General features: G+C 36.0%; 1 protein-coding gene and 1 long non-coding RNA gene across 6 annotated transcripts; one reads left to right on the forward strand and one right to left on the reverse strand.

Annotated features, from left to right (window-relative positions):
• Positions 1–282: 282 nt before the first annotated feature.
• On the forward strand, positions 283–80,315 carry Abd-B (Abdominal B). Of its 5 annotated transcripts, none has more exons than XM_066392527.1 (6): positions 283–321; positions 42,091–42,165; positions 65,320–65,411; positions 69,704–69,750; positions 73,768–74,514; positions 78,759–80,315. In XM_066392527.1, the coding sequence occupies exons 5-6, from the start codon at positions 73,809–73,811 to the stop codon at positions 79,160–79,162; spliced, it is 1,110 nt and encodes a 369-aa protein (XP_066248624.1). In that variant the 5' UTR covers positions 283–321; positions 42,091–42,165; positions 65,320–65,411; positions 69,704–69,750; positions 73,768–73,808; the 3' UTR covers positions 79,163–80,315. The 5 variants fall into 5 exon arrangements, with proteins under 5 accessions (XP_066248624.1, XP_066248621.1, XP_066248620.1 ...); XM_066392524.1 differs by lacking the exon at positions 283–321 and adding an exon at positions 11,704–11,884; XM_066392523.1 differs by lacking the exon at positions 283–321 and adding an exon at positions 16,560–16,591.
• LOC136410466 (uncharacterized) lies at positions 51,344–55,107 on the reverse strand. The gene is made up of 3 exons (XR_010752241.1): positions 54,997–55,107; positions 52,481–52,673; positions 51,344–51,629 (listed from the first exon to the last, which is right to left on the reverse strand). It is a non-coding gene; the product is annotated as an uncharacterized lncRNA (long non-coding RNA).
• Positions 80,316–115,002: the final 34,687 nt, after the last annotated feature.

The following is a 115,002-nucleotide window of genomic DNA, read 5'->3' on the forward strand; positions in this document are numbered from 1 at the left end:
CATGTAACTATAAAGAACAACGGCGGTTCTTTGATAAGCCGCCATAGCTACAGTGGTACCATTTTCTCAACCTTCGATTAGTGTTTATTCCAGAGACGAATAAGCGATGAGTGTATACATTAGTGTTTCTAACAGTTTACCAAATTAAACTATCGGCATGTTTTTAACGGAGTGTTCGAAATTTTCCGAACTTTGAATTAGAAAATGGAACAGTTTATGGAACATGTGATGGTGTTTGGTTAAACCATAATTGTTTATATTTGCCTTGGAGGGGAGAAACGATGGGGGCGAGGTGCAAATGGATGAATTATTGGGCTTCTGGTGAGTATGTAGGAACAACAAGAAATATACCAAGTTTTTTAAAAGTAAATAAGTCATACAGAAGAATTATATAGCGGTCCATTTTTTAAGAATTCAGTGAAATTTTAAATTGAGTTTGACTTTTAGCATCAGAATCGCAAAAACCTCGGATGATGGAGACATATCTTTAATATATATCAATTTGAAGCCCTTTAGAAATATTTTTATGGTAGTTGCTTCACTACATAATTAAAGAGATACTGACACTCAAAGTTTCAAAAAATATTTAAAAAATGTTTTTTTTTTATTTGTAGCATTGCAGGAAGCAGCGCCGGGTCTAATAAAAAAATATACGTATTTTTGTCCTCTTTAGATTGGTATTATATCCAAATTTATTGCTCTTGTCGTTTTCGAGTTACTGATGTTTAATAATTGAAAAATATTTCCTAAAAAAAATTGAAAATAAAAAATTGTCACTGTCAATGATGGACACTTAAGAAATTGAATCGGTGAGATTCAGAACAGTACAAGAGTCCAAAATTTACCGTTTTTAAGGAACATATCTATTTTTTTGTTATGCAAAGCTGCATCAAATGAGTAAGAGAACAGTCTCAAAACTACATTGTTAAGGTGATTGCTTAAGCTTACGGAATACCGTTGAGAAGAAGAACAGTACAAGTCCACAGTGGTTTTTAGGGAAAAGTTTAAAAGTGCTTGGTTTATCAAAACATATTGTTAGTTCAAAAGGTGTAAAAAATATGCTATACATATAATAATTTGTGTGAATAACCTCAGACAATAAAAAGCACAAAAAATAAGATAAACATTATTTTTTATTTTCCCAAAAATCATGATTTTGGACTTGTACTGTTCTTAATCTCACCGATTCAATTGGCCAAACGAGGTTCGACTTCGTTAGAAAATCTTTTTCTTTCCCTTAAAAAAAATTAATACTTCAATTTAGAGCTGCGATTCCTAAATTATACCAATTTTCTATTTACATATGCTTGGAGGAAATATAGGGTTCGTGGGTCAACTCACGGCTAACTATCACAGAAAATTTATTTACATTTTGGGGGCCCATAACGTAATTATTAGGGAAGATATGAACGTCAACTCTATATTAGAGTCAAGCCCTCATTGTACCCCCCTTCAACCCCAAGCAATTGCCCAAAAGAGGCAAAAGTGAAATCGTTATCTACTTGATCTGGTCTTTTTTTAGTCTGAGTAAAAGAAGCTCACGGTTCACATCAATTTCTGCGGTTTGAATCAAGTTTTAGCCTGCACATTGACTTAATGAGCTAGCACCTCTGATCCGAACTAATCTAAACAAAACAGCAGTACCTAGAGGTTTGGTTTAAGGTGATTTTGTTTTTGATCCTCGTCATCTTGGCAACCAACTTTATCAAAACTTTTAGTCAACATATTTCTCATTCTTGCAATTCAGCAACACTACAAATTCCAACCTTAATCAAAAGGCCATTTCCCTCGTCTAACGCTACTTCATCCCCCCCACCCTTCGGAATTTCAGCCATGCGGCCCTAATAGATCACTTTGACAGCTGCCCTTGGCCCTGGCCAATCAAAACGCATCTCTTCTATCGATTTTGTTTCCCGCCATATCCGGGCTCTTATGAATTGACTCTTTTCTCGCTCGGCGTCAACGCACACTTGAGCTGCGTGCATGTGTATCTCTGAAGGTTTGATTGCTGTTGTCTTAAGGGTATTTATATCGGTTTCCATGGCGACTGCCCCTTCATGAGGCATCATCAATGGGGTGCTAAAACCAAAACAAAGAGTACGATTAGGGGGTGATTCGTATGAGTAATTGGTTTTTTTATGGTGGATAAGTCAAGGATCGGTTGAAAAATTTCCACGTTACAAGGTCCAATTACTACTACAAGTGGGGTGTTGCGTACACTCTACCTCGCCGTTTAAATACCTACTATAACATAAAATCCCACCATGATAATAACTTACACCAGAAGAGCATTAATAATGCGCCATGATTTACAGCTAACTGAAGGGCGTAAAGTATGTTAAATTTATTATCCAAAAGCGGTTCTTACCAACCTGGATCGTAAATTAAAGCCCTCAGAGAAGTACTAAGTTACATGAAACAGATGCGCCATATACAGAATTCTCGAGAATTTATCGGAAATAATAGATTTAAAACTATTGGACACGATTGAATGCGACTTAAGTCTCATAAAGCACATTAAGTTCGTCTTTACTTCAGCAAGCAGCTCTAAAGTAGTCACAAGATTTTGGTTTTACGCTTTTAACGAAATTATGCTTTAATGGAATATGGCAGCCATGAATTTCCGTTATGGTTACTTAAAAGCCCGTAATGTGAATTTTAGTGCCTCTTCCTTTTAACCTTAAATATGTAAGGCACAGGGTGTGAACCGGCGTGGGGCCCTGCACTAAAAACGGCCCTTTTTACTGTCCAATCCACTTAAAAATGGTCACGATTGATTTACGATTATTAAAACAGCAGAGCTGATTTCTTATTTCCACGGACAACTCCAACTAAAATTTTGAAAATTAACACCATAAGACGGGTTTGTTTGCTTTTTACTTTTTCTGTTGATTTTCTCAATTCTGTTTAAACTAACTGAGCCAATGTAAATAAAGACCAAACACATTTTGGGATTGGTTTACACAAGGGTGTTCCTTATTTGAAATCTCAGTTTATATTTTAACTTTATGTTTGCAATATGATTGCTTCATTGAGAAATTGCGTGTGAATGTTTGAAAAGTGATGTATTTTCTGGTTTGCAGTGGAAAATCCAATGCCACGAAATGAATGCTCCTTTTTTTTCAGCATTGATATACAAGGTGTAACATATCACCATGAAGATATTTCAGGGGGCGATAATACACTCACTTTCACATGAAATGCACCACCCAGTAATAATAACAATTAAGTCTTGTAATTTTGGCAAAATAATGCTTCATAATAGAGTATCAAATGATCAGACTTTCAGTAAAAAAGAAAGAATGCTGGTGGTTTTTTTGTCATCGACCTATTAGATTTTTTATTCAATTGTAAATAAATAAAATAATATTTACATCGAAATATCAGTTCATTTTGTTATTGAACTGTGAACAAGACATCTCAAAATGCCCCCAGGGAGACAGCGTCGAAATTTTTCCCACGTTTCGGATTTTGATAGAGAGCGAATTATCGGCATGAAAGAGGGTGGACTTTCTTTTCGTGAGATTGCCCGAAGAATGAATCGGAACCACACCACGATTGCGAGAGTATGGTCTTCGTGGTCTGAAGAAAGGGTTCAGCGACATCGTCCAGCTGGACGTCCTCCCTGTAGCAGCAACGCACGTGAAGATCGACTTCTTAGACGGATGGCCATTGGTGATCGATTTCAAACAACAATGTCTGTTGCAGTAGATTGGATGGGAGCTCTAAATCGTCGGGTGTCGATGACAACAGTTTACAGAAGAATTTCGTCTTTTGGCCTGCATTTATACCGCCCAAATCTACGACTGCCACTAACTGCCCAACACCAAGCTTCCAGATTGGCCTGGTGTCAAGAACGAATTGATTGGAATCATGAGTGGAACAATATGGTCATCAGTGACGAGTCGCGATTTTGTTTATGGATCAATGATGGTCGTAGAAGAGTCAGACGATACCGAGGTGAAAGAAGAAATTTGCAATTTTCTGAAAGGCGCCACACAGCTTTAACACCTAGTGTGCTGGTCTGGGGTGCGATATGTGTTGGCCGAAGATCTTCTCTTGTGTTCGTTCCAGGCACCCTAAACGCACGTCGCTACATTGACAATGTTGAGGCCAATATTAGTACCTTTCATGCAAACTTTACCAAATGGCATTTTCCAACAGGATAATGCAAGACCACATAGTGCGAACATTACTCGACGATACCTGGAAGAAGCACAATTGGAAATACTGCCTTGGCTTGCACGGTCACCGGACCTATTGCCCATCGAACATCTTTGGGATATGATGAGTCGCCGTCTTCGAAATTTACCGCGGCCTCCAAACAATGTGGATGACCTACGACATCATCTTGAGGTAGCATGGAATGAAATACCCCAGGAAGATATTGATCATTTGTTGCAAAACATACCGCGAAGAGTACGTGCTTACATTGCCGTACGAGGCGATGTCACTTATTATTAATTTTTTCATTATCAAATGTTGTATCTTTTAACTGAAAGTCTGATCATTTGATACTCTATTATGAAGCATTATTTTGCCAAAATTACAAGACTTAATTATTATTATTACTGGGCGGTGCATTTCATGTGAAAGTGAGTGTACTTTGTAAACTAATAAATAAATGCTAACAGACCCATGGTCAAAATCGCATCGTTTCGATATGCAGGATGGGAAAGTTCACATTTTTTTTTATATTTTGCGTTTTTCTTACGTATGCTTTAAATTAAAATTTTGAAATTTCGTAAACCTATTTCCTTTAAGTCTCTCAACGACAAAATGTCAAAATCGTCGGTAGCCATGTATGGGGTGATATGTTTTTTTGGGTCATGCACTATTTTATGCTCTGAATTTCTTTTCTGGAACATCCTGTATGAATTCTGACACCAAATTTAAATTCCTTCTTCAATTTTTCAGATTTTCGGTCTTTTGCAGTATTTTCGTATCTTTCACCGTTTTCATAGAATGTACAAAAACATCTATCGATACAAATTAGGAATTTAAAGGAAATAAGGGAAAAATAAATATCCGACTCAGGTAACAGCTATCTGAAGCAATTTGTAACATTTAATCAAATTTAGAAAAATAAATCTAAACAAACGCAAAATTATAAAAACTGTTAAAAATATCCTTTAAAAAATATGAAAGTTTGCCACCCTGTATATCTAAAATAGTGCGTTTTTGATTCTGGGGCTAATTACTATTTTTTTATTATTTTGCAGCATACTATCGCTCCTTGAAATATCTCTGTGATGATATGCTAGACTGTGTGTTGCAGTGCCAAGTATCATGAAAATTAAATTTGAAACTCGTTCAGTTTGTACTTTAAAGTAAGGAGTGTTATGTATCCATATGTTCATCTCTATCGCTTTTTGAGATTCGGAGCTACACTTTCTGTAGATTTCTTTATAAAATTTTAGCAAGCTGCAATGAATTTTGTACGTTTATGTAGTGTATATTTTTGCATTTTCCGAGCTCTTATACGTGTACACTTTGGGGTTTTGTCTGGTAAACACGTCGCTATAACCAATTTAATCGATTTTTGAGATGCAAAGTTACAAAAAGATGAGACAACATTCGTAAATTCTATTCAACTTGACCAAACACTTTCCTGAACATTTGCAAATCACCACCTTTGCCAGTTTTCAAGTTTTTAACGCCGATATCTCAGGATCTGGTGGAGCAATTGCCTTAAAGAATCATTCGAATTAGTCGCCTCGAGGCGCTCTACCGGCCTGCATAAACGAGGTTGTAACATCTTTTTTAGTTTCTGAGTCACGAGACTACGTGTTATTGCTGTTTTGGAAGAGCTGCGAAATGAAGCTCCTTAAAAATGCATTTTCAAGGTACCAGAACCTCAGTTGAGGTATTCGAAATCCGGATATTAAACCGAAAAAACAATGGCTCAAAAAATTCGATCAGTTCCTCAAAATTTCCCAAGGGAGAAGGTACTTGCTTTTTACCAGTTCTCAAACTTTATACGGCGATATATCAGGGACCCGTTCAGAAATTGTCTCAAAAAGTTCCTCAAAATTATCAACTTGATGCGCCCTTTAGGTCCACACAAAGTTGCAACGTCTCTTTTAGTTGCTTAAGAATAGGGTTACGTTAGTATTTATTTTTAAAAATCCCTATTATCGATTTTCATAACATGATATCGAAGTTTGTGTAAAGTTTCGTGAGGAATTTCTCAGATTTTTAATAGATTTTTTTCTGAAAATTTCTGGGATGAATTGAAATTAGCCAAGTTCAAGAATCGTATATACTCAGCTCCCAGTCATGCAAAATTGCCCTAATTTATTCCTAATTAAATATGGCTGAGATCTCCCTGCTTAAACGCCAAAAAGGATCACCCTGTATTGAAGAGAATTCCCAGAAAAATTCCATCATTTAAGATGACAAATTTGCATCATTTTTTTGTTAAAAAAAACGCCTGGCAATGACGCATAATATTCAAAAACGAAGGTTCTATCGTTACTTTCACACTACCTCCTCGGTTAATTACCCACTGTTTACCAGAAAAATTATCACAATGGCTCTGTTCCAACGCCACTTCTTTAAAAAAATACCTCGAAACTGAACTTAATCCCGATGAATGCAAAGAGCCCATCTGAAGGTAAATCTGCCTTGAACATTATCTTCATCTTCGCTAAGTGTTTGGCCAAATAATGGCTTTTTTGTCAAAAGAAAAAGGTGAGATGCATTCAAATGAGGTGAGATGTGAAAGACTTTTTTGTTAAGGATATTAGGACGAGTTCGGTTGCATGGGGATCACATAGTGAATTTTTCTCAGAGGTAATTTGTTAAAATTATTTTTTGGCGTTCGAAGCAAATTAACCCAAAATGAAAATGTATCTCATTCCCCGACAAGTGGGCATTAAAACTCACGTGTGCGAGGCATTAATGGCCGCTCTCCTTAAAGGAACGGCACAGACACAGCTTTCCCATATGTCGAAAAGAATAAGAGCATGATGCGAGCGCATGCCTTCGGTCTCTTTCAGCATTTGCTCTTTTCATGTGTGCGCTTTCCTACAGAGCGCAGGCGCCTTGTCGCTGAACGTCTACAGCGACAAACTTTGGTGATTGTGAAAACCATTTCGTGTTAGCTGTAGCTTTCGAAAAGCGGTTTTCGGGAAAATAGACGAACCGTTTTCTTTGCTTCAAATCCAGGTAAATGTGAGTGAGGTTGAATTTTAAGTTGTGAGTGAGGCTTGAGGCAGATTGAGCGTCGAGACGCTGCGTCAGGGAGCGACTGGAGTTGTAGAAGTTTCCATATAGTAAGTTTTTCGTTTTGGAGTTTTTGGAAATTTTATGTATTCATCAGGTTAAAAATATGTAGCCAATTTTTCTAAATTAGTTAAATTGATTTTTTCCTGGACGTGATAATATCAAGTATCAGAACCTAAGTCATGAGATGCTCGCTTCCTGCCGGTCCTTAAAAGGAACGATAAAGTAGCTATGCCACCACTAGGTAGCTATGTTAGAAACTCGGAAACAACAGAAATATTAACCAAAGTCACCATTCTCGTAGAAATTATTAAAGTTCGAGAAATGAAACACCCCACAGAATATCCATTTTAAGGCAGCTACATGCCCGTATTCAGCAACTGGTGTTTGCAACTGGATGGTACATTAATAGCCTCTAATTAATTTTTATTTTAATAAATGTCTATTTTAACACACCTATGTGTCAATTCTCCTTGTTACCGAACTATATGAATTTACTTATATTGGTACCGTTCTATAAGAACTCCTCTCCAGTTTTACTTGTCGCTTAAGACTACCTTTCCCACGATGTAGATGTAGCGGCCCTTGATCTTTCCCTTTCTAAGGCCCAGTTTTTCAAACTTCTGATAACTTTGCCAACACAGTAACTTCCATGAAAATCTATAAATTGACCAATGCTCTGCTTTGCTTTCACCGTATCTATTTAGAAATTAAAAAACCAGGCCTTAGAAGAATATGCGATGGCCGAAGGTGTGATTTATCTACCTGAACTAAAAAAAGAACTGAAAGCCTAAAAACATCTGATTTCAGTTAAAAGATTCAATTTCAAAAAGTGATGTTGATTCTGTAGTATTCAGGCTCATTCTGTAGGGAGATGGAACAACGATAAAAATTGTCAGAAAACTTGTATATGAACGCTGAAAGAATTCTTAAGAAAATTCAAAACTAGAGAATTAATTTGGGAATTTAGTATTGATTCATAATGAGATGAAAAAGACGAAAAATAAGCGGATTCATTCATTGTTTTGTCGAAAATCTTGTCACTTACGCTATTATTAATAAAATTTGTACAATTGGAAGGAAGAAGAGTCCCTCTATGAAGACTTCAAAAATGATCTAAAAAATTAGGAAAAAAACTTTTGATCTTTTTTCAAAGATCCTCCATTTTCAACCGACCCTTAAGGCGGATCTCTTTATAATTTACTACTACACTTCGAAATTACCTTCTAGAGATATTTACTGGTTAAAGATAACAGTGACAGGTGCACAAAATTTAGGGGCTATTAAATTAGGAACCTGTCCCTGATTGAATTTTGATACCTGAGGATAAACTACGAACAGTGGCGCACACAAAGAATTTTCCAAATCATTCAGCCATTAACATACAAGCCTCAAATAATTTTTTATTTTTATTTTCAAACTGCTTTATGAGCAATTTTTCAGGACTCCTGAGTCCATCGAATTCGTGATATTCGATGCATGTGACCCACTAAAAATACTATTAGATAAAATATTGTTTTAGTTTCGGCAAGATCATCTGTGATCTTTGTTTACATTGCTAATATTTACATTATAAGCTATAGTTAGGAATGTCTAAAATAAATTCTCAGAAAATGTGACAAATTGTAGTCTCTGTAGCTTTACAGATGCTCTCACGGTTTTTCATGTAAAAAACATTTTTAGATAAATATGTTTTCCACGTCTGAGGAGTTATTCATTCTTTTCACAATTTTTGGAAATAACGCCTCTTCGATTTTACGCTTTTCCTTCCTTAGTTCCTTGATAACGATCCTCTTAATTTTGCAACCGGTATCAAAAGCGTGTTAACATTTGTTTGATCTAACAAACTCTTTATTTTTGGTGTAATTTTGGTACTTTTTAATTCTCTTTTTTAAAGGTCTAAATGCATTCCTAATATAAAATTTAGCAGACTTGCAAAGAATTTTGTACTACACTTTTTACGTGTCCTCATTTAGTGGGTCTATCGTTGCAAGTTTGAAATGTAGTGAGTCCTCAAAGCTATTCTAAAATCGTCTTTGTTTCCTAAGCGTCTAATTAGATCTTATATACCGGCTATGTATGGCATAAAAAGTTGTGCAATTTATAAAATTTCACTCTATAAATCGAGCTTGAAAAGAGTAAATCTCGAACGCAGTCGCCTCAAACAATTGATCTGGCCCTATGCCGACAATGTAAATCTGTCGCCAAGTATGTTCGAAAATTTTAATTTCCAAACCGCTGATTTCACAGCGTCTTAGCAAAAATGAAATCTTGTTCGGGTTAGTTCAGGTTAGATTCAGTTCATATTAACTTTGCTTGGTCATATAGACATTTTAAACATTTCTTTTGTTTACTTGTTTAAAGGAACTGTGTCATCTCTCGGTGATTAAGAAGAGGAGTTTCGGGGATTTGTACAACTTAAATATTCCCCTTTGATGCATTTTAGTTTACCGTTTTTTTTTTGGCGTTTCTTCTCTTTTCTTCTAGGTTCTTAACATTAACAGTGGTATCCGTTCGAGTCTCTAATGAAGAATACTGCTTTTTACTGAAAATGGTGTGCCCCACTCTTATTCGAGTGTAAGGCGTTATCAGCAAAAATGAAAAAAAAACTGTTTTTAGATGTTTACATGACTTTAAGTACATTTCGCAGTACAAAAATTATCTCTCTGCCTGTACTAAAATTTATAAATCTGTAAGTAGACTGACTGGCACCAGTGTTGCTCAATATGCTCAGTTATGCATGAATTTCATCATATTAGTTACGTAAATATCGCGTTCCTAAACTAACTTTCGTCATAATTCTTACTAGTACGCGCCAACAAATAAGTCAAGCTTATTGAGTTTTATTTGTGTTTACTAGTGACGGGAAAGATAGTTGGTTTTCCTTATTTCTCTTGATTACTCAACTCTATAAATATTTAATATTTGGTTAGAGAGTGTGCGTTTGCGTTATTTAGCTGGTTTGTTAGAGAAGTTAAAAATTTTCACTAAAAAAAGTACTCTAGAGATAAAATATTAAAATCGTATCCTTGCACATCAGCCTTAAGGAGGGTGACGGTCCAGGACAGCAAACCAGGAAGGGCGATGGACTTCTTTGGTCGGCAGTTTTTCTTGGGGTTAGGGGGTAGTGATTAACAATTTCGCCGAGTCGGACTTGCTAAAGCCGGCCCTGGTGGTACGTATGTTAAACTGCCCCTGGCTTCTCCTTCTACTGTGGTCATTCAAATGTCGGGATTTGTTTGTTTACAACAATGTTTAACAAAACTATATTGCCGCCTGTTATAATGTATTTACTCGGCTGGAAAGTCAAAGTACTAAAACTGACCTATAGAGTCTTTAAATTATGTCATAAAGCTTTGTTTGTAGCATTGGTTAGTAGCCATTTCAAACAAGAGTAAAATATTAAGCATGTTTGCTTATGTGTTTATAGGATTGTAGATTTTATTTCACCACCGCACATTAATCATTTATAGGAACGTGGAGACACGAGTGTTAAAATTTAAACGGTCGTCATATCATTAAGGAACCATCAATTTCAATGTAATCGCCATGATTTTATTGGGCGATTAAATATTTTGCGGGATAATCATTTATCACTATAGTTACCCAATTATATTCATGCTAAAATGCATTTAAACTCAGCTGATTCGAAGTATCAATGACAGCTCATCGAATACTTAGTGGACTGACTGGCACCGGTGCCGAGTGGTCTACTCACCATGTCAGGCTGCAAGTATAGAATAATGAAATATAAGCCTTTCAGAATAGTTTCAAACAAACCGCTATTCTGTGCTGTAAATTCGCTCATCATTATCTTAGCTGAAACTAATAAGAAATGTAAACATTTTGTAATGACACGTCATGTCGGTTGAAGGGTGGATAATGCGACACAATCATTATTCTCTATCGACATGGTGAAGGGAAATATGCGAAAAAAACATGCTTTTCCTTTGGAATGAAGTTTCTGCAGGGACTTTTATTTCCCTTTATACTCACAGTCCCCAAAAATACATTTAGTTCTAGCACACCTCCCTCCACCCCTAACGGCAATCCTTCAGAACCTAAAAAATCTGTCGTCTCTATAGTGATATTCCCACTTTCTAGACATTTACTACTCGCCCTCAAAGAAATGCTTTAATGTGATGAAATCTCAAATTTATTCCAAATTCCCGCCAAAAAACCATGCATTTTACTCAATAACCTGAAAAATTCAAATTCTGTTGGCCGTTCAATCATCATCTGGGATAAAACATGGATCCACATCGGGCGTGGCCTGATCGCAGTAAGCCCCGGCTGTTTTATGATGGTTCCCGCACATCGACCAATGCCGGCATCAGTCGTCATGTCGGGCGGGTCGTGCGCCATTGACGTCGAGCATTGGCATTGGCTGATGTGCCCAACGTCAGCGACATAAATCAAGACCCATTTGACGCATGACTATCAGCCGTAAAAGCGGCGACCGCGCAGGAGTATGTTTATCTTCGTCTATCTTGTGAGTTAAGGGGTGTGAAACGATCGAGGGTGCGGCCATGTTGTTGAAACCTATCGATTCGTGAGTGGTTTGAGCGGGGGTTGATGGAGACAACTGCACAGGGTTTGGGATTAGTTCGGGGGTTTGCCACGAGATGGGATGAGTTTATGTTTTATGGATTTTTGGGTGAGTTAGGCCATAGATTAGTGTGATAGTACGTCGAGAAAGTGTTTGGATTTTTTCAAGTTTCTATATATTTTCGCACGTTCGAAGATTAGGTGCACTAAGTGACAATTTATCATAGGCGGAGCTATGTAAATTTTGATACGCAGGGATTCACCTTTATGATTTTATGATTTTCCATAGATTTTCCAAAAATGTTTAACAAAAATATTTCCCGTGTACATTTCATTTTTTAGTTTTTGACTATTTTTTAGAATTTTTCGTCAGATGAATTTAACCTAAGGGTCAGGAATTTAAATTGTTTATTATAGCGAAACTTGGAAACGTTGAAAGAGGCCTGGTTGATATCAAACTTTGGGTAGGTACTTATGAGCTTGAAACAAAAGTAGGACGTGATGTTGCCAAATCATGATCTTCAATAAAAAAACACAATGGAAATTTGTCAACATACAAAACAACGCCAAGCAAAAATTTGTCAACACACAAAGTGTCAAATTGTTCTGATCATAATGTTAAGAGATTTATTGCTGTCCTGGACTTATCCAAATTCATTGGATTATTTTTCCTTTTTTTTGCCTGTTTCTCACTGTGTCTTCATAACTTTGTTCATGCATGGGCTCATATTTGAAAATGTCATCTAATTCATTTACTTAAAAATTTCTTTCCTTCTCCCCTCTCATCAGTTTCCTCCATTTTTATTAACTTTAATATTTTTTTTCCTTGTTTAATATTATTCACTTCTATGATTTTACGAATTTTGACCAAACCGTAGATGTAGCAATGTGCGTTTTAGTGTTCGACACAGTGCGCAGGAATTTGACAGGAACCTGTGGCTAATGTTAAGCAACGTTGCCGGATATTCGTCAATTGCTCTATGTAATAACGTGACTGCTACAATTATACTATAGAAAAAGCTACTAAAATTATATTAAACTGCGAAAATGACAACGTGGTATTTTGCATCTGTTCTTTGTGGAATGTATAAGATCCTTGACAGTGACAGAAAACAACGTTGCCAACTGAGATAGACAAGCTGTCTATAAAGGAGTTTTTGATTTAAAAGTAAGCGAATAAATGACCTCCGGGTGAGCCTGAAATACATGCGATTACCGTTCCATTACGCCAAAGATATCCGTAGTTTTTTGAGGGGGATTTCCAGAGGATATTCAGTACGTACTTTTCTAATCAGTAAGTAGTAATTTCGTAATGTAATCATACAAATTTTAGATGAATGATATATTTACGTTAATGCTTTTAAGTGCGTATAAACAAATTAACGTTAGCTTAATTCTAAATTTTATTTCGTCCTCAGACGCGTACAGTTTTTAATTAGCCAATAATGCAAGATCAATTAAAGTCAGACTATCGCAAATACGACAATTGGAAAATGTACTATAATTTTTTTTTGCTTTTACAAAGAAAAGAACTAAAAACTAAAAAACGTAATAATCAATTGAACAGAGGGTTCATTTTCTGCGGGAAACAGTTTGAGTCGGAATTTTTCGCAGAAATAGGTGCAATAAATATGAAGTGAGTAATAAAATTAAGAAATGGAAGCTTCAAGCAAAATGGAAATTTGCAAACCAATTCGCTTGCAAATTTCCATTTTGTAATTTTATTGCTTATTCCATACTCGTTGCTCCTGCTTTTACGCAAACGCCAAAAACTTCAAAATGACACAATAATTAAGTCAAAATCAGATCAGGACTGGTCCCAAAGCTGTATTAAAACTAATCATAATAACCCACACAACAAAACTATTTTCCTGGCAATATCCATTAAGTTAACGACGTGGTTATGACGGTATAATGTTTTTTACCAAAGTGTTTTCGATAAGTGGTTTGTATTAAAGTTATTATTGATGGGCATAATAATAAAACAGTAGCCCTGCCTCACTTTTATGACAGCCTATAAAATTTTCATTCGGAGCTAATAATTGATTGATGGACGGCGGTGAAAGGGAACATCTCATTGTTATGTCCTCACTATCGTTAGGGCGAAGAAACAACATTTTTCTTTTTTTTTTGGACTTTTTCAGAGGACTCAATTTTGGTTATCGAATAAAGTTATAATGTCTGAGAAGGGAATTCGTATACGTGCCATCATGCATCGTGAAACCCAAGAAGAAATATGGCTTTTGTAGATGCGGGCGGATAAAAATAAGAAAATATAGAAAGTCGTAAAAAAGTCGTCAAAACTTGAATAATTTGATTGGAATTTTGGATAACTTCGCCTCTAGATTGCGGATGTAATAAAACCAGATATGTAATGTCTTTGTGCCGGACAAAAACACACACCAATCTTGACATAAATGAAGGTTCTTTATCTAGGCATTGAAAAAATCTCGTCATAAATCACTTAGCGTGATGGAATTTAAATGGCAGCAAAAACCATGTTTTTCTTAGGAATTTCCTTATCCATGCACCACAACAAACTGTCAACTAGTTCAATTTGGAATCATTCTTACGTGAAAAGATGGAAGAAGAAACATTTGACGCAGGCGGCATATAAGAGGAGGATTCTTAATTAAACCCCACAAGATTTATATGTCGGCACTAAAACGTTTTAGTGATTAAACTCGGCCGAATATTGCGCCAAAAGGTCAGGCCGGTTCCATTTTGAATCGCTATCAAAACAGCAGTATCTTATAAAGCCTGAGAGGCTCAGTCAATTAAAGGGGTCCCTTATCTCGTTTAACAGAAAGGGGCTTCAGCATCGATGCAGGAAAAGGGTTAACGACGATGAGGGTAGAAGGAGGTTGCATATCGTCAGTGTCAGGAAGGAAATTAATCATTTTGTTGTTTGTATTTGGAAATGAGAGTCTCTGAAATGCCCTATATGCTTAACCAGAGACACGAATATTAAGGTAGTTCTGCAAGGGACGATAAAGTGGTGCAAGACTTATTCCAGCCTTGATTTCGGGTCTTAGAAAATTTTAATTACTCGACGACCTATTGAGGATGTTCATTTTGACCAGAAAAACTAAAAAATACTTTAAAATGTTGGAACTAAATTTGGTTGAAATATTAAAAATCAGGGGCGTCTCAATAGGGGACGCTAGAGCGGTGCAGCTCATATCTTTTGCGTTTTCGGGTTTCAATTAATTTCACGAAAATTCTCATTGCTTGACACTCTGACCACTGAGGACCTACATTTTAATCAGAAAAGCTTTCAAATACTTCAAGCAACAATAACCGCTTTGATACGACAGATCAAAGCTTTAAACACAATTATTGAAATTCTCAGCCCCTTTTTATAAGCTGTTAACCCCATCAGGGCTGCTGGAAATTTAATTAAAAGCCTTTTTCATGGTGGCGTTAGAGAAATTATTGATAATGTACGCCCCCATGGCGTGAATGTTGGTATAACAATGAGTATGTTCGCCCTATTGTTGTTCGGTTAAAGCAGCATCAGAACCGCCAAATGCAGTTCAGTGGGAACTCGAAAAAAATGCCCTCCCAGCAGTACTTTAAAGATTAATTTAGAAAAACGATTACTTTAGAGATTTGGACTTCCGCTCACAACTTGAACAAGCGAGTCGGGTTCCCACGTACCCCTCCGCCTACCTCTAACTCTTTCCAAACACAGTTCTTATCGCCGAAAACATTATTATTTAATGGTTTCAGAAGCATGTAAATTAGACGTGGCGTGTTTCGTACCTTATTGTTTTCTATTCAAATGCGAAAACAATCCCGCTCCCAAATATGCCGTGACACACCGCAGACTCGCCTTCAAAAGCCAACAGAAAAGCGTGCACATAAATTTGAAAAATGAATGCAACTCCATTGTGGTCTGCACATACAAAACCCATTTCCATATTCATACCCACGCCGTCGCATGCAGGTTCGCTTCTCGATAAGGAAAATTGCCGAGGTTGCTCTAATTGGAATAATGTTATCGGGGTTGTTTTATCGAAAAAATAAAAAAAACGTGATGTTATGGTGAACTACTTATCACCATGCCATTTTTCCCCGTTATTTAATTTTCCTTATAAACGAAATTCGTGCGAGAAGCTTCCGATGTTAACTTTCGGAGTGTCGAAGTTAATCCTCCTTAAATTGCTTTTAGGACCGAAAACCATTAGAGCCTCAATTAAGCTCTTTTTGGGGCTGCTAAAGCTTGAAATCTTCAGTCGGAGACACATGGGAGCAGCGTGAGGGAATTTCGGGAAAGATAAACAGTATGTGTGCCAGGACGGTCCCATTTTATTTTCGCTCTAATAAAAATATATGAAGAAACAGGGGTACTGTTACGTTTTAGCCGGAAAGAGGGTTGATTGGTGGGTATTAATGGCGATAGGAGTGAGGAATCTTCGCTGTTTTATTGATCGCCATAATAATACAGTTTTCTTCGGTTATGTTCCGTAAAAGACCAGATACTAAACTTTTCCCTTTGCTGATTTTTAAAATTCCCTCGTGCTGTCATATAAAGACAACGTACATATATTAACATAATTATGGTAATTTGCAATCGGTAATGGGCATTTAGATATGATTAATTAAAATTTACGACCCATTAGGCGAATGAGACGTTTATGACTTATTCCTCTACGCGGATAATTCGATTTTTTAAAAATAATTTTGAGGTAACTGCTAACAGAGTAGCTACCCGATAAAAATTTAAGGATTTGGTCCAATGCCTTTTTCTGTTTCAGCTCCCGCATTTTTTTGGATTTCCATGCGCCAGAGAGGAACATCAAAAGCTCCCTAGGTAAGTAAACTTTAATCTTATTAATAGGGCCTAACTTGATTGTACTGCATGGGCCTGTAAATCCCAATTCGCCTATCTTTTAAGAAAGACGATAAAAATAATGCGACAAGACGAAGTTTTCTAGTGCCTGTAGACATAACTCTAAACTTCCAAACATCCTCATAAACATAACTTACTTAATTTACTGCGAGACATAAAACTTCTGGACTTTAGGAAGGCGTCTATCTAGACGGGGCTTTCTTGTTTGTCGCTGCTCCGCTGAATTTAATTTCGAGACGGATTTCGCCATTTTTATTTGCTTTTCTTTTTCGCAAAATGGACGTAAAAAATTACAACGCGGCCCTTTAGTGATTGCATTTCGCAAATTGGATCATAAAGGGAGAAACCTATATATTAGTCTCGCATTTAAAGACTTTTAAATAATAAAAGAGTTATTCTCACAAAACTAAAAGTTTCATTCCAAATTAAAAACTTTACATTTTCCGCATGAATTTTTCAATAAATTTTTCTTCGTGCTCATTTAAATTTAAACATCCCCAGCGGGGGATGAAAAACTTCTATCCCTGTAGGAATAATTTAACAACGCGGAGGTTTTTCCTCTTTCTCATTTCTTGGCGAATTCTCGAGGGAAATAAAAGTTAAAGTTCTTTTTCATCCAATTTTTCTCTAGAGTTCCACTTTACGGTGTTGAAAATCATTACAAGTTTAATTAAAGTTGAAGGTTGGTAATGCTTAATGGGTTTCATGGAATTTGTTCTAAGATACTATGAATCACTTGGAGGTATTCCTGGGATTTGTGTGTCAAGAGAAGAGGTAATTTTGGGTCCTCTGGAAAGTTTTTGCAGATTTAGTATTAGAAAATTTAAAAAACATTTAGAATAACTTTTAATCAACCAAATAATTTCCATCTCGTTCGATGAGCTGTTCCCATTTTTCAGTTCATCTAATTCCTCGCTTGTAGAATTCTTGATTTTTATTCTTATAAAACTGGCCCATGTAGGTTTTGATGTCGACTTCATTTGGGAAAGTTTTACCGTCGCGTGAGTTCTAAAGAGAACGAAACAAATGGTAATCTAATAGAGCAAGGTCCGGGCTGTAAGGTGGATGCGGTATAACTTCCCATCCGAGGTCTTGTAATTTTTGGCGAGTTATCGAAGATGTGTGCGATGAAGAGGACATCTTTTCCATTTGGTAGTTCTGGTCGCAAACGTCGCAATGCAGTATTCAAATGTGTCAGTTTTTTGGATTAATCGTTTGGCCTTTAGGGAACAGCTCATAATAGATAGGACCTTTGAAACTCCATCATATTGAAAATATAACCTTTTGGTGTAATTTGGCTTATGCTATCTTCTGCGCAGGCTCATAAGGTCTACTACATGATCTTTTACGCTGAATATTACTGTACACAACCCATTTCTCATCGCTAGTAACGATGCGCTTCAGAAAGGTTTCGTTTCTTTTACATTTTAGAAGTGAATCACAATTTTGGTAATTCTTTGCGTTAGGCGATTTTCATTAAGTTCATGAAAAACCCACACATGGAGCTTTTTTACAAATCCAAAATTTCGGATGTAGTTATCAATGGTGGTTTCTGCCACGTTCAACTTTTCTGCAAGTTCTCTCACTGTTATGTGGCGGGCAGTCTTAATTAGTGCTTGAATTTCCTTGTCAATGCTGGCTTGAGTCATTGCTTGCCTTTAGGCGCAACATCTCCAGAATGGAAGTTCGCAAAGCGATGCTGACAAGTGTATTCTGCCCAAAAAGCATTATTGTAAACTGCAGATATTCTCTTGTGAGTTTCTCTTGCATTCATGTCTTCGCGAGGAAGAAAAAACAAAACCTGGCGAGAATATTCTTTTTCTGGTTCCATTTTGTTTTAATTTTAAATTACTATTTTAAACACAACAAACACATTTCAAAAAATCGCAAAGACTTTCTGAACAACCTAATACATATTTGACTGTTTCTTTGGAATAGTTGCCGAAGGATGGAAGCTACTGTACAGGGAAACTGAGAAAATTGAAAACGGAGATTAATGACTTGTAAAAACAAATGTTTGAAATGCTCTTAAAATAGTCAGAAGAGAATAAGAGAGACAAAAATCAAGACTGAGTACTCAGAAATAAATAAAAGTCTAAACATTTTTCATTTAAAAATGAAATTTCTCAAAGGTCAACTAAGATGAATACATTAAACATTTAACAATTTTAACAAGAAAATTAATGAAAAACGATTTTATAGGACAGTTTCGTACCTTCTATAAAAATTATTTTTCCATCAGGTAAAGTTGTCAATACATTGGTCCAATGGTCCTTAAAGAACAGTTCTTCACTGTCCTGTTATAACTGCATGTGAAGTAATTTGCAAGCAAACGCTTTCTATTAAATTAGGAGATATTTCATGTGACTGTCCTTTCTTCAATTGTTGGTTAAACTTTAGTTTCGGTTTGAGCAGCACTTCACCCACCAGGGAGTTGCGAACCGGCAGCTGAAGAACCGGGGAAGAAGACACTGAAGGTCCTTAACATGCCTCAATATTTAATTTGATTTTAGCACCGATGGGAGCGCCACAAAAATAATTATGAAGAACTACTTTCAACCCTCAATCTAAATAAAAGGGGGTAAACAGCCACCGATCTTGAAGGGATGTTTTCATCCCATTGGAGTATTAATTGTAATTCGAACGGTACCCCAAAATCGTTCGGAAGATAGTTTTCGCCCCAATGGGGTTCTGCAATTTTAATTTTAGCGTCTCTTCGCACTTTAAAATCTTTCAGAAAGATGAGCATGACATAAGATTTTCTCCCCTTTAAACAAGAGGGGGGCGGAGAAGAATCTCCCCAAAATATCTTGCGGTTTAATGTTCGAGTCAATATTGAAGCGTCTCAATTGGAAGAAAACAATCTTTAAGGGGTCTCAATTTCACAATTCTAGTCAGTTGGTAATTCAACCAAAATCTTCAAGGTGTTGCCCCAATGGGGTCCATTTTGACCATCGGAATTAGCACGTTAAAATCAGTCAGAGGAAGTTCGATTAATCGATTATTTTTGTTGAGCATCTCATTGATTAATTTTTTAAACGCTCAAAGTTTCTTGGGCAAAACCGTAAACGTTGAACCATTGATGGTTCAATCTACTAATCGTGTGTAGAATTTTCTAGTGCCATAAAGCCCTTAAACTGGTTCTAAAGCTTCTTCACCCGTGAAAGTAGCCATTCAATTGTATGGTAATATACAAATTGTCCGTTTAAACAAGCGAAAGGTGTTAGTCGCAATCCGAGCCGTTGGGTTTTAGTGGCCCCATAAAAGTGTAATTGCACCAAAAAAAAATTAATATTGGTACCGGTTTGAATGAAAATTTTATGGTTTCGTTGAGCTAATTTTCTGCCAAATAAATAACCAAACGGCGTATATTGAAGAGACCTAAACATATTTATCGACGATAATAAAAGTTTCTTTTCCCATCGAGGGTTATGGCTTGACATGTTTATCAACAGGATTTCATCGCCCTTTAAGAATAATATTTCTAGGGCGTCTAGTTTCGTTCCCTCTAGAAATCGGATTTAAGCCATAAATTGCACCCATTTTCTTTATAATAAAGTCATTTATTGTAACCTGCTGGAGGCCACTGGGAACGCGATGGGTCTAGAGACCAACGGCAGATGGTAAAAAAATAACGATTCCAAAGGAGGTGCGTTCTTGGAGGCTTTCCAGGATACATAAAATTCCCAATATGAGAAACTCCAATGATACTTGACAGATAATGATCGGAGAGGCTTTTAGAGGCAGGAGGACCCTTTTGCGGAGCAGCAATCAACCCGTTGCGTGACATCGTAAATGGGGGCGGAAACATCCCCATATCCCTGGAGAAAGTACGTTGTCGCAGAATCTAAAAGGGTTTTTCCGTGTTCCATTTCGAATGAGAAGGTAAATTGGTGTAAAGGGAAAAGGGTGAGTTCAGGGCGTTGTCCTTTCTCCTTAGATCATTGATGTCTGAGGATCTAGAGGAGTTGTGTGGTGATAACGTCAACATGAGTGCTATTTGAAGAAAGGCCAGTTTAAGGATTATTACGTAATAAAGGTTTATTGTTAAACGCCATTAATTCAATGTGTTATGCCTTGTTGCAGGTTCCTCTATAATAAGTGCTTTGCGTGTTGCTCATTTTTTTACCTGTGCAATTCAAAATGCATATATTACTTAGCAAAAATATTATTAGGATTGAAAGCTCTAATTAAGAAGCTTTTAAGGATATTGCTGTTTTCACGCCTCGTGATGCATTCGTGTCTGAACAAACAGCGGGATCATTAAGAAAATTGAATTTTTACGGGTATAAAATTGACTTTGAGATTGATAGAATTTGATTAACAACTCGGTGGCCGAACAGACCGATTTTTGTTGAACGTTTTTTGTTCTTTAACCTCTTGGGCTGCCTGGATTTTCAAATATTAAACTTGAAAGGCTCATCAACCTGGAAAATAAATCAAATTTCCCCTTTAAACTACCCCATTCTATGGCATAATAATACTTTCAGCTTAGTTTGCACGATCCGACGATATTTTCTGCTGCGCCGGCGACGTTTTTCTTTCTTTTCTCCTGCCGCTGCTGCTTTGGATTTTACGACCGACCCGCCTGGTTGGCTCCTACATTCCTGCAGATTTTGCTGATTCTTTCAATTCAGTGGCGTAACCGCTACCCATAAACTCTTCTGAGGCAACAGCAGTTATTTCTAATAAAAACTAAACCCTCGAACGTGACAATCGTAAGGGCAAATGAGCACGTTAGTGAAGTGGCTGATGATGGTGACTTTTGGGGAAAGAAATCTGTGGTCCTCAGGTACGCCTATGAGGGGGGAAAACTTTTATAAGCTTTCCCGGTAAACGCCATGCAGCTTTTCACTAATGCCCAAACACTGTTGAAGCAAACCTAATTCAGCCAACTTTCCTCGTTAGTTTATATACGGGCTTCCAGCTTTAACTTCGACTTATTTTTATGGCTTTGTTGATCTAGGCGAGCCCTTTCATGGGCACATCTCTGAGGAAATTAAATCCTGTTAATATCAAAATTTCGGGCCGCCTCTGTTAATGCACACTAATCTCCTTCAAAGGATAAGAAAGAGGTGATCAAACCCTAATTATACCGGCCAGACTACCAATAATTAAGATACCAGAACCCAAAATGGAGTCCTTCGGCCCCCTATCGGTACGCACGGTACTCGCGGTGTTTTCCCCCCGTTGTTGAAAAATCTTGGCAACCATCGAGGCTCATTCGTTCGTAAACTGCCGCTATATTTATCGTTTAGGTTCGGTTTCATAATGTACCAGTTTTACGTTTAATCGTCAATTCAGTTAGTGGTAAGGGGCTTAAAATTTTACCTTTTTTTTTTTGTACAAAGTACCACTTGCAAAATTGCGCGAATCCTGGCTTAAGATTGACATGCGCGATAAGAACGAATGACTCACGGTATGTAGTAGTTTATAGAGCTATTGGTGTTGGGTATGTAGTCATCAGTAGAATGCTTAAGTTTTTGGATTTATTTTTGCGGGTTTAAGCCATGAATAAGTTTCTTCATTGTGCACTGGCCTATGCCAACTGAAATCAGGGACGACGTTCGGTTATAATGTTACTTCAAAACAAGTTCTGCTGGCTAAATTTAGCCGTCAGTCAGATAGGTAGCCAAGTGACTAAATCTCTTGTGAATAAAGAGTTGCCTCGATAATATACAATGTAATTTTTAACTTCGGTTCGTGCTTAATCGACAAGGCTTCACTCTTATCCTCTCCAACTGAGGCTTTTGAGGGTTTTGGAAATGCAGTTTTCACGTCTGATGGAGTAAAGAAAATAGATTAGTTTGATCAAACTTCTTTAAAGGCACTTAAAATCCTCGAAAGAGAGATTAAAATCACAGGTTTGTAAGTAATCCCTCTAAAAAGATAATTTTTCAGAGCCCTAATTCCCTTTATTTACGTATATGATATCTCGAGGATGGTATGAGCTATCACTTCCGCTTTTAAACCAATGGAAAGAGAATGAAATTGGGCATTTGCTTTGCAGATCTACATATATAAAACGACATTAATTCGTATCAATATTTACAAATTTCAAGACTATTTAAGATTTTGAGGGAATTTCTAAAATCTTTTTTTTTATTTGTAAAAGCGCACCTCTTCCCTTGATACCTCGAGTGGTAAAAACTATACAAATATATTAAAAATAAATTATACGCCACGCCCATTGCCTGTTTAGAAGTCAAAGACGTCAGTTTTTGCTTTTAATAAAATTTCACTCAGGAGCTGTCCGAGATTTTACTCACAATAAAACCCTCTAAGATCGAAAAAAATTGTGTTACCGGTCTCTAAAACTGACTTATCTGCCCATTTTTCGATTTCTCTTTAAAACCATCTAAGTTCTAAATACTTTGGGTGCTGTAAACGACTAATCTGCACCCTACATAAAACTTGTATACATCATTTAAGACCAATTTCGATGTTATTATACAATGTGTCTCTGAATATACCGTTAAAATCCCAACCACGTATTTTAGATTTCAAAATATAACGAAAATTTCGTATAAACACATATCGAAAGGAGCTTCGTTTTCGATATACAGGTTGTGAAAGATTGGTTCCTAAGGATTATTTTTTATTAATATTTTCAAAACGTTTTGAGATAAATTCATGAAATTTTGTACTTTATTACAACTTTTTGCGCTCTTTCGTAATCCTTCTAAAGTAATTGCTACTATTTATTTTCTGCTATTTATTTTCTGACGGGTAATAGAGGTGGACAGTGCTCAAAAAGTATTTAAACTTTTTTTTACTTAACTTTCTTGACAATTTTATAGGAAAAATATTAAATTTGTTGGAGATTTTAACTTTCAATAAGAGTACCTTTTTTTATATAAAAATCTTCAGTTTTCGAGGACATTGAGATTTAACCAATGGGTGAATACTATGTTTTATTAAATACACATTTTTTTAAATTTATTTTTGTTACTTTAACGATAATTGTAATTATATTCTGTTCCGGTGACAACGAAAAACCGCTAGATTTTATTAATAAATGCTGTCATGACGGAAACGTCAAAAATATTGTTTTGTTGCATTTCAAGATCAACTGGGTTCTAAATTTGATATTTATTTAATAAGACATCGCATTCACTAATTTGTTAAACCTTAATTTTCTTGAAAACTGTTTGATATTTCGACTTTCAACAAAAGTACCTTTTTTATGTAAAAATCTTCAAGTTAACCCATCTTATCCCAAGCATCGAAAAATAAAAAAAAACGAATTTTTTGTTTGTAAATATTTATTTTGTTACATTTAAGAATATATTACATATGTCAAAAAAACTGGAAAAAAATTATGTACAAAAAAAAAATACTGGTGCGTAAACGAACCATTGGGAATATATATGAAATACTGTTTTGGGACACATAAGGATACTACTAATAATTTTAACGAAAATTTATACCATAATGTTACAATCTTACATAAAATAACTAAAATTGAATTATTTTGTACATAAAACTTTATTTCATATAAAAAACAGCATAATATTTCATGGTGCATTAACGCACCACTGGTAACAGACGGTTTCATTTTTGATGATACTGTGCAAAGCACGAATTATGTAAATGTACATTGCACTTATTACAAATATAAATTGTGTGACTATGGCAAATTCTACACCTCCTTCGTACTTTATTAGTATGGGGAATTATGAGATGACCTTTATTATCATAACGTAATTCGTCTATGGGAAGAGCAAGATTTCTTTGAATTATTGTTTTATCTGTTTTTAAAAGCCGCAGGGCCACATAAGATTTAAAATCTACTTGAGAAATTTTTTTTTCATTCACAACATTATATAGTTTCCACGCGTTGACGACTAAACTATCCAATGAGTTACAAAATAAAGGCCACCACCATTTTTTCCCAAATACTTGGCATCTATAATTAGCAATTCCGTTGTCATGTAAATCTACCCCACCCATATATTTATTGTATTGGGCAATTACATAAGGTTGGGGTATATATATATCTTTTCGTTGTTTTCTATTATAGCGTTTAACATTTTGGACAGGGTCTACGCTATAAACATTACTTGCTACCGTTACAACCGAATTATCATGCCAACGCACAATAGAAACTTTTGATTCAGATTCATATGCTGAAATATAGGATCCGCGGACTTTTTTACCGAATGATTTGGAATTCTCAATTGGACACTTATTTGTTCTATTTTCTCGGATAGTACCGGTAGCGAAATAACCATTATTTTTTAAATGTACCAAGAGTTTGAATGATGAAAAAAAATTATCAAAAAAAATTTGGTGATTCACTGGCTTATCTACAACAGAAAGTAAACTCATGACAACGTCACCGCCAAGCCCAAGGCTAGAATGAGTTTGATTTTGAGCACCACTATATGGAAGTGAATAAAATAGGTACCCATCAGATGAACAAAGGCACCAAAGTTTGAATCCAAAACGAACTGGCTTACCTTTTATAAACATTTTACAGGTATGGCGTCCAAAGTAAGGTACCATTTGTTCATCTATGGATAAGTTATGTGAAAATATTCCAAACTGTATATTTTTTTGGTTTATTGCATTAAAAAAGGGTCTAACTTTGGCAAATTTATCATTTTTATCCAACAGATTATTGTTCGATAAATGCAAGTTCTGCTTTATGAATTGAAATCTATTACGGCTCATACATTTTTTTATAAGATTAATTCCTTTGTCTTCATCAGTAGACCAATAATGTTGAATATGTGGTAATGAATGGTAACCAGAAAAAAGTAAAATTCCTATAAAATTTAAAAATTCGTTTTTTGATAATAAAAATTCATGGCGGTTATTGTCTTGAGCATATTTTACCGAAAAATTTAAAACCAAGTCAATCACTTCGTCATCAAAAAACATAAAAAATATTTCAAGGGGAGTTTTCCCCGAGAGCCTATTTTTTAGTTTCTCGCATGATTGAAATTCATCGGATATAGGTGCGTGAGTATATTCAATCTGACCTTTCTTCCATTTGACTGTAGAAGCAAGCCTTTCATTTGCCGAAAGCAAACGTCTCCTTTTGGACTCCAAAGTTTCATCATCCGATGAATCCCATTGAGCTTCATTGGTCAACAAAGTACAGGACTGATTCGTACACGACTGATTTGTATATTCCGGTAGATGCAATTCGAAAGTTCCAACTATATCAGTTGGTTCCTCAAACTCTTGTAGATTATTTTCATCGTTTATATCTTCCTCATCGGTCAAAGTATCCACGTCGGGTGGAATATAAACAGCGTCAATATGTTCTGAAAATATTATTTTTTCTTACTTTTAGCTTAAATTCGCAAAAAACTTAATATTACTATATTGCATCTAATATACAATACATATAAAAATATGTAAATACAAGTAATACTTACGACTTTCATCATTATTCTGCAAATCCGTCACGATCTCCTCCAAGGCTGCTTCTAATTCTTTTTGAGTAAAATACTTCGAAAACGACATATGGATTTTTTTTATTGTAATTAAATATCAAATGAACGGACTACAGCTTATATGGCGCTGAACCGATACAAAAAAAACACTGGATGAATACACGGTCACTCAACAAAACTACACTGTACAGTTACTGAAATTCTAATAGGCACCTGGGTTATAGAGAGATGTGAGTTTTGTTCGCTTAGAGAGACTCAAACCAACTAATTCGTTTTTTCTTCATCATGAGATCGTAGCCACAAAAAAGAGTATTGAGTCAATAAAAATCCAAATGATTTTCTCATGAGGATCAGTTTTCAAACCTATAAATTGATTGGAAATTTATGCCTATATCAACATTATCGGTAATTACCTTATTTAGTCTAAGCAATAATTTGGGTAGATTTTGTGAGTAATGACATTATTTAGTCTGAACAATAAATTGGGCAGATAGATGGGTTTATTTATTCTAGAATAGTGTTGGATATTTTCCCAACACAAGAAACAAATGAATACTAAACAATACACTAATCGGCGACTATTCACTCTGAATGCACACACTTTTCAAAAATTGCAATAACTTGATTTTATTTCATAGATAAAACCAGTGGTGCGTTTAGGCACCGGTATTATTTACACAAAATAAGTGATAATTTATATGACAATTCAAATGCACTTTTTCTACTATGTAATCTACATATTATAGACTTATCAAAAATTATTATACTTTGCAAAAATAAATTACTTTACTATATTTGAATCACTTCAACATTTGACACAAAATTATGCAGCGTTTTCCATGACTCTAAGATGTCATAATTTTTTTGTTTTAAAACAAAAATCAACAGTATGTACGATACTAAGTTCTATAATACTAATAGTAATAAAATTTCTAAATAGATATGAAAAAATATATATTGGATTAGCAAAAAAAAATCATAAAATGTGTGGTTCGATAATGCACCACTGGGACAAAATGGGTTAAATAAATTTTTCCCATAAAATCCTCAGTAAATTAAGTACAAGAAAGTTTAGGTACTTTTTAAATACTACCCCCTATATTACCTGCCCCTGAAAAAATGTGGCAATTTCTTTATAGAGATTCAGAAGCCTAGCTTCAGCACAAAAAGTTATAATAAAGTAAAAAATTTCATGAATTTATCTCAAAACGTTTCGAAAATATTAATAAAAAGTAATCCTCAGGAACCAACCTTCCACACTCTGTACATCGAAAACGAAGCATCTTTCGATATATGTTTATATGAAGTTATCGTCATATTATTATTACCTAGGATACGTTGTTGAATTTGTAGTACTATGTTCAGAGACACCTTGTCTACTTTATTTAATTTTTCAGAAATCTAATCTCGCTCGAATTAGAGATAGAATTCGAAACGCTAAATCGCACCTTCAGTAAATAGCAAATTTTCTCAACTTACCATGTTTTTCTAATCATCAATGCACTAATCAATCAATAACCAAAAATTTCTCTTAAAAGACTTAAAGCGCCGAAGAAGGTCCTGCCTCTTCCGAAGCCGCCCGCAAAACTAATTCAATTTGTGGTTTGATCCAAAAACCACAAAATTCCTGAAAAAAGGTACGAAAAGTGAAATCGAAAGTGAAACGCTTTACCCATTGTTAAGCCCATCAACTCGTCCTACTGCCCATATAAATAGTTCCCATACATGTTTATTGCCACTCTAAAATGATGCCACTAAAGCTTTATGTGCCTATATACACCTTGCAGGTACATAAAGGTAAAACAAAGAAGATTTTAAAAGGAATTTAGAAAACGCGTTTTGACTTAAGCATTTTTTCTTTTAATTATTTTAATGTCTCTCTTTCATCTTCTTAACTTTTAATGGGAAAGAATTTAAAAACAGCCTAAAGTAGTAAATTAATAAAGTCGTCTGTCAATAAGCTCTCAGTAATATAAAGATCTAAAAATAAACTGTTTCAGGGCTGTTGAGACAAAATAGATTTTACTGCCGGCTTTGTTTTAAGTTTGACTTTCCAGCAGGACCACATTTTCGGGTAAGATAATTTTAACTCTGATCACGTTTTTTCGATAGATGAATTTGTTCTTAAGAAATTTATGATGGCAATAAAGCGAATTTTAAAATTTGCTAATGAAAACATTAAAGAAAAAGAATATTCCGCCAATGGTGATCATTGGCTGGTTCAAACCCGCACGTACACGCCTGACTCCGATGGTTTCATAATTCCAAATATCCACATAAGTCATGCCACAAGTTCCGAATTTAACCCCACATAAAACAACCCAGACAAGGATATTTTTAACTTGGGCCCTGTTTCTGAACGAGATAGGGGTCGGAGGACCCTAAAAAGCTCTCACACACATTTGTCAAAGAGTGTAACAGTTCTCGAGCCCCATTGGTCGACCATCATACAAAGCTACATTTAAGCTTTTAGTCGAGATTCATGGTGGCTGAAGTCGTCTTTTATGCATCCATGCATTGTTAATTCTGGAGGACGCGGTCCACGATTGTTCTTATGTCAAGGGCGATTTTTTTGGTGGAACCTTCGAAAGTGAAAGTGCAGTTCGGCATATTTCGTTGACGGGTGGTGATTTAGTGGCAGTAAAGAGGTAAGATTGGGAAAGTTTGAAAATCAGTTTATTAAAAGTAAAGTTGACCTGAGCTTTTAACTTCGTATCGAAGCTTTTAGGCTGCCGACGACGACTATGAAGTTGTCCATATGTACAGGGTGTGTAAGAAAAATATGTTTAAAGTCATACACTTGGCTTTTCAGGTTCTTAGAGGTACCTTGGACACACCGTACATCTAATAAATATTGAATTGGTCCCCGTACGCAGTTTTTACATTCACTTACAAGGATTTTATAGACATTTTTCACAATCTCTTAAGTTTCTCGAATCTCAGGCTAGTTTAGTTTGGAAGAGCTGTCTGCCCGCACCCACGATTTTATCGAATTGTTAAGTTCGACGAATTTAACGTGCCCCGATGTTTTCGATTTACACGAATTTTCAGGTTTACAGGAACATTTTATCATTTCTCGAAATACATAAATCCATAATATTGTTTTACCATGAGTTCTCCCATTAGGCTAGTACGCCCCTGAATTTGTCCACCTAAAAAATTTTAAACATGCAGTTCACGCAATTCGGTATTTTTATCGATTTTATTGACTGAACATTATAATAAAAGTTTTTAACTCCGTACCTGTTCCCAAGCTGGACTCATGAGTCCAAATCATAACTAAATATTCTCGCCACTGTATGGCTTCTAATGAAAGTTCAAATTTATTTAAAAACTGCCCTTCTGCCTATAATCTCGGTAAATTTCTTTAGCCTAATCAGTTCAAAGATAGCAAATTTTTAACATGCCCTAGTCCAAAGTTTTATATGTGAGTCTAAGTCGCAACCAAATGCTTGGGTATGGCACGCCGCTGCTTTTATCATAGTTTTAATGACAACTTTAATTATGAAAAATTCACCAAAGATCTCCAACTCTGACGAATGGAATTGGTCTAGCATTCAGCATTTACAAATTACAAATTTTTAACTCTGCGCCTTTTCATGAGTCTGAGTCACAACTAGGTATTTAGCTACATTACGCCACTGTGCGGCCTCTAATTAACGTGCAAATTCTTCCAATTAAAGACAACACTGATGGCTACAATAATAGTAAATTTTATTAGCCTAGCACCAGGCACTCGAAGATATCGAATTTTGAACTATGCACCATGTTCCTAAGCTTGCTCTAAGAGTTTAGGTTGCACCCAAACATCCAGTTATGACATGCCACTACTTTCGAGAGTCAATTTTAGCCATGAAAAATCGTACGAAGGTCTACACCTTTGGTGAAAATCATTGGTGCAACACTCGATACTTAAAAGATACAAATTTTTAGCTACACTTTCGTAACAAACCTTGATTCATGGGTTCCAGTCACCGCTGAGTATTTGGCCACGTCACGCCATTGTTTGGATTCTAATTAAAACACCATTTTTTCTATCTAAACACAATATTGTTCTCTACAATCTTGATAAATTTAATTAGTGCAATACTACGCGTTCAAAGATAGTGAATTTCTGATATGCCTCAGCTCCTAAGTTTGGCTTATGAGTTTAAAGCACAATCAAATAGTGGCTGCGATTCACACCTGTTCTTCTCCTAGTCATAGTGCCAATTTAAGAGATGAAGAATACCCGTTAAATCTACAACTTTGGTGAAATTATGTTTGATTTCTAATTAAGGTGCCAAGCTTTTTACTTAAGCAAAACATTGATATTCGCACTCTCGGTAAATTCCCTTGACGAACGACTGAGCATTCAAAGGGTGTAAATTTTTAATTACATTATTCATACACCCAGGCGAATTCCATTTATTTGCAGTTTTCGTAATTTAAAATCAATTTAAATCATAAAAATTTAATATATTCGCACAAATAAGGCTTCATTACACAGATTTGTAGAAAATATAACCAGGAAACTGTCTCTTTGTAGAAGAAAATAAAGAAAAATGTCTTTAGGCGTGCCCCAAAAAGTATTCAAATACCAATTCAAAAACCAAACTTTTATGACTCTAAATAACAATGAAATTTAGTCATTAACATTTAGTGGGTTACCCCTTACCATCGATCACAGATTATAAAGACGATTCATTGATTTAATTAAATTATTGGTAATATTTTCAGGTATTTTGGACCATTCATTTAAAATAATATTGCAAAGTTGCTGTTTGCTCCAAATTTCTATTTTCCTTATCTGTCTTTCCAAATGTTCCTATAAGTGCTCAATCGGATTCAGATCAGGGGGTTGCGGTGGTTTTTTTAACAAATGAGGTGTATTACATAGTAACCACTCTTTAATTAATTTTGATGAATACTTGGGATCATTGTCCTGTTAAAAGTAAAAATCCTCTTTTAGTCCAAGCTCCTCAGCATTACTTTTTAAGTTGGTTTCCACGATATTTTTATATACAAATCTATCCATGTTTCCTTCAATAAAAGTTACATTACCCCGACCATTTGTTGCCATACAGCCCCAGACCATCACGTTTCTACCACCATGTATTACTGATGGTTTCATATTGCGCTTTTTCATTCTTTCCCCCGGGTTTCTCCACATTGTCTTAGCACCATCAGATCAAAATAACATATACTTGCTTTCACCAGGGAAAATAACTTGTTTTCCGAACTCCATGAGCTTTTTTATATGTTCAAGAGCAAACGGAACACGTTTCTTCCTGTTCACTTTATTTATCCAGGGCTCCTTGGCTCGTCTTCTTCCATGATATTCCATTCTCCTGATATGATATCTAATGGTCTTTGGATGATTTTTTTACCCAGTTGTCTGTTCTAATTAAGAAGCCAGATAAGATGCGCTTACATCAGAATTCTTTTTAATCTGCTAAAAAATGAAGCTTTCATTTCGGTATGTTATTTTTCGTGGTCTTCCAAAACGTCTTAAATTAATGCTATAGTCTGCTATTCCTTCATAAGATTTTCTTTCCTGATGATATCTGATTATCAACTTTTTGACATCTTTGTTAATTTCTTTTCCTCTTGGCCTCATAACTACTATTTTTAACTTTACTTTGCTCTAACTTGTGTTAATATGAACTAGTGAAGGCTTACTGCAAATAAATGGAATTTGTAAATAGCAGATTTGATTAAAAAATAAACCAAAACATTAGTGTATGAATACTTTTTTGAGTGCGCCTAAGGACATTTTTCATTATTTTCCATGTCAAAAGAGACACTTTCTTGGTTATATTTTCCAAAAATCTGTGTAGTGATGCCTTATTTGTGCGAGTATATTAAATTTTTACGATTTAAGTTGTTTTTAAGTTACGAAAATTGCAAATAAATGGGATTCGCCTGGGTGTATGAATACTTTTTTTGGCCTGCTGTATGTCTCAAGCTTAAATTATGAGGTTAAGCCATCGGCCAATGTCCGGCCGAGGCGCACCGCTGTTTTACTCCCAGTTATAGTCGAATTTTAGAGGTCAGAGACACCGGTAATATTTTCAATTCTGGTGAAATTCGTTGGTGTAGTATTCAAAAAATTCTCTGAAATAGAGCCATATTTAAACCATTAAAAGATTTTATCCAAAAGCCTAATTTTGGCCTTTAAAAATCTCGAATACTTTTACATAAATAAAACCAAATTAGGCATAGAAGTTAATCATGGAATTAAAGAGGAAATAAAAGTTTTATAGATTAATTAAAAGTCTGTCAGGTGGTTGAGGCTCACATACAAATCGCATAGGCTTACTAATGTAAAATCAACATTACCTAATGAGCAATCATTTTTTTAATAAATGAGATGATTTAGTAGTTTCGTATATATTGAAATTACCAAATTAAGATTACACCGGAAATCAATAATTTTTGGTAAAACTTAATTAGTTGATTCGAGTCGTTAAATTTAACTTTAGATTGTTGCTGAGACCTTGATTTTAATAATATAAAGGGTGATCGTTAAAAAAGCATCAAGTGGACGTTGAAACATCGGAGGAATGTCTGGGATCAGTTCATCTGCTAGTTAGATCGTTGAGAGTCGGTTGCTCAATCCACGCCCTACGTTTACGGTTCACAGCCTGCCGCGATTTTTTTTTAATGATCGCCCGTTATTTGCATATTACAAAGTACAAGCAAAAAGGAAAATTTTAGCAACAAATTAGCATTGTAGTTCCTGCACTATTTCTCAATACACCAATAAAATATTAACACCTATCCATTAGAAACAGTTAAATCCAAATTATAGCTCATACACGGTTGATTTATTATCAGCAATTTGTATATGTGCCATTGTAGTCATGTAGGTTTGTGTATACAAAACGTCGAAATGTCTTTTTAATAACTGTTTTATACATCCGACGTTCGTTTTAGTTTCCTCCTATTAATTAACAGTTTGAAACGGTAGTAAAGCGTTTTATTGACTCTCACTCAAAGATCTACCGTATTATTACACTTTTGTGGATGGTTATTAGTTGATTGTTTCCTCATTTCTTAATCTCGATCAGAGAAGCCTTATTGCTCCGTTAACGCTCAATCCATTATAAAACGCTTATCCAGACGATTCTTGAGCATATACACCCAGGAAATCACTTCTTGAAAAGGAAATTGCGGAGACAGGGCTGAAGGCAAAAGCCGAGAGGTCCTTGCGATTTATTTTATTCTCGGAATCCATATCGGCCTTATACTGTAAGCTACATGATCGGCGACTATGGTCCTTGGAGCCGCATCTGTAAGGGCCGAAATGGCTCGAGGCGATATTCAAGTCTTGAAATTCCGGGAGATCAAGCCGGATTTTAAGATGGAAGCCATGTTGCCAGAAGTCCATTCCTTGAAAGAAGAATTTAAAGACTACCAGCTAGGTCGTCATCTGGGGGTGAAACTAACGAATTTCTCCAAAAGCGGGATGGACAATTATTATTATTATTATTTTAGTTTTTTGTGTTTTGCTTTGACATGCATCTAGAATGGCACTGCCAAAGCTGACAACACCGTAAACCCGTCAAAGCGTAGGACGTGGAAAAAGGTATCCCGCAGCGTTTCGAAACAGTCGAGGACTCGCTAAACCCGCCAATGTAGTGCGGTCAGAGGAAAGCGGCCATCTTTGTTAGTCACACAGCGCGAACAGATCAATAACCAGTTCTTGCGTCTCTTTCCATCTAGTCCATGATCGGTGAGAGGAAGACATGCCAGAGGCAGTTCAATACTGGAGTTGGCACGCAAGCGCCCACCATCACACACCCAAGGTTATTTGCGGTCGAAGCCAATAATCTGATACTTTATTTTCTGGTATTTTTACGTTTTCTGATTGGATTTTTTTCGGGTTCCATCGATTTAGTTGTCCCCGGGCTCATTAAAGCCGGTTATTTATGGCAAGTGCTCCAGAAATAAGATAAACATAAACCTTAATCTGACTGGGAATGCTTTTGATAGTTGACGATCCGGTTTGGGAGCAATGGACAAGGTTTTAGGTCTGTTCATATGTCCATAGGAGGAGTCGTTACTTTGTGACAAGGAACGCTGAATTTTAAGTAATTTGAAGAAGCAGCAAAAAGAAGCACGGGCCGGAAGAATTATTCCACGCTTCAAATACCGGACGACTTGACGCTTTTCCTGCCAGTCGCGCGATTTTTTCCGAAGTCCGGAGGGACTCAGTACTGAGACTTAGGCGCGCAGAAGTTGCTGTTTTTGAATCTTTGATATTTCTTGACAACGGTTTTGACACCAGGAATGTTAAATTTTAACTAAATTGAATGAGTAAATTCGCTGCAAAAATTCTACAGTTCAAACCCCGGAAGATTCCTTTCTCGCCGCGGAATTTGCCAGAAATTTTTATCGAGAACCTGGACGTGGAAAGTGTCCTTGTCTGGATTTCTGATACTTCTAGACCACGATAGCTTGTTATTAGTTTGACGCAAGGAATGTTAAATTTCAGATAAATTGAAACGACCACAGCAATTAAATCTAATAACCGAACTTGAGCTCGAGGCAAAATCCGGGAAAATTGTCCCGCGCGCGTCAATCCCGGAGGATTTGGCGTTTTTCGCTCTAATTGAGAGATTTCTGCATTATAAACAAAATTTCACCAATAACTTGAGAACCTAAGTATAAGTGCTCGGATTAAGACTGTTTTTGATCTTGCAATATTCCCACTTAAACTCTTACTTTAACTCAAGAAATTTCAAATTTTAACTTAATAGAAACGGCAACGTTGAACATAAATTGGACTTGATCACAAAGAGTAACATGGCCAATCACAATTAAATTAAAATCCCGAATAAACGAGAGTTTCCTGTCCTGGTTGCGGAATTTGTGCACCATCACAATCTTCTACTGATGATTCAAGTGTGCAGTTCATATATTTTTCTATGAACATCAATTTAACGTCATTATTTAGGCCCTATAGAACCTTGACCACCTCTCACCGAAACCATTATCACTTACAATCACATCATGTAATTCAGAACTTTCGTGTGTAACATAACGAGTGCACTAGAAATTTTCGGGAAATTTTAGGGCATGAATGCTTGCTTAGGACGAAAAAGGCATCAGTGGGAATAGTGCTTTCTTTTCCTTAATTATTTAGATTATTAAGATTAAAATTGCGTGAATGGGCATTGGTCTAAAATTATATAGAATTTAAGGTGCACGAGTTATGTTCCGCGGAGAATTTCAAGAATCAGACCATGAAGAGTTGTTTGGTTTGCCTCTGTGGTACCTTGGTAGCACTCCTTGCTCGTACACATTGATGGGAATTTAATCGCGATAAAATCAGTATCAGAACTAATTTCTGCGGTTACAGTCGTTACTTAATAATGAAATACCTGATTTTTAGTGTGGAACAGGTGGTGAAGAAATTCTCATAAAAATTGACCCAAAAAGGGTTAACAAACAACAAATATTTAACACCCAAATAGCACCGAGTGCTACACGAGGATTGTCAGTTGCGCAATGTTAATATGGAGTAGAAATTAGTACCTTATTTATGGGTACTAAATTAAACTTTATGTGAGAATAAACACTGTCAATAGTGGCAGTAACTTGATTTATGTATTTTTTGTTAGTACCTCTCTTGTATCACGCCCGAAATGAATTTATTTTCGTGGAGATAACTGATAGGACAAAGATATTATGACTTGAATTAAGCCAGTGCCTGCTTAATGCGTTAAAATTTTTATGGGCTAATGGATATTCAATACTTTCCCACTTATCCTTATCTACCACCCATCGCCATCGTGTTCTTCTGCGAAGCAATTTGCGGGTGTATACACACTAAAACCTCGCCCAAATCTCTTGGCTCTATCTCCTTATCGTAATGAGCCGCCACTTTGCCACCACCCATTCGGTAATTTATATCTTGCCTCGACTTGGGCGGTATATGGCGTTTTATCTGGAGTCGAGCCTGGATCGTAAATTATTCCCAGTAATATTTACGAGGATGTCACTCCGGCCCTGATATATCTAAATAATATTCCGCAGTGGAGATACGTGCGCTGCAGGAAAAATTGCAGCTTTAATGGGCTGCGCACAATCGTTGGGTGCAGCTGTGAGTCCGACATTTGGTCGGCGGAATTCTGCTTTGGATTTTGCTTTCCGGATATTGGATTATAAATTATTGCACTTACCTTTTATTTTTTGCAGATGCGAAATGCTTTTTCACTTCATAATTGTTAATTTAGAGAAAGGGGCACAGAGAGTCGTGCAAACACATAACTGTTCAAACCGTGAGGGTTTAATTTGTTTTCTCTTCTTGATTAACGCAATTATGCTGAACTGCATTCAGGTTTTTCTTAGTTAATTTATTTCGTTAAAAAACATTTACTATTACGGCGTGCAACATACTTCGATATACAGGGTGCTGTTTAAGTACGTCGCCAAACTTCAAAGGGTGATTCTTTGAGCGATTCTAAGACGAAAAGTTCATATAAACATAGGTCCGGTAATGCTTCGTTTTCAAGATACAGGGAGTTAAACTTTTTTTTTAATATTTTTTTCCTAAAAATCTTAATAATTCTTTAGCCGATTTTGTTGAAATTTGGCAGTATTATTTATGGTTATTACTGTTATTTATGCGCCATTGACTTTTTTAAAACGATTATATTTTTTTCGCTTTAAGCACAGTCATGGCCAACCGGGTCACCGGATTTAAATCCGTTAGATCTTTTCCTTTGGGGAGACGTAAAGTTCTTCGTCTATAAAGCTCCGGTCAACACTGAGTAAGAATTAATTCAATGGATACGGGATTCATGTAATCAAATAAGATATACGCCCGGAATATTTCAACGTGTTCGACAATCGATGTTAAGACGAGCTAATGCTTGCATTGAAGTTGAAAAAGGACATTTTCAGCAATTATCGTAAGCTTCGCATTACTTATTGTTAAATATTTTTTTACGAAAAAAAATTGTGTACCATTTGTTTAAGTGTTTTAGTTTAAATAAAGCGTTTTTCTTGTTTAATTTTTCTCAAATTTCTGGAGTTCCGCCGTGTACACCACTAGCAAAAGGATACAAAATTTCTAGTTTAAAAGATTCCTTTGTGCTATATAAAAAACTGTCACCAAGTTTCAATGTCATATTAATTTTGCTCTTCTTGTTTCTTAAGAGTTTTTTTTTAATGTAACAATAAAAAAAAAGTTTGGTATCCCGTATATTGAAAACGAAGCATTACCGAACCTATATCTATATAAGCTCAAAATCTCTCAAAGAATCACCTCTTGAAGTTTGACCACGTAATTAAATAACACCCTGTATATGGAAAAATACCAAAACACTTTAACATTAGATTTTGAAATTACATCTTACAACGTAAAAATTTCATCCTTAAATTCCTCAACTTAATTTTTCCAAACCGGTGAATAGGGAGGCAAGAACCAGTAGAATGGCCGGCACGATCATCTGATCTTACTCCATGAGACTTCGTCTTATGGGGACATGTGACAAATATGGTGAACCAAACTAAACCACTCGATTTAGTAGCTAGCTTAAAAAGAATACCGTTTGCGATTAGATCGATTACGCGTCAGATGTTGATTAACGTTAGAAAACATTTTTATTTATGATTAGGATACTTCAGAAAGGTTCGAGGCTTGCATTTTGAATGTCTCATAGTACATTGAGATTGATGTATTTTGTTATATTATTATATTATCTATGACGAAATGGTATTAGTTACTTATTAAGTTTTTAGTATGTCCTAGAGCGTTTCGTCAAAAACATATATTTTTATCTGTTATTCTTTGCAGTAAAGTTTAAAACCATAGCAATTTTGAATAGACAATGAAAACGCCTTTCACATGAAGTATCACAATCTCACACTTCCAATTTAAAAATTTGGAGGTTGGAGCGATCACCCAAAGAGGGTTGAACTTATGAATGAAATTTTTACGTTGCAGGATGTAATTTTAGAATCCAAAATTGAGGTGTTTCGGTATTTTTTTCACAAATTTCGAAATATGCAGATGTTGAATTTGTTTTATTTGGCTGTTTCACCCTATTATGAGCAACTGAATTTACAAATAGCCTCTCTGAAGCAAGAAGCACTGGACAAGATCTCGTAATTGAAAAGCTACTAAGAGACGGTAGAGAACTTGGGTGCTCAAACATGTTGGAACGTAGTAACAAATTACATCTTCTAAACGCCTTCAACTTCGTCCTCTTTCTACGTCTTACTGCCGGACACTTCAAGATCCCCTTGGGGTACTATTCTGACCACATCGCCTTGGCCTTGCAACGTTAACTACATACAGACAAATTAAACGGGTACGTAAAGAGTAATGAAAGACCGAAAAAGTGCGTAAATTGCTAAATATGATATATCAAGGAATTTGTAATAAAAAGTTGCCTTAAAATCGACCAAAAACAAGGGTACTCGCAAGAAAAAAAATTGATGGTCATTCTTAAGAAATGAAACAACAACAATAAAAACAATAAAATAAATTAAACTGTGGCAGCAATCAAACTACAAGTTGCAGGAGTTTTAACAAAATATGGGCAAAATTGGGTAAAGACCTGAGGGGCCAACCAACTTCTGGTCAAAAGCTGTTTTTAGAGTGAAAAGACATGGCACTGGAACCGCATCACAGATATGTTGGATCATAGATTTTGGGTCGAAACCAGGTGCCTTTGAACTGTGGAACATAAAATGCAGATTTTCTTTAGCTTTGAGCTAATTTAATTCAATATTCTATTAGTTAAAAAAAAGGTTGTACGAAACATGGAGTTTTTGTTGTAAACACCCTTAAATGGCGAAACAAAATGCAGATGGTCATTTTTATTGCTAAATAATAGGGCATTTCTACATAAGAAAAACGGTAAAAAACCACAAGGAAAAAAATGGACGTGTTTTATTGCGTCTAAGCTAGCAGGACAAGGGTTATTAAATTTAAATAAAAGCTTTTTCATCGCCTAGAAAAAACTGGTAAAGTGGTTTCACTTGTTCGTATAATATCATTATTTCTTTAAAATGAAAGAAAAAATTCGCACAAAAGCTGTTTTATTAATTTTGTTTACATAGACGAGACGTGACCACCCCGAGGCGGGGTAAGAGTTTTAAGCCGGATGGCGTGATTTACATAATTCAGTTCCATTATGCAAATTTTGCTCCCTTGCACTTTTTAACGGTGACCTTTGTTTACCCAATAAATTCAAATTTATTCGCAAGTTAAATAGTCTACTTGTTAAAAATTAATATCATGTCGTAAAGTTCGCAGGTTGTACTATAATCACCATTCGGCTTTAAATATCTCAAAAACAGAACCCGAATAAATTCGAGTGGGCGTGGTCAAATGAGGGCAGTATATTAATAAAGAATCAGTAAAGAGTGAATATTCCAGTTGCAAGAAAGGAGCTGGTTGATGGGAGATTCTGCCTCATGTTCAAACTAGAAATTGCATAGAAAGAGCTATTGTAGTATTGAAAATTCATTTTAGATGTTTCTTTTTAAGAAAGAATTGCTCGATACTCTGCAAACTTTGTAGTTAAATCGATAACGGTGTGTGCAACTTTACATAAAGAAAATGTAATGTGTAATGTCGGTTGTGAATATTAAAACGCAGAAGGGTATAATGATGATAAATGTGCATTATATGAAAAAGAACCAGTAGATGAGCTCCTGCAGCAGAAGAACAATCCTACTTCTAAGTTCATCATAACGCGTTACGTACCATCCAATATTTCGATTAAATGCGTCAAAAATTGTAGGCGCCATGAGGGAAAAATAAATAAATTCAACACCCAGTATCTCAGTAATGGCGCATTTTGGGATCTACACGTATGAGGGTAGTCCCAGAAGTACTCGACCTGACATATAGATGGCGATTTTTTGTTAGAAATTTGCGTATATCACAAAGACTTAACCTTAAAAACCTTACGTCTAAGTTGTGTTTGTTTTGGAGCTGTTTTTAGGGAACACTTTTAGAGATTTGGGAACATGGGATAAATTAGTCATCGATACGTGATTCAATTCTTTTATTTAAAAGGTCTTAGTCCATCCAACATTAAAGCGAAGATAGATTCTATTCTGGAGGAATCTGGTTCTTCGTTAATAAATATAAAATACTCATTGGCAGAGTTTAAACGTGCTCGTACAAGCTGCCAAGACGAACTCCGCAGTGGTCAATCCAATGAGGTGACCATTCCAGAAATTGTAGTGAAAATCCACAAAACTGTACTGGATGCCTATCGGCTAAAATTACGCGAATTAGCAGACGTGATAGGCATTTCAGAACGTACTGTTCATCGCATTTTGACCGAGAAACTGGATATGAGAAAGCTGTGCGCAAGATGGGTGCCGCCATTACTCACAATTGAACATAAACAGTGCCGTGGGGATATTTCAAGGGAGTGTTTGGCAAAGTTTCGCAGTAATAAAACCGAGTTTTTGTGTTGATTCATAACCATGGATGAAAGGTGGGTCCATCATTTTACACCTCAGGTGAAAGAGCGGTTAGAACAATGAACTCAAAGGGGAGAATCGGCTCCAAAGGAGGCAAAAAACGTTCCATCTGCAGGAAATATGATGAATGCACGTGGGATAATTTTTATTGACTATTTCTCTAAAGAAAAATCAATAAATAGAGGATATTACTCAAATTTATTGCAGCGTTTGAGCGAAGAAATTAGGATAAAGTGACAGCATTAGGCTAAAAAGAAAGTCTCGTTTTATCTAGACAACGCATCAGTTCACACTTCCGTCATCGCGATGGCCAAAATCAATTAAATTGATTTCGAACTATTCCTCGCCCTCCTTATTCGCCGGATCTAGTCCCCTTAGATTATTTTCTATTTCCAAACTTGGAAAAATTGCTCACTAGAAAGAGATTTGCTAATAATGAAGAAGGTGGGTCCGAAGTCTAGGTTGAGAAATAATGTAATATTTTTCAAAAATTGTTTTCCTTTAAGTATTAAGTCGAGTACTTCTGGGGCTATCCTGATATACATATAATATGAACTTTTTGCTCTATACGAGAATACGCTGTCAAATTACTTCACTCTACCTCTCTGTATATATTAATTAAAATTCGTTACCTTTATTATTTTGCTGTTTATACCAGTACAGAAACGAAACACTTCTTCCTCATTTCTGTCCATTCCTGGATAAAATATTCCTACGTATCCATAAATTTCCTCGTTTTCATGGAGGCAAATGGTACGGAAGTTACAGCTGTCTTCTCCGCTTTCCACTAGGGACAATATTTACACATCATGAATTTTATTTGCAAAAAAAGCTTTTTCCAGATGAGAACGGAAGTGCTGGAATGTAATATTGTTTGCGCTTTTCTCGTCTAGATAGAAAATTTTTATGGCAGTCGCCTCTAAACCCACTTTGGGCTCGAATTCAAAGTAAAAACCACCGATAATCTATGGAAGCTAAAATGAAATATTTTTGGGCAAATTTTGTGAATATTGTAGAATCTTTAAGGAGATTTAGATAGCACAGTCAGTATAGCGAACTATTTACCATAATCGTTAACGCACTCTTAGGGATGAAGAAGTAAAAGAATGGCATCATGCAAGGCGGCACGCGTGAAGGTGCCACTTTCTTCTCAAGGTACCTACTTTCTATTGTGATACCCTTTTCAAATATTGTCGACACCAAAGATTAAGTGAAACTGTTGTGACTTTCTTCGTCAGCATTCGGTCAAAACATGTTGATGTTTTTATCCGCCCTTTTATGGCAGCTTTTTGCTTCCGAGAGCCTTTCACCGGCTGAAGGGTTTTTGTCCGCTACTGCGAGAAATTAGCTCGATTTTTACCGTGAAATTTTTAAGATTAATTTCATGTCATGATCTCGAGAAAGCGAGGCGATTCTGGGTGTCATATTATTAACTTTATGTTGTGTTTGATAGTGCCGTCCTATATATTTTAACGACTCTCAAAGGCTTACTTTTCAAGTAACACTTGGGCCGGACCCGGTCAAATTGGTCATATTTTATGCGGGGTAACAGCCTGAAACAATGTTGCTTGCTTGAGGTAAAAATCGATGTAAAGTACCTGTTTTTTGTTTCAGGTATTAGACGACACGATGAGAGAGTAGGGAGAGGTTAAAGTACGGATTTGCTTTGAAACATCATAGCCTTAAAAGGTAAGTAATCTTTTTTCTGAGTGTAGTTTATTACTTCAACCATAGGAATTCACCGCTCAAGCGACAATAAATCTTGAATTAAATATCGCCAGTAAAAGTTTCTCCTCTGATCGCCTGGTAACGTGTTTGAAATAGCATTGAATTTGGTTATGTTAAAATAGTATGGAAGCAGAAACCTCCAAGAATTCAAGTTTTATTGCAATTGAGAGTGCGCGCTTTGATGGTTTAAATTCAGCAAGGCGTTCCAGCAAAAACTAGACACCCCGTATAACTTGGTTATTTTGCAATTCGTGGAAATTTACCAGGACATGTTCGTTGTCGTTTTAAAGGGGACCCATTTTAACGTGCATGATAGCTGCGCATTTCCACCCCTCCTCCCTGCAGAGCCTCCCCTTTAAAAATTTTAAATGGGCAGTAGGGTAAAGTGATACATTGTTTGAAAGGGTATTCAATGGCCTAAATAACGATTATCATAATTTTTTATTTTCATGGCTCTATCCGCAAAAGCTGCCTTTTTTATTATTTACAGTACTAGGAGGTGGAATTAAAATACAAAACTTATTTTATTTCGTTTTTCTGCATTGTTCAAAATGACCTCCATAAACTTCTTGACAATATTACGTCCTAACAATTATACAAGGTGTCTCTAAACCACGTATTCTAGGTCCTAAAGTATGACTAAAACTTCGTTTTCGATATACAGGGCGTGAAAAGTTGGTTCCTGAGGATGATTTTGTATTAATATTTTCAAAACGTTTCAAGATAAATTAATGAAATTTTGTGCTTTATTATAACTTTTTGTGCCTTTTCTGAGCCTGCATAAAGAAATTGACACATTTTTCCATGAACGGGTAATACAGAGAAATAACATTTAAAAAGTACGCATACTTTAGTGACGATTTTATAGGAAAAATATTAAATTTGGGGATTTTTACATAAAAAAGGTACTTTTGTTGAAAGTCAAAATCTTCAAGAGTTTTTGAGAAAATTGAAATTTAACAAATCGGTAGACACTATGTTTTATTAAATAAACATTAGATTTAAAACTATTTTTAATCCATTTTTTAACGATAATTGTTATTAAAAATGGTTCGGGTGACAATGAAAAGCCACCAGACTATTAATAAATATTGAATAATATCTGATATTTATTTAATAAACATAGTATTAATTATTCAGTCCAGTGGCGCCAGGGAGGGACCTCAACTAAATTTATTGTCAAAAGAATGTACGCTACTGATTTTAACTAAATTTCCATATCTTTTTGAGATAAAGCAAAAAAAAAATTTAACTTTTTTGCGTCTTGAACTTTCATCGTATCTGAGATAAAAAATAAAAACCATTTTATTGCATATCTATTTATGGTACAAAAACGCCACTGGACTTCATAATTTTACTTTAGTTAGAGCCAAATCAGCCCCTTATTACTGCAAGCAACGTTACGAAAATTTCAAAAAAATAGGTGAAAAGATATTTGAATTATTTTTTAAAAAACAATTTTAATACTCTGTATCTTGAAAACAATAAATTCCCGGACCTACGTTTATAGGAACCTTTTTCTATAAAATGACCTAAAAAATAACCCCTTTATATATTGCCGAGTCTTTTTTAAATACCCTGTATAATAGCCTGATAAGTCTTCATAGCTATTTCGCTAATTGTTGTTGGCACAACTACTGTAGAAAGTTTCAGATTTTTACAAGACCTTCCTGTTGCCAAAAATCTAAGTGTTAGAGCTAGTCTTTTAGTTGCTGGTAGTGCATCTCGCGTGTTCGTGTTCTTTTGGTAATATAAAAACTAATCAAACGTAGCAACTATTCATGCATTTCGCTATTCATTGTAAAGGAATTTTTATAGTCATTAGGATCTTTTTCCTAATAGACTTTAAAATATTTAAGCGATTGAACTTCTTTCTCTTTGATATTCTTTTATTACCCAAAGTCTTTTTTTAACTTTGTTCGCACCTATATGTACCAAAGTGATAGCAGTAAATGTTTCTTCCTTATTTTTCATTTTTAGCACATTCTACATCACGCAAGTTTGCAAAAAATCAAATATTAATATATAGTAAACGCCAAACTAAAAATCTCACGCGTCATCAAAGTTCTATGTCGCGCTGCCCTACGCTGTTGCCAGACTTCCGAACAAACCCTTGAGGCGACATAAATATAATTTGTTTCAGGACAGTCAATCGTAAGATTTAATAAAAAATGTTTTTAATTTTTTACAATACAAAACCTTCTAAAGAAAGGAAAATATAAGAGCAAAAATAGACACAATCACCGGTATTATAAGATAATCTTACAAAATAATCAACACGTAAACACACATGACTTTGCCATTGACGGCAACCCTGTCGGTTTAAAATGTTTCCAATGGTCACGTTTACATCTCAGTGGAATTATCGAATTTTAGCTAAATGACGTCACATCAAAATTTCTGACCATATTTTATTATATATGTATCTATATGACCATATTCATTATATTTTTAATAATTAATACGTTTTACCTTCAAGTGATAATGATAACTAAATAAGTTAGACATATATAGCTTCCGAGATATGTAAACGTTACCAATGTGGCCATTTTAATTCATCATAGATAACGTGCGAGACTTTTAGTTTGGCGTTAATTATACATACATTGTATATATTGACCGTGTCAGACTACCGTCTATATAATAATGAAATATTGACAGTATTATTGATCGTGTGAGGATCGCTTAACGTTTAGATTGTCTATTGCCCACAAATCGAATTTCCATATTTTTTTTCATTAACTGTGAGACAAACTGATGAAATACATTTCTTTTTGGGTATCCGTCATCAAATATTCGCGCTGCAGATCTTGCTGGAACTGTCATTCTTCTAGTGAATCTTAACCAATTCAATTTTTCTTTGAAGCCAATAAGCCATTTTGAGACATTTCTTTGCGTACGAGATTCGACACGAATAGAATCGGAACTGATGGAAATAAAACGTTAAAAGCATTTATTGGAAAAAACATTAATACACCTTAGACTGCATACTAACACAATCTCTCAACAAATAAGTCAATTTCTTACCATTCTCCTTCTAGTACTGTAGATAATAAAAAAGGCCGCTTCGGCAGATAGAGTCATGAAAATCAAAATTATGATCATCGCCATTTGGACTATTGAAAACACTTTCAAACAACGTACCACTTGACCCTATTTCTCATTTAAGTTTTTTAAGAGGGTGGCTCTGCAGAGAGGAGGGATGAAAGTGCCCGGCTATCATGCACATTAAAATGGGTCCCCTTTGGAACATATAATCAAAATCTCTTACTGAATTTTCATAAATCGCATAATAAAGAAGATATTCAGGGTGTCTAGGTTTTGCTGGGACACCCTGTGTGGAATAGACGTAGAAATTGATATTCTCGTGTTTAATCACGTCCCTGCATCTGACACCCTCTGCCTACCAGACATTTGAGCCTGAAATTAATTCATTAAACGTTCTCGATTTAAAAATGTAAACCTAAGAAGTGGGCAGGTCTGAAGCGCAGACGAAAGGTCATAAGATATGAAATTTAATGATGGTGGGTTGACAGCTAAATGGCCCTCAAACCAGATAAACTTGCTCGGCTCGCCTGCATCAGATAAAAATGTCAACTCCGCCCTTGATTTTAATGGCCGGGTCCAGAAGCGAGAAGATCTGATACCACTGAAATGTAATTATGCGAATACATTTTTTCAGATTTTTAAATTTCCTTTCTTGCTCTCTTAAATGCCGCACTTACCGAAGCCACAGAAACAACCGAAATCCTAAACCAAAGCCTCAATCCCTAAATATCCCCGCCTTCTCGAAACCCTGCCTGGAAGGCCGTTTTATCTTTGTTATTTACAACTTAACAACCGGCTATATTACGCAAGCAAGGGCCAATTCCATGAAGGGCATCCCCGATTTGAATACGACCCTTTTGCATAATCTTGTCGTTCTTAAAGGGTGCCTAAACTCAACCTTCGGAAATAAAATAAATCCTTTGTCGTAAAAATGGGGTGCACGAGGCTTCACAAAGAGTCCGCTTTCGATACGCTTTTGCAAAAATGTCACCCTGTTTTGAATACATCTTTCCATTTTCGAGGAACTTCGAGTTTTTTTCCTTGGGACGTTAATACGAAGAAACTGACGGATTTGAGAAATGTTTTTGTCGTTGGTCTTTACTAGAGTTTTTTTATTATTGGTTTAAGCATAAAAATGACTCTAGAAGGACCTTAAAGGTCCAAAAAGAATAACAGGATATTACGAAAAAAAGGAACAAAACCTTTAAGAAAATGAGATTGGGGAGACACTCGGATGGTGGTTTGCAGAAGGACACCTCAAGGGAGCCCTTTTGCTGGACGAGTTGGATCCACAAGAAGCTATTCCAGCTTAAAGGAAGTTAGATGTCTGGGGTTCTTCACTTGAAAGTAATTAGGAAAGGCTGTTTGAGACCAGGTTGACCCCTTAGAGTATCACTTCCAAAGGGGAAAAAATATATATGAGTCAACGTTATAGTTGATGGTTCGACCAAAAGCATTTTTTGTTGCACTTCATTATCTAAACATCAACACAGGGCTAACAAAAGAATTCTCAAAAAACTTTTCTCTTTGAAAATGGGATCTGCTTATATCGTTATCGATCTGTGGATAAATGCGTCTTCTAGTTTGGCCACTTCTTACTAGATGGCACCTCATGCGCTTTGTATCTGAAGGTTTTTAGTTTTTTAAATGATTTTATCATTATTTTTAGGTTTTATGAATATTTTATAGATGTTCACTCTTGATTTCATTGGTTTTTCCTAAAAGGTCAACGGGAATTGCTTGACCAATGACATATTTAAGTATTGATTTGATGTAGTGTTGTTAAGGCCTAACACAGTTTTATACACCATATAGTCAAGAATAAATGAGATGGATATTTGTATTTGGCCAAATTAACTGGTTTTTATTACCTGTATTTGGAACCAAATAACTTACATACTGATAAGTTTATTGAAGATAAATTAGAAAAAAATACAAATACGTGAACTTTGTCCAAATTTAAACAAAAAACTGAAGGAATGCATTATGCCCATATAAAAGACCAGAATACCTAAAGTATGAGATATGTTTTTTCCTTTAAATCCACTATAAAATGCCCTGGGCAGGAAAACAAAATGGTAAAAGTAGCCCATTATTCGCAAACTTAATTTTGTCGAAATCTTAAAAAAATATTTTCTATAACTTTCATAGAACCTAGAACAGACACCTCCCTTATTTCGACGAAGAAAACAGCACTTTTCTCGCTAAAGAGGAAAGTGTGAGTTTAAAGGATTTTTGCACTTTTATTAAAACTATGTGAAATGTTATAAACTATTAAAATTAGTAATAATACAATTGGTTACATAATAGAAAGTTATAGAGAGTTATAGAGAATTGGTTATCTTTAGATATATTATTAAGCTCTTTTTAGCATTATAAAAAGTTAAAATTGATCATTTTTTTGACCATTACAAACCCATAACTGGTTCTAATTGAAGCAGATTGTCCCTGTGTTATTTGGAGATAGATTAAGCTGAATAATCCTCTGTTACGGCGGTAGATCCCACGCTTCCATGTCTCTTAAGCAGCAGAATATATGTACCTCCTCTAGTATCAACAAGGATTTTAAAAATTCTTCTAAAGCGGTTTACGTCTTGTAAAGTTAAGAAATAAGTTACTTTGAGTGGAATCTGAGCAAAATTACTCTTTCTGATTTCCTGTACTGCATATTTTCCATTTAGGTATTCCACGAAGAATCTGTGGTGAGGAGTTTTCCATGACCGAAATAAAGCTTATTTTTTATATATTTCCAAAAAGCAACGCTCTATCTATTACTTTTCGTGGTTGGCATCCTACGCTCTATATTTTCAAAAAAGTTATTAAATATAGGTATATGATATTATTGCTTTCTTTGATTTGAAACGTGGCTCACAGCATCGAGTATATGTTAAATAAATAGTTAATGGTTTTTAATTTTTAGAAATTGTGAAAAAATACACTAGAGCTACTTTTTCTAGTATTCGGTTTGTTTTCGGCCATCTAGCCATTTTTTACACCAAATATATTCTTTTTAACGCTTTCCCTTTAATTTTTTGAAGAAGCAGATTTTAATGACATAATATTGGCTTTACATAAAATCTCGCAGGGTATCTTTTCTTGGCTAATTTTGATGTTTTTTTTAATATAAATTACGTTTCCATCGTTTTTTTATTCTTCAGCGAGGGGATGAAAAAAGGAAAACAAGGTATGAAATACTAAAAAAAATCAAATAAAAAGCTACAAAAACTGTTTTTAATGGTATATTTTGAAAATTCTTAATGCAAAAAAAACATACTTTATATTTAATCCATAGGGCTCGAGCTGAGATTGACTTGAGTTCAAGACAGATATTCAGTGAAACTCATACTAAAAATTAACTATTCAACATAGATCTGTGGGTACTGGGAGTATCGGTGATGAGGAATTCAAACATTTACTTAGTATTTTGTTTAATGTTAGAGGGTACCACATATAGTATTGTACCTCAATTTAAAAAACCATAATTTTTAGTATTTATCACAGAAAACAGCCGTTTAAAAAAAAAGCGAGTTTATACTTAACCTGCGTTGGAAATTTGTAACTTGAATCACTGACAGTTTTTGAAAAATAAGCGGAAAAATGTGTCTTTTGTTGACCGTATTAGGTTGTGATAAACTTAGATTACTTATAACGTCAAGACTAAACTATTGTTACAAATAATTTTCACTAATTTGGTGATAGTAATTTATAAAGTGATAGTTTAACATAACACATAACGCTAAATGATGTATTTTTTCCGCCTGTTCTTCAAAAACTTTCAGTGATTCAACTTACAAACCTCCAACGCAGATTAAAGTTTAAACCCATTTTTGTCTAAAATGCCTGCTTTACGCGACAAATACTATGAGTTATGGTTATTTAAATCCAGATATAACATTTATGTGATACTTTCTAACTTTAAAGAAAAAACTAAGTAAATATTTAAGTTTCTCATCACCAATACTTCGAATATCCAGAATTTCGTCAAATTGACATGTTATTGAACAAAAATATAATCAAAATACCAAAAAAAAAAATTTGTTTTTGAAATTCTGTATCTCAAGAATCAAGTCGATACGACCCTATGTCAAAGATTCACTCTTTAAAGTTTTTTACAGGTACTTAATAAACACTCTGTGTATAGTTTACTCCGTACTGATTGTTGGCTATTGCCCCTGTGTGATCCAGGAGGTTCAAAGAAATTTAGTCATCAATACCTAATAGGACTATCAAATTTAAAATTGCAACAGATGAGCGTGTCATAAAAGGGGAGAATTGCCTTCCAAACCTGTCCGGACGAGCAGTTATTGTACAATCTATTTTCGAGCATACAGGGTGGTCATTTTTACAATGCTCACTATTGGAATCTTCGACAGGGCGACAGTTACAAAGTAAGTTAAATTAAGAAAAGTTGTGAATTTTAATGCTCATTAAGAATCCCGCTTGAATCGATATTTATGTAATAAGTACGTAATGTTATGTTTTATGAGACAAATCAGTTTATGAGAGCTTGCGAATGAGTCCATAAATGGACGAGTCAAATAAAACCTCATTACGTACGCGTTACATACAGCGTTTTATGTCCGATTCCATCTTAATTTGCTAATCCGAAATACATTAATCACCTGTTAAAAGACATTTATGTTCGTCAGTCAAGATTCAGTTATTGTCATTTCCACAGAAAACACATCTGTTACCTGTATATACTCTAATAGGATTATAAATTTATCTACTTTATTATGCCAGGACTATGATGAATCACTTTATGGCCACAAAACAGTATCATAAAATTCCCTTTACAATCTAATTGGGCCTAAAGTAGTTTCATCATAGTTTCTGAAATATCTCAAAAAAACTCCAAATAATTAGTTTGAATATTATTAAACTGGGAAAACTATCAACTTGATTTTGATGGAACTTCGGATCCAATGACGAGCAAGACACAAGTAGCCACTGTGTATTAAGAAGTAAAAATTAGTATCTTAGTGACGTCATAAACTATTCTAGATGAACTGAAGCTCCGTCGGAAGTCGGCCATTTTGCCGCGCGATGTTCCTTTTTTTTGTCGATGAAATGTCATAAATTTCGTTTCGAGGTTAGCGACGGTGACTGAAGAAGTAATTCTCGAAGATCTAAAAGAACTGAATGGTGTCTTAAAGCCCCTTTTGGACAAATGGAAACCAATAGACGGCACCGAAAGCGAAGGGGCTATGACGCATCTCGAATCACAAAATGATGCCATAGGACCACTAGGCGGCTGAAAGCCGGAAACCATTTGTTACCTCCACTTCACGTCCTTGTAACGTACCAGCTAAAATCCGCAACTTTCGATTTCTTACTTACCTCCTGAATTTCCCTCGAAGCGATTAGACCACTATGCGATAATTAATTTATTCGGACCCTATTTGGTCGTGTTTATAACCTGAAAGCAGTCAAATAGCCATTGTCCACTAAGGCGTAGTAAGGCGTTGATTGAAACCCTTTTAATGGTCCCTGGGGTTAGCCAAGAAAATTGCTTTGAAATCGCCTAAAAGCAAATTAAGACGAAGTTCAAGACTCGACCTCCATGGAAAAACTGTAGTTGAATGGACCCAATTTAACCACCAAATCGCAGCTACATTGGCTTCAAGACTGACCAATTTCCATGCAAATCAGTAGTGGTACCCAACGGAACGGAATTCTTTCGCTGCACTTTTCGCCCGATAAAATGGAAACCAGCTCGAAGTAAGTACCGCGGACCCAAGATGGTAAGCGGCAATTCGTTTGGCATTTTATTTGCACCCATCGTCCATTTCAGAATTTAAATGACTCGTATCTTTATAATCTTATTACTCGGCTATCTCTCTTGCATTTTGCGTGCATACGGCCTTCCACTATATAAAGTCCATAGGAGTGGCACTTGTAGTTGTTAAATTTGTAGCTGGTTCTTCTCTACAGTTAAAGGAAAAAATCATCTGCATGCATAACTTAATCTTCAATGGTCAGCTCAGTTCTCCGTACAGCCTTCTTCAATGCAATCGGTTTCCTCTCAACACAAAGAGGGACAAAACTTGCTTTTCACAACATTCAGTCTACATGATTTTAACCCTGGAAACTTCTAGACTAAATTTCAACTTTCTTGTCTAATAAAACACGACTATATGAAAGTACTTACATGGCTGATGAAACTTCGTGCCGGGAGTCGGAATTTTGGCGAGACATTTCTGGATAAAACGCCAAAAGTTGGCTCGTTTAAGCCTGGAGATTGCTCCTGGCAGACGCGAAATTACCCTCGAGTTACGCTTGTCTTATCCCAATCTCATGAAAGTGTTGGATTAAATTCTGGAAGTTTTATATTTTGTTGCCTCATATGAGGTAGTTCCTGCATTGTTCATTAACACCTAAAAAGAGAAGTATACAGGTATGGATACAAAAAAATAGAGCTTAATTGGTCCATGACTCTTTCTTCGTTTTCTTCCGACCACCCATGTCGATAGAATTTCGTAAAATCCTTTAATTTAAAGCCTCTTCTTTGCATCTTAATTATGCCTAATGGAGGGTTTTTAAGTGGGTTTGGTCGGACTGGTTGTTGGAACGGAAAATAAACAGTGGCGTACCATATGAGAATTTAATTAACTTTTACAAAAAATCCGTGTTATATCAAATTTTGGAAAAATCTAAGTTCGAAACTAACGGGGATTTTTAAATGAAATTTGGTAAATATCTGGCTTAAATATTCCTTAATAAATTTAAAAAATAGGACGTAGGTAAATATAAACAGCGGCGTATGGAGATAGTGTACAATGCTTATTACCTTTTAGGCTAAAATCTGGATGCGAATTGTCAAATTTCAAAAATTCTCTGCTAGAAAGTAATAGGAATGTTTTAACAAAGCAACATATCTCCTTAAGATTCCTTAATAACTTATAAAAATGACATATTCATGCGAAAATTGACTGTGCCGTATCAAGCCCCATTTTTGAACATTAACTTAGAGCATCAAGCGAACCCAATAAGGAGTAAAAATGGTAAATGCGCTAGAAAATTAACAAGCACACATCAAGTCTTAATTCGATTGATCTACTAATATTCACAATGGGGTTTTATTCGCTGTATTAAACAAAGCTTTAGTGAATGAATTAGGTATACAAAGGTCTGCCCACACATACGGTGCCTACATTGAGACGGTTCCCACCTCCACATTAACCGAAAAAGCAAGAGAAAAAAATACCTAAAATAAATATTTACTCACCGGTTAAAAATTAAACTTGAGACACGACGCAGATATACACAAGCCATAAGCTCAGCTTTCGAGATGTTTATACATGATGGCGTCAGTCGTACACCATGCAGAAGGCGGTCGCTTGGCCATGGCCAGCTGGCTTGCCTCACTTAGTACCGCTTGACTTTTTTGACAGCTGATGATCCGCGTTGTTATGGCCGCGCTGAAACCGAGGGAAATTCGAAATTTTGTGTCACACACGTGATGGTTAAGCTCCATCCAGACCCATAAAATCACGATGTTACTTAATTGAAGTATCGTTAAAGTGGATGATGATAAACCGAAGACTTTTATCTCCAAGTGGCACACTTGACTCGAAAATTGGAAAGGCTAATGAACTAAATAGGATTAGACGTCATCGCCAGGATTCCAGGCACGATTTTTCGTCTTTTTGTGCGATGGAATAAAGTCCGGAGGCCATTTCTTATTTATACTTTCCAGACGACGTTCACGGGGCATTAAATTCAGCTTAAATGTGAAATCTGCACGGTGTTTCGGGGATTAGGACTGCTGCCGCGTTTTTAAATTCACCCAAAAGCTCAAGAGATTATTTACAATGTTTGCCATCGTGATTCTGTTTTATTTTCGTAATTATGCAGAGTGAACCAGCCTGCAAAGCAGGATTTGCTGCCAACAGAGTGGTTTCAGAGGCCGTGGGCCCCACTTTGACACAAATAACATAAAGTAGTAGACAGTAATGTGAATTTATAACTCGATTGCATTCTGCTGTGCACGAATATGGCGGCGCAGCAGTCAGGTCGATGCTCTTTGTGCACGGATCGTCCCCATTATGGACATCTGCTGGTACATTTTAGGTCAAGACTAGGAATGATTCTTGGGCAAACCACATATTTGATCCAAAAGTTTTCAGGAAAAACTGAATTGTCCTGAAACCTGCCCTAAAACACGTTCCAATCGCAGCATATAGTCACGTCGTTATTGCCGTTATTTGTGTTTTTATATAGCATATGCCCTTAATGGGAACTGAATTCCTCTTAAAAAATCCAAGAATATGCCAGACAATTTTAGAGGCATTTTTCGATTATGCTTTAAAATACCCCGAGGACTCGTTTCCGTTGTAGAAGCAATGACTTCATTCAGCGTCTCAAGTATTATAGATGACGATGGCAGAATATGCACAATACTGGAGATCCTGCAGATAGAAAATGCTATATTTAGGATAAGATTTACAACCCTAGATGCATCTCGAATGTATCTAATTTTACAGATTTCACATAAATTTACGAGTTTATTTCAAAATGTAAACTATGGCTTTTGCGCCTTATTTGAACAATATTTTCAGTTCAACCAAAAAACGCATAATTCATAAAATTAAGTTTTATACGCTTTTTATGGGGGGCTCGCATGTCAAATATAGTGGACTCGTCAGTCTTTAGAGGGCGATAAAAAGTTTACATTTATATTTAAACCACTCGTGGATCGTTTTAGTGGTCAGATTTTATGCATTGATATCGATAAAAGATCATCAAAAATCAGCTCTTTTCAAGAAAAAAAGAGTTCTCGATGTAATTTGAAGAGTCGGAGGTTTCTATTATCAAGTCAATTTGAAGAGAAAGCGCGAGGTTAATGCTCAATGTTCATAGAGGAGATTTTGAACAATTTTTGAACTGCCGCTTTTGGCTTACGTTCAGAAGCATTTTTAGAGTAGAGTTAGTGGCAGCTAAAGAAGAGCGTTTGTTTTCAATATTCATAACTTGGAAACCAAGATTTCTATTCCGTTAAAACCTAGGTTAACTTAACCTGAGGGTTGGTGGTCTCTGTGGAAAAAATCCATGGATTTTGATCTAAAATCGTGACGTACCTTGTAGTGATTTAAGCCATTAGCTCAAACTCGCTTTCGCAATTAAGGAGGGCGGTAATTTTGAAAATTTATAATTTATACGGCACCCACGCGGTACCACCTTTAAAAGTTGTCAGCTATTAGCTACATTTAACTACAAAGTAAAAAATCTCCAATGCGTGCTGTTTAACACAGAGGAATATCATCTGGGTATATTAAGGTCAAGTCGCCATATAGCAGTTAAGGAAAGTCTTCATTTGGAAAATCATAAGTTGGAAACCAAATTTGGTACAACATTGAAACTTTGGCCTATTTAACCTGCAAACTAGTTATTTGTGTGAAAAAAGTTCTCAGTGCAATCGAAATTTAAAATTGATGTCTAGGGTTGTCCAGGTTGTTACAACTAAAACTTGTGTAGCAGTTACGGAAGACATTGAGTTCTTTAACTAAACCAAAATGGTCACAGTTCTCCTAGAAATCCATTTTTTTGGCAAATTCACTTGAAAGCTGCGTGGAAATCTAAAAAATGGTTCTAACACCTACTTTTCAATCACATAAAATATCAAAGAAGAATCAAAAAAGACCGGTTGTTGTCTAGAAAATACAGAACAATTCCACGTAAAGAAATACGATGATAAACCTAATCTTGTTTGAGATTAAAAACCGATTACGTTTAATTCCTCACCTTTTTCTCGTTGCAAGACACTTTTATCACTTAAACTGCTTTTAAATTAGTTGAGTCCTCGACTCCACCTTCGGGTTAACTGACCAGAAAAAACCATCTACAGGCCGCTTGCATAAGAACTGACCATCGGCCGCTTTCCAATTTTTTGCTCCGTGTTTTGCCGAAGCAAAACCACCGTGGAAAATTTCGGCTTCACGCTGCTACCTCCTTTCTTTTTTCCTTTACAATTCCTTTCCTGGGAACTGTAAAACTTCTCCATGCATTTAAATGTTTTAGTTAACTTCGTGCTGTTGTAAAACCCGAAGTTACAAAAAAAATTTGAATATCTCACGTCCCCCTGAAGAGAAGAAAAAATCAGGTCAAAAGATAATAATGCGAGAAAGGGTGGAAGAGAGAATAATAGGAATCAGCCGCAGGTTTCTTATTGAGCAATTTAAGGGGCGATTTTTTGCTGCGGTGAAAAGGAGTGAAAGAGAGAGAAATTTGGTACCCTGGGAAATATGGCAACGTCCCACATGGTTCAAATATTTTCGCTTTATTATAATTGGCGGCCGTCCAGGTACCATGCTAATAATCTCAATAAAGTCCTTATTTAGTGGCAGCTGATGGCTTTGGGCTTTCGAAAACCGCCTGAGCGGGTCCATTTTATATGGCAGATGGCGATTGCAACTTTGTTGTAAAAAGCTGAGTTTATTCGCCGTCCCATGATACCTGTACCAACCAACAACGTATATAAAATATTAAGTTTTATTGGGATTGCGATTGCACGCCAGGCTTATCGTTTTGTTTTATGACGAGGACTCATTATTGCTTAGTTTGTTCACTCCGGACTTTGCTATTTAATTAGAAACTCAATTATGCAGGCATGACAGGGATTGCACAGATCCGAGGATGGGAGGACCGCAGATACACTTTTAAGTCATTTTTAAAGGGAGCAAATTGCCGTTATTGCCAAACAGCAAGGCTTGCGCCCTACCTCATTTATAGCACATAGATTTCAAATGCGGAAAGATCGGCCATCAAAGATGGTAAGACGAACCGCGATTTTTCAATAAAAACCTTCCTCCTTTTTGATTTCTGGACGTTGATGTCGCTCGCAAGTATGTGCGGGCAAAGAAAGCCGATCCTTCAGGATCTCCTCAGGGAGATCATTTTATGTCGTTTTATAATAATAATTCCGCAGAGAATTTAACGGGCCAGGGCCTCTCAAACGCATCGCCGATATTGGCAATATTTTCCCGTTGAAGCTCCGCCCCGAAAAGACCCAAACACAACAAAAAGGATAGAATCCTAGACAAAAACGAATAAATAAACAAACCAGCCTTTTTGTTTTATTTAAACTAATACAAGTGCATTTAGTATATTTGGTATTAGGGCAGCAGCGGAGAGCAATAGCGGATGACCGGACTGGACTTCCTGGTGCAGCGTGAAAGTGCATCCAGAATCCCGGTCAAGGTCCGTTTTAACCCGCAGTTTGTGTTATTCGACGAATAATAAAAGCCGGTGCATAATCAAGCCTCATCATCAGAAAGATCCATGCAAATTTGGATATTTGTTAAAAAACGAGTATGTTAAACGAGGTTAGCCATTTTATGGGGCAGTAAAATTTTTATGAAGAATGCGTTGCACATTACTTTAATTGAAATGTCACAGTCGATAGAAATAGGTCGTGGAACTGGAATTACTTATTTATTTTTTCCTTTACTTTGCATAGGAAAAACCAACAATCTGCCTCTAACGTATACAGGGTGTAACATATCATTGTGGACACATTTCAGAGAGCTTAGCACTCAGCAAAATAATTAAAAAAATTCTAATACATTCGTGGCAAAAACGCACCATTTTCGATGTACAGGGTGGTAAAGCATCACATTTTCTAAAGGACTTTTCAAACAGATTTTATAATGTTGTTTTCGTTTAGATTTATTTTAAGAAAATTTATTAAATGTTACGAATTGCTTCAGATAGTTGCTAACTAACCAGATGGTTATTTTTTCCTTTACTTCTTTCACATTCTTAATTTTCATTGATAGATATTTTCACAAATTCTACGAAAACCGTGAAAGATACGAACATACTACGGGAGACCAAAAAGCTAGAGAATTAAAGCAGGAATTTAAATTTAACATCAAAATTCATATCGGGGGTTCCAAAAAAAGGTACAAAGCTTAAGAGAATACATGACCCAAAAAAATATAACGCCCTGTATGTGGCTACCGACGATTTTGACATTTTGTTGTATAGGACCTTAAAGAAAATAGATGTACGAAATTTCAAAAAGTTAACTCAAAGCATACGCGAGGAAAACAAAATATGAGAAAAAATGTAAAACTTTTCCGCCCTGTATATCGAAAATGGTGCGTTTTTGACCATCGGTCTATTAATAGTTTTTAATTATTTTCCAAAGTACTATCGTCCCCTGAAAAATCTCCATGATATGTTAGACCCTGTAGAACATTTTTGGAGTTTTTGGTTCATCCATTGTTTTTGCCCTTTACCCAAGTTTAACTGCACGATATTCATAAAATTCACACACATGGGGTGTAATTGATGCACCGCTAAAACTTTGGTAATAACGACACATGTGCACTGTCAATAAAATACAGTCAGGATAAAAGCAACATCCTTTACATAGGACCAATAATGATCAGTATGGTTTTTTTGCTTTTATGACTTAAGCATGGTCCTCCTTGTGTCTGCATGTTCACTCGATCCAATATGTATTAAAATATTCATATTAATGCCTTATACGAGTTTCTTTTATGGGTCTATAAAACGCTGGCTGATTTTGTGCAAATTGACTTGTTTTAATTGGAGCGTTCGTTTATAGATTTTGTGAGATCTTTGCCTATGGAATTTTAATGAGTGTGGTAATTTTACTTTGTTTTTGGAAAATCAAGCAATTTTTTGGAATTCAGCTTTTTTGTCTTTTGCAGAAATTATTTAAGCACATGAAGTCGCTTTAAGTGAAAATTTTCATGCGGTCTCAAGTTTTCTTCAACCAAAAAACAAGGTCGGACTCTCTGGCATTAATTTTGAACTGTATCGTGTGGAACAACGATCCAGAACGCTTAAAATGTCTCATGCACTATTTATCACAATTACTCCGGAAGTTAAGATTGACTTGCTTATTTGAAACGCTTTCATGTAAAAACCGTTTAGATCCAATTCAAGCCATTCGGAAATTGTGCCCCAGAAGAAAATTCCGGAAACTGTCATAATTCCAACACGAATATCTCAAAAATGGTTGATCGTTTGAAGAGGGTGCGCTACACGAAATATTCCTAAAATTCCAAGACAAATCCAAAAATGTTATTACGTTGAAAATAACCAATTCCACGTTCATTTTTTACAATCAAATTTTCATTCCACATCTATCAGAACTAAAACATATTTTATTAGTTCGACCACAACATATAAGTTTGTTCAACAATAATAAATTGTGTGACTAGTGCGCAAAATAGCACTTTCCACATCAGTATGACGGTTTGGTGGGAGCCCAAAGCGAGAGGCACCATGCCTGACGACCACTTTCGCCCTGAGCCCCCTGGACCGCAGGAAGGCATTACTTCAAGAAGCAGGGATGGTTTGTTTGCTGTCTTCGACTTTTCCTCGGAATTTATTTTTTATGTTTTCGCCTCTCCGTTCCCATTTATCTCCTCTGTCTTCTTTGCTCTCACAGTCCCCTCAGCATTCTCATCACAGCCATTCAGTCATTCTCACTCTTCAGCGCTTGATGACCCACTGGAACAAGAGAGAAGAACAGCAATAAACGTTAGCAATCAGATACGAGAGGATAGGAGCCTGATTAAGATCATAAAAGAAACCTTCAACTGAAAAATGCAATGGTTAATGGAGATCCAGAAAATGGCAAAACATTGCACGTTTAACTTAAAATTAATCACTCTACAGAGACATGAGGAAGGAATTAGATAAGGAAATTATCAGGAAAAAGTATGGAAGGAAGACTTAGAGGAATTAAACCAGGATATTTCGAGACACGGGTACAAAATGAGGGTAAAAACGGTGAAACAGCGCGAAAACGTAAGACTAAGCCACGAAGAAGAAAAAGAAGTAATAAAAGAGATATTTCCGGGGAAGTCCGCGTATGCGTGGGATATCAAGATTCAAGACGAACATCAAATACCAGAGATAACCACACACGAATACGAAAAGAAATGATAAAATTTCGAAGATACGAACTCATCAGCTGAAATTTGGTTTAATAGAGACATGATGATGACTGTTTATTATATCCTGTAAACATGAAAGGTGGAATGTATAAGTTAAAGCGCTTAAAAATTGAAGAAAAAGGTCTGCAAATTCTCTTCCAGATTACTAATCTGGAAAAAGACTTTGAGTGCTTTGAGTTTTATTTGAATTTTTCTCAATGATATTTAAGTAAATGTCGACATAACAATTTTAATACAGCAAATGAGGCATAAAACGAGATCCCGCCAAACAAACCAGAAAATATTTGATTTGTTCCTTTAGACAATATCCGAATTGTAATAAAACGGCTTCATTGAACAAGACGAGGGTCTTCGGCTCCGACTGACTCCAAATATTTATTCAAAGGGAGATGGAAAAAATGATATATTCCCCCTTTTTATACACTCTTGTTATGTTCCTCCTTGTTATTGCACCCCCCTCATGTTCCCTTTGGTTGGTATGAAAAAACACAAGAAATAAGGTCCAGAACTTTCTATTTCAAGCTAAGTATGATCCACGCCTCTTTTCCATAATGGCTAATTACTGTTAATACCAGGCTACCTTTAGCTCACCATAATAACGATAGTTGTTAAAGTTTTCCTCTTGGGAACGGTTTTGTGGACCTGCTTCAGTTTCATTGAACCCTTATAGAAATCCCCTAGTGCGAAACATCATCAGAGATATTAGGTGAAAATTCTAGCAACGTACCTACATGACGTATAAGATGAGAATACACGAATTAAGTATACATACAGAGTGATTCATTAAAATGGGGTAACCGAAAGCTGGAGGTGTAGTACAAGTGAAATGGTGATGATTGGAGAAAATATGCCCTATTCGAGAGTTGATAGTTTCGAATATATACAGGGTGTTGAAAGTTTTAATTCATTTTTTTGCTATTATTTGGGAAATATGTAGGGTAGGCATTTGAAAATTTGTAAAGTTATGTTTTTTTAGGTGACGAATAAGATACGTTTTGCAATTTCCGGGTTGTTAATAAAGGGCGTCACTTACGGTCAATTTTACAGAATTTACAATTTGATAACTTGATACGCTGTATGTCTAACATGAAATTTGATTCAAAATCTGAAAGAACAATCATTTTCCCATTAATTATGTATTCTTGTTTCATTTCGATATTTCGATCCGTTTTCGAGAAAAATCTATTTAACGAACACTACATTTAAATTTAGTAATTTATAATAATCTATTAACAACGCGGAAATTACAAAACGTATCTTATTCATCATCTAAAAAAAACATTACTTTACAAATTTTCAAGCGTTTACCCTAGATATTTTCAAAACACTGGCAAAAAAATGAATTAAAATTTTTAGTTTCTACACCCTGTATATATCCGAAACAATCAACTTTCGGATAAGCCATATTTTCTCCAATTGTCACCATTTGACGTCCAGCTTTCAGTTGTCCCATTGTTAATGAATCACCTTGTATATCTGGTGACTTGGAACAAATTGGAAGTTGCCATAAACTTTATTGTTCCTGGGCCATCACCCACTATGGTACCAAAACATATTTTCTGTTGGAACAAACCAATAAAACGGTTTGCCTACTTAATTAACGACTATTAGTTGGCAACATTGTGCCATATATTAAGCTTGACATCTCAGTCGGTCGGATTGTTTCCTTTGAACTCCCATGAGACCGCACCGTTGTTCGCTTATGAACCAGCACTAAATTCCCAAAATGCGGTCATGTATTAAAAGGATTAAGTAATTTGGAACGATACCCCGTAAATCTTGCTTTTAATTTATTCTCTTTCCAAGGTAAAGGGGGTGCAATGCCTCAGATCCAAGAAAGATTGCTCTAAAAATACCTGACGGTTTAAGATGGCGTCACGAAAAAGCCCTTTTTCAAGAGCTGTATAAGGAGTTTGAACGTTTGCGTCCGGAAATTCGCTGTCGTAAAACGAAACACTCCAAAATCCAGGCAAATCCTTACTCCGAGACCCTTTGGGCGTAATCCAGTTGTTTTGTATTCTGGAAGTGTTCGGAGAGCAGTTGAGCGTTTGAAGCGCAGCTGTAAATACGAAACATTAAATATATGGACGCTTGAGAAGAGATTTTTGGTTTGAACATAAGGTCTGAGAGAGATATGTAAGGCATAAACGTAAAAAGAAACATAAGTTTGCCGTAAACGCACAAAATATGAACAAAATCATTCGATATCAACCTCTAAATGTTAAAGAAAAATCACTACTTTTTTCTGGCTAAACTTGCATTTCACCCCACTCTCCGTATCGGTGCCAAGCTAATGTTTAGCGTTGCTTTGTAGATCATATAGTCAGCTTTGTTTAGCACATACTTTTCAAGAAAGACAGAAGATATAGACGTAAGTGTTAATTGCTGTGTCAACTACATTCATGGCCTACTTTGCTACTTAGAGCACATAACAGGATCAAGCATGTGTAGGTTTGGTCCTCGTCTAGAGCTCGTGTGATAAACAAAGACGGCTATTATATAGTGTAGGTGGCATTAAGTACGATTTGATAACATTCATTGGCACAGTGGTGGAAAATAAGGGTTTTAGGGGTAAAACCAGCAATTATAGTAGAGCAAGACTTGACAGACTGGAATCTTGAAAGTGGTTAGAGGAGTGAATTTCAAATACTCCCTTCATTGACTCTGGGATCTGCCAAGTCTTTGTCTGTTCAAGCCTTTTTCTTGCCCATAGAGTGTCCAAATCTCCTCGTATCGATTTTGTTTTATAAAATTCTTGTCTGTAACCGAAATCTGAGTCTTAGGAATAAATATCCGACATAGTCAAAAACATTATTCGTATATGAAAAGAACTAAAGAGTTCAGTTTCCGTTTGCCTCCCCTGCGATGAAAGTAGAAAGCGTTTTCGTGTCACTTTCACACTCCCATCGACATTTACGACTGCCCTTCACACATTGACTTTCGGTTATTATTAGCCGAGTTAGTGAAGTAATGTGAGGCTAAATTCAGCCACAAAACTGCACTTGGAGGATTCGCCATGATGAGCGTCTCAACCCTTCTTTTACCAGTCTTATATACGTCGCTGGCTTCTGTTATTCTATAGAGCGTTGTATTTACGCACGCACTCAGACCACACATATGCACATGCATTAAACGCATACAAAGTGCATCGGCCTGTTACACGCGAGCCGCGTTCTGCTCTCCTGATACTGAGTATGTAGTTCGGAGTCATACAACCGACCCGACCAGTTCCACCAGTGCACTTCAGCTGCACGGTAATTATTATCGTCTGACGTCATTGCGATGCACTTTGAATTCAACCATTCGAAGCAAGTGCGATAAAGAGGGAACGAATTGGCGTCGCTGTTTAACATAAATAATCAATTATTGGTAATGCATCTTTTATGGGAACATTGAGAGAACTGAGCCGATTCGAATTTTCCAAGCGCTTTGTGAAGCTTTTTGCTGGACACCCTAGAGAACTCCCGTAATTAGAGGCTACAAGGGCGTCGCGAAAATCTCAAAATCTGCTATATAAGTCGTAAATTTATCTCTTTGATGGTTTTAAAATTTTCTAGCAAATCCCCAAAAAAACACTTGCAATTCGTACGCAACATAAAAAAAATCTTAAGATTTCGCAGAACGAGAGAGAGCTCGTTGACGTCATCAAGATTATCATGATTTTTTAGGAAAACGACTAAGAGCTGTCGACTCTGAGACTAAAAAATTGAAATAAACCGCCCAAAAAGGCCTTGGACTTCATAAATCCCCCAAAACCCCGGTATAGTTTCGGATCTGAGAGCTCAAAAAAGAAAGATTCAAAAACTCAGTAAAGGAGAGTTTCGTTGACACTAGAGATATGCCCGATTGGACACCCTGTATATGAGACGTCTTCTAGTCTCATCGACCCGGCAAAACAATATTTTCCTCTTAATTGAATAAAACCATCTTATCTTTATCTTCCCCCAAAATCCGGTTATTTTAGATTCGTAAACACAAAGGACTAATCTACGTTCTACATGACCCGCTCTGCTGCTTTTATGGCCCTCAGTTTCTTGATGAAATTGCCTCATCTAATTTTGCCAAAAAAAACAGAAAACTTCCATTCGGTCGATTGATTATTTGCATACATAAGTGCTGTAAAAAGGACAAAATAGAACGGTATTGGAATTTAAATTCCGCTTTGTCGTGGAGATAAAGGGCGAGGGTTTAAGGAAGGGTCCCTATCGAAAGCTGTTAATCTCTCTTTGTAAAAGCTTCATAAAACCTGAGAAATATTTCTTCTAATCATTCTTCAAGAGTCAAGGCTTACGGCTCAATGTGCAGCAGAGAGAATATTGTCATTTGTCCTTAAGGGACTAATTTCCCCTTTTTGTTTTTAATGGTATCCGCCCAGCCTTTTAAAATTCTTTTAGTTCAGATAAGAAATTGTTCAGACGTTCAGGGCATCGTTACTACCACTGTGTTCGATATTGTCCAAAGATATGGGGTTCCACTGACAGGTTAGTTCAGGTTAGTGGCCGATACAAGGTGACCAAGAATTATCGGCCCCAGATAGGATTTTTCCTTCCCCTTTGACTTGAAGGATAGAAAACGGTTTTTTTGCTGAACTCCGTAGGGAGGTCAGAATCGAAATCGCCGAACCCGAGGGGAAAATATGCCCTAAAAAGCCAAGCGGATGGTGCTGACCGGTCTACAGTCATAGCTGTTGTCTACGGTTCTGGCTCTGCTTCCACTTGGTGTATGCTATGTAAACGAAATTGTAGAGGTTAATTTTTGAAGATTTTGAAGATAAAAAGTTCATTTAACATGGGCTCATAACGGCGAAATTCTCGAGACATCGGGTGTATTCAAATTAGTACCTCACATATGGAAAAAATACTTATTACTCATGTAACTGTGTAGTAAATTTTAAAATCTCAACAACTTTATCCTTGTCATACGCAACCTGTGCAACCTCTATTACATACGGAGTTCCGCTTTAAAATAAATTTTTGCACTTAATTTCATTTTCAATTAGCAACAACTGCAGATATTAATTGCTTTCCACTAAGTGCATGTGCCCATCAGAAATGAAGGCTCTTTTTCTCGCAACGCCATAACTAATTTTCATAATATTTGGCCTGCAAAGTGCAACTTTCTCTCAACGCTTGGGTTGAGATTATCAGTGAACATCCTATTGGACCCTGCATTCTTCCACAAAGAATGAATGGCGAGCGGTAACGAATGTGTTTGGAGTTCGACCGGACAAAAGAAGTGGTTCATGCACCACTAGATTTTAGTTCAGGCTTCAGCAATCGTTTTCTATACAACTACCTCAACTACCATTGAGTAGGCCGGCATGGCCTTCCGGATCGCCGGGTACGGATCCCTTGGATTATTTTTCGTCAGGTTTATAAAGCGATTTTCCCAAATCAAGAAAATCTAAGAAATGGGATGTTGTAGTCGTTTTTTTATTAAACAATGCCAATCGGTGCTATGACGAATTGATGCGGAAGTGATCATCACGACCATTTCCAGTGATTATGTTATTTAATTTTGTTGTTTTGACAGTTCAGTAGTTTGACGTTAGGGGAGTCGGAACTGATGCTGGGGCACCTAATGGGGTTATTTTGTAGCCTTTAACCCTTTAGACCTTTCGGAATAATACAGCCACGTAGCTTTTCTCCATTCCTCCATCGCTTTCAGCAGCTTATCTCAAGTCAGTGGCAGCCATTACGTCCTGTATAATTTTCTTAATTAAACTCCTTTCGAATGCCTTTCGGCAAAGAATAATTATAGAGAGAGGAAAAAACCCTGACGCATTTGTATGTTGATTAGGGCTTTAGACTGACTTTTTCCAAATGGTTTTCACGAGATAACACGTTACGACGCTTTTAGATCGGGTTCTTGTAAACTTGTTTTGAATTTCCTTATGTATTGGTTAATTAATCCTCTTGAAGTTATTAGTGAACAAAATTGCCTTATAATTTATTCGTCATTTCGAGACTAATAAAAAGATGGAATATGTCGGTAGTGCCGGCTTAATCGTCGTATATTATCTAATTTACGAGTCTAAACGTAGCAAAATCTCCCTGATGAGGAGAAGGAAGTTTGGCATATAGGGGGTTAATTTATTATTATTAGTCAGTAATAAAAGTTTCTTTTTCAGGCTGACACTTTTCCTGTGCACCGTTAAATTCAATGCTTCAAGCTGTTCGGGGACGTGGAAAGAAGTTTCAATCCCTTCGATTTGTCAAATAGGTACGTTAAAATCCAATGCGCTTTCAAATCACCTAACGGCACCCATAAGTTAATTAATTTGCCTAACGAACCCGACAAGTTATTGAGGAATAACCATAAACGAGCACACTCTGAGGTGCGAGCATAGACCAAAGCGGTCGTGAAGGAACACGCATGGAAGATGGAATTACACCCAGCTCAGTTCTAATTGAAATTCGATTCCATGGGCCCCATACGAAAATCCTATAAATATTCCCAAGAAACGTGACAGGTTTGTTGTTTCAATAGGAAATGCGTGTAATCTCTGACGATAAACCACGCCTCGGCTTTGATCCGAAACGTGCGCCTCCAACGCAAACAGAGATTTTCTTCCACGAATTAACTTTTAATGGCGTCAAGTTTTTTCGTGTTCCGTTTCGGTCATATTAGGAAATTGGATGGATCAGTCACGAGTTGTGCCATTTTGTTAATCTGATTTATTGCGAAGATAATCGCGGACTGGTCAACACTTCGGCTGGGAACAATTGGAATTCCTAATCTTAATACGATGTCTGTCGAGGCAAAAAGCAAATTATTGCCAGCAAATTGCGGAGTCTGAGAACAACGACGGTTGAAACTTGTGAGAGCTAAAAACTTCAGTTCCGTTCGGGCGTTTGAAAAATTCCTGCCCGAGCACCAGCCCTGGGAGACTGAGGAGCAGTTCACTGCTTTGGGCAGTAATGGACCATTCGGTGTGCAAGCACCTTGATTAATTATGCCGAATATCGGGCTCGCAGGCCCGGAAAAAACTTTTTATAAGCTGGAGCGCCCCTGCCCTCGTTCATTAGCAATATTTCCAGGGTTCTCTGTCACGGCTATTTCTTAAAATCACCAGCGATATCGGACCTCTGGATGCTTCAATTATCGAGGTTCCGGGGGCTCAAAAGCCCGACCTTCACTTTCCAGCACTTTCAAAACGGCAAAAATTAGTAACAGTGTGATACCACATCTCAGACACCGAAAGAGGGGTGGCACTATTGTTGCGGGGGCTCATAGGATGCATCGAGCGGAATAGTTTAAACTATTTTTTAAGGCGACTACTCCACGGTTTTCTGAGGTGTCGACCCTTAAAATTTTGATAATTGCTAAAAAGCACCCCCTCCCGAGATGAATCCGAGATTGACCCAATTTCGATCAAATCCATCTCAAATTTTTGCGAAAGATTCCTAAAGGATTTGACCTACTTTTTATGAAATTTTGAAGGTACATAGAAGCCTTGGAGTCTTGCAAGCCCGGACGAAGCGAAATTCGGCTGTCGAGAGCCCCCAGCCGAAACTTGACTATCTTCGGTTTAAACTGGACGGCCCAAGTTCCCCGACCGGAATTGGACGGCCGAAGTTTTCCAATCGGAATTGGACGACCGAGGTCGTTTGGTCGGGTTTGAACGGCCTTGGCAGGGATTAACGCAGAAGTCCTCAGACTGCGGTCCACGGGCCAAATCCGGTCCGAGATACTCGAAATTAAATACTTTGAAAAAAATTCATTATTATTCACTATATTAAATATTAATGTCATATAAAAGTGTACTGAAAATTTGCAATCAACAGATTTTATGTGAAAAATGTTTAATGTAATGCACGTGATGTCTATCGTCGTTTCTGCGGTAAATTTTATAAGATTTGGATTATGGACTGGATTTTTTTGGATTTTGGATTATAGACTAGATTATGAATTAGACTATGGACTTAATCATACACAGTTTTCTTGAACATATTGAACCTGACTACGGCGATTTATTGCACCACACCGAAGTGCCATGGTTGAATAGCGGAAAAGAGCTTAAAGGCTTTTTTGAGTTACGAAATAAATTTGATGTATTTGTGATGGAGAACTTAAAGCCAGTTCCAGAACTTTCAGATCCCATATGGCTCTGAGATCTAGCTTTTTGACTGACATAACCGAAAATTTTAACTTACTTAATGTAAAATTACAAGGAAAAGGAAAACTAGTACATGAACTCTTTTTCCATATTAAATCATTTTAAATAAAATGACTTCTCTTCAAGCAATCGTTGCAACAGAATAATTGTTCACTTTTTCAAACTTTCGAAAATTTTCAGGAAATTATATAAAAAATTTTAATTTTCAGCTGAAAATTAAATTGAAAAAATTGTATTTTTAGAAAATAAACTATACATGCAGTTTAAAGATTTTTTTAAATGTGAAAAAATGTTCTTTTTGCTTCAAAATCCATTAAAGAAGATCCTGATGAGGTTGATGTGAATATGCAATGATTAGAATTGATAGATTTGTAATGTAACGATTCTCTGAATTTTTTATTTAAAAATGAAAATTTAATTCAATTTTATTCTTTGTTGCTAAAAAAGAATTATAGCAATATTAGAAATTTTACTAGAATAATTATTTCTATATTTGGAATAATTTATGTCTGCGAAAAAAATTTTCCCTCTTTGGATTATACAGGGTGAGTCAAAAAGAATGGGTCACCACTGAACTGGAAAATACATTGAACCTTTTAAATCCAAATAACTTAAAACTGATAGATTTAGACAACCTAAACGAAAGAACATTTCCTCTGTAGAATTTAGCGTTCTTTTAAATTCTCGACTTGTTTTAAACATAGCTGAACAAATTAAAAAGTATGTTTTAAATTACTTAAATAATACGGTGAAACTAGTCCCCTCTAGGAGCAACGTCAAAATAACGTTAAAATGCGTAATTCCTTACGCTAAAAAACATAAAACTACCAATTTTCAGATTTATGCTATCAAACCTTTCTTAATTAGTGAGAAATTTCAGAATAAAATTTGAACTTGGAACAAATTATATCTTTTAAACTAGCGACATTGGTATAAGACATGTTGAGATTAATCACAATATTTTGATAATTAATATCTTCAATTTAGTGTTAGCCCATTGTTTCCGACTCACCCTGTATTAAATCAAAAAATCTTCCAAAACTCAGTGATAATTATTTGAAAGATTTTTTTATTAATGGGGCTTCTAAACTGACACTAAATATAAATAAAATAAATGAAAAATCTACATAATAAATGCAACAATCAGGTTAAATGCTTGTTTATTTGTATCTATTTGCATTTGTTGTTTAATAATTTTATATATGTATCTTTATAAATAATAAAAAATCAACAAAAAAAATTACTTAATTTTACTTGTTAAATTACTAAAATTATTATTATTTTCGTATAAAACTTTATATCCGACCCCCCATAGTTTTATATGTATATTCATATGCACATGCGGCTCTATCCATAAAAAGTTTGAGGACCCCTTGTTTGATAAAGTGATATGGGTCCTATATTGGTCCTGGATACCCCAATTGAGAGATTTTTAAAATCGTATAAAATAGCCACTAACGTGGCCCTATACCTCAAAAACCCTCGTATACGTTTCTCTGGGCTTATAAAGTATATCGGGATGGTTAATTTGAGCCATCTTTTTTTAAGGCAATTTCGCCACGGGTTCCAGAGATATCGGCGCTCAATGCTTGAAAAATCACAATTTATTTTTTGTAGGTCTACCATTAAGACCTTATTTTTTTAATGTTTTTTGTTTTGAAGTTCATTTGGTTCGGTTTTTTCGAAAAATATAACGTTTGCTCGTCTCATTTGGACGTTCGTCGCATATTTTTTGAACAATTTTTCGATCCTATCACTCTAGAATATCATTTCTAAGGGATGTAGTCGAAGCAAGACCAGCAGATGCAGGAGGAATCAGTGCGATATTTCAATTAAAGTGAGGTCGAAAAATGCAATTAATAGTCGTCAAAAATGTTTTTGTGAGAAACATGAAGATTTTGTGGCGCAAAAAAATACTGACAGAGTCACATTACTTTTCTTATAAAAGAAATAAACTCTATTTCAAAGAAACGTTCAGTTAAACTACATATACTTTCATTCAGAAAACCCCAGTCAATCAGAAGAAATCATTAGAGGTGAAGAAAGAAGCACTTTTGCTTTGGGTCGAGAGACCTTTCTAATTTGCAATGAATCCATCTTTTCCAAGAATTTCGGTTATTTATAAATGTGGTTTTTTAAGTTGACTGTGGAACATGCAAACCTAAAAATAAAGCGGTTTACAGTTCGTTAATCCTTCGGGCCTACGCAAATAAATCACTAAACTTATGGGGGAAAGAGGTACGCCAATCTCATAAGACGAGTGACTTCAGACACACCTATATTATCCATAAAAACTCTCCTGATCTGCATAGAGCAAATTACTCATTGATGTTATTAAATGAGCACTAGTTGAAGACTTAAAATTCCAAAAATTCAGTTTTGCTTTGTTTTTCAGACTTCCTCGAGTATTCACAGCATCCACTCTTGCCAGCTTCCATCAAGGTAAGTAATTTTCGCGTCTGGCAACGCCACTGGTAAGATACATAAACCCAACATGGCTTGAGCCACGTGATGATCTCCAGCAACAAACAGAAAAGTTTTGTTTATTAAACCCGTCGCTCCCAAATAACGAATGGTCCCAAACAAGCAAGATTTATTGTTTCAGCTAAAGGATTTCGGTAAGATTTAGGGAAAAGATTTATAAATTATCCCACAGTAAATACAAATAAAATCTGTATTGGAAGTTGTGTAAATTCGAGGGGAATTCAAAAATTTTGATTAAAAAATCGGATTCTACGAGAAAAATAGAAACCGCACGCAGGCGGGTTTTGACGTTCAAAAACAAGATGGCTGGTGTATGTTTGAAATTTTAAGTACAAATATTTATCGTTAGATGGTGCGTCTGTTCTCAGTCGCTGTCACTTAAACATCGATATATTTATAAAACATCTCCCGTCTCCTATCCTTTGCAAATCTTTTAATATAAAGAAACGTCCTCGTAAAATTCTCATTTTGGGTTGAACATCCTGCACAGCTTTCCCCTATGGAAACAGAAAACCCATTGGCACTTGTACTGCGTCGAGGTTGAATCATAAAAATTATGGGAAAAATGCAAATTACCTGGAAATGGAGCTCCCCGGGGGATTTATAAAAATGCAAATGATATTGCTTCAGTCTTCCAGTTGGGAAATATTAAGGAATTCGTCGTTCTTATAGTTTATGGCTAGATGGAGAGTAATTGCTTAGGAAGCGTTCGATCCTGCAAAAAAGAGAAAAAAGGCGATAATATTCCGCTGAAAAATAGGTTAATGAGAATCACATGGACTTCCCAAGACACTTTGAATATGGTGATTAACGCCAGCTGCAGCCTCGTCTTTTAGATTGAACCAAATGGAAGGCAGTTTCAATTCATTACTTTTTTTCGCAGCATTTACTGGCAATAATTAATGTACTTTCTAAAATACCTCTATAATTGCCTGACAATGTTGCAAACCTACTTTTTTGGCTCGATTCTGTCCCCATATAAACGTAACCGAGGCGTGAAATGAAATCAGCCTGCTTTCTGCGTCTACCTGCTCTATTTCTGTGGAGTCGATGGCCGCCAAGAAGAAGCAACCGGGCCAAATGGGGCCCCATCCAATATGCAGTTAGTGCCGCTTGGAGCGCACCACTTGGGGCGGAGAAAGTGCGCCATACAACTTCCATCTCGGTCCGACTCGTTTAAGTGGCCATTAGACTTCGAAACGAGGGAGGTTTCTTAAGTTTTCATAAGTATTTGCTCCTACCGGGGCCAGTTTAAAAATTCGGGTTTCTAAGAGGGGCTGGAATATTGCACATGTAGCTGCGCCATATTGCACAGTGATAAGCACCGTTGAAATCTCTGGTGTTCTTCAGTTTACAGCCATCGTTTTTGCTCATTGAATGTTTTCTGATCGCACTACTGGCTTTAGCATCTCAAATCCTTCAAGTCTATTTTCGAGCACCTAAATTGAACTGGGGCGAATTTTCAAGGCGACGAAAGAATCGCGTGTATGATAGTGTCATATTAGCTGTAAACTAATCAAAAGCATGCACCATGATGGTTGCAAGGGCAGTAAAACATTAATGTAAGTGTTGTACGGGGTGAACAAATTTCGATGGTTATATAGGAAATCTTGGTAACTACAGGAGAGTGTGGAAAACGAATGGAGCCCTCTCTATGTTTTCTTTGGGGACGAGTCTAGAGTGACTAAAATTTTTTCATTATCTTTGATCTAGGAGCAAAAGTTCGGTTTGGGCCATGCTCGATAAGGCCTCGTCATTGTATGTAGCAGCATTGATAGATACATCGTTAGAACACTTTTTTGAGTAGATTTCGATGATATAAGGAATTTTTATAGTTTGATCAGTTTTTCAGCTAACACACAAAGGTGTATTTTGTTAAATCTAAGTTGTAGTTGCTTTAGATATCATTGAAGTGGGATTTTGCGCCCCTTTCAGGATTCCGGAAGAGGGGAGATGAGAGGATGCCAGGAACAATGCATTTCAACTTATCAAATTTTTCATGGGTTTCTGAAGACGTTAGGTGAACAAATGAGGCCGATTAATTAATAAAAAAATTTGGTCCATTTTCTGACGACTTCCTAAGAGACGAACGGATATTTAATTAATGGAAATCGTTTTGACCACTAGATCCATTAAAAAGCTGGTTTGGTCAAAAAACACCTCAATTCATATTGGTTCCAACTCTTATATTTTATTTTGAAAAAAAACACTTTTTCTCCTAGTGATGGAATCGTTCCACCCTCCACTTATCTCCTCAAAATACCTGGTATATATCTGGTATATAGATGCGTCTAGCAGACCCCCCAGTAAATGATTTTCGACGTATTTTGTTGTCGAAAAACTTTAATTGAATGGCGATTTGGTCTTCTGCAGGCATTTATGTGGATTTTTGGCATAACACATAGACAATTTGAATAGTCCTAAAAGCTCAAGAAACGAATAATGTTAAACATTCGCAGTTGAATTTCTAAGCGATAAGAGGGTACTCCACAATTAAAGGGAAATAATATGGCAGCATATAGGGTAAGGAGTATGGCGAATGATGCAAGATCTTGATGATTTCGATATCTCATCTTTCGCGCATGGTTAGGCCTGTAGGCTGTAGGTGCCATTAAAGATATCGCCTCCAAAAAAGACATGGAGAGTGAACTATTCGTTTTTCTCCTTCACGATCTCCTATAGTTACCGAGATATGAACATCGAAATTTTCCCGCCCTGTGCAGTAAACTGGTTAACATCACTCGAGAGGCATTAGAATATTCATAATAGCTAAAGTTAATCGATTCGTGTTGAAAGGTGTGAAACACGGTGGGAAAACATTCTTAAAGACTGGTCGCACAATAGCGCACTTCGATAAACTAAAAAGCGATAGAGTTTGCGTGATTTCTTCAGCTGAATGGTTCAAAAGCTCCTTCACCAATTGCTTCTCGCTTTCATTCCGCTACTCTCCGCTTCACCAATTATTTCAGGGGGCTCCCAAATCACCACCCACCTGTTGGAACGATTGTGGCACACACCACTCTTCATTTCAACGAAACCATAAAATTTTATGATTACGCTTTATTTCCTTAATAACGACACGCATCTTGACCTTAAGATTGAGCTTCCGAATATTCCCCAGCCAAGAGCGTGACAAATTTATGGGTACCGTCGCACCCGTCTGCCCTTGAAAGAGGGTTGACCGCTGCGAGAGTCCCTTACCGAACAGGTAGACAATGAAGCCAATTAGAGAGCGAAAGAGGATTGAAAGGAATGTTGCTGTTTAAAATCCTTAATTAATTATTGGGTCGAGAAGTGGTCGCGGAGTGGCGCGTAGGTCACTGCGAGCGAATCGACATACGTGCAGATCAGGCCGCGGCGTTTCGGAAAGCTCTCGCTAGATCGCACGCGCATCGTCAATCTCATTCGAGTTTCGCTCGCGAGCTCACACAAATTCAGTGTGTGTCGGCAAGTTGCGCTTCGTGACAGTCACACTCGACATACGCAGACGGTTCATGCCACTTCGCGATCTGCTCCTCGAATACGCGGTCGTTCGAGCGCGCTCCAACTTTTCGATTTCGATTAGATCCTTCCTCCACAAGATCGATTCTTGTGCTTGTTTGGGAACGAGCCTCTAAAGTTCGGTTACATTAGCGAGGCCTAAAAGAGCGTAAATTGTTACAACTGCCAATAAAATATTTTACGGCTCGTAAACTTTTTGTATACAAGGTGCCGCATCGTCTGGTGATTTATGTGCACTTTGAGCGAAGTGTTTTAGCGGCCGCCGGAGGTCGTCCCATGACTTTGAAACTGCATTGTCTAATCTGTGGCCTTTTTCGTTTTTTTCCATAATCCCCCCCGCTGACCAACGCGTACTTGGATTTTGCCCGCTGTGACCCTTCATCGACACCATCGTTGCCACCATCGCGGATCCCGTGGCGTGCGCCGCGCCAACCCTGTACGACCATGTGGTACACCCTCCTGGACCATCACCAGCCTCCGCCGCGGGCTCCTCCACCGGGGTCGCCTGGTGGTCCATGATGAACGGAGGCCTCTACGAGGAGAGCCCTCCTCCAGCCTCCCAAAGTGCCGCTACACCGAGTGGGACTAGTGGAATGACGAGTCCTCCGGCCGTTCCACCTCCCGCGGCCACCACATCGGCCACCTCCAGCTCTTCACCGGCAAGTGTCACCAGTAACAGCGGATCGGTCGGACCACTACACATTCCCGCCAAAAGACTGAACTCGGGGGGTTATGGAGAATGCACCGATGGGAGTGTGATTAGACACGGACAGAATCACTGGTCCTCATATTCTCCTTCGGAAAATCACACGGCTTTCGAGCCCTCTTTGGGTCACCAGTATAGCAATCCCACGTACTACAATTTGCCGGCTGATCAGAATGGGAGTAGGGATCACAAACCTCCTCTGCCCTTTTGGTCACCGGCGACAGCCTCCTCGGCCACCTCGGATTACAACAAGTATGGAAGAGGAGTGGGTGGTGATCCTTCCGCGACGTCCACGTGCCCACAATCTTTCGGCAGCAGCTCTTGGTATAACATGTACAATTCACCATACCCCACAGCCACCCGTCACCATGCAGACGGGCCTTATTTGACGCCCACAGACGACCGGGGGAGGGTTCCTACTCTGGATGCCGGATTCTCGCACCACGACAGGGGCTATGGCTTGGGCAACTATGGTGCTCCTGAACCTGTACCTTCCGCACCTTACGCACCGCCTGGTAAGTTATTTATATCACCTATGATAAAAACTTCCGTTTGCACTTGAGTTACCGACAATTTCCTGGCATAAAAATTCTCTAGATAGACGAACCGTTGTGTCACCACTTTGTTCGATTCCTCTAAATATCAGCCAAGCGATAATTAATTTACATAAATCACAGGGCCGTGCCATTTTATACGGGGCAATTATTGTTGTAGAAAAATAAATTGTCAATTAGCCTCAATGCCGTTCTGAGTAATTTATTACGTTTGTTTGGCTTTTGGTGAATTATTACGGTTTGGCAGTTCCAGTCACGGCAGCTAGGTGGCGCCACAATGCCGGATTTATGCCCCTGGGCAGTTACTTCTGCCTCCTTTGAATAATCGATATTGATGTCTCAGGCTTAGATTACTTGGGAAAGTTTTTTTCCAATTTTTGTGCCCTTTTCCTCTTTTTTTGTGCATTTTTTTTGATTCCATATTTAGCTGCAACAGTGGCAAATAGTGAAAGGTTGAGGCGTGTTCTTAAGCCGCACGTATAAAACTATTGTTTAACAATGTTGACAATAAACAATAAATAACATGTATAATATATAATATATATAATAACTTAAGCTAACTCGATTAGACCGGTTTATTTACGCTACTGGAAAATGTCGCCACAATTAAAATGATAATGTCTTTTGACAATTATCATTTTAATTCATATCAAGTAGTTCCTGAGGAGTGACGCGGACATTTTCGGACAGTAAATCACTAGACTGAGTGGTTGAAGAGGTATATAAATAAGTAAACAAAAATAAGGAAAACGATAAACTGTCATAATTGGGTTCAGTCAGCTGAACATTTTTAACACATTTTATGGCTTAGGTCAGTTTTATGACATAGTAAAAGTGCTTTATAACTCTAACGTACTACTACGGTACGTCAAGTTTAAGGCAATGACTCTCTCTTTTAGAATGACATAAAAATTTATGTATTTGTTTCACCGTTTCGTAACGTTACGTTTGTGATGACTTTGTGATTTTGTTATCACGGGAGGTACTACAATCATAGCGTTTGCAAGAAGAATAACACACTTTTTCCCACTCTATATAAAGAAAATCAAAGCCATGAAACGGGGTAACGGCCCTCAAGTTCTCGTTAAAAATACGTAAAACGTGTAAATGCCCGGACAGCCGGCGAAAATATTAAATTCGTCCGGGAATTTAAGTTGAGAAATGGCCTTTGTGACTGCGTTTCGCACACCTCCAGACGGGTAAATCCGAGCGTGGATTTTTAAGTTTCGTTGTTACAAATTTAATACGCAGTTTTAAATAGGTATAAATATATTGGTGACTCGATGCGTTCCTTCCGCCAAGAGCAATGTTGCCTTCAGAAAATTTCTCACGCTTCAATCTGCGTGTCTCTGATCTCTTTTACGTTCCGAACACCAGAGTTACCACAGTGTTGTCGAGAAATCTGGACGCCTCAAGAACCCCACCGCAATGGCGCAATGTTACCCTTTAACTAACTGGTGCGGATGCGACAGAACGGTGACGTAACGGTTATCCCCTGCTTAAAGTTTTTCCATAACCTGCCTTTCCTGGATTTTAAGACGCATTTTAAGCATAATTAAACCAAAAAAGAAAACGTTTCGAGCACATAAAAATAAATGTTTTAAATTAAAAAAAATTCTTCCGCCCCTGCTTCATACTAATTTTTAATTGATGCTTTCCCTCCTAATGAACCTAAATATTATGGCACCATTGGCAAAAAGCTTCATCTTCAGCATTTAGCATCAATCCATCCTTCTTCGTCCGTCGTTTAACGACCGCATAACAGCCCGATTCTCGTCGATGACGTCAGGATCGTAGGATGGTCACATGACGGTTACACAGCTGATGATCACTTGTCACGCACTTTACGGTCGGATGCCGAAGACCCGAAAGAGAAAGGGAGAGATGAATGAATTGAAATTTGTGTTGGTGTCTTTGTCTTTCTATTCTGTTGATTTTCGTTTTGTAATTTGAGTTGGGCCCCGGAGGTACTTTTTCAGGAACAAAAAAATGACCATAAATGTACGGGGCGTTTCGGGATTTAATCTGAAAACCGTAATGTGATACTCGTAAAAATAGAAATATGCCATCAGATGATCACATAGTGTTCAAACTTTTCTTGAATCTGACCACATGTGTCAGTTTTTGGCGCTTATTAGCGTTTTTTTAGCAACGAAATTAATTCAAGTTAGATTTTTCCAAGGGCTATTAAGCCTCTAAATGATGTTACAACGGAATGAATGAAAAGTTCAATAAAAATTCTATCTTTTTAAAATTTATTTATTTAATGTATTAATTATTACTTTTAATTTATTCAGTGGTGCAATGACCATTAATGTTAATGTCAACAGTTGTGATTCATTTCTTGTTGATTGAAGATTGATTTTGCTTAAATATTGTGAGCTACCTCCTACATATGTACACATACATGTGTAAATTAAATTAAAAAATTAGACATTTTTGAAAACACCCTGTAATTTTTATTGGCCAAAAAACGATAATGCGTTAAATATGTTCCGAGATACTGAACCGAAGTCGCTAAATGGCATTACAATGATAGTTCTAAAATAATCGAAGCTATAAAGTGCAGTGGTTCAAAAATGACCAATTCTGCACAGCATTTTCCTTTACTTTGAGACATTATTTTTATTTCATTATTAGTGTACGTCATTGATTTCCGGCATCGGGCAAGAGCTATCTGAAATACGAGCTCTCAAAAAGGACTAAAAAAAAGCACCGTTCTGACAATTTTCATGACCAGTTTCGCTACATCTTCCTATCTCTCACGCTACCTCTGCTCTACCTTCCTACCACCCCCTCAACCCTCCTACTTTTTCTTTCAGCATCGTTCCTTTTTTCCTCAATGCAATACCACGACATTCTGTCGTGATAGGTGATACTTTAGTCGGATTGGGGTACACAAATACATCGGGGTCATCGTATGCATGCTTTTATCGGCTGACGTAAAATTAGTGATTGCACACACCTACATACGTATGTTTTTATACCAATTAAGCAACAGAGTAAACTGTCGTCCAGCCAAAAGTCTGTAGATCAAACTGCAAAATTTTTGTCGGCCAACAGTTTAGCTTGTTGCTTAAGGGCTAAATTAATATGCTGCCAACTTTAACTGCGAGCTAACTTCTACAAGAACATCGAAATAATATTGCCTGTAGATATTGGTCAGATTTTAGGTTTCTGTGAACATTAAGAATCTGACCCCAATTGGCATCAAGGCGACGGTACCAGCACTATTAGAAAAATTAAGTTTCAAATATTAGCCAACACGTAAAAACAGGTTTAGGAAGCATCAGCGTTCAACCGATGATGTGTGTGCTGATCTTCCATTTGCTCACAAGACACAAAACCAACTTGTGGTGTTCAATGTGGCAAATCTTCAGATGCAAATTTTCTCTGGCATTTTTACCTTCAAGCAAAAAAAGGTATTTGCCATGTGGAAATACGATATCCCGCGTCTTTTTTCATATTTAATAAGCTGTATATTAATAATTCTATTCGTACCTATTCATTCGTACCGTTCATTCAGTACGGCCGATGCCTTTAGAATCGCCCGTGTGGCGTGACTAATCAAGAGACAGGCCCTTTTAGTGGACGCCACTTGTTGATACAAATCGATAGACGTTTTAGAACGATCGAGTAGCCTTTTCGGTGGCTGTAAAGTACTTTTCAATTAGTTCCATTGATTATGAACTGTAAGTGGTTTAGACAAGCTATTGCTGAACGAATATAGGTATAATGTACATAATTATCAATCTATCCGCTGTTATTGGAGATCAAGCGAATTTCCTATTTTCTTAATTCCTTTCCACAATAATCGCCCTGTGGCGCAACTAATCAGTTCGATGAAGTCGCTGATGCAAGCGGCTGAATGGCACTAATCGGTGACGCGACGAAGTGGTCGGTCTGCAGGTTACAGAAACTGTTACCTGCAGCTATTTAGGTATAACTGGAAAAATCGAGTTTTGTTTTTTCTCTTCCTAAGCACCTAATTCCAGGACAATCTTGAAGTTTGGTATAGGGCCCATCATAAAGGCAAGCGAAGTCGAGAATCGTAAAAAGACTTGAGGTGCGTTGCGAAAAATTAACTTTCAGTACCCACTACAAATCAATATTTTGCACAACACTTTAGTTTGTTTGGGTTAAAAAACCGATCAAATTGGAAATCTCCTATCATAAATACCCTAACCGGTTTATTTCTTTTCCAGGTTCGTTGGGTTCCATGGGCGTCAGTGTTTCCTGCGGCGGCGGCACCAACCCCCTGGAATGGACCGGCAATGTTACGGTGCGCAAGAAGCGCAAACCTTATTCCAAGTTCCAGACCCTGGAACTGGAAAAAGAGTTCCTCTTCAACGCATACGTGTCCAAACAGAAGCGATGGGAGCTGGCGCGGAACCTGAACCTGAGCGAACGACAGGTGAAAATCTGGTTCCAGAATCGGCGAATGAAGAACAAGAAAAACTCTCAAAGGCAGGCTTCGCAACAACAAAACAACAACAACTCGGCTACGAACAACCAGAATCACCATCACCACCCGGGTCACCTGCATGCGCAGCCGCATTTGGTCAGTCACCACGTTTCGGCTAACGGGGCTTTGAAACATCATCAGTGACCTATGGGGTTTACTGGGGTGGTACTGGGTAATGGGTTAACCGCCTGAGTTGGGAGGCATTTTTTTCTGTTCTTTGCAGTGCCAAAGAGGTATTGAGAATAAGTTTGAGGTTAGGGATATGACGAGGTTTTCCAGAACCTTTTATACAGGGCTTGTGCAAAAAATCGAAACTGTGCAAAGCACACACAATTTTTCCAATTTTTTTTAACGGATTTTTCATAGTTTCTAAGGATTCATATTATGAATGCAAAAGACTTAAAACAAACTTATATTAAGTTTTAAATTATATTTTTACGTATTATTGTTTCGCTGTTGATTTTTGTACAAAAAATGTGATGATGATATTAATTTTAACGTGTACCTAACATTTTGAATTCAAATATTTTTAAATGCCATTCGTTTGTTGAAAAAGATTTCAGAGTTTTAGTGCAATTTGAATTTTTATAGGTACTTAAGTTTTGCGAAGGCTCTCTGTTTGTTTTTGCCATTTTTTTATTAATGTTTTTGATTGTTGGCAACCGACAAATTGTTGTGGTTATACCGATATTTTCTTCCGAATGTAATTGTTAACAAAAAGCTCTTACAATGAAACAGACCTTTAGATTATAAGGATTGAGGTGTAAATATGTCGACTGTCATTTTTGTCCTTAGGTGTTAATTAATGGTATGTTGAGATAATGATGTAATCAGTGTTGCCTATTTAGCCTAAATGTATAGTAAATTATTAAAAATATAGAACGCTTAAACAATAATCGCCATATTTTCTGTGTTACTTAAGTTTCTCTGATTTTTCCCCTTCAATTGTAAATATTATTTGTGTATATCTTTATAGCTTAATGTAAAATATTTATGGAAATACCCTTTCAGCAAGGAGAATTCCTGATGAGCGTTTCGGTCATCAAACCGCTTGATGTATCGTCACTAAAATTCATGTAATATATTTGAGAGAACTTCTCTAGAAAACCGAATTTCATTGTAAACTATAAACTTATATCCAGCCCTTATGGTACCTAAGTGTTTCTTCAGATAATAGTCCACACAATGGGAAAGGTAGCCAGAGGAAATAAAAATTGTCCACTTGCCCACTTTCCCTTAAGACGTTTCATATTTAAGATAAATCAAAATGTAAATATTCCAAATGAATAAATTGAATGCGAAGTACAAGAAAACGTTTGTTTTAAGACCTTTTTTCCGCTTTAGTTCATCCCCTAAAAAATGCTTTTAATTAGAGATAGATGGCGACTGTGTGTAAGCCTAATCTTTTATCGATTTCTTCATTTCCCCGACCACTAGATAGCTCTTATGTCTCTTGGAAGCAAATCACACTACATATCAATATCTAAACAATAATTTTTAAAAACGTATCTGAATAAATATATTAATTAAAAAAGCCTCTTATTCCACATTTAAGAACGGTGTAATTTAGCCAGAACCAGCCCATCCCAACCAGTTCCCAAGAACGCCCATGTGACGCCATGCGCTCCTAATAACTCGGGGTCGTTCGTATGCGTTTCGTTACAATTCGGACTCATAGGACACCATAAAATCGAGATTATTTTAAGATTTTGCCAGTCATTTTTGGGGCCCTGTTATGAGAAATTTCGAATTTGTGGTCAAAGGCATGTACGACACGAAAATCAGGGCCAAATCTATCATCTATCTCATGAAATAAATAATCATGGGCGCCACTGATGGCAAACAACAAAGCACCAGTGACGTACGAAACTTCGATTGATATTATTTGATTTTATTCGTCCCAAGTTTTCATATAGTTTCTTTACATGTTTCACCCTGTATTTGCGGAAGTTGATAGGGAAAAATTAGAAAAATTGCCAAATGTATTTAATATGTAGCTAATTTACGCTGAACGTTCTTAGATGAAAGCTTTGAGTTATGAGGAATTTTTAGAAATCAATTTTCAAAAATTAACTAAGGCCATTATTGTGTGTGACTTTGCTATTGCAGATACCATAAATCCTTCTAATGCCAATAGTAAATCCCGGCTTTTCTTTATAACACACGATTTAATACGCTCCTGTAACAGAGCACGATATTACTTTAAAATAATGAAATTTCGAAAGGTTTTTAGTTCAAAAAATGCAATCATTGCCATGAACGGATCCTTGTGTCAACTTCGTCCTTTGTGCAGGGCCGAATTACAACTGTTTTGTCGGCCATTGTGATTGTAGAAGTTTCGGATTGTTCGGCATTGTAATAGTTGAACTTTAGCCGATAGTTTTTCGAGTGAAATCCCAGTTGCGAGCCGACAAAACTATTTAAATGGATAAAACCATGGGTAAGTGCACTACTATACGAACGTTGTTGCGGAACTATGCTCAGTGGAGACTCGTTTTCTGAAAAAAAGTCTGATTGGAACTTTTAGTGCTGTGCCGTGTGTGTCGAGTGTCAGTGTGCAAATTTTCTCGCCAACTTGACGAAAAATGTGGACAAGAAGCAGAAAATTATACTGTATGTTTTTAATATCATTAGGAGTGTTAGAAGGAGTTTCCATATGAATTTTGACCCGGATTCGCAGCTATTTCAATAAAATTCCGTGACTAATATTGCATAGACCGTTATCAATCATTGCCACGGAAGGTTTACATGACCATTGCAACGGGAGAGGGGGGAGATGGACATATATTGTTGGACGACATTTCTGCAATTTCAGTATTTCGTATTTCTGTCTAGTTTTTTTAGTAAGAAAATTGAAAACAAACAAATTACAACGAAGCAAAATGCCTTTTTCACATGGTTTCCCAATAAATTGTGTCGAATAGTTCTCCACTTGACCATCTACCCCCTTCCGGAATTTTCACTGGTCTGAGGATGAGTTTTCGTGTGGTATATAAGTATCAAGTGTCGGCGCTTGTGTGGAGAATGTACAGAGTGACGCTTCTTCTGTGGATCTATGGGGTTTAGTCAAAACGATAATAGATAGATGGCATCTGACTGCACACTTTAGGGTCTGAGGGGTATTCTCTTAATTCAATTCATTTATACGGGACATTTTTGAAAAATATTTCATTCTGGCCGTGCTCCTATATCTCGGTTATTATAGAAGATAGAGCAAAGGCTCAGAAGGTAATTTTTTAGAAATTTTAGATCACAATTCAATGGGGTAGGGAGCAAGTTGTTTTTCGTCGATATCTCCGGAAGTATTGGGAATTTCTCAATCTTAAAGTAGTTTCTTGATGATGATGATGAATATAAAGTTACGCAATTTTACTCTAATTTAACCGACCTAATATCTCTTCGAATAACCAATTACACTTGAATTTGAAAAATGAGCATCCTCAGCGTCAAATTCTGATTTTTTCCTTATTTAACTAGTCTCTCATTTCTTACGTTTTATATCAGTTTCACTACCCTGGTGCCTGGCAAAAGGCGAATAAATGTTGTAGTTTCTAAATTGAACAGCTAACTTCAATTTTTAGCAATAAACTATCGGTAAGAGAATGGGGCAACAGTGAATCTGAGTCCATGAAAAATACAGTTTGTAGATTGGGAGTATTACTTGACACCTCTACAATGGTGCAAACCCAAGTTGTCCTATAGTGAATTGTAATTAGAGCAAATCTTGAATAATTAAATGTGATTTTGACCTTCGATACCTCGAAACTAAGTACCCATCTCTCCTTAAAAGTCAATGTCGATTGCGCCTGTTTCGCGTTGTGTCGATATCGAATATCCTAAATGTAATTTTCACGATCGACACATTTGAGCTAATTTAGCACCGTACTGAAATTGACTACAAAATGGTCTAGCTGCAATATCTCATCAACTAATTCGTCTCTCGCTTTTCCCTACGTGTTCCTCCATCCTGGATCAACAACTAATCATGCCTATACCTTCAACTATAAACATCATGTAGCAATAACTATAACTCTCCCTCACCGTGGGAAGAGAAATCTCCTACAATAATGCCTAAATAAAGCTTCTAATAACAAACGTGGCCATGTCATGTTGGGGGAAGCAAGACGCAATATCCATTATGTATAAAGCGCAAAGAAAATGAAGACCTTACCCCTGATTTTTCTAGCCTGATACGTCTCATTATATTTCATTGAATCACGTTGGGGTTTTGAACTGTATGATAAAGTCGATGAACTTGTTCAAGTGGTTCAAACTTGCGTAATAAAAATACTAAAATATCACAGAACTGACCGATTCATACGTAGTCGAATGAGCGTTGATCCAGACCATCAGACTAATGAATTGAAAATTTGTTCAACCCCTCTATTTAATAAATTTCTCCGCCCTGCAGACAAAAATGCCATGTTAATTCGCGATATGGCTGCACCGGGGAGCAGACAGGGGGGATCGGCGACGCTCCATGGGGACTTTTACGATTTACGAGCGAGAAACCTGCTCATGGTCCGCCTGGTCTTAATGGACTAGACAGAGATGCTCGATATATAGCCGATCCATCCGTATATTAGAAGAATTCGAAGCAGAAATAAGCGCTGTTGCCGTAGTTGAACCTTGTTTACTCCAATTAGAATGTCGGAATAGAGATTCAGTAATTGCGAGAAATAAAAAAATTCAGATGACTGGAAAAAGAGAGACCGCCAGATATCAAATATATCATTTTTTTACATGGTTTAGTAACCGAACTGAACTTAAACGAGTAATTTTCTGAATTATTTGACTGGACAGAATTAAACTTTACTTTTCTTTGTCAGCGGAATTGGCCCCAACTTCAATTTTTGATTAACCCCAACTTAACTTAAATGGTAATGATTATAACTTGGTAGCTTGAATTGCCTTTAAAATAAGAAATTTTCTGAATTTTTATTATCCAGAACTAATGTTCTACAAACCTTATTCAACCCCCAATAATCTAATCTGAGCTTTGGATTCAACTCAATAATTTACTGATCTTTCGGCCAACACTAACTGATCTTAAGATGAAATTGTATTTTTAGTAATCTGAACTAGCCCTAAAATCAGTAATTTTCCGAATTATTAGACTAATTTTGAATTGATACGTAATGACATGACACAAAATTTTATCTCAAATTGAGAGTAGTTTAGTATTGAAGTTACTAAAACCCGAACTATCCTAAAAGCGAGCACTTTCTGATTTTTTTGGCCAATCCGAACTGATCTTAAAGCACGATTTTATCCAAAATTTAGTAATCTGAACTCATTTCAAAGTGAGAAACTTTCTGAATCGTTTGATTAACCTGAAATGGCATTAAACCCTTCGAAGTTTTTAAAATAACCCAAACTAATCTTAATGCGCAATTATGACTGTGGTTTAATAACTAAATTGGAAAACAAAGATGAAAACGGAAATATTAAGGGGTTCGATCGAGGAAGAGGGAATCAAAATAAAAGCACATTTTCAATACAAATATTCCAAAAAGGGACTAAAGAAAAATAAGAAATTACGCAAAAAAACACTATTAATGAGTTTAGAGGGAAGAGTAAAATGGTCAGACAAAAACGTATAAAAGCAAAGATAATGACAATGATAAAATTTGAAATGACTAAGAAAGAAAACTGAAGATAAATGCTGTGATTTGAGGTTGAGCTCACTATAATTTAAAAAGTGAGTGCCCTGTCGTCGGCATAAATGGTTTAACCCAAGTTGCTTCGTACATGATTTAAATGTCTTTGCAGTGACAGGTGACGCAACTAAATTATTGACACGTCACCTTGTAAATAAGTCTCTGACACCAGAAGGATATTTTTTTGGCTAGAATGGGAAGGTTGCAGGTAATGGAGGCCGACTTAAAAATGGCAACAGCGCCTAACCGATGGGAGCAGGGTTTCGCAAAGTGTGTCCTAAAACTTTTACAATCGCCGACTGTGCGGCGTTGTGCCGTTGCTTGATGGCCTATCTTCCAATGTGGATGGCGGCCATAACGCCAAGATGTATACGGCTGCGCTGGGCCCCTCCTATATATGCTATATGCAATCCGCATGCCACATACCTAAAGGTACGAAAAGAGTGCAGGATGATGTTGTGTGTGTGACAGTCATTAGTCGTGTTCGACACCCGCAATGGGCAATCATCATCATCAACCCGAAAGGTAGGCAACCTAACTTTCACCTAATCTAGTGTTTAGGCTGTTGCTGTGCCGGCCGGCACCACACTGACCATGTGTTGTTTTGCATGTGCGTTCTCATTGTTGCGGCGACCTCGACTATCATTGGTCGGCCATCATCAAGATAATTTTCTGCTCGGAGCAGTACATCATGTCCTCTTGACAGCTTATAGTCCCCCCGACGTTAATTATAATTAACATTAGTGTGCCGTCCTGGTTGAGCAGATATGAGAGTCCATTCCCGTATTGGGATGCCCGTGGCGAAATAACGAACTAATGCGAGAACAATTTTATGATGGTTTATTAATGTCTTATTAATTATATCTAATGCACATGCGCTGTGGTTCACATTCAATTACTTTGCATAACGATTAAGAGCTTCAAAACTGTCAAGACTATGAAAACGTGTCAAACGTGGCACGTCTACTATAACCATAGCTTATCTATTTTGATATTCCCTATGATTTATTTCTTTCTAGGATCAATATAAACTCTACAATACAATCAGCTGAGATAATTAAGATTAGGACATTACCCCATTCTGTTATTAGAACGGTTAGTCGAAAATTTATTCAAATATTTCTAATATTTATATATATGAATAATTCAAAATTATTTGGTGTTATTCGCTTTGAATGCGAATATTAAACATGTGTGTCTGAATATTTAGAAATTATTTGAAAAATCGTTATTCATTTTTTTGAATAACCATTATTCGATTATTTGAATATCTGAATAGTTGCGCATTTCAAAAATATTTTAATAACAATTTTTTTCCTTTGCTACCTTTAAAAGGCATTATTATCAAGGGTCTTGAACGACTAGAAAGTGCGTGTCCTTTTCATTTGTCTAAAAACAGTTGAATAACAGGCTAATAATGACGTGCATATTATAGACTAATTATTTACCTGGCAAGCTAATGAAGAAGTCGACTACATTGCTCTGGACACTCCATTGCTATTTTTTTACATAAAGGTGTGATGAAAATGAGTGTCAAATGAAACGTCACTGTTGATGTGATGATTCAAGATGTGTTGTCTTTTTGAGTTTCTCGACGTTTGGGTCATGATAATGCACTTCATAATCGTGGTGTATAATATACACTCACTTTCAAAAGTCTTGTAACCCCATGTTAATTACATACATAAATTTAACATATTCCTAATGGTATTATTTAAAAAAAGAGCATTTTGTTTACAACTAGAGGTAATAAAAAGAAATGAAAACAATATCTCACTAGGAATTGAAAAGGTTTTACAAAACGTTGCAAAAATCAATATAATTAGAGGGTGCAAGACTTTTGAAAGTGAGTATATTCAAGACAAAAAGTCAAATTTTCAGGACCCACTGCGCAATTATTGCTAATTTTTTATGTGTGTGTAGAAGGTACAGGTAAGGAACAGTTATGAACTAAGTGAACGTTATACATTACATATGTATAATAATTTATATTTGATTTAGTTACAGAGCGCTCTTTATGATATGGTTTTCAGGCCATAAAGTAATTCATTGTAGTACTAGTACAGTAACGCAGATGAATTTATAAACTTATTAGCATAAATAAAAATTTCTGTGAACCTGACAGTTACTAAGCTGGTGATTAAGGTATTTCGCAGGTATTTGGATTTTGACTTAAAAGTTAGATTAACATAAAATTGAATAAAAAACTTTGTGTGTAATGCGCATGTATTAAGGTTTTATTCGACTCATCCAATTATGGACTCACTCTCAAATTCGCTCCACCATAAACTGATTCGTTTTTTTAAACATTTATGATATAGTCTGTTAAATCTTATGTTAGGTATTTATTACATAAATAACCATTATCAGCATATTAACTTCTACAACTGTTATTGTTAGATTTCAGCAAGAATAGAAATTGGTGCCAACTCAGATTCAGGCACATTAGTATTATTCAAATAATTAAGTGCCGGAAATAAATGTATATTTAAATTTTTGTTTCAATTATTATTTATTATAAATTCATATTTATTCGCCAAAACGAAGAGAGACGCTAGGACACTCTGATACGAGTATTGGAAGCAAGGTAGGGCTCAAGAAAATTTTAAACTTTAAAACCGTAGATTTTGCTCCATTTTGAATTTTTTCGTAGTTATGAATTATAATAATAATTAAACAAAAAATAGAATAAAATTGAAGCATGGAAAATTAATTGAAAAACGGTCGAGCAGCCTAATTTTTTGTATAGTTGCCAATAAACATGCGAATGAATAATTTGGTTCTTCCAGTGATTGAATTCCAATACATTTGAATTTCATCACGGACTGGTTGGTCCACATTCGAGGCGTATCACTGGGATCTCAGAAACTATAAGAGATGCAAGATCGCTTAAATTGGGGCAAAGTGCACAATTTAGTGCCCAAGAAAATGCCCCTTTGAATCCGAAAACATTTCGAATACTTTCGGAGATATCCAGAAAAAACAGAAATTTTGCTATATAATTTTTATATTTTTCCTTACTTTATTTGAAGCGATATTTCAAGACAAATGTTTTTCATTATTATCACTTTTCTTTAAGACCTCTCAGCATTTACTTACCAAAAATGGAAACGTGAATTATTATCATTTCATTTTAAATAATTTAATGAGATTCGTAATTTAAACCATTTTTAATACCACTTTTAAAGTTTTTTATTCTTGCAAATAGCGCTCTGAAGATAAATGAGCATTTCTATTACCAGCGTAACAGATTTTCAAGTGATGAGATTTTTTTATTTCACTTTAATAATAACTAATATCAACTTTATAATTTACTGAATAGATTAGAGATAGATTTATTGAATAGATAATTAAAAAATTCAATTGTTGTTCTACAAAATTATTTTTTATTTAAACAATTTGATAATCGTTTACTTATTTAAAAACAAAGTAAAACGAATTGAATCCATTACCACCTATCTGTCCGGGTATGATTTTTTTTTAATACTCATAAGTCCTACTTATTTGTTGTACTTTAGAAACAATTATCTATGTTATTTATTTCATATACTAAAATTGATTGAAAACATTTATTATGCGAGCAGAACAAATTGCAACAAAGACAAACCTATGCTAAAAACGATACACGGGAGAGCGATAGATATATAACCACTTTTTAAGAGAATACTTTTATCATATCTACTTTTTTTTTGGTGGTTCTTATACGTTACTATTTTTAGAAAGGCAAAAAGTAATAAAAGTCAAGATAAAAATCCAAATCCGTATTTAAAAAAATTAAGTTGATGATAGTGGCATAAACACGAAACGTCGGATTTCAAACTTGACAACGCTATCTTGTAGGGATGAAAAAGTGGTAATAACGAAGGGCATTTGTTTTGAAATATGCATATCTTAAAAAAAAAATTAAGAAGAAATAAAAATTATATAGCGAAATTTCTTTCGACAAAATTTTTTTCTGGATGTCTCCAGAAGTATTCGGATTTTTTTCGAGTTTGGAGTACCATTTTCTTAAACACTAAATTGTGCAACTTTGCCTCAATTTAAGCGATCTCGTATCTCTTATAGTTTCCGAGATTCCAATTGAAATCATCTACAGGGTTTTTCGACTTTTTCGAAAATTCTTGAAAACGTGCATTTCCAGTTTGTATAAAGAAATTGGAAGTACAAATTATTTGGAAATCTCTCTAGATATTTTGGGTTTTAAAACATGGATCCAACCAGCACTCTTTCCTAGTATTATAATGTAACCATCTTAGCAGTTAATATTTTCTTAAATTTTTTCATGTTTTCCTCTGTTGTCACAATTTTCTGCACGTCATCTCGAAAGTTAACATTTTTCACTTGTAGTCAACTTTGAACTTGACTTCTGTCAATTGTAGTAATTTTTGATATCAACAGTTTTCAGTTTTGTTACTCGGGAAAAAAGCATTCTTCATTTACAGCCATTTCTGGGGTAAACATTGTTCTATATAGTTTATGTTACCTCTGAAATATAAGTTTCTCCACATTTGTGTAGTTATTCCTATAAAGTCTACATTTCTGCACATATTCAGTGGTGTATCTTGATTCGCTTGAAAGATTTTGTTTTGTTTCGTACTCCAATTTTCTTGAGATCTTCACTATTTTTCCTTAAGGTATATATATTTTCTATTTTTTTGAATATTAACCCATACTTCCTCTCTACTGTTAGATACGGATTTGTATGTCACCGACTTAAAAACAAAACAGAAAAAAGGAATCTGACTGGTTTAAGTCGGGATTTCGTTGTGGCCACAATTGTTTGCCCCAACCAATTCATCGATATAGAAAATTCATGTTCAAGAATTTCTTTATATACATTGTATGTAGGGTAATGACTGGGAGCGTCGTCACACGTAAACCAAAAACATTATCTTAAGGCACCATACATTAATTGAAAATTCATGTTGAAAGTGATGTTTCTGTGCTGTAAGAATGGCCGTTTCTCTAATTGAATTATCTCTCGATGTAAGTGTTGCTTCGTCAGTGGACAATATTTCATTAAAGAACAAAGGTCATGATGTTGATTTTAAATTGCAGAAATCAATTCCAGGTTGAAAATCCATTGCTAATAAATTTTAAACGGGTGTAATATGTTATGGATGCAACTCTTTGGCCTTCCATTATCCTGTTTTGAAAAACTTATCTATATAATATATGTATATAATACCATTAAAAATGTAAAAATTGTGCCCTTGTAACGTTTTATGGTTTCCAAGGCCTACTTGTTAATGCAAATAGTTAATTGAAAATATCTCGAAAGTGGTTAGAGGTACGAGTTTTTTGCACAGTATCTTATTGATGTAGCGGCATTGACGAAAAAGTCAGGTCGACTTTTGTACATTGGCAATGCACAGGTGGCACCAACAAACAACATGAAATGGAGATTTTATATAAATTTATCGTATACAAATACTCCTAAGAGCAGCTGTAAACTAGTAAGACAAAAATTGTGAAAATTCCTACCAAAAAAATACTTGAACATTTTGTAGAATGAAAACAAGCAACTTTTTATAGACATATTTGACTGAATCGCTCTATTTTTTTATCGCTACCATGCCATATTCGCTTGCATCAATTTTTCTAGGACGCCCTGTAGAGCGCTGCTGTTTCTTGAAAGCGTCCAATGTTTTCAAGAAGCAGCAGCTTTTCACAGCAGCAAGTTTCGACGCAATCAAAATATAAAGAATGCCATCAAGAGATATTAAAACTTCCAGTATCCAAGATTAATCTTGATTTACAGTTGAATACAGAAATCTAAACCCCCAGTAGAAAAACCAAAGCAGCTGCATTTGTTTCTTTAACCGAGTTATATAACTTTGTGGAAGAAAGAGCTTTCCCATGTTTATCCACCCCAACAATTCAATTACCGACCCCAAAAACAACATTATTAAGCCACATGTTGCTTTGCACTCCTCGGAACCTGCCTAATTGAATGCGCCATATATCTAGATGAAAACGTGCCGATAGACCCGGCCCAGACGTCTGTTTGACGGGGGTGGAAAGAAAACAGATCGATGCCAATTCCACCCCCGCGCCCTCCGTCATCCCCCGGCGACGAACCGAAAGCCACCCCCTCCGGTTTTGTTGCATTTTATGCACTTGCCCTTCGTTCGATGGCAGCCATCTTTGTGTCCTGTTGTGCTATACAATTTCTAAATATATTACAGTTCTTGCTTTCATGGCTGTATACTTGACAATCTTCGGTAATTTGAGTTAATGGTATGCTATAAATTGTAAACTTGTTATCACGAGTTTGAAACTTGGCCTGGTAATAACCGACAATGTTGAGCTTAACTGTTTGCTGATGACACAACGCTGATGGACATGTAGAAACGGGCAAAAATTCTTGTTGGTTTTATTGCAAAGCACTGAAAAACATATTGCGTTTTGTAGTTTTGTTTAATGTGTTGTTGCTGTCGCTAAAGCAATCAACTGACACTCACGGTTTATTGGGGTTTAATAGGTTCAATTGGTAGACATGATGTTCAATTAATTTGCGACAATTCTGTAGTGGTGAAGTTAATAAAACAGAAGTGCAGAGTGCATGGCGGCCCAAAAGCGTGCTTCGGAGCTCCAGTGAAAAGATTTTCGTGCACGTTTCCAGTCACCTCAAGTAGTCCAAATTAGATCGTTATGTTAAAGCGCACGTTTTAACGCAAAAAATGTTTAAATAATTTACTTTCTTACTTTTTGGGAATGTCTATACTTGCGTTGTGAAAGGGCAGGGTTTAATCGCAACGATATACGGGGTGTCCCATAGTTATTTACACGCAGTTACCCTATTTGTCAAATTTGTCAAATGCCAGTGTCATGTGTCAAATTATAAAATCGACTTTTTTAGAACTAAAAAAGGCGTATATTCTCCTCCAAACCTGTTAAACACATTAAAATCCTTGATAAGTCACGACAATGGCAGAGATTAACTAATGGTGTAGATGTCATATACCGTTTTATTTGCGGCACATGTTACAAATCGCGAATTGAAGAGTGAGTAAATATCTCAAACTTAGATAGTCGGAGCGATATCTACGTGTGAGATGCACATATGTATCTTCGTCCACATACCGCAAGGGAAATGTGAGCTTTCAGAACGGGCAAAAGCACTTTATTCAAATCTCAAACTCCGTCAAATTTTCGATAAAAATTTTCAAAATACTCAAACTCCCCATCTGCAGAAATTACTAGAGACTAGAAAAATCTATTTATGTTTCCAAGAGTTTTGATCTAGGGGGATTCAGATGCACCCGATTAATCGAGCAAGATTCCTATCTATTCAAAAGCTTGTAGTCCTTCTCATTGCCAACACTAGTACGCCCGTAAAAATTCCTGTGATATCATAATTACCTAATTAACTTAGCAATGTATGTACGTAAATAACACACCTACCATATCGCATTTTAAAAACATGATGCATGTGCGTGCAGCGGCCGCCATCATACTTTTTCTGCATGTTGTAAATCATCCAGCGCCCACACTCTCACTCATTATTAGATATTAATAACTGACATTGTAGACACTCAAGCACGAAAAATTATGCAACGAAGGGGAAACTGAGGAATATTAACTCGAGTCAATCGGAACGTTTGAGTGAACAGCTGCAGGTATAAAACCGCACTAAAGATTTTTGTCTAGAAAGGACTGAAGATGACGCTTTCGAAATGTGGGTCATTTTTTGCATATATCTAGAAAGTTGGTGTCGAAAATGTAAAGGTTTTGGGTTGAATTTATGGTAGGATTCGATAGTTTCTTCAGTGAGAAGCGCCGAGGTACCTTAAAACCAAAGCAGGTACCACTTGAGACTTTCACTGTGGATGTTTCAAATTTAGTCTTCAGTGAGTACAAAATGGTCTAACTGAAAAAATGAATAAAAACCTTTAAATTAATTAAACCATAAGCACGCTGATTTCCGTAGCTCAAAAGTCCCGACCCTGTCCATATCAATGACAGAGGGCTATTTCGGTAGTGGTGGAGGGACAATTAAAAATTTATGAATATGGACCCACTGCTTGGGAGGGACTCGGATTTTTATAGTTTCGGTCGCATTATGTGTTCACAAATCAGTTTGTGACGAATATTGCTTACGGCACAACTGTTCTTGTTGACGAAGGCCATTTTGTGCTTGAATCCGGGTTCGTGGTTCTTATGTGTAGCGCATTCCGTTGAGGTGAGTGTAAGATTGCTATTTCCGCGGCTATCCGTGCAACTAGTGTTTTTCGCCTGAATAGATTGATTTGCATCAGTTGAAATCGATATAAGAAATCAACATTAAAGTGATATCTCGGAAACGTGAGAGGTTTGCAATCCGCCTAATGCGGACTTATAGAGCTAATCGAAGCAACGAAGATTTTAATTTCTTCAATTGATTTTTTTATGCAATGGCTCCTCTGGTTTTCGAGATATTCAATCTGGAAAAATAATTACCTCCTCCCCTTGGAAATTTTCAGAAAAAAATCGATATTTTTTTCGTTTTTTTTTAAATTCGATTTGATCCGATGCAAATGAATCCTTGACATCTCTACAGGTAACTGAAGCCCTGGAGCTCCAAATGTTTCTGGAATTTAAATTCTGACGCAAATTCAAAATGGCAATAAAAACGAGATATCAAGGTGCCCACTTGTCTTGAAATCGAAGAGAGACACCGCAGCTCACCCTGCGTAGCCTTATAGAGCTCATGAGGACGGTTAGCTTTTTGCTCCAAGAACTCATTAACATGTTAGATAATTAGGTGTAGTTGTTGGTGACTTAGATCATGGATAATGAAGCAATAATATTTTCGAGCATGCGCAGCTCGTAATAATAAAACAAGAATTGGTGGCTGAGGCCACTGTAACATGAATTAATTCATTTACTATTCATGCCATAACATTCATCCATTCATATGCGGAATCTAAGTAGATGTTAGAGATTATTGTCCACAGGAATCATCAAATCGGTCCACTTAATTTACCGGTGACTATAGTGGTTCACTTTGATTGCAATACGGTTAAAAGTCAGTTTATGTTGTCCGTTTAGGATGACTCTTTTGATGTGATTAAATATGTGAATTCGCCTTTGATGATGGAAATAGAATGCACGTGTCTCGACTGGTAAAAAAAGCGAAGAAATTTGGGCTTTTTTGTGTTGAGGTAGAGCAGGATGCAGCTCGTATTGAACCATTCCGTCGCATCGATGCAGGCACAAAATATGCATTTCTCATCCAAAATTTAGAATGAAATTTTGGCTAAATCGTCTATTAAATAATAAAAATCAGAATTTTATTTCATGGGAAAATACTGACATTGTGTTATCATGGTGGCATATCAATATCACCTCAGGACCTAGCTGATACTGATAAATATATTTCTATTCGCAGATGTCATTTAGGTCACATTAACTTTTAAGTATATCTACCTTATTCAAGTATAGAAATCGCTTTAAATCTAGGATCGTCCCGGGTTTTCATATACTTAAATCTTTCAACCGTTCAATTTTTTGCAATTTAAAATTATTTTTAAATTTATTATGAAGTCCCTTTGACAGTGACGAATCCATAGGTTAATAGACCTCTCAGTAAAAATCAGATTCCTGCGGGTTTTGATGGGTCCCTAGTCGCGGTACCCCACTGCCCAACTATGTCTTCGCTCCTATTTGCAGTGCTCAATATGCAATATATCAGTGACGATTATGGTTCTTGATCGTGTTGGTAGAGGCTGTGACGTCATAAATGAAAATTTGTAAATTTATGGAGAATTTTTCCGCATTCGGTATCAGTAGCGTATCGTAGTCTTTATCGTCTACTTTAAATTGTTGTTGCTAATGGATTTTAATTAAAAATGGTGTTTTGTATTCTCTGGTTTTTACCGCATTAAAAATCATAGGATTCAATTCTAAGGAATCCTTACAGCATTATAGCAATGAGCCATTAGCGTATCACAAAGATTTTAAATTCAACCATTTTTTGAAATTATTTTGTTAAGTTTTACTATTAAATCATTAGAATATCACAGTTTTTTTAAATTCAGCAAGTTTCCAATTATTCTACGGTGTGACTTGAAAATAACGATCAGTGAAACGCCCCAGTTTTGCTGGCTTCAAATGCAGGTTTGTCCAATTACAGAGAACCCTTACAGATGCTCAATAACCCTCATATTATTGACATTTAACTTAATAGTTTTTCAAATTTCCCATAAATTTAGCAAGGTACACACGATAACTTTCTTTGTGACAATTTGACTATGGTGAATTGCCTATAGGGGCACCCTTGATTTTTAATAATTTACAACATAAAAATTGTGATTGTTTAATATTTATGTTAACCAGTGGCGTGCTTGGTTTCTCAGAATTTCCACAAATTTTCCAAATTTATTACATTTTGGTAAAAGCTTTGATAATCCAAATGAACGATTTTATCTCACAGCTGCCAGTTTTGTGAAGGTAGTACAAACATCAAGGTGGTATTCAGAGAAATTTAAAGAAAAAATCGGGGAAAGCTTACAGATACTCGTAGGGAGCTATTGCCTGTTATATGCTATGAAAAATTCTAGAAATAAAAATTTCTATAAAAAAATTTGAGGCAATATTAAAAATATCAGCCTTTGCCGAAGAGGCTTTGAAATCTTTTTTAATATTTGTTTGAAATAAGGTATTAAGATTTCTGTCTGAGCTTGAAAAAGAAAGAAACAACAAAAAACTTAAAGAAGGGGATAAATCTGATCCTCGAATGTCAATTTTTCAAAAAATTATTACTCTTGGGGAAGATGAGGTGGGGAGGAAAATCTTTTATAGCTGAAGAGAACTGATTGCCCTCTTCACTTAGCACTTTTTAGCCTTCATTCATATAGCAAAATAGAGACTCTTAGAACTGATATATCATATCTACCTACCTCCTTGAATTTTTACAACTCCTTAAAGCAAGTTACTTCAGCAAACCTCCGATTTTTGTAAAATCATTTTACGCAGCTTCTTTAATATTTTATAAAGCATGAAATTTGATTAATCAAAAGCCAAATCAATCAAATTTACCCACAAAATTCGTTAACAAATCAATTGCCTTTTTTTTGTTTTTTATTTTTTGTTTCGTTCAATTTTTTTTCCATGACAGAAGATGCTATTTTTATGTTTTTATTGCATTGTTGTTAAATGCATTTCATATACCAAAATTGTCAACAAAAATCACTTATTTGATTATTATTGAAGTGCGGTGAGCATTTGAAAAATGTCGGAACCAATATAATTTATCACTATTAGAGATTTTAGTGGTACTTTACCAAGTGCATAATTCTTATCCAATCCTATAAATAGCAGTAAAACAGAAATTAGCATTTTCGTTAAAGTGGCGCCATCTAAGCAAAACTTAAGACACTATAGTATTAATACCTCTTTTGTTTCTGGCAGTTGTGGTAGTTGAATATCTATCTGTATTATTCGTGTGTGGTTATATGGGCAAATCAGGACAGTACCATTAAGTGTTTTTGATTCTAATAGTGCGTAAGTAATGAGAAAAAGTCATATTTTTTGAAAAAAAATCCCACGAACAGTTTCATCAATACATTTGAATTATAAAAAAAATGATATACGTGCCATCTAATAATTACTGTTTAAAATTGGGCAATCAGGCCGAACCTAAAAATCTCGAAATTGAGACATTAACTACATCTATCTGCAGAACTGAAAACCAGGATTTGAAAGAAAAATCGTAAAATTTTTATTATTTCTCATCCAATGAGCTCCTTTACGATCAGGCCGCGTCTCTCTCTCTTGCTCCTTTACAACCACTCTCGCTCCTCGTCTCGGAGGTGGAGTCTTATGGGTTGCCATGACTGTATCGATCTGCCCGTCCGCTCTTATTGGTACTTTAGTTGTAAATTCGTCCACGTGGTGGCTTGTTTGCCATCATGGTCTCGCGTCAATCCTATTTGGGATGCAATCCACGACGTTCGCGAGTCGTTCCGTCTCGCTTGATAGCACTAAGAGCTTTTCTCGGGCATGTCGTTGATCGGCGCTTTGAATCGTAAAGCAGTTTTTCAGATATTTTCATGCAAATGCAGCAGTTTCTATGCTGAAATGCATAGAAAGCGTCTCATCTATTTTCGCCTCGACTCTCTATGGTGAGATTGAGATTACCTTTCATCCCTTCAGGAGACAATTTCGTCCTCGTTCATTTATGTTTATATTTCTTAATAAAACTATGCGAAAAAATTTTAGCTTGGAAGAGTTACTATGTCGCCAGTACTGATTTTTAAATGGCGAGGTAGAGATAAGGAAAGACATCAGACAGTTCGAACGATTAATCGACGGTTGGGGGTATCGCCATCCTTGTCGGTCATAAAAGAGATTTGTTTAGTTCGAGGGTTTGCTGCCAGATCGTTTGAGGGCAGCACCGGTCTCTAATTGTCAAATTTTGTTATTTCCGTTGATCCATGAAGACGACAAGGTAACAGCTTTAAATTATGCATTTCTGAACTTTGTTAAGTAGTTTGATTGTTTACAGGGTTATTTTTTGTTAAATTATCTAATTCAATATAGAGACTTCGATTTGAGGTATTTTTTAAGACAACTGTTCTACGGGTTCTCGAGATATCAGTGTTCACAGTTTGAAAAGTAGCAAAACTAAGTCCCTCCTCCGCCATTAAAAATTTCTTTGTTGTCTTTCTTTCGGTCAATTTGACTCATATATCGATCCTATATTAAATACCTTAATTAAGGCTTTTGGCAATGTAGGTTAAGTTCCCATTATACCAGTAACGTTTAAGTTTTAACCCCCTTGGGTTCCCTCATAATAATGTTACTTGCGAAAGCAAGTTCATTTGAGAGCAATAGATTCCTTATGGGGGGACGTAAGTTAGCAAAAGCTTATGTTAGCTTATGCCTCACTCGTATAATAGGTATTTGGGTACCTTTATTTCACTCATATTTTTAAATTTATATAGATATACGAGTATGTGGATATTTATTTCGGTTTAGACAATATTAGTTTTGAGTTTCTTTTTTAAGAAAATTGGTTCTTGAATTCTTAAGATATCAGAGTTCAAAGTTCAAAAGAAGCTGATGTTTTTTCCTGAGATCGGTTAGTTGAATATCTGAATTGAGGTACTGGATCCATGGGAATACAGTTTGAGGCCCCTTTATTTTTTAGGTGCTTTCAAAATGATAAAAATAGGTATCCTAGTAGCTAGTTCTACATACTTGTATCTTAGGAACTAAAAGATATTTTAACCTGGGTTGTGCAAGGTTATTATACATACAGAGAGTCATTTAAGTTATTTTTAAAGCCAGTTGATCCACAAATTCCCGAGATTCCCAAAACGGTAAAATTTTAGTTTTTAGTTACTGAGTAGTTCTTTATAGAAATCGCAACTTAATTGGAAATAAAACACCACCTAATAGTATTATATATTATTGTCAAAATTACAGAACTTCTAGATTTTGTAGATATCTTTAATCCAGTGAAGGAGGCTTTTGCTTCTGGGGTATCTGTAATTAAAAAAAAATTACTAACCTCATCTATAACCACATAGTGTGAACGACAAACATATAACAATAACATTACCTACATTATTAATACGGTAATATACTGATCACCCAAATAGCCCCAATTTCCTTTCATGTGAACTATGCCTTATTTATCTCACTAGTGTAGTATCTCCCCTTTTCATGATCGTTCAGAAATAAAAAATATTCATAGACTATTTTGTGAGAACAGCAAGAAATGCCCAGTTGAACAAAGTAGTAAACAACAGATGGCATTTTTTGGAGGATTTTTAATGTCCTAAAAAGTTAGAATTTTCTCAAGGTACCACTTAAAATTAGAGTCATGAAATTTTCTGGACAAGTTTTTTATTTTTAAAAATTTTTTATTTTAAAGGTAATTAAAGTTAACATTGGGATATGATGCACAATTGTCTTATTGCGACTGAACCCATAAGCCTATTTATTGTTTGATCCTCGTACCTAAGTATGATTTTGTGATTTAAACGGACCACCCTAACATTTTCCTTTCATATACCAATTTAAAGATTTTAAATACGGAAGAGTATTATATGTAAGTTTATGAATGTATCTTTCGAAAAGAGGAAGAGCCACACTCTGAGATTTGACCTAGTGAGTGAGCGACGCAAAGACTATCTAAACCCCAATTTAAAGTACTGCAGATTTAATACTGTAGAGCAGGTTTTCCTTGGACTTTTGTAGAGTTTAAAAAATGTATCGTTCACCTTTAATTTAAGTGCAGTATGAGTTTATATCTAAAAATCAAATAGAAATTCACTCATAACGTTCGAGTTGTGTTATAGAGCAAGTTGAAGAATATTTAATACTTGCTCCGCCGAAGTATGAAATTTAAGTTTAACCCAAGTCGGAGTATGGAACGAGCTGTAAACATCCCACGTGTATACGTTACGTATTTCTAGTTGAAATGTATCCTATATAATGATATTATCGAATAGTTTTTATTTATTAATATTTTTTAATTATTTTGCGCCCCCATCGGCCCTGAAAAGCAAACAATTTCGTCTTTGCATGGCCTTAAAAGAAGGGACTAACCTGATTTAACCTGAAGTACCTTCTTTGCCCCTTATAAACGAGCTCACAGACGCCACTCTCAAATTCGCTCAGTCCTCACGGCCTCGTTGACCCTCAGAGCTAAGAAACGAATATAGTTTCTTAGCCTGCAACTCCCGGCCCCGATCAATAAAACCTTCCTGTAATTTCAGACCCGAGTGGCCTCACTCACCCCGCGTAAGCATCTTTCAGGGCTTCAAGACTGCAGCCGCCTTTACCTAATGATGCGCCCTTGGCCATTCGAAGCCTCGGCTGTCGAATGGGAGAGACACGTCGAGGCCCTAAAAACCTTTATTCGAGCGGCCATACACTAAACTGATGTAAAATGAACATATAAAACATGCTGTCAAGGCGGCCTTCATAGGGATAGACAGTTTTACAGATGCACTGTTCCGCGAATGTCAACATACGCGGGTAGTATGCACACGGGTGTTTCAGAAGGTGCTGAGGGGGATGTTTTTCAAAATTGTGAAGTATCGAGTTCTCTTTCAGAGGTTTGTAGTGAGAAGTCGGGTTTAATTTATGGTTTAGTAGGTGATTGTGATATGCAAAAATGTATACAAGTGGTTGGTTTCATCCGAAAATAGCCCCCTTATAGAAGGCTGTCCCCCAAAAGGGATTTTCTCCTGCAGCTCGGCCGTGATGGTGTTTTTACTTTGGTAATTGAAAGTTAGATGTCCTGAAAGTTTCAAAGTGTAAAAACGGTCACTTAGGGACTGAGTTATTGAAGTTTATATGTGTCCCTGGAGGTGGAGTAATCAACTGTCAATATTTCATGTTTGACTGAGGATATGTTTTCGCGCTAAACCACCCAGCACGTCAGTTATTTGGCACTCATAATGATTTCAGAAAAAGAATTTGCTTCTACAAAAATGTTCAAATCAATTGCGAAAAATTGGATAAGAATTTAGAAAGCCGGCAACAAGGCCAAATTACACAACCCTTCGAAGTCTGGCAACCAGTAAAACATTGTCGTAAAATTTTCCTTAGCAATGTTGCCGGTGTTTTTTCTCCCGTTTTTCTCCCTTCTAACACTCTAAATTCCTTTAAATTTCCAACTCGCATTAAAACCAAAATTCCATTTTTTTCCACATACAACATATTTTTAGCTTTTTTATAACATTACAGTGAATACTAGATGGAGTTCTGAAATAAATTTGTTTTTGTTTTGTCTTCCCTCCTCATCGGCCCCAAAATACACCACTGTTTTCCAATTGGCCTTTAAAATGTAAAACTCGGCTTATAAATAATTTTCAGTACAGAGCGATGACTAAAACAGAACGTTCAGAGATGAAAGATTTAGATTTTGTTAATATTAATAAACGCGTTTGATAACACATGTTCCCGAGATTTAGGGCCACGCAGGCTTAATTTATTTGTATTGGCTTATGTTTTGCTCCGACATTTTCCTTGTATAGCATGCAACTAATTGCTAAAGCTTAATTAGCAGCCATGTTTAATTTTTCTTTCTGAACTATTGATCACTTAATGCGAAACGTCACGGAATAAACTCGACTATTTACGAGCACGACAAGCGGACTAATCCGGATATAAGTCCAAGGATTTACATGTGGAGAACGCTTTGACTGATCGAATTAGAATACGAATGGCCACATAAAAATTAATTAGTAATGTATTTTTTTAGTCACTTTTACTTTAAAGGAGCCGCCACTCACACGGTCCCCAAACATATGTGACAGAGTCACGATTGGGCATGGGTTACTGCGACATCTGATATTTTAATTCCTCTCTGGTTTGAAACCGAAGGTAGAAATTTTGGAGATTTTGCGTGATAAAATGCACAATTTCAGATAAAAAAATGGCGATTGTAAAACTTAATTTCTTAGATTTACTGATCTCAGTGCTCTCTAAATCGTTGGTATTTAAAAACCTTCAACAGGTGAGTAGAAGAGAAACCTCAACTGTATTTAAGTCAATTTCCACCAAAATATGCGAACAAAAATGGAGCCATTTCTTCGTCTCTCCCCCCCCTTCTCCCTGCTGCATTTAGACATTTAAATCAACCGCACATAAACCCTAAATTACATTTGAAATGAAAACATCAACTACAAACTCACGAAACCTTCCGCCTTCAACTAATAAAACCTGAAACTTATCTGCATTTGGTGACAGCCATCGTGCAGATTCAGGGGCCTCCCAACGTATCTAAATGCAAAGTTATGCAGAATTCCTCAAGTTGCAAAAACTTAATTATCTCCGACAATTTACCCGTGGATATATATATGTTATTTAATTAACAATAAAGTACGGCTTTTTATTGGCCAACCTCGTACCAGTACCAATATCGCGGCTTAAGATTGGTGCCAGACCATTACTATGCTAATACCCTCGAATAGATCTGGAAGCGGAATAAAATGCTTTTCAGATTTTAAGGTAAATGCCTGAGTTTGTTATCGTGGAAGGTAGAGTTTGTTATGTATGTAGGAAATTTGTCGTAAAACTTAACTGCACAGCCCCTCCTTGTTCTTGATCTTTCGACGCCGTCAAGTTAACCAAGTTGAAAAGTTTTATTATTTCCATTAAAGGCTGTAAAGCAAAAAGGCGAATTTATATGCTGGGAATAACAGGCTATTGTGTTTTTGCATTTTTAGCTTTTTAAAAGGATTTATTAGTGTGTTTTCGTCAGAGGAGTCGTTTAAAAAGGAAAAAATTTTATTGCGCTTGGTTGCAGGGGCACGGTCAAAGAATTTCAAGTAACTTTTCAAGGGTAATCATAGCTTAAAAAATGAACATTTTTCTCCTTATTAAGATTTCGTGATAAGTAATCTATTTTTTCGCGTTAGAAATATCCTTTTCAATCCCTCCCGGGCCAAAAATTCCATATTGATAGAACTACGATATTCATTTTCGGGCAAGTGTGGCGATAGGCTATGAATAATGAGCAGTAAAAGGAAGATAGAGAGAGAGTGAAAGAGAGAAAATCTAAAAACAAGTTGTAGTTAAAGAATATTTGAAAAGTTGCAACTTCTATAACGAAAATATTGCACTGCTTGGTTGGTTTAGGCTACGAGTAATAAGAAATAGAAATTTTGATTTGAATAAATAGACTTAATTTTAAGACTTTTAAATTAAAAAATTACCGTTTCACGAAGTAAAATGTCAGAAATGTTGATAAATTTAAGGTCTAAAAATTGTTTAAAAAGTTTTTTAACTTTCTTGAGGTAAAAAGTGCTATTTTCTTAAGGTTTTAAAAGACAAAACGTTTTAAATTTTGAAGTTTTTTAAATCTACAGAATTTTAGGTTTTTGTCTGTTTTGAAAGTTTCGTAATGCAATATACGCAATTTTTTTCAGTGTCTCGAAAACGGATTTTTTTTTTTAATTTGATGTTCTTAAAATATAAAAAATGATTAGTTTTTAAGGTTTTACGAGGAAAAATGTGCTATTTAGGTCTCAAAAAGCTAAACGACCACAATTTGGAAGGGTTTTAGGTCCACAAATTGGCAGTTGAAAAATGATCTAATGTTTGTAAAATGATTTCTAATATCCCAAAAGGTGAAATGCACCAAATTTGAAGACCTTTCAAAGTAAAAAAATGATCAATTTTTGAGGGTCTAAAAAGCATATTTTTCATAACTAAATTAATTGAGTTACAGCTCTCATTTTTGGCCGAGTTCAGTTCTAAATTATGAGCAATTAGCGGTAGAAATTTAAAGTTAATTTGTAAAGAAGAACGGGAGTAATGAGGGAGAATTTGAGGCCGCTACGTTGATGATAACTTGTAGAAAAAAAGTTAACAATATTTGAAAAATTGAATGAACTTTTAAACTGAAGGTGCAGCAGCACTCTCATCCTCAGATGAAACTGATTCCAATCTTTAATGAACCAGCAATCTAAATTTGAACTTTGACTGGAAATTAAGCAGGGAAAAATTTGAAATATCAAGAAATCTGCTGAGGTTTCCTATAGTTCTCTTTTTTGGAAATTACCAGGGAATAAATAATTTCTAACTCTTTCAAATCTGTTCTCATTAAAATCTAAAAAATTGTGTTTTCTGCTTCGATTTGTTTTATCTCCAATTCCGAGATGTAGTGTGAACATGCCATTCATAAGTTGGCCTTAATGGCTTCGCGTGTGTAATTTGCATACACAGATCTAATAAACTAACATCAAAAGAAACTGACATAAAGAAGCTATTTGCCTGGGCGAGCTATAAAATTATATCTTTTCAGGTGGCGAGCGAGTGGTGTTGGAGTGACGCGTCGCGCAGTGCACCGCGACGCCTCGGCGGACGGAGGGCGTCGCTGGCCGATCGGGCGTCTTCGACCGACGTCGATGAAGCCTCTACGGAGGATTCTCCGCCTCGACTCCACGAGGATTTATGGGTGAGTGATTTTGAGTAATTAAGTGTATAGAGACGTATGTAGATATGTACGGCAAACTCGCCGAATGTGCTAGATACGGCGATGACTCCTTGTTTATGCCCTTGAATATCTGTTATCTAAGTTGCTGCGAATGAGGACGCAATTTAATGCCCAAAGAACACTTTTCGGCTAAAATCTAACAACCTCCGATATAATTCCCAAGAAATCTCCCCACGCCAAACATTTTCATTAAATCCCAAGCCTTAGGTGAATAAAATACGAGAAACTATATAACGCAGATAAAACTGCGACAACTTTTTCCAACTTGCGCTTAAACTAAACGACTGAAGATAAAACAAAAAGCTCCGGCCATCGCAGACTTGCATGGTCGCTTGTTCGCTTAAACACCCGGCTTTTAGACGAAAATTATTAAAGCAACTTTAACTTTATATCTGTATTAATTTCAGACTGAGTTAGAGTTTTGATGAGATCAGAGGAAAACAGGATTTAATTTACAGTGGCGGAGGCGCTCTCCCTGTGCCAACTGGTTATTAATGATGCTTGTCTCTAATAAACCTCAAATTATATAGCAATTTCCAAATAACAAGGTTTTATAACGTGCTAAACTGGCTTTAATTAAAGAGTCATGGGCGTCCATTGTCGGTTGTTTTGCCTTTAATGGGTCTCGCCTCTTTGCCCTTGGTTTGAAGGAAAAAATCCCTGTTGTCGGACATCGAATGTGTCTACTTCCTATCCTGTGAGGCACATGTCGTGTATATTAATTAATCCATGTGCAAGAAAGATATGATATCCGACACTAAGGACACGTTGGTATTTTCAATTTATGTATATGGCGAAGTTATGTAAATGTTCAGATCCTCTTAAAAATGTCATCGAAAGGCTTGGTACGAACCAAAATCGACGTTATAAAATTGTTAACTAATTATCTATGTATTTTGATGACATAGAACGAACAACCAAAATAAAAACCCGGAAAATAGTGAGTCATAAAACCGGGATGCAAGTGGTTCCTGTCTGAGGCAAAATGAGACATTTCCAAGCATATCCCATTTTTATCCTACATAAAATCGCAACAGAGGTTGTTCTTCAAGAGACGAGAATTTAAAAGGTTCATCGACTTGAAAAACATGCAAACAGCATAAAGTACTTAAAAAGCGAATTAAGCAAACTTAAAACCGTCCGCAATGGCGACTACAAGTGTTCCTAGGAAAATTTATATTGTATTCTATATGTAAATATTCTTGATAATTTCTTTAAAGCGATATGGCATCCATTCGGAAATGGAGTTGCGACATAAATTGTACGTTTGCATCTCATTAACTGCTTTTATACGAAGGGAAGAGTGGTCATAATCTGGTAGGGTTGTCTTGTTTACCAAATGACACGAGATTTTCTGCAGGAAATCGTTGAGTATCAAATGGGAGTGCAGTTAGGAATAGTGATTATGTTTGAAGGAATATTTGTGTGTGTGTGTGTGTGTGTGAGAGGGAGGAGGGGGAGGGTGTAATAGAATAACGATACCACGAAAAGACAACGTGTTCTTGATTATCATGTAACAATTCTTCAGAGACATCAAAACTAGGGCCTCCAGGTAGGTAAACATCATTTAATTTCATCATCCACAAAAAGTCATACATTTTTTAAATAGCGATGGATAAAACTCAATAAGTTTACGCTTTGGGCTTAATAGGTCCAAATTTCCGAAAAATCGAGCTGAAAATCCAAATTTACCCCAAATTTTAAAGAAAAACTCAAATTCTCGTCTTCCCTTTTGAATCTGAAAAATTCAAAAATTCTCTAAATCGAGAAGAAAGGGGAAGTTTAAGAATATTAATCATCAAACACTCCTGCCTCCTGTCCTAATCCAAAGCGAAGGGTTATTTGCGGAACTGTAGGAAAAGTGGAAGGATGTCTCAAACAATTTAAGATTAAGAGAAAGACGATAACGAAAAGTTTTGCCAATGTTGGATATGAAAAACCTATTATAAAAGATATGAAGAATATTGAAGGAGATGTGAGGAAAAATCTCTAGAATTGTCTTCTGTAATGTGTGTTTTAGCGATCGCGTGTTGGAAGCGGTGACTTCATCTCTCAAATGGAACATTTCCTATTAGAGCATTTTAATAAAAATAACATTATTGTGGTGACTCGTGTGAGCCTGTGGCTGTGAATTTGTGCGAATGTTTTCAAGAAAGAGTTGGTTAGAGGCAACTTTGTATTAGAATGCTTCTAAATTTTACCAGAGTGTTTGAGCTGATTGACAGGAAGATTTTGTTAGAGAAAGTCACTATTCCGAGGTGGATTTCATCATATTTGTTTAATTGTTATCAGGAGGTTAACTTTAAAAATTGTGTATATGATTTTCTGTGTGATCAGCATCGAACGCTGCATGGACCCGTCTTAGATTCGTTGCTGTTTCTGCCTTTTCTGAATGATATTGTTAGGGTTGTAAGTGGATATAAAGAATCCTGGAGTCATTTCCAAAAATACCTCAAAAATTAAAAAGAGTTTGTTAAAAAAATCTCAAAATCCATTAAAATTGTTGAAAGTTCTTTAGAATATCTTAATAAGCAATTCACATGGGATCTCGATAGATTTTTTGGATTTTTTCAAGAAGTTTCCTGATACATCTTGTTAAATTTGGATAGTTTTCAGGAAACTAAAATACTTAGATTGGGACACTTTGGCAATTTCTAAGATAATAGACAAATGTGTCTTTAATATGGGTCACAAATGATCTGAAGCAATATCTATCGAACAAACTATAATAGAACAATGAGTTCGTATTATTTGAATGAATTTTACCATGATTATCAGGTTTTTTCAGAGTATTGAATTTGCGTTGAGTTCACTTTCGCGTTGAATATATTGATTAATCGAAAAAAAGAATCTAGTTTCATGTCGCCTCTTCTTGGATCGCATTACAATAAAACAACCCAAATATCTAAGACCATAGATTTAACAACATTGTCCGTCGACAAAACGATCTTTCCATCATCTTAATTTCCAATTTCCAATCCTCTATACCATAAAACCAGTTCCATTTGACGACATTTTAATTTTCAATTCGACTTGGGTGGCTGCAATCCTCGCTGATTTAACTGCTGCCTCAACCTCCGTTAACAAATTAATCGAAATTGGTCTCAAGAAGAAGAAGAAGAAGAAGAAAGTTGAATGCTCTAGATATTCGGAATGCATTTGGGAATATTGAAAATATGTTAATTCGCTCGAGCAGTGCTAGAACCGTAAATTAATTAGCGAATGACAGGCATGTTGGCATGACGACCAATGGTTAAATCCATTTGGGTGGTCCTATTGCAAGAATATGGTTGAAGATGTCGCAGGATTGCCAATTTCAACAAAATTATTCTGACAAGGTTAAATAAAGAAGCTTCGGTCACATCAGCATAAATTACCAAGATTCATATCAGAGATCGTCGCTTTACGTACAGTTCTCTTAATTAGCCAGAGCTGTGGTAAGTCGGCTTAAACGGACACCACTTCCAAGTATATACCTTCGCAAATTAAACCCATAAAGAATGGTCTTAAAACACAACCCTCCCTTTAAATTATGCGCCCATAAAACTTCCTATTCACACACGTATTGCTTGTTTCACCTATCGACGATAATAATAACCGTTTGTTTAACCGTCCTGTTTGCACAGTTGATTGTCCCTTGCTGGATGGTCGAAAGAAGGCCCTATTTCTAATTATATTATTTCCCAAGTTCCCTCTAATTTGAGTTTGAATGGCGGCCCTTGGAGAGGAACAATTTGTTAGTTTAGGCACGCCTTTAATCCCCCTTTGTATACTCATTAACAGGGCAAATATTGAAATCGAAAAGTTTTCTCATTCCAAGAATTTTTCCAGTCGTTGGGACTCCGTGAGTCGAAGATACTCCATTAGTTTTCGGAACGAATTTTCCTTCCTTATCGAGGATTTGCTTTTGTCGTCCTCCTTAATCGACTTCCATCTCGTTGCTGAAATAAGCTCGGAGACATCGATAAGGGTAAATGAGATTCATAAAATGTTGAACTTTAGTTCGCAAGATGGATGATGGCATTAACTTAACAACGTACGTATAGTTTCGTTTTGTTTCGGTGAGACTTAATTAAGCTTTAGGCAGTGGATAGGGAGAGTGGCATTAAAATAATCACTGGCATTTATACGAAAGATATAAAACGACTGGATAGCGAAAATTAGTATTAAAGTTACTCTATATCTTTGAAACTAAAAGAAACAAAGCCGTCTGTTCAGCGCAAACTTGTGTAGAGCGCATTGCTATTTTTTAAAATACAATTCATCTTAGGGTTCCCGAGATATCGGCGCTTAAATTTTGGAGAGTGGTAAAAATTGGGTACCACCTCCCTTTGGCAATTTTTAAAACATTTTGATATATGAACTAAAAAAACTTTGGCAATATGTGAAAATGTAAATTCCTTCCCCTTCGAATAATGTGTATATAAAATTAAAAATTAGCGCAGTTGATGTATTTGGATTTGGCATTTGGGCCAAATTTCTCGGCAAATTTAAAAGCAATTTAACACGTGTAATGCATTAAAGTTTGTTAAATTTATTTGTTTATGTTGGCTATGGAGTGTTAATTAGTTTCATGTTGTATTTATGGGATAATAATTGGATGAGTTGTAGAAACAAGTGGTAAATTTATTGGCGGTCATTAATTTTACTTTTTAAGTTACTTTTTAAGAAAGATGATAAGAAAATGAGCCCTAAATCACGAAGTAAAAAATAGCATAGTGATGAATTTTGTTGAACATTAAACCTCAGTTCAGCAATTCGGAAGCGAGAGAAGTCACCCAGTTTTATTGAATTTTTTTACCTAGGGGGATTCTAAGCAGGACTTCTAGCTTTATAATTTGAAAATTTTTGACAATTCTGATAAATAAAAGGAAACCACTGAGTTTCCAAAGCTCAAGCCGTTCTGAGCAATATTCAAAACTTTAATATAGATTTGGAAGATTTTGAGAACTTTATTGATATATTTTGAGAAGCGCTAGCGTCTTTCAAATATAAAGAAAATCAGAGAGTTATTTTGAATCAAAAAGCCTAAAAAATTCTTTACAAAATTTAGAACTTGAAAACAGATTTTAGGAAAATGGGTAGCCAAAAACTAAAGTAAAAATCACCGTTTTTAATGCATTTTTTCATAACTGCTCATGGAAAATTGAAAAAATCAAAATTCTTAAGAAAAATAAAAATTTTAAATTGATTTAGAGGTCCATTATTGTTCTGTATTTTATGTGTGTAAAACAAAGTAACTTTTGTTCTAATCAAGAGAAGTGACAGATCTCTCATTTCATTTTTCATCAATTTACTGTTTTATCAATTTCTTCAGCGAAGTCAATACACCTTTTTTTACTTCTCAATACGCCCCTTCACGGCAAAGAGTTGACGTTTGAGGGAACATCTAGATCTTTATGGTATTTTTATAAATCGAACTTACCTACCTACCACAATTTCACCGTTCTAGTATATTTCTAAATATCATTTCATTTTTCTGGTACTTCCATTTTCTTTTCGGAGGTTAAATAGCCATCTCAGTCAAATTGCAGATAGGAACGGACAATTTTCTGGCATGGGTCACGGGTTTTCATATCGATTCGATTAGGAGAATGATTGCCTTACCGTGCGGTCTGAATCGAAATGGTTCAATTTTCTGGAAAAAGAAAAGGACTTAGGAATACGAATTTTTGTTTAGCTCCAACATTCGATCGTTCTCTTGTCTTTTCTTCCATTCAGATATTTGATACATAGACTGGTTGGTTCAATGTAACTATTGTTGGCAAATAAGTATTCAAAAGTATGTAAATTTTACGTGCTTCAAAGAGTCTAAAAGTCCATGTCCGTTTACTTTGTCTCAACACGGCATTTTAGCTAAATTAAGATATAATCTTGTGTGATAGTTACACGAAGCCCTTTGTTGACAAAAGATGGCCGATAGAGGCTTCCGCGTTTACACTTAATGGAAAATGTTACGTATTTAGGTTTAAAGAGCAGCTGAATACGCGTTGGCAGGTTGTAATTTAAAATATTTATGTTACATTCAAGAAATTAGCAATTTTGGCTTGGCCAACGCTGCTGCTGGCAATGTAACTGATATCTGTGGTTAGACGAACCTGCACTGAATTTACTGCCAAAGCCCAAAAGCGTTAACCCTGCCAACAATTTACAAAAGATTTATTAATATTGCAGCCATGCTGATGTTACACACATGGTGTGTCTTTCCAAAGCTTTGACTGTTCCGACAAAGTTCTGGAAAAATGGATTTGTATCCAAAACGTCTCCCTTTTAGCATTCCTATTGCTTGCAAACTATAGTTTTGCTTTAAAAACTTTATCGACAAGCATATAAACTTGATTACACAAACAAGGTTATGGCGCAGTGTTAAAAGTTCTCTCAAGAAAATACAATTTTATTTTCCAGATAAAGAAACAGGATTGCAACTATAAAACTAGTACGCATTGAACCAATGCAAAGGAGACAGAGTGGCTCCATTAAACGTTTTTCTTACTGAGTCAGTTTTTTGATTGCAAAGTTAAATTGAAACGTTGCAATCCCCCCGGGGGGCAAATAAAAGAATTGTAAGCAAAACTATAAAACTTCTCTCTCCTTTTCTCTCCAGCTTTAAAGTTTTAAGACCGACCCTCCGGAGCAAACAATTTTAAAAAATTGTGATATAAAATGCATGACCACGGAACATTGCAGACCGAATGCATCACGAAATGGAGGAATTCCAGATTGGATTAATCCAATTTAGCGGAAGGTTTATTGATAAAACTACTCAGAGTTGGATGAGTTTCTCAGATTACACACAACATGCTTTCGGGAATTGCAGACGAATTTAAATTGGATTGATTGTGTGGAGCAGAGGGATTCATTTTTAAATAAGTTTATCTATTGGAGATTCGATTGAGGTTGGCCGGTGGTATTCAGCCTGGTTAATCATGCTCAATAAATGACTACTTCCCACGATGATCATGATGAATTTAGATTGCACCTTCTTTTTGCCATAAACCGTAATTATTTCGAGGAATTCCACCAGAAAAAAGCGACTTAAAAATAAACTATAAGAAGTCAGTTTAGTCTGTATATTAGCTAAATGCACGCATACACCTTTTAGCCTTTCACCACCCTGCACATTAAAAAGGCGCGGCCGACATCAAAATACTGCAGCGAACACGAACACATGGCGACGTCGCACACTGAGAAACGTCTTTGTACACTTTACATAAAAAAGGTAAATAAACTAATACACCACAAAAAGCTTCGGGCTTTTTCCCCTCAGAGAGGAATTTTTCGTCCTAAGAGCTTTGTTGAAAGGTTTATGTTTTTGACTTTTATGTAGAAAAATTTTCTTACCATTGAAGCCGTAAGCACACACACCCATAGAGCACGTTAACGAAACTAAATTAACCAAATCTAGATTTGTGTAGCTGCAACTAAATAACGGAATCCTCTTTACATGTTTTATTACTTGTGTTTGCGTCATAAAACATGCCTTTAACGGGACCTTCGGTCATAAAAGTGCACCAAAGAAAGGACGAATGATGACCTTCCACAATACTAACCATTGTCCTATTCGTTTTCTAATTTTTTGCCCTTAATTTCTTTGGAAAATATCGTCTCACCCTTTCTCGGGCCGCTTCTTGAAACCCCCTTGAAGGTTTAATATCAGCATGAAATTGGAATTTTGATGTCTGCTCGAAACATCAATTACATGTATAAACCTAATTCGGCATATTTTACGAGCGTAATTGAAAATTTTATACATTCAGTATTTCCAGGTCGAACTGATCATAATAAAATTTCGGCTTTGTCTTCGTCTCCACAGTTCCTGAGCGTTGTATCAGCTGAAGCTCTGATTATCAACTTCCGGTTAAGCTAATTAAAACTGGTTCAAGGGTTTAAAAATTTATTGGAAAGCCGATTTTTTGCTCTTAATTTCTATCATGAAACATCGTAAAATGCCCAGGCTTATTTATTGGGCAATTTGTTTTGATTGCTCAGCCTAAAAGTGAGAATTTACTACCGTTTAAAAGTTTCAGTGAAGTTTTCAGTTAGAAATTTATCCAGTTTTTGTTGGCTTTGAACATCCGATAATTCTGAGAGAAAATTGAGGAAAATTGGCAAAGAACTGGTGTCTTCTCCTTGGAAATTTTTTATAAGAGTTTTAAAGTTACTTCAATTACTGAGCTTCTGGATTCTTAAAGATGTAGTTTTGAGACTTCTCATTTTAAAGCATTTTTAAAATTACGAAAATAAAAAATAGAATTACGACACAGTTTCTGCAGATTTATAAAGGAAATCGGGATGATTAATTGATATTTAACGCGGGCTCCGGTTTCTTAAAAACCTAAGAAAACAATTCGTCATGTGCGCAAAAGAACTGCGTACCCTCCAAATACAGCTCTGAATTTGAATTTGGTTTAAACAAGATTTAAGTAAAGATTTAACTGCGACGCTTTAGAAACATTTCGTGGAGTAAATGTTATGATTTCAAAGGTTTCCAAGGGAAATGCCACGAATTCGCAATTGTAGATTGCCCAAAATATCCATTTAAAGGTTTCTATAATCTTTTATCTTCATAAGAAACAACTTCCCAATTTAAATTAATTTAATATCTAATTTGGCACAGCCCTGAATTTCTTCAGATTTAATGGATAAATTTTAGTGCATTCTTTTAAACAATTTTTGATGCGTTGTTTTTAACTCTATTCGACTGATGGAGATCACATATTGAAACCGAATACTTACTTGATTGATGTGAAACCCTGATTAAGTCTCCCTTTTCTTTTTTTGAAATTGCTTTATAAAAATTGTGGAGCCCCAGTCGCTTACAAATATCGACGAGCAAAAACAAACGCTCACCTCGAAAAACCACAACTCCTCCTTTAGCCCCCGTATCTAACCGCCGCGAACCCACTCAACGTGAATATCGTTACTACCGTCCCTCGTACGTGCAACGTCTATCGCAACTTGACTCATCTTTCATGATTCTGACGAAATTGCGAAGACCTCTGTAAGTTGCCTATCGATTTTAGAGCGCAGTTCTGTGAGACCCCCAGAGAGGGCTCTCGCGGACGATGACGTAATACCCGGCTCTAATCTCCAATCTAGTAATCTCCCCGAGTATTGTTTATAATTTTGATTATGATCACTAATTTGTAGTCGTTAATTGTGATAGCCAAATATTTGTTGATAAATCCCCCAAAAACGCGACTAATTAGGAACTTTAATGACCTTGAATAAAGTTATAGTTAAATACTTAATGATCGTTGAATTTGCATCCGCCAATCTTAAAATTGATAATTAATATGCTCGCAGGGAATATACTATGTTAATTTACATTAATTTATTCTGTCTTTACTTTTAAATGTTGATGTCTGTATTAGCTATTGCCATGACGATGACCTCTAAGACGACACATCAGGAGCGTAGATTAAACTTACGTATGTAAATACTTTTTTGTATTTTCTCTACGAGCGTGTGCTATAATCAATTTGCCGTATAATACATAACAACTACATTCAAAAATAATTTAATTCTTCTGTACCATTTCACCTAAATTCAGCTTCTGAGGATCATGCAAAAACACCGTCCTTATAAGGTAATTTTGATTTTACTTAAGTGGTACCTTGGTGCTACGTCACTGATAACCAATAGAGGTTTTACCTGCCCTTGATAATCCTGATTGGTCGAACGCTTTGGGTGCCATTACCGCACCTTGTCACCTGAAGACTATTTATATCTCCTTTCGTCCCCATCTCTTTTCTTCGCTCGTTCAAAAGAAGAGGAATTTATAGATTTTTGGAGGCCATAGTCCAATAGGTGTGTCCTAATTTGATAACTGTTTTTTGGTCGTAAATATGACATTTTATTAGGTGTTTTGGGTTTTAATCCAATTAAAAAATTGTAGATGGAGTTGTTGGAATGAGCAGCTTTCTAGCAGCCAAGCTCTGATGGGGGAACTTAAGTGCAGGTGATTATCTCATTATCATCAGCATATATGGAATTCAATTAACGTAACGATAGATAAAATTCTGTGGAGTATTCGCCGCTAATCTACAGCTTTTCTTTGATACTTTAAAGTAAAGTTACGAGACAGGCAAGCACCTTCTGTGCGGGAAGCCTTTTAGCGAAACTTTCAGTCATTTCCATAAAAAATATAACGTATGTAACATCTTTGGGTACATGTGTGTATGACGTTTACCTTTATGTGTGTGTTTTGCAACATAAAATGGAAGTTTTTGAAGTGGAGAGGGGGTATAGCGGGAGAATTCTGGCTGATAAGGTTTAAAAAAAATTAGTTGGCAAATTTTTGAAAATATTGAAATAAAACCCAATACGTCATATATTGCTTTATTTTACAAAACTCGTATTTTTCTAAGCAGATGAAAATAATCAGTGATGAATTTTACTGAAATAACACTCTTAAATAAACTTTTTTAAAATGTTTTTTTCTTCTTTTGTCTTGTTTTATACTCCTTTTCTTTGTCTGTATCATTCTTATATTTATTTATTACTCCTTTCGTCAGATGGCGACCTCTCCTTCTTCAGCACTGAATGAACCTGTAATTAAAGTTGGAATTACGGTAATATTTCAATTTCGCCCCAGGTATCACTGAAAAAGAAACTATTGGAATAAGCTCTAAAAAACATTCAATAAATCAATATAACAAAATATTCCATTTTCAAGTTTCTCAAAGTCATTTCAATGCAGTTAAAGTAATTGAAATATTTTTAAGCGTCGTTTTAGTTTGTAATTCAACTTCCTTGATCGGATTCTTTGTCTTTTAAAAATATTTTCGTAATATTCTGTAAACTGCAAAAAAAATTGTCAATTTTTGGAAGTAGAAGATATGGAAAATTGTTGGATCTTGAAAGGCTGAAATGCGCTAATTACTAAATGCTGTAAGTTATTCGCAATTTAAAAAATATGTTTTTTTAGTTCAGTAAAAGTAATGAGACATAGAATTTTAGCAACAGGGCCAGGAAGCATAAACAAGAGAAAAAAACAATTTATTTAACTGCATTGAAAAAAAAACCCTGCGTTTATTGAATACGTTTTTTTATGAACACATATGAACTATTCAATCTAAAATAATGTAACATGACAACTGTTCGATTCCGAAGGTGAACAAATTATATTGAATTGAATCCTCAAACCTAATAATGACAAAATAAGTGACAAATGGCAATGGCAGCTGACACTTTTCACATATAAAATGTGATTGACACGTAATGTACTGAACGAATACGTGGATATGTAGTATTTGAATACTATTACACTGTTCAGATTGAACTAAAATTTATCGGTAAAATATATTTCCGCAACAGGACATTTTACAACGCTACTCTGAAGGTAAAATTACAGTGTTCAAATACTCTCCACTGATAGA

Source organism: Euwallacea similis, chromosome 8 (genome assembly GCF_039881205.1).
Source record: "Euwallacea similis isolate ESF13 chromosome 8, ESF131.1, whole genome shotgun sequence".
In the NCBI taxonomy this organism is placed as follows: Eukaryota; Metazoa; Arthropoda; class Insecta; order Coleoptera; family Curculionidae; genus Euwallacea; species Euwallacea similis.

What these genes read in the sequence shown, in the direction of transcription:
- Abd-B (XM_066392527.1), top strand. Translation starts at nt 73,809, where the DNA reads ATGATGAACGGAGGCCTCTACGAGGAGAGCCCTCCTCCAGCCTCCCAA. An exon ending in CGCACCTTACGCACCGCCTG is followed by an intron (nt 74,515 to 78,758) that starts GTAAGTTATTTA and finishes TTTCTTTTCCAG; the next exon opens with GTTCGTTGGGTTCCATGGGC.